We start from the raw sequence: 112,076 nt of genomic DNA, 5'->3' as shown, positions 1-112,076 counted from the left end.
TCTTTTTATTCATACCCTTTATGTTTTTGTTTTAAACTTCAAATTGTGACTTTAGGATAAGTGTCAGCCAAATATTTTTTTGTACAAAAAAATTATAAGTAAAATTGCAGTAAAAAGTAATTTTTTCATCAAACTTTTCTGTCATGATTTTGAGAGGATGAATGTAAATCAGGCGTGGGCAAATTACGGTCCGGGGGCCACATGCGTCCCATTAAACGGTTTAATCCGGCCCGCAGAACTTCAGAAAAATTCAATGAATAAACCTTGTTAATCTTTTATTTTCTAAATACGGTGGTTTTTCAAAGACATATATATTGTTGTAATGCTTTTGTTCACTTTCATTTAAAAAATGTTTTTCTCCGATGAGGTGAGGTTACCATAACACTCCACCCATCCCCTCTGTCAAATTTTAGAACCCATTGTGGCCCGCCAATCAAAATGTTTGCCCACCCCTGATGTAAAGCATTCCGAAAAATGTTAAATAATTGAGATTTTTATCTGTGAATTTATCTGAAAATCATGTATCATTTTCCTTCAACAATTTGATAATTTTGTCAAATAAAATCACCAACATTTGGGTAGAAATGGATGAATTATAAGTTATAAGATTCCACGTTGCGCAGAACTTTAGAAGCAGTCAGACAGACACGCCTATAACAATACAATACATAAAAATATATATATATCATTCCAGTTGTAGTTTGCTATGGTGTAAAACTCCTCTGCAGCATACAGTGGTGTTCAAATAGTTTACTGCTCGACATTATAACCAAACCAATTTATTATGAACCGCCCTCAGTTTACATAGTTCACACTGTGTAATAATACCTTTGTAATACTAAAACAGTAAATACAGGATAACTTATGTACATTTACTCAAACAGATTTCCTGTAATACTGTTCTACAACACTGCAAACTACACCAATAAAATGAAATATGTCGTTAAATTAGTAGCTCTCTGTCAGAGCAAGTCTCATGATCTTTCACATTCAGTCGTGCAGGTGTTCTGGCCGATGGGTATCCCGACAATTGACGGGCATGAATGAGCATGTTTGTCATTCAGTCAATTCTTGATTTGCATGACTTTCTAATGAGCTGCAATGTTGTAACCCAGAGGACGAGCGCGGGATAGCAATTAAATTCCATATTTTATATCATTAGACACGTTTATGGGAGGATTGAAACTATTCAGAGACCCCACGGCTGTATGAATACTTGCCTTTTTGGCCCAGGGAGCCCTTATATGAATGTCGCAATTACTTTGCTGTCCCTGAGGGTATAATACATACGTGTAATACTGAAAACACACAGCTGTCTCTTCAAATGGTATTCTCATAGCTATCGCGTCAATATTGGGGTATAAGGGTTTAAACTTGTTAAATATAGCAAATAAATGAGAATGTATATGAGATGAAAGACCAAATCAAAACGAGCTGATAAAAAGATTCACAATATGTTGGGGAAAGGACCAAAAGCATCAAAACTCAAGTGAAGAGTTGTCTTACCTCTCGTGACGCACGTCCATCACTCCCGAAATGACGTCCGTCAGTGTTGGCCAGTTGAGCAATGAGCGCAGTTAGACAAAAATCACCATTTTCAACATCCCTCCTGCATTTTGGCAGACATGTGGCCCATTGCCAAAGAGCTCAATGGAATGATTCCAATCAGTTTCCCATACTCAAATTCTCTTTCAATCACTTTGCGTTACTCCCGCATTGACCTCTTTGAAGGGATTTGCCTTCTGTCCCAGTCCGAGACCCCTGTGCTGTTCGCGCAGGGGGTCAAAGGTGATTGGAGCTCAGTTGATTCAACCTATGAGCATTTCTGGTACTCAAACAGTATTTATTGTGTTGCAAGCTGAACATGACTTATATGAAAAAAAATCACAATCAACATTAAAGTAACAACCATTTTTTGAAAAACAGATCACATATATTTTTGTTTAATTCCATATGGTCAATGTTGGGGCTTGTGCAAATGAAAACATATCAGCTCAATTGTAACCTCAGTATGACAAAAAAATAACACGTCACTTGCTTCCCAGCATAATAAATATGCTACCTGAATTGAATTGAACTTTTATGGTGTTGAAAATAATTTGAAAATATTACAAAACAAATTCCAGTGTTTGGCCGTGCCAGGCCTGAATGTTCAATAAGCACCACTGATCAGAGTTTGATCATCCAACCAAAAAATTTTTTTTTTTTTTGCTGGTGCAGTTTCCCCTTAAATTCAATTCAAGGGTTTTTAGTAACATTTGCCCAACTGGGGAAGTTGTTCAGATCGAACATGGCTACCCCCCACGTGTTAATGCCAATGTTGATAGTGATGACTCCAAGGAAGTTCAGGATGAATCCAGCCTTGGCCTGAAAACACAAACGATACCATTTGTGGATTGCATCTCAGATTGTCTACCGAATGTTGTGGTGGGAGTATAATGGACAATGCTTCAGCATTTAGAATGAATATATAGAGATGTTAGCTCGCTTTCCACTATAATATCTATTTAGGATGTTTTGTTTTTACAAATAAATAATGTGATTTGATCAGTCATAGGATTAATATAAGCTGCTTAAATCCAAAATTGGATTTCCAGATCTCTGGATCTCTAGCACACCAGCACCACACACTGAGAGTTGACTTTACAGAAGACCTCACCATGTCCATTACTTTAAGGTTGCCATAAGAGAAGGCAATGGCGTTGGGGGGCGTGGCTACAGGCAGCATGAAAGCCAAGGAAGCAGCAATGGTGCAGGGAAACATCACGTACAATGGGTGGATCTTGATGGCTGAGGCCTAGGGGAGTCAGGGGAAAATTATTTGATGGGAGACGTTCAAATATATATATATATATATATATATATATATATGTGTATATATATATATATATATATATATATATATATATATATATATATTAGGGGTGTAACAGTAACAAAAAAGCAATATGAATGCAAGTACATCAAATCAAACAAAAAAAATCATTACACTAAATAATATTGAGATAGGCTGCATATCAAATTGTCATGTATTGGAGAGAGATTGTCATTCCTGCCGTTACAAAATATATGCATCATAATGTCTTAACCTGAGCTGTACCATATCAAAGGGAATTGTAATCCCACTCTCTCATTTTTGTTATATATTACGAGATAATTTATTCTACTATACATCTTTATTCTTATGACGTTATAAGTTCATTTGAGAAATGTCACTTTATTCTGGTACAGTTGCAACTTCATGAGTGGAAAATTACAACTTTATTAACAGGCTTGGTGCTTTCATGGTCTTTCACTTATATAGCGCTTTTACACCTACACAGAAAAAAAGTAGTTGAATTTACTCAATTTTATTATGTCAAGTGATTGCAGGAAATAAAATCATCTGGATTGAGATACATTTTTAGCTAGACATTTTTAGGTTGTTGGAGCTGAATGGATTCAATCTGTGAGTATCTCCAATACAAAGTACACAATAAAACTATATTAAAAAATTTGCGGGATCCACATGAATTTATTTAATATCTTGCTCCAGGTCACATGGTCACAACAGCCAGTGATTGACTGCACAGCCTCTGGGTTGCGAGACATACCGCCCCACTATTATTAACATTATAAATATATATATTTTTTTTTATATTTTGATTATTTGATTTTTTTACTTAATTTCTACATCATAACATTACATTTGTGAAAATTAAAAAGTAAACAAAACAGCTTTGCTCTACTAGATGACCCCACACTACACTACATTTTATCTTTTAATTTGATGACTTTTTTATATTGCAACTTCCTTCTCACAACATTATGACTCGATCCTCATAATACTATGACTTTATTATCCGAACTTCACAGCTCTATTCTTGTAAATCAATGTTTCATCCCATCAAAAAATATTTTTTGTCATAGAGTTACAAGTTGATTATCATCTCATAAAGTCAGATAAGTCGTTGTTTTCTTTATGTGACTTTATTCACCTAACATTAATTGGTTCTAACGTTTGAAGTCTATTCTTGGTGGAGTAATGCTGTAATACAACTCCGTTCCGCAAAGACATTGAATAGTAAATGAACGACAGGAGAGGTTTGCAACACTTCATTTGGAGACAAATGAGACGGACCTAAATGATTAAAAATACTGAGTGTTGGTTCTCACCATTGCGCCGAGTATTGGCAGAAAGAGTGTGGTGGTCGCAGTGTTGCTGGAACATTCCGTGAACATGGCCACCATCAGACACAGCAGGATGGAGATAGCAAAGGGAGGGATGCTCTGCAGCGGCATGAGACTTTCACCTAACCACTTGGACAGGCCGGACACCTTTACCGAGTGGGAAGAACACGCAACTGTGTAAAGAATTCCATTGGGAAAATGTGGCGTGAGCTTACCTCACTGCCGTGGGCTAAAGCAAAGCCTCCTCCCAGCAGCAAAATGATGTTCCAAGGCATCTTTTCATGGACAGTCTCCCAAGTTAGCAGAGGAGGTGCAGCTTCAGAAGGGCCTGAGTTGAGCAAAGACGAGAAACCGGTTTACATGCAGTATGTAAAACACTGTAAAAGTTTTCATACACAACGCGCAAAGATCATAAAAGCACACCTTCGTGAACTAGTAAAAGAAACAAAATGTTGACAAATGTTGAAAATTCATGGATTCCTGTGGCATGTCAAAGCTGCCTCTCAAAAGTGCCTGGACATTAATCTTGTGTTGATAAAATCCAAACTCATTGCAATGAACACAAATACGCTCCACTTAAGTTGGCGACGAAGAGGAAATTATTCACACATAGAAGTAATTTCTTGTGAAGGTGCAGCAAGCTAGTTTGTCCAAACTTGACCTTGAAGATATCAAGCTACAAATCAGGAAGGAGATCTGATAGCGGTTATTCGAAAAGACAGAATCAGCTAAATTGCTTTTAACAAGCCCTTAAAGTTACAGACAGTATCTTTATATGTTCAAAGGAAGATTGGATTGACATGATTGTAAAACGTCGCTTGAAGAAGCTGCTGGAAATTTCCTTCACTCGATGCAGAGCCAACTGCGCAGAGCCAACTATCAGTCTCCAAGTGTTTTTTCAAAGATAAGCACAATTATGAACTACCAAACCATTGTAAATGTACCCGCTGCATGTACACAGCAGATAAGGGATGAATGGCTTGCCTACCGTCCTCAGACGTCCTGCAACATCTTGGAAATTTGGAGGGGATGCAGAAGAACAGCGCTGACATTAAAATGGCCACAGTGCCATCTGTGACGTATCTGATGAGTAAGCACATATATAAAATGTTTGATGTATTAAATGATGGAGATTAAACAAATGAACACAGGGTGTTAAAACACCGCACCAGACAGTAATTTTGGATTAAAACCGTGAAAATGGTTCGTGCTCCTCAACTTAACATCCCGCAGAAATTTAAGGACGTCATTATAACTCTACAGGTCGACTACAATGCCTTTTCCCAGTTGTGATACTCTCAAAGCAATCGCATTTAACACTTATAGCAGCGGTCCCCAACCACGGTTCCACGGGCTACTGTGGACCGCGCCGTTTTGATGAAAGGAAAAAAAATTATGATTTGAGGCTGAAAAATACTTTATTTTGAAGTTACCAGCTTCTCTCAGTTACATCCATCTATGATGGACTCTCGGCGCATGTCAAAAATGCTAATTGGCTCGGTTGCGTTATGCTAATATTAAACCCACAAGCTAGCAAAATGAGTAAGAAATCCGAACGTGTACGAAGCCTGCGCTGCACAGTATGCGGCGAGCAGCTCTTGATAAAGCGTTATAGAGACACATTTCAGGTGGACGCTGCTGCCATAGTTACCTAAAAATGTGGTTTCACGTTAATTGTTATTTATTAAATATCCCAGTTTTTGTGTTGCTTCTTATAGTTGTTCTGTGGCATCTGTTCCGTTACCATAGTGACCATATTCAGGTCAATAAAAATACACTTTGGCTTTGTGTTTGTTGTTGTAGCACTTTATTAGCCAGCTAAAATACTCCCCAAACCGAAAACTCAACACGAACCCACCTCCGCCGTTCCACAAAAATTATAGATTTGTATGAACCAGTCTGAGGCGGAAAAAGGCTGGGCGCCACTGACTTAAGCATGTAAACATAGTCATACAATATATGTCCCTGCAAAAAAGATAACCATTAACCTTGGTGTCCAATAATACGGCCCATGGAGGACATTATGCTGACTCCAACTCTAAACTATTTCTGGTACCGGTCAATAGTCCTTGTCACACTCACGTTTTCTTTTGGTTGAAGAGAACAGTGGCCCAGCCTGGTATGAAGCCAGGCTCCCTGGTAAACCACAGAAGAACCAGCAGAATGAAGATAACCAGCACACTGGCCTCAGCGAAGCTCATCTTGCCCAACTTTTTGTACTCATCTTTGATTACCTGGTTGGCCTCCTTGTCACCAGCGGTCTTTGTACCACATCCAAATGTCTGTTTCAGACTAGAAAAAGCACAATAAAATACTTTGACTCTTTGAAGTGAGGTCAGTTGTTAAAACTGACTTTGACTTACTTAAAGCCCAGAAACATAAACTGCAGCCACAGCCAAGCTAAGGCCAGCATGAGAATCATGTTAGGGAATGCGAAACCAAACCAGCTTGCAAAATTGATGACGCCACCATTTTCTGGAAATAGTCTGTGGGTAGAGGTAGGAAATGAAATTTCAGAGGGGAAATATCAGTTAAGATGCAAAATAGTATCACACTCAGATGTGGGCACATTAGTAAATTCAGCAAGTCCGTCATTCGTCATTTGTTCGCCACCGGTTTGTCATCGTCATTTCAAGCGTTTTTTTCCTGTCAGAGGAGCCTCTCTTCTTTGCCGCTTGAAGCTAGCTCAGTAGTCAACCCCGGCACAAACCTAAGCGAGTCACGTAGCGCGTGATTCCGTTAGTCTTCGAAATTGGGGAGTCCGTCGGTGATGGACTGACACGGTTCTGACACGGTTCTTCAGCGCTGACCCGAAACAAAAGCCCACTTGCCCATCTCTGATCATAACGGTGCATAGTTTTATTCTTTCAAAGAATAAATGCTTTCAACAAAGAAAATATATGAATGGCAGGTATTTTTTTTTACTCCTAAAGTGTGCCAAAATTATTGCTGCATACCATAATGTCTTCCCAAACCCAAACATGGGGTTACTAACTATGAGGATCCAGTAAGGCTCGCTAGCTGTTCAGTGGCGCTTCACTGCTGTCCCTTTAATCTGTCTCGGTCAAGTTTTGCAAAATAGCTGACGCTGCACATTATGACATGGACAACATGAGAGGACTTTGAAATTAAATGTTACACCGCAGTATTCGTATATTAGATTATATCTACTGTTCTGCTTTGTTGAATTGGTATGAAGCGGTGTCATGCTGACTTGATGTAATAACTGTTTACGGAGCTTTGCTCGGAGCATCCAACCAAAACACCCCACAATTATAATTAAATACAGATCAGCGCTCGCTTAGGCGTTCTAAATTGTGCCTCGCCAAACTGAACACTAAATGAACAAAACGATAGAATCCACTCAGCGTAGCATAACGATGCTCCTCACAAGCCCTTGGGTGCGAGTTTGCACGGCTTCTTGGGATTGTTGCAATATACAATGATCTGTTGTTAGATTTTCACAATTTCTATTTACGTACTTATCCATCTGGCCCATTAGGATGACGTTTGGTGTGGTTCCTGTGAGGGTCGCCGTCCCTCCAATACTGGCAGCATAACACACGCATAGACTCATGCCTTTTGTCAGCTTTATATACTTCTGCTCCCGCTTGTTTCTCTGCTGCTCCACCCTCTCTGGATTCCGAGCGTGACCCTCTGAAAGCAGACATTTGAGACTTGGATTTGGCCCTGCTATTTGTTTTTATATTTGATGATATTATATTGTGTCATCGCTGAATGAAGAAGCTATTAATATTTGAATAGCAAATCCTCTTTGATTTTTATCATTATATATATATATACTTTATATTTTAGTCATGTCAGTTTGTGCATGCAGCGAACTGCATGTTAATTTAATCGACACCAACATCCACAACGTTCTATTGTGTGGATATCAATGCTTGTCTATAGAATACCCATCATCATTATTATTCCCAAAACAAAGCAAAAAAAACCTACTTGAAACCGCAGCGTCTATCATCTCCATATTATCTTGATCTGTAAAGGCACAAATAGAGCCGAAGTGAAGAAGATGAACAACCAATGGATTGCTTTCACTCAGGGAGACACACTCACCCGTGTTAATGCAGTGGTCCTTTAGTTTGACCTCCTTGGATTCATTCGTGTCAGTCATCTCAAAGGCTTGGTTTTCCAGGCCATCCCTCGTAGCCTGGATTTCATTTGTTTGTTTTTCAGCATTGGCCTCCGAGTCATTGAGCTGCTGCAGCACGGCGTTAGCAATGGGCAGCATCATGGCCGTGGATGCTGTGTTGCTAATCCACATGGATAGGAAGGCTGTGGTGCCCATGAAGCCTATCATCAAGCTGGAAGGATGGGAAACAAATTCATTCGACTATTCATTTGTAAAACAACTGCTTCAAATGGAGAATTTGCAGTCTTACAGCGAAGGTTTGACACCGACAAGTAGAAGGACCAGGAGAGCAATTCTCTTGTGGAGGTTCCAATGTTCCACAGCGATGGCCACCAGCAAGCCACCAATGAAGAGCATGTTGGAGTCTTTCAGGTATTGGATACACACCTGGGCCACGGTTCCACATGTGAGGGAAACTTTGGCTTTAAGAACAATTCAGCCACATGCTTTTCACGTCGAGACCCACAAAAGGGCATATACTGTACACTTGCCCATACCTCATCTGACTGCATGATCTTCATCATGGGGAAAAGAATAACAGGAAGCAAGGACGTCACAGCCAGAGGGATGCACTCGGTACACCAGTACAGCGCCATCAGGATAATCACAAAGCCGCATTTTGCCTCCTGTAATATATATTGTACGATTAATTAACAAAGACATGTGTCCAGGCTGAGCGCGTAGAGCTTACACATACAGTCGACCGCTTACAAACTATTCGAGGAAACTTTATTTCCAGTATATGGCACATTTCATACACAAGGTCACTCAATTTGCTTCACACAGCAGAAAGCAAAGCACCTAAAAATATTTCCAACAGAACAGCTGAATAAATTCGCAACGCAAAGAGACCAATAAGGAGCTTATTCAAATTACTAAAAGAATATAAACAACATTTAAATGTATTTACAAACAACACATTTACCAACATTTAAAAGCAAAAGAAAAAAAACATTAAAACATCATTTAGTGAGGTAAAAATGCTTAAAAAAAAATAATCTTAGTCAATGTTAAGGAGAGGAAAATAAATAGCTCATGCCAATCAAATCAGAAATAGTGAACGTTATATGAACGTAGAATTGGTTGTATGTCCAGAATTTGTTTTTTTTTTGTTCTGTTAGTTTGATTTATTAGAATTTTTCAAGCTTGACAATTATACAATGCAAGGTCACTAATGGGAGTTGTTTCCTGGAGAACATTAGCAACTGTATAGATAAACTCACACATGTGCACACACACTTACACACATGCATACACACAAACACGCACTCATTGAAGCCCCTGACTCCAAAGAAGATGCAATAAAATGTCACCACGGTATTATGATGTTTTGATTATTCTTACAACCGCACAGTCGGGACATATGATCAAAAATCGTCTTAAAACATTCAACTCATACAAATCCAAAGACATTTAATTTTTCATTTTTATATCTGGTCTGTTTCAATCCCCTTATTTTTTTTTTTACCCACGTGAGAAAAACAGATGCGTTCACTCCGCTGCACGGAGGCTGCTTGAAAATTTGGTGTTTGGAAAATGTGTTCGCAGAGCAATAAAGCCAGCAGCAAATGACAGTTCAGAAATTTGGAACCATGTCATCGTCAAGAACAGGTTCTCTGTGCTCAAATTTCATTTCCACAACTTCTTTACGTGTTGTCTATGATTGGTTTACTACTGGTATATCTTGCCACTTGTTGATGAGATGTAATGAAGCCAATTGGTGTATTTTGAATTGCATGTAAAACTGCCACAGTCGTCACAAGAAGCATAATTTCTCACACTTGTGCCTCGCACGTTTCCATCGTGTTGTTGGAAACCACCATTGTGGGAAAATATTTCATCTGACAATGTTTGACGTCAACACAAAGATTTCTATTGTTGAATATGTAGCCAATCAATGGAAAACGACAGGAATGAATAATCTCATTCTCGAGAGGATGAACGTTCAGCTAGTGGAATGTCATGGGAAAAAAATGCATTATATGCCTATGCAAACCTAAAACAATATTAATATCATTTTACACACATTATTACACTCATACAACTGTATTGTAATTTGCAAAATCATTTGCAACATCTAATGTTAGGTCAATAAAAAAAAGTTAAGATCAATTTTGATGGAAACAATCAGAGAGCTATGAAATAATGTTTATTATAGTTGTGATACAGCTTTAAATTGTTTCTCATTAGCGCTGAGCACTTAATGAATTGTGCAGTGAGTGCACATTCAACAGCAGTGGAATACCAGATCCATGAATCAAGAGCATCAATCCCAGGTGTGAGCCATTCTTACCGAGGTGGGGATGACGAGAGGCAGAGGCAGCAATAGGAGAGGTGTGAGAACGATCACAATATAATTCCTACATCGCCACAGCGATGTAAGAAATCCAGCCATGATCCTGAAGCTGTGCTACACATTCAAAGTATTGAAACAATCAGTGGAACAAACAAATAAAAAAGATCAGTGACACCACTGTTCAATCTAAAGAGACAATATCAAATAAGATCACAGTTTAAATAGCAGTTCACTTCATATGTCTCCCTGAAGTCCATTAAAAATTAACCTCAAAGCGAGAAAGGGGCCCACGTGTGCTTACATGTGTTTTCAGATAAGAAGATGTACTAGTGACAATAAAAGTAGAAAAAAAACTAATCTGAATCTGACTCTGTGCCATCTATCAATGTGAGGGCAGACAAAAAAAAAACTATTTTCACATGCCTCATTTGGTCATTGCAACAGTAACAGCAGTGCAAGGTGCAACGAGCACACTAAACTTGTTGTGGGACATTGTGACTAACGGAAATAAATCCAAAGGCTGTAATGTACAAAGAAATACGTCAAAATCAACGACCATGATGTATTTTTTTTATTTAGGGACGAGTGTGGATAACCAGTTTGGATAATGGATGGATGGAAGTGAGAGAACATGCAAGAGCAAAGTACCATTCGATAACAAGGTTAATGGCCTTGTAAATGACTCATGTGGGTGTGACTTGAACAGAACAATGCAGTGACTTCCATTCAATTCTGCGCAAGGAAGAAATGTCGACAAACCAGACTGACCTCCTGCTCTATCATTTGTGTGCGCATGCGTGGAGGTGTGAGAGCCGCACACCTGGTATGCGCTCAGCAAAATATTTTGTAATTATAATAATTCTAACTAAAATGTACATTACATTAGATTTTTAAAAAAATGAAGACTTAAAAGAGTAACTTGTGGAGACTGACAAAAATATTTGGCTGCATTGATAGAAAACACAGCATTATTATATTTTCTTTTTTTTACCCAAATACAGATTCAAATGAAATGTTGTATATGGTGTGCACTGAAAGTAAAAAGGGGCCGTGGGTAATTTTTTTACTTGCTGCAGGCTAATCGTGTGTTTGTATTTAATAGCTCAAAGTCTCTCAACGCTGAATAAATAGAAACATTTGTACAGCTACATTTGTAGCCCGTTGCCTTTCTAAAATGAAATTTACGACAAAACTTAACATCACAAAACATACCATTTGTATGCACAAAAAAGTTGCATTGCATAGGAAGAATGGACTCCATGGGGTTTTAAAATAACTTAATATCATCTTGAGGGGCACAGCTTAGATTCTCAAAATGTGCCGTAGTAATCATGAGCATCACATTGAGAGCAAAAAAATGGAACTTGTGCATTTGTTTTCCTATTCTTTGAATATCAATTAAAAGAGGAATTAAAAATATTTGTTTGTGTGTGCGTGCGCGTGGGTGCGTGTGAGTGCGTGTGTGTGTGCGTGTGTCTCAGGAGCACAGGTAAAAATTAAACAGTGAGTTTTTAGATTGTTAATGTGGTCTTAAAAATTTTCAACATTTGATTAATTTTGTGGAACTATTAAAGACCCTCTATTTGTATAAAAAAAATAATTTGTTCAAAGTAACGCAGCTAAAATTAGAGTGTATATATCACCTTTTTTCCACTTCTATTTTTGTGAAGCTTTTAACAGGTATTTACTTGAATAATATCTTGTAATTAATGTAAAATCACCAAATATGACGTGTATTTTAAATCAAAGACTGTTCTAATGGCTTTCTTTGATCCTTGAATACAATCTCAATGGAGTCATCTTTACAGGAATTCTTTTCAGAAACAATTCTCAAAAATTATATATTTTTTTTTCCTATTCCTGCCCGCATTGTTTTTGAAATATGCTCAGAAAACTACAACCACGAAAACCTAAAAAACTTTTCAAATGCATATAGGGTGATCACGCTAAACATGTAAACAAACTCAAATTCTGCCAAATTCCGTAAACCTGGGCATATGCGTGGAATATTTTGGATCATGTAACAACAGGTCACTTTTTAGTTTGACTCTTGGGTCTATTCTATTTCAAATCAGACGCAAGCACAGGGAGAACACACACACAGATCTGTCAGCACTAATTTTAAATGAAAGCTTTATGACCTCTCGTTATGTATTTATTTTTTTTATTTTTCTGTTAATCTGTGTCAGTTGTCACATTTTGTTATTTGTTTATTTTTTTTCCTTTTTGTATTGTTGTTGTTATAAATAAAATTGTATCGTATTGTATTGTATTGTATTATGTTACTTCTTCTGACCTGCCAAAACTGTAGATGGAAAGTAGCCGTTGGCTAATTCTAGCATATTTACATATTAATGTTCATTAATATGCACTGTCTTTTTTTAAATAAATGAATTACAAATTACAAACAAACACCACTCCACACAGGAAGACCCGAGCTGAGATTTCATGTGGCTCATCAATTTGTACAGACTAAAATGCTTAAGCTGTCTAACACACACATCAATTTACAAGCCCAAAAAAAAACAAAAAAAAAAGTAAAAATAAATACTCTACATTCAAAACCCGGCCGGCCCAAGCGTGTTGTAACAATGCTTGTAATCAATCGTCTCATGACATCACACAAACAGGTGCAGGGAAAGACAGTTGTCATTAAACATCTAATTTTGTCATCAAGCCTTTGGTGTGTCACTGTGGAACTAGGAGACTCATTACACAAGAAAAGAAGACTTCTAATTACATTTAAAAAAAAGAAAAAGAGAACGCTAATCGGTAAGCAGTTGAAGTCAATTGAAATAATCATCCTGCACATTATCCGGTTGATTACATACATTACCTTATCTAAAACAGCTGGGTCAAGCCACAATCTCTGAAGCAAAGGCCGAGTCGCACAATCTGGTTCATTCATAGTTTTCACAATCAGTACAAATAAATAAAAGTAAACAATTGTTGCATACAATAAAGGGGTTATGTTGTTGTTTTTTCACATTATTAATTAAACTAATGAGTAAGGCTTTGCCTATTAAAAGAGATATGCTTCAGCGCAAAAAAGGACCATAGCAGTGTCTGATTGAAGCAGTTGGAGAAATAACTAGCACTTGAGTATTTTTCTATTGTTAAATTTGTAAATGTGATTTTAACTAACAGTCCGGAACTAAATATGAAGCACGAATGAGTTTACTAAAAATGTTTTTTTTTTATTATTTTTTGTGTGGATTCTCAGTCATTGAGGTAATGGTAATCTCGTTTAAGTAAGAGAACTAAATTTTTTATTTTTTTTTATTTGTTGTTGTTGTTGTTTTCCGAAAATGTATTTAAAAACTGCATCCATATAAGAAAAGCAATTACACTATCTACAACATTGTTGCCTCAATAAACTGAGAAATACTGGATTTTGAGTTCCAAGTCCATCTGATGATGCAATTAATGTAATTCACCACTTAGTCCAGCAGATGTCGCAAAGTTTACACTTGTCGCGCAAATCAGAGCTTCCCTTTGTCGTCTGTGCTGAGCTGTTGAAAACGCTGCCATTAACTTTTTGAATGAACCGGCAAAAACACAACGCGACAACAAAATCCCTTTTCATGATGACTTCTCAGTGCAGCATGCATAGAGGGGAGGTTTGCATCTAGTAAGCGAGGTTTGTAGTTCATTTTTATTTTATACGAGTCAACATGTACGAGCCGGACACGACTGCGATTCTTCCTGGCGACGAGGAACTGAAAGCCGACGACTCGAACTTCTCGCTCGGCAATGAGGAGGACGCCGAGCCGCCACCGCCGCCGCCAACGTCTCGGCACGCGGGACCGCCGTTTGCGTGCCCGCTTCCGGTGTCCGTGGAGCCGGTCATGTTCCTGTCCGTGTTTGCTGTGGTGCTCCAGGCGCCGCTGACCACACAGTACCTCTGGGACCGAATTAGCGAGGACCTGGGCTACAATGCGTCCAAGAGGTCGGAGTGCGGCAACAGCTCTGCGGGGCCAGACGCTCTTCAGAAGGTACGATTGTGCAATCTGTAAATCGGGGATGTTGCAGACATTGCTGGTGGCTTGGCCCAAAAGCGAGGCATCATATTCAGATTTTTTTTTATTATTATTATTTTGGGTTGAGATCCGCAAACCCCACCTGGCATATTTGAAGACAACAAATGACGTCAAGCAAGGCGGAAGTGCATTAATACAATAATTATTTTTAGACGCAGACAGACAAAAGTACTCACTTAAGATGACGCAACGGATACTTGTGTGAAACATTCTGCGAAAGAAGTAGTGACTTTTAGATACAGAGGTACGCACACAAAGTTGAGATATTTGTGTAAAAAAATACTCTGCGAAAAAAAAAAAAGGAGTAATTCAATTCCTGTGTATAATATGCTAAACTAAACCAAGGACTCCGAATTGGTGTGCACTGTTTACTTGTTTTTTTTTTTCATTTGTTCATCAATATATGCCAGCGATGTGTAGTCAAAATTCTCTCCCAATAGATTGCAAAAAATACAATAGACCTGTGTATATATCGGTTAATTTGTAAAACAAAAAGATTAGATTAATATAAAATTTCACAATGAGTAGATACATTTTTGGAGTAAATTGAGAAATGATCATTACTTCTTATTATATATACAGTATGTGGCACTTTAGTGACATTTTTACCTGGTGGTGTGCTGAGTTTTTTCAAATGTAAAATATCTGCCTTGACTCCATCAAGTTTGGTAAACACTTCCTTACTTTCAGGAGTACCGTGTTATAGTGGTTAGCAAGTCTGCCTCACGCTTTCGAGGTTTGGGATACGAATAAAGTTTTCATATTGTCCCTGTGCTTTGCATGAGTTTTCCTAAAACACCCACATAGTGGGTAAATGTCGTTTTGGCATAGCTGTGAATTTAATTTAAGTTGTACTATTTTTCTTCCTCTTTATTTGTTCACAAGAGGGTCTGTTTTTCCTCTCTAGGAGGTGGAAACCCTAACAGCACACTGGAACCTCTACATCAATCTCGCAGGCTTTTCCGTCGGTTTGCTGGTGGTGCCTCTGCTGGGCTCGTGGAGCGACTTTGTAGGCCGCAGGCCGGTACTCATCATCCCCAACCTGGGCCTGGCCATGCAGGTGGTGGTCTACCTCGTGGTGATGTACCTCAAGCTGCCTGTGGCCTTCTTCCTTGTGGGTCGACTGCTCTCTGGACTTTCGGGGGATTTCAATGCTATACTGGCTGCTTGCTTTGCGTATGTGGCTGACACGAGCGACAGAAAAGCCCGCACTTTTAGGGTGGCGGTCCTAGAGGCTTGTATTGGACTCTCAGGGATGCTTGCCAGCGTTATTGGAGGGCACTGGAGGCGAATGCAAGGGTAAGTAATTCTTACCTGTTTTTGTTGAAATGATTTTCAGTCCTCAGTTTAACGCCATCTTTTTCTGGCTATTTGCAGCTATATCAACCCCTTCTGGTTAGTCCTGGCGACCAGCCTGGCGTCGGCTCTGTATGTTTTCCTGTTTGTCACAGAGTCTGTCCAGAAAGACCCTAGCGCAAAGCTTCTCACCATTCGGCACCACAAAGCCGTGTGGCACATTTTGTCCACCGGGGGTAGCGAAGGCGGAGGAAAGTTCCAGAGATGCATGCTGTGGCTCTACATGCTCTGCTTCTTCCTGGTCGTGAGCGTCCACATCGGGAGCCGCGAGCTGTACGTTCTGTACGAGCTGAGCCCGCCACTGTGCTGGGGGCCGACGCTCATCGGCTATGGCTCGGCAGCGCTGCACTTGGGCTACCTGAGCAGCCTGCTGGGGTTGAAGGTCATGCTGCGCTGGTTGGAGGACTCGTGGGTGGCCGTCATTAGTCTGGCCTCCAACATCACTGGGCTGCTGGTTTTTTCTGTGGCGGACAGCACTGTGCTCATGTTCACAGGTGACATATATTTTAAGATAAGAAAATACAGAACATATATACATTTTCTATTGTGATTTGTCTCAGGTGAGCTGGAGCCTATACCGGCCAACTTTACACCCTGAACCTGTTGCCAGGCAATCACAGAACCCATATAGACGAACAAGTACACATTCACACCTATGGTCACTTTGGAGTCTTTAATTAAGCTAATGTGTATGTTTTATTGAATGTGTGAGGAAGCTCAAGTACACAGGCAAAAGCACAACGAGAACGTGCAGACACCACACTTTGGGCCTGAGATGAGAACAAACCTCAGACCTACGATTTGTAAGGCAGCCGTACTAACCACATGACCACTGTGCTTACTGAATAGAAATTATGGGGAAATTAACCTTGAACGTTGCACAAAACTTTATAGTTCAAACCGCATGATGCATGTTTAGCCAAACAAGAGAAAAAGAAGAATATACACAAATTCACTCCATAAAATTTGTACGCTTATGTGACAATTAATTTCTCATTGCCTTTATGTGAGATGCAAAGCAAAAAGATTTCATTCAATCATGCTCCCGTGAGACCCAGTTCTGGAACATAGGTTAAGATTTTTTACAGTTTTGCTCACCTTGTTGTCTCGATGTGCTATGTGAAGGCTAAGGTTTGTGTGATTCTTTAAACCTCCGTGTACTTGTACTAAAAGGTGATGTGATAGTCCATGTAGTCAAAACAATCCCTCTCAAAGCCACGTGTTGGCAAAGCAAGCCGAGCCCTGAATATGTGGCCTTGTGGGTTTAGATTTAGAATACAGTGCAGGCACTGACCTTGTGAACTTTGCAATTTGGACAACACGAAAATGAAAACATATTTCGAAGCAAAACAATACAATCAGTCAAATATTAACATAATGATGTCGGAAATCATTACATGTAACAAAAGTGTAGTTTAAATGTTTTTTTATCAAATGTACTGTGATATGTTTTTTTTTTCCCCAAACTGTAATGTGTTTACATTGTCTGTCACCAGGTTATGGTTTGTTATTCTTCTTTGTGGCTGCTACACCGGTGCTCAGGTCCAAACTGTCCAAGCTGGTGAGCCAGTCTGAACAAGGTAAGCCACTCATCACATTTCTGAACGGCATTAAATGTGTCAGCGTTGAGAATCTCAAAGACCCTGGCATCGTAGTCAAATTATATAGCTCGCTTAGTTTTGAAATAATTTTATTTTATTAAATGTGTCTCTTCAGATTTAGCCATAGGTCCAAGATTAGCAACAGCTAGAAACAGTTTGCAACTCAATAACATCTTGGAACTACTGGTATGTTAAATTGCATTTTGCCTGTTAAATAAAATGGCCACATTAGCACGCTCTCGCCTCAGTTTTCCTGCTGCAGGTTTAGTCTCAAGTTTACCGTGTTATTTTGCTCCCATTAGTGTGAGGATCCAATCGGTTCACCTAATTTGCTTTCCTTGATGTTGCAGAGACTCAATATTTTCCTATTATCGGGATGAAATGTTGTTGTGCTGCCGCATTGACGGCATCCCGGAGGTGTCGTACATACTGAAGTCTGCCTTCTGTGCCAGGTGCCCTCTTTTCCTCTGTGGCCTGTGTGGAGAGTTTGTGTTTCCTAGTGGGTAGTGGCCTCTTCAACTCTGTCTATCCAGCCACGCTGCACTTCATGAAGGGGTTCACCTTCCTCTTTGCTGCCATTATCCTCCTCTTCCCAGCTGGAATAATTGGGTGAGTCTCCTCTTTTCCTCAATTAAGAGACAAAACATTTGTGTATTCAAAATGGATGCCCATGTGTCTCCAGGAGCTTGCGTTGTTTAGAAATGAGAAAACTCAGCGACTCCACAGCAACTTGACCTGCAGTCGGACCATAAATACGTACCGAAGATGGGAGGTTAATCCTGTTGCTGTTTGTGGGGAGAGCATTGCAAATAGAGACATGGGATCACTTCGTGGCAAAGGGAGGAACACATTTTACTTGAAAGAGCAGGAGACAACAAATTTGTGATTAAGTTCACAAACAAAATCTACTGCCAGTGCCAAAAGTTTATAAAGGGAAAACCTGTTTTCTTTTATGCTTTCATTTTTGGCCATTATAAATCATCAAAGTGTTTCTTAATTCAATGTAAATTCAAGATTTTTTTAATATTTTATTTCAATGCAACTAAATACAATTTTGAAATTGTTTTATCTCCATCCATTTAAAAAATGGTCATTGTCCTCAGCAAACAAGTGGTGCTGATTTTAATCCGTCCATTTTTGCTGCATAATTGTCCAAGGCAAACATATGCAATTTTATTCTGTCCATTTTTTTAATAGTTATCCAAAGCAAACATATGCAATATCAGAGTAATGTCATTTTAATCCATCCATTTTTTAAAACAATTGTTGCATCAACCGATGTAATATCTAAATTGTTTCCTTTTTTTTCCGATCAGCTGTCAGTCCTCAGTGGACAATAATGAATAAATGATATATAACGTTTACATACTTTTATGTCGCTGCCATCAGGCGTAATCTTCATACCTCTAAAATGCTCGCTTTCCAGAACACCAAAAAAAAAACGTTGTTTGTTCATTCTTAAAGAAAGCAAGCCGTTTTTGAACATTTTAAATTGGTCAATAATTTTTTTTAAAAATGGTAACTTGATTGAATGTTTAATTTCATTAAATCGTAATGTACTTGACTACATCCTTGTCATTGCCTGTCACGTACACGTGTAGGCTCAATTGTGGTCTCCTTTCTACTCACGAAAGAATAATCCAACGCTCAGTTGAATAATTTAACTGAGAAGTTGGATACCGCACCAAATTTGCTGACTTGTGGTTCAGCAGAATTATTTAAAAAATAAGTTAAAAAAAAAAAAAGGAATGCACTAATGTTTTTTTCCAATCCCATATTTATTTACTGCATTATTACTTTTGTCAGTTTCAAGTTCTTTCAGTGAACATTTGGGTATTTCTTTTTCTTCAACAGAAGGGTATCAACAATTTAGCCTGAGTGTGTATGTGTCATAAATTATTGAAAGCAGAAAAAGGGGAACAGTGTAAAGTAGTTGGGCATTACTGAGTTAGACTTGAAGCAAAGCAGCTGGTCCATCACTGGATAGTCCCCAAGCACGTAGCCGCTCACAACATGGAGCCGGAGGTCGCAACCGAGATGCACTGTGAGCTAACAAATCAGCTTTAAAATGCACAAAAGGGAAGTGCAGAGGTTAAGCGGCCTATTGGCTTGTTTGGATCGGGCTACATGTTTTCTACTGGAAGTCTGAAGACACTTGTCATATTTAAAAATATGAAACGTGTTATCACATTAATTGTATCATTTGGATGCAAAATAAAGTTATAAACTCTACAGTGATAACCGTCCAGGTTTCCAATTAGAAATTTTCTATATTGCTGTAAACAAACTGAAATATTGTAATTCTTTTTTTGTTATTTGTACCACCGTCCTTTCTGTACATGTAAAAGCAAGCATTGTGAAAATTGTTCTTCAGTGGATCGAGGTTTGCGCACTTTAACTCGTTGACTACCATAGACGGCTAAAGACGTCAAAGATATTTTTTTTTTCTTTTTACTCGGGTGGTAGTGAATGAGTTAAAAGCATGCAGTCCGGTCTGCAATCATAATACAGTACAAATATGACAATGTTTTTAATTGCAAAATGTGTTTATCAGGCTGTAATTGTTTTATTGACTCAAATATTAAAGCCAACCTCACTGCATTATTGTACACTTGATGGTCATTGTTGTTGTTTGTATTATGTCTGTTGATAAATAAATACACAAAAGAAGCAACAGCAATTAATTGTGTCTTGCTGAAGGATATTTACTTAACAGATATAGTTAATGACGTGGACAGAAGGACCGCAAATATTAACAGGTTGTTTCATAGTTTACACGATATTCTACTGCATGTTCCAATTTCAGGGGCACATTGTGTGATACAGTGTCAATAATTTTCTTTGACTGTAATTGCAACAAAAATGACATTCTGATGCTGAGTATACTGACTAAACTGATTGAACGAAATGAGTGTTAATTCTTTTTCTGTTCCTGAGACAAAAAAAGGCATACACTGTTACCTGATAATACATTATGAATAAGAGAGTCACAGTTTTTATGCACAATCCAGGGGATAAAGTCTTAATGTCATTGTTTTTGATATATTATTCCTATAAGCTTCTAACATTATCAAGTTATCTTCACATGCGCATGGGCTGAGCAAGAGAAGGCTTCTGGCCACTCGGTTTTGGCATCAGTTAAGAGTTATTCTAGCCTGGATGTGTTCATTTCTTCTTCTGCTCTTTGGAACTATCCAGAAGGTCTTGGTTCCCCTTTAGAAAGCGGAGGATCTTCTCTATTGAGGCCTCCTGGTATTCATGTGACCACCTGTGTCAGGAAAAGGCAACATTCAGTAAGTTAATAATCAAAAGTGGGTCATGTGTCCATAAAATATCAACGGATTGGCTACTCACTTGATGCCATTGAAGTTGAGGATAGATCTCATGTCCTCTGGCAGAGACATGGGATCGGGCCATCCGAAGTTATCCGTGACTGGAACAATGTTCTTCTTACCAGCCAACGCTGTGACAATTTCCTGTTACATGAAATTACGGACTTGTTAAACACTAATAGGTTTTTGTGCTTACACCACCTTGCTAAAGATATTTGATTGTCAATTCAACTCTCAACATGATTAATCAGTACTTTCAGACGGATCCCGGCGACCAAAACAGGACCAAGTACTATTCAAAACCACAACAGTGAGCTGACCTTATGCACCCAGTCTTTCATAGCCGTGTCCCCCATGCACTTGTCCAGAGCGTTGGCAGACAGCACCAGGATGAAGTTTCGAGCCCGCTGGACACTCTGAATCAGTTTGTCCTCGAATTTTCCAGCCTCCAGCTTCTCCACGTCTATGAAGACGCTGAATCCTCGAACCTGCAGATGCACCTTTAGAAGGCTTTTGGTGACAGCAAGAGATGGAGAATATACGAGTTAGAATAAAGCAAATTGGAAAAGAGTCAATTTCCTTTTCCATCAATCCATTTTCTATTTATTTTTTTGGTCTGAAGAACAACATGACAGATGAATTTGAGCTCTGGCAAGTTGGACGACGTTTAGTCAAATGGCCATCCTTGCAATACCCTCAATAAGAACTGAAACCCAACTACTCTGACCTTGCGAGTTGTGATCCGGTGGTCCGACGATAGCTGATGAACACATCCGGTCCAGCAGGCTGGGCGTCTGTGTTGCAGGGTCTCAGCGGCCTCCGACTGGCCGCCAGGATCTTGGCCCGGTGAACTCCGTTGAGTATGTGGCAATCCTGCAGTAGCTGCTGATCCGTCAAGCTTTGGATGTTGTTGCGGTCCACTCCCGACTGGACGAGGCCGTACGTATATTGGCGAAAACGAGGGTCCGCCTCCGTCAGCCAGTCAGACATATTGTGTGGGTCGCATGTGGCGTAGTTAGCATAGGTCTTTAGCACGCGCAGGTCTCTTAGGAACCTGCAATAAGATAAAATCAGTGGTACCTCCAGATTTCACGATAGTGGTCGAATGTGTCAAGTTGCCAACCATAATTTTACAGGAAACAGATTTAGAGCAGAGGTCGCCAACCTTTCTTAAAGTGAAAGTGACTTCTTGGCGTCTGATAAGTAACAGTTTGCCTGCAGGCACTACGTTGATGACACCTGATTTAGAGTATTCATCTGAATGCTTGGACCTGGAATTCTTCCAACCTGCTTTTCATTTGTCCAGCCTCTTTGATTGTATTTGTTTTGACTTTAAACTTGCAGTTAAAAGTGAGTTGGCTTTTGCATTAGGGTAGTTCAATTAACTTGCCTCTTGCGACAGAGGCCAGCAGTCATGCCCAGGTCTGTGCTCAGTTCTTGCTCTGTGATGTTCAGAAGGAGGTCTCCATCCACCTGGAGCTCCTGGCTCATCAGATAGACGCAAATTCATCAGACACATGCAAGTTACATTGCAGGTTTATGTTTTGATGAACAGGAAGTCAAAACTGACCTGAAAGCTGTCACAGAATGCACTGAAGCCGACCTGCTGCAGCCAGGTTTGCACCTCGCAGGTCTTCCAGTTGGGCACATTGGACAAGATGCGCTTGGGCACTTCCTCGCCCATCATTCTCAGTGCACGCTTGGCCAGGGAACTGGCCGTGCCATTGCTGGAGTACATGACGATTCTTTTAAGGCTCTGCACCGCTCCAATCTCTTGGAAAATCTGGAACCGGGGAGGTTGTTGTAGCACAGGGGACACAATATTGGGAAAATTCCTTTTTTATGACCTGGGTACAAATAGGTCGCCGTGTGGCCTGCCCACTCATCAAGTGTGAAATTAAACAGGCAAATAAATCTTTAGTTATCTGCCTATTTCTAAAAAAATATTTTTATAGATGCTGTCTTGATTCTCCACACTCTGAGCCTTGGTCAAGTTGCAATGCTCAACAGGTGTCAATGTATATGTGACACATCCACTGCCCTACTCCCCAACCTTCTGCGCTTCTTCATCCGGAACTCAATTAAGTGCCACTTATTACCAGTTAATGCTGTAATAATGCTCCTAAACCCATAGAAGCACAGAAAGAGCACGCAAACTCCACACAGGATGGCCAAAGTTGAATTGAAACAGAAGTGTAAGGCAGAAGTGCGAACCAGCCATGAACCACCATGCAGCCACAGAAAAGCGGTGAGTGTACCTTTGTGTTGCGTTGACGGGACTTGATGCTGGTCTCAACGCAGAGGTAGAAGGCCGCGATGCATTTTCCCTCTAGTCTCGTTCCATCCAGCAGAGGCAGGAGGTGCTGCAGGTCAGATGCCGTCTTCCCCTGCATGCAGTCGGCGCTGTCCGACAAACTGCGAGCAAAATCGTCCGGATCCAGAGATGCGATGAAGGGCTCCACCAGCTCCAGCGTGCCGGATTTCACCACCTCTTTCTCGATTTCTCTGTTGGCCGCCAAGACGGTGACGGCCAGGCATGCGTGGAAGCGGATGAGTTCATCCTCTTTAGAGAAGGCCAAAGGGAAGAGCCAATCGGCGGCCTGCTTCTCGATCATCCATCTCTGGCAGCGGTGGCCTCCGTACATAGCGCAGTTGGCCAAGGCCACAGCGCAGTGACGCAGCACGGTGGGGTCCGTGCCTCGGCACCAGTAGAGCAGAGCATCCAGGGCGCCGTTGGTAATGAGATGCACGGACGTCTCCTCGGTGTGTTTGAACATGTGCTCCAAGATTCCCGACACGCTGCGAGCCAGCTGGGCGTCCTCTTGCTGCCGAGTCAGGTTGAGGATGACCCCCAACCCCAGACGGGCTACGTAATCTCTGTCGAAGCGGGGTCAGAAATATTAGGGATTACATACTCTATCTGAGTTCAGCTTGACAGAAAGACTGAACACAGTATTACCTGGTCTATGAGGAAAGGAACCGGTGGCTTTTGTGTCATGTCAACACTTATTGTCCTGTCACTATAGTCTGCTGACTGCCTTTTCTTTTTGACTGTGCTTCACACAAAACTCAAGACAGAAGGTTATTAATCATTAAAAGATTGCTCTTTTTTAAAACACAGTTATAAACACATTTATGCGGATCAGAAAAACTTGACTCGGTTGTAAAGGTTGTGATTCTCTATTTTATAGATGACTGTAGTGTGACTTTGTGAAGCATAAATTAGTGATTTCGCTCTGTAAAAAGTGCTAACTTACTTCCCTGTAAGCACTTCTCTCCTCCTTGCACTTCCTGTATTTTACCTGACCCATTTTATCACACGTCCGTTATTGAAGAGGTGTTTATTAAACGATTTTGCCAATGCTACTGCATTGTTTTTGATTGCATATTGCATATTTCATTCATTTTATGACTTAACATGTCCAGCATGGGACTACAAATTAGCATTTGGTGTAGTTATGGCAAAGCTTTCATGTTCATTTATATGCACTGTCCCATTACTAATCACATTTAAAAGCACACTATAGAAGAGCTGTAAAACAAAGGAACCAACCACATACTAGCAGACGTCGACAAACTGTGGCCCCTGGGCCATATACGGCCCGCCGACTGTCTACGAATGGCTTCCACAGTGGCCATGAAGTTAATGTAAAATCTGCAGCGCTTTTATTTTGAAAGTTATGCTTTTATTTAATGTACAGGGTTTTGCTATATTTAGCTAATTTTATTTCATGGCAGGAAGAAGGCCAGGACGATTTGGCCTGAGAGTACCATACATAAATCTAGAGTTTTATATATTGTTTGTATTGGATGGATTATAAATCATCACTGCACATATACATCACTGTAATAATCTATGTCATGAAAAAAATATATAGACGAAGTTGAAGGTAATATGTTGGCTTGGCCCTCGGCAAGCGTTCCAGATTTACATGTGGCTCCGTTTGAAAAATTAAATTTTCAACCTTTACAAATATAATAGCGCACAGTAAGAGGTATTCATAATCATGTCACAATATATTTTATAATTTTGGTTTCTTAGTGACAACTCTCGCTACCCACACTGTGATCCTGAGACGCAGTACAGAAAATGGACAGCTGGGTGGATAGCTTGATTGATGGACTGGGTTTTTTTTTTTTCATTTCCGGGATGCACAGGGACAGGAAGTGCTTCTGGAGTTGCACGTCTGTGTGTGTGTGTGTGTTGGCCAACAGCTACGTTCATAATTCCATCGCATAAAACAGACCATCATGGAGGAATGAACAATCACGACAAGGAGAAGTGACATTTTTCATTTTTTGTACATCTTGAATGAGGAAGAATGTGAGTCTCCTGTGGTCGTAGAAGAGAAGAGTCTCTTTTGTATATTTGTGGCAATGATGTACTAGGGCGGGGCTGAAATAAAACTAGAATGTATAAATGTCTGTAAAAGTTCAGTATTGCCTGATAACATTGTCCAGGCTTGAATCTTTAGTTTTAACTTTATTGTTGGTGGAATTAATGTTTGCATTTATTTTTTATGTTTTATTTTTATTAATTGTGTTTTAGAGAATTAATTAATTAAATAATTTTCCATTGATATTTACCAACGCCGCTTTTTATAACAAATTCTATTCTCAAATGTCCATGTGATGCAATGTGGGGTATGCACATTTCTCAACAAGTGTTGGTTGTTATTTTGCATTAGACAAGCTCTTCTTCCTGGAATCTAACCAGAGAGCCAATATAATATGTGCATATTATTATATATTGTTTGTGTGTGCATTTCGTTGAATTATAAGTATTATTGTTGTTTGTGATTTTGCAGAAGAGCTCCATTATACTGACAGGTGTTAATGTCTTTCTACATGTGCTTTCTCAGGAGTGCACTTCTAGACAGACAGCTTCTTCCCACAAGGTATCACTGCACTCACAATAACATTACTCTGTAGTGCTGCTACTTTTTGCCTGACTCCACGGCTGCTTTTATAACACGTATGTCGTCTTTTGTATTTTATTATTATTTTTCTATTCTTAACAAACTTGAGGTTGCACACCAATTTTGCACCATAAAATAAGAGAAGAAATTCTCCTCTATTTCTATTCCAGGACACTTTTGCATCATCATCTGTATGCTTATTGTTCAGCTCCTCTATTGGATGAGGTGGAGCAAGTGTCCCAAATGCATTGTCAACAGAGTTGTTTACTAGTACCTGTTGTCTGAGACCAGAATCTGCTCCAGTAGTTTAGCGGACTCGTATGTGATCTCCACAGCGGGTGTTTGCTGAAGCTGCAGCAGGAGTTCCAGGCCACCGTCCAGGCGGATCCTGTTGCAGATCTTTTCGGCCACCTGACGCCCGACGGTGGGTAGAACCCAGGCCTCCTCCACCAGCTGGTAGATCTCCGCTATGGCCCTGCGCGTCTCGTCGGAATCGGACGTTTCCTTGGCGCATTTGAGCCGCTGGATGGCAGAGCTCAGCGCGGGAAGAGAGCTGTCCAGAGCCGCTTGCACGTCGGCGTGGATCCCCGGTGACACCGGTCTCTGTTGCTCGGCCCCGGAGCCGCTCCTCCCTCGCTGGAGCCGGCTGACGCATTCGGGCACCGTGAGGCGGTCTGAGCTGAACATGCCGGTTAAATGTCTGTAGAGCCTCCAGAGGAAGAAGGTGAGAGAAAAGAGCATCTACCGGCAGAAGCAACGGTGACTGGCTTTGTTTACAAGAGCATCCGATGGGGTGACGTGTTCGGTCCAGTTGGTTAATAGCAAACAAACAAGGCCTCTGGTATTAATCCCAAGTGACAACTCCCTCCAAATTGTTAAATGACCGACTATCCATCGATCGGTCCCAAATCCTCCAAGAGTTAAAATAATCATAACATGATCAGCAACCGGTATGCAAATGAAGCATCAAACACACATCGGGTCCTTTTGTCTGTTCGTGGTGTCAAGTGTGTTGTTCTCACACTTTCTCACCACTGACGCGCTCTTTGTTTGTTATAGTCAAAAGGAAATCAAAACAATAGAAAATAAAAAAATACCGCTCCCCCATGTACAGAAAATGACCTGTCACTGCATTGGCATCGCTCAGCAGCATCCGCGAGCCTGCTGCGTCCTCCCGAGAATTGCTCAGGTTGCACTTTGCACCGCCCGCCGCTCGTGGAAACAACCCGGATGTAGCTTCTATTAAAAGAAGCAGCCCCTCCTCTCCGCTCTGCATCGTAGCAAAACTCGTCTTGGAAACTTGCAGGTTGGACCTCTACTGGACGCAACAGCGAATACAATATTTATGTCATTTATCGCTCTCTCTCTCTCTCTCTCTCTCTCTCTCTCTCTCTCTCTCTCTCTCTCTCTCTCCCCCCCTCTCTCTCCCCCCCCCCCCCTCTCTCTCCCCCACTCTCTCTAAATCTATTGACCTTTATGGGTGAACTGATCATTCATAGATAATGGTAGTTCATTCAAAACAATAAATTCATACACTATATACATATTTAGACTGTATTAAATAAAATAATGCAATTAGAATATACATACATATGATAATCATGATGAAATATTTTGTCAAAAATGACAATAAATTCTTTTATTCATCTAAACAAATAGTGCTTAACTGTGGGGGTGTAATTATTGCTGACTGGTTAGCACGATGGCCTCACAGTACGGGTTTGATTCCAGCCTTCCTGCCAAGCCAACAGTGCATATACTGTCAGTAATTGATCTTTAAAACAAGATGACCACGTTATTTTGTGTTTTGTTCTCGGCATTCAGAATTTATGCCTCATTCAAGCAGTACGTCAAAGCTAAAATGTTGATAATAAAGTTCATGTTTAAAAGTTTCGGAACCTACAGTATATAACCCAACAAAATTAGGACTTCAACCACCATCAACATGTTGCTTCAATGTCACTTTTGTATTGATCTGCTTCTCTGTGTGTCTCCGTTTATTTACCCAAGTTGAAAGAATGCTGTCTACTTGGCAAAAGCAAACCCCGGAAGTGGGGTGACTGACACATGTTTCCAATAATTGAGAGCATACAATTCATCGTTTAGGTCTCATTCTGTCCTCTCCCACTGCAGAGAAAACATGAAGCAGTGGGCAGTCCTGCTCCTTGCTCTCGTCGCTCAGACATTAGCTGCAGACGGTGAGTACAACCACAATATTTATTTACAATTGAAAGATAAGATTGTGAACATAAAATGTTGAAGACATTATATATGTGTTTCTCTGAAATTGTCGGGTATAATCCGCCTCTCCTCCAAGATCAGATGGGATAGATTATCGACGTTGATCTGTTTTGCAGTGGATAGTCAAAGTGAACACGGCCATGTCAAACAGTAGGATTTGTCTGTCGAAATAAATAAAACCTTGAAACCTTTCAAAAACATTATGACCTCTAACCTTCTAGGTAAATAATGTTATATCTGCTAGGGAAAAGAACATGCACAGTAAGACGGTGGCCTGACTTACTTACAGGCTCAGTTCCTAATCAGTCACCGTGTGGCTTTACTTGTGAATGGTTTGGTCTCTATTTGTATCCTGGTGTCTGAGTCTATCTGTTCAGGAAAAGCTGTATAGCTATATCGCTAGATAAATGAAAGCTATGCACAATGCCTCATAATGATGAAAGGATTTATTTTTACATTGTAGAAAATTGGCTAATTTTTATTTAATCAAGCAAAACAATTATCATAGGTGCTCATTTTTTATACTGTCAGGCCAACTTGAGTTCTCGTACATCCTGGTTCCACTGAAAATTCTTGACATGTTTCTACAAGCTACCAAGAGATCACCTGGGGTAGACTTTGTCCAATAGCTGCAAATGCATGTCATAGCCAAAAAACAAGAAATAAAGTCCAGGCTACTTGTCAGTAGATCTCAGAGATGAGATTGTATCAAAGCACAGGGCAGGGAAATAATCCAACAGCACTGACGATTCCGACAAGCACAACTCTCTGCAATGTTTATAAATAAAAGTATTATAGACATTGAAGATCAGAAATCTTATCTGCCGGTAAATGTATAGGCTACTTAAAAATATATATGGATTCAGATTATTTTAATTTGTACTGCCACTTAAGGTAAAACTACACATTTTTTTCAGTGTACTTACAACATAATATATAATATATGATATTAGAGGCATCATGGTGGATGACTGGTTAGCACGATGGCCTCACAGTGCAGAGGTCGTGGGTTCGAATCCGGCTCCGGCCTTCCTGTGTGGAGTTTGCATGTTCTCCCTGTGCATGCTTGGGTTCTCTCCGGGTACTCTGATTTCCTCCCACATTCCAAAGACAAATATTGTAGGTTGATTGGACACTTTGTGAGCGTGGATGGTTGTTTGTCTTTGTGTACCCTGCGGTTGCCTGGCAACTAGTCCAGGGTGTACCCCGCCTGCTGCCCGATGGTAACTGGGATGGGCTCAAGCACGCCCGCGACCCTCATGAGGAGAAGCGGCGCAGATAATGGATGCATGGATGATATCTGAATATTTGAAAGAAAGTTTGTGTTCACTTTCTTTAGAATGCTAACCTGACTGCTTCTTACCCTAAGAGTCATGCATGGGCCGCTGCGAGAACGGCTTTGACGCCGAGAAGAAGTGCCAATGTGACACCATGTGCAAGTACTACAAGAGCTGCTGCAATGACTTTGAGGCCACTTGTGGCATGATGAGTATGACTCCCCTCTTGTGGTGTCACCGAGCTTAGCCAAAATAATGAATAATTAAAAGAAAACACATTTTTACTCCTTATCCTCTCAGCTCGTGGTGACACATTTGTGTTGGCCGAAGACGATGAGGATTATCTTGAAAGCACCACGCCGTCCACGCGTGTGCCGCTTTTCATCAGTCCCACTCGGATGCCCATCTCTGACTTTGCCCACAAACCACAACAGCGACCAGAAGTCACTTTAATAATGAATAAACCTCTGGTTAGGCCTCAGCGAACCACCGTCCCACCATCAGTCAAGCCCCCCAGTAGCACCAGTACCAGTAACGGAGTCGCTCAGACAACCGCACATCCGACTCCACCTGCAACCACACCCGGCACCACTGCATCTCCTGACCCAGATGCTGAGACGTGCAGCGGCAGGCCTTTCGACGCATTCATGCAGTTGAAGAATGGCTCCATCTTTGCCTTCAGAGGTGAGTCACACTTATTACTTATTACGATCTCCTTTCGCATTCAAATCTTTTATTTAGATATCGTGAGGTTTCAAGAGAAAATACAGATAAAACTTTGAAGAGTGGATGCAATTGGCCTAGACTGACCGACCGTTCGGCTTTGCTGCACAAATGCATCCAAACGCCTCGCTGAGATTTATAGATCGACGGTATCGTGTAAAAATAAGGAATTCAGCTTCGGCATTGGCTACTCTTGCTCACAGCTCCTTTCAACCATCATCTTCCACACCAGGTCTCTGCTCACAGCTGCAGTTCCTGTCAACAATCCGAAAAGAAAGAATTCCCTCATTGCCCAAAAAGGGGTGACCAATAAGACATGAAAGCCGCGAGGCATCGACCCACACACTCTTGCGCTGAACATTTAATTACCTATGATTATGAGCCGTGAACTGGAGCGTGTAGGAATTGAGTCACCATCTCTACCTTTTCACTCACTTCTTTAAAGTAATATGTGATCTAAACAATAAGTGACAAAAAAAACAATGTGGATGTGTCTCTTATCTGAATAAGGGTCAAGAACTCATTTCCACTTATGCAGAGTATTCCACAAAGAAAGCAGAAAACCTGAAATTGATTTCATATTTTTTTTCAGTTTTCGTCTGAGCAACTTCGAGCAGTAAACATAAACGGTTCCTTGAACTTGTTGAGTGGTTTATTGTGAGACCAGCTTAATATCGCGCTAATGTGCAGTTACAATAGCATGTCGCCTTTCAAGACTTTGTTCATTGGAATAAGGCAGGGAGACAAATCCATTTTGTTTGCTTTAATTTACTTGTGTGTGTATCAATCTGATTTTTAAATGTGACTTTTTTTGGTCTCTTTCATGCTAATCATCCATGTCCATGTTTGCAGGTGAGTACTTCTTTGAGCTGGACCAGAAGACTGTACTTCCCGGGTATCCCAAGCTCATAAAGGACGTGTGGGGCATCAGCGGGCCCATCGATGCCGCTTTCACCAGGGTCAACTGCCACGGGAAGACATACATATTTAAGGTATGTAGCGCGGCCCCCAGGCCTTAATTTGCAGTATTTGATGTGAACAGGAAGTAAAATCTCTGTGCAAAGAGTGTTCACGCTGAAATGAATTCAAATAGGGGAGCAAGTACTGGAGATTTGACAATGGCGTACTGGATGAAGACTACCCCCGGGCTATCAACGTGGGCTTTGACAATATTCTGGATCATGTGGACGCCGCCTTCGCCCTCCCCGCTCACAGCCACAATGGCAGAGAGAGGGTGTATTTTTTCAAAGGTGGAGTAGGATATGAAGCGCTTCTTTTAAACACGTCATTCGGATCTAGTCAATCTTTTGCCTCTTCTTTGTCATCATCAGCGGATCAGTATTACACCTATGAGTTCATGCACCAGCCGTCCCACGAGGAGTGTGTCATCATGTCTGAGAGGTCTCCATCCACATTGTTCAGACGCTACACTAACATGTACTCCAGCAACTATGAGAGATTTTTCAGTGATCTCTTCTCAGACAGTGAGTTGATTCTAATGCGGTGGTTCCCACTTCCCAACCTTTTTTCTGATGTAACAGAGCAAAGCCCTTCATTTTTCAAAATACAATATTTTTCATCCTTATATAAGAATTAATCCAGAAGAACTGCAAGATTTTGTTTTTCTTCAATCTCAAATTGGCCAGCGGACCGGTACCAGGCCGCACACCGGTGGTTGGGGACCACTGCTTTAATGGCGTGATTCCCAACCACTGTGGCTGCAAATTACCAGGCGTTCCAAATGATTATGGAAAATATAGTTTTCTCAAATTTTTATAAATTGTCTTTGAAAATGTAACTCAGCATAATTTCTAAATATTCAGTTGTTCGTGAATAATTTAAGTGATTTGAAACAAACCTCAATTATTTTTTTTTTTCAAAAATATAACGGTAGTTTTTGTTCAAATTCACTGTTCTAAATGATGTTTCAGGACATTTTACAGGTTGCAAAGAAGTGAAAAAAGTCATTTGTTGAATTTGCAGTAATAGAAGTTATTTGCTGAAATCAAAAAGCGATTTAAATCAAAAACACCTTAACAGGCCATGTTCCATTTTACAATAGGGCCTCTGATAGTTTTTTTTTTAAGTTTCTGGCTGACTACTTTCTTCAAAGGTTCATTGCGAAGCAAAGTCATGTTTACGCATGACATTGCACCATCTTATGCCGCAGGAAACATCCTCTGCCTCATGGGCTCCTATGAGCATAAAAGAAGAGAAACCTGTGTGTGGCCCTTCATCCTGCACTGACTTCAACCCTATTGAGAACCTTTGAAGCATCTCTAAAGCAAAGGGTTTTTGAGGGAAGGGCTCTGTAGCAAAAGATCTACTGTATGAGACCTGGAGGCAGTTGACAGCCAAACAGCAGTCTCGGGAGGCTAGTTTGACGCCCAGGATTAAATTCAAGCTGCAGCTGTCCAAAAACTTTCGATGGATGCAAGACTTGAAAAGCTGTTATCAAATAAGTGGTCATATGTTCAAATGGAACTTGACCTGTTGAGATGTTTTAGGGGAAATAGCTTTTGGCAAATACAAGCACCAAATGACTATTTTCAGTTCTTTATGATCTATAAAAAAAAATCTTTGTTTAAGCAAAAAATACTATTGTGGTAAAGTTTGTTGAAAAAAAACAGTACTCAGAAAGCAGACTAGAACCCGGTTGTGTGCCATGAAATTATTTAAATGTCAATTATGTGCTTTAGCTCACTTAAATGAGGCGGGGGTGGTATGGCTACGTAATTGGATTCCTCTGTCTGATGTCTTTTTTTAGTGCCCCAGCATCACAGACATTATCACTTCATTGACAAAGACTGGAAGGGTCTCAAGTCACCGGTGGATGCTGTCATGGCTGGTCGACTGTACGTCCCTCCGCACAGACTCCAGCCGGATCGACAATGGGGCCATTACCAACAATATGGACAGCAGTACGGACAACAGTACATTCAACAGTATGGTCAGCAGTGGGGGCGAAGGAGATGGAACCGCTCGCCCTTTTGGGAATCCATGGCCGAGAGGGGCATGAGCATGGGCCAGCAGTTTGCAGAGAGGGGGATGGACATGGGCCTGAGGCTGGCTGAGAGGAGGGTGGAGATGGAGGAGAGGTTGGGACGAGACTGGAGCCGAAGCTGGGATCAGGACTGGGACCAGGACAGGCGCAGAGACGGCTACCGGCAGAACAACAGAGGCAACTACGACTCCAGATACAGGAATGACAGGTCCTATGGGAGGAGTCTGCCAGTACAGAGCGTCTACTTCTTCAAAGGAGGTATTCTCGTATATACAGTCTCATACTTTCACTTCCAAGTGCCTCAATTTACAAGCTTTGAAAATTACAAGCCGTCACTCGTTTCAAACATGTAACTAAGAATTGCACTTTGTTTATTTAACCAAACCACACTGTGACTGTTTTAATGGGAAATGCCATGGACAGACGAACAAAACAAGCATCAATATGATGGTAGTTATAAATCTCTAAATAACTGATATTTGAACACAAGCGGTGGTGCAACACATTAAGAAAACTAATATTACTGAAGCGGTCTTCTTAATTTTTCATCACCCAATTTAAATTTATATATTTATAGGGGAACAAACTAGAAGGAGCAGCACACAATGTCCATTAAACCGAAGAGTTAAATCCATGCAACCATCTATTTTCTGAAACGCTTATTCTCACGAGGGTCATGAGCGTGCTGCAGCCTATCCCAGCTGTGTTCGGGCGCTAAGAAGAGTACATCCTAAACTCATCGCCAGCCAATCGCAGGACACAAGACATGACAAACAACCATTCTCACTCACATTTACACCTATGAAATCATAATGCAAAAACTGTTTAGCGCATTAAATCATATTTAATGGAGTTACAACTGTTTTTATAAAGTACATTACTGGAGAGTGCTAGTTTCCTCGTTACACATCTTTGAGGTATTTGTGGAGGTTGGAACGGATTAATGACATTTCATTTCATTTCAATGTTGAGAGCTGATTTGAAATAAGAATGTTCACTTATTTATGCAATGCATTAAGCTTCCTCTTGGAGTGTCAGCCTTCACATTACTTTCACGAAGAAAACATTAGTTCATTGATGTTCACATCGTAAAAAAAGAAATTACCGCAAAAGTCAAATGCTCACATCAGCGACCATCAAAGGATTCCCTTTGCAGGTTTTAGTTATTCATAAAAATATCTATTAAATCTAAAAATCTCAAATCTATCAAATCTCTCTATTCTGCAGTACCGAATGTGCCATTACTTTTTTTTCCTTTAAATTAGTTTGTTGTATTGGTTTTACATTTTGCATTGACTTACTTCATTTACATTTGTTTGACAATTAACAATGTGAAACGTGACACACGTGAGGCACATGTACAACACCAATAACGTGTCATTAAAGTTACAACTTGGTGCTTTATTGTTTTTTCATTTTTATATTAACATTAGGTAACTCATTTTTATAATTGTATTACAATTTAAATGATGTTTTCAGTTCAATAACTTTTATGGTGGCAGATGGTTATCATGGAAGCATTTAGTTTTTATTTTCTCTTCGACTTACGAGATTTCACTCCTTTTATTTTGCATTCATGAAAACAGCAAGAGGCTGGGCATAAAAATATTATCAAGCTATGCTTGCTTAATAAGCTTTTGGAATTTTGGTACAGAAAGGTTTGTGATTGACGCATTTTGCACATGCAGTGTAATAGTCGACGTGACAAAGTTCTTGTCACGCTGACTTCCTGAGTAATTCTGTGGTAAAAACATTTTTTCCTTTGTGATGTGCAGATAAATACTACAGAGTGGACCTCAGCACCAAGAGAGTGGACCCGGCCATGCCTCCCTATCCCAGATCCATCGCCAAGTATTGGCTCGGCTGCACAATCACAGCAGGGGCCGAGAAGAAGTGCACAATCACAGCAGGGGCCGAGAAGAAGTAACTGGAATCATTTTTCGGGTGGATCTTTGTACTGGATTTGCGTCAGGTGGGATCAGTGTAACAACTAGTTTGCTTGTCAGCTTGCGCAAATATTGACGATGATCTAAAGTCCAAAGTCTAGCTGACCCACTTTGTTGACTACCTTTATTACATCATAATACCGTGTCAAAGCTTCAGAGGTACGTTTTCTGAATGTAACTTGTGAAAAACTACCGGCAATAGTGGCGTTCATACTTTACACAGCAGTAAATGATTTATGCTCTTTTTATTTGTCATGTAATTCCCATTTACTCTTTGTATGTGACGCCCTTGTGTAGCAGTCACAAAACTGTCGTATTTAAGGTTTTTACAATCTTATGGATCACATTACGAGACTTCTCTTTTTCATTTAAGTAACTTTTTTACAGCCTTCATTGCATTGATAATATTAATTCTGTTTCATTTCTTTGCTGATTGTCATGGTGAATTCATGCTTCTGCCTTATAAAGACAAGTGTTTTGTCTGTCCATTTAGACCTACATTTAAAGGAACAAATAAAGTTCATTGGCCGATAAAGGCTACAAAATACGAACGTGATGAAATCCTGCGATTGTACGACAAATGAGTTATGGGTTGTTTCTTTAGGTCAGAAATCATCCCACTGGCTCACCTCTTGTACAATATGAACGTGTTTGTGCATATCTGGGATGAATAAAGACATTACGTTAATGCACCTTTTGCCGCTGTGTCAATATTTCGGTCAATTCAGTCACAACTACAATTGCATTTCAGTCTCTTTCTCCCGTGATGCGACTTTCCCGAAAACATCGTTACAAACGTTAACTTAATTACATACACTGATAACTTTGGGAAAAAAAGACAAATGTCAGAAATAATATTACAAAGGGTTACATTCAATATGATATGTTTTATTACTTTTATTTCTAGATGAATATAAAGTGCATACTGTACAAAATATGTTGTGCATTCCTATTCTCCATATGTACATGCATGATAAGTTTGTACATATATTCCAAAAGCCATCATTGCATTACGGTACTCTTATGCATTTGTTTTTGAGGTATACAAGTGTGTAATCATGACGTTTTCATAGCATGGCTCCTCTTTCACACTCACCACTTCACCGTCAACGGTCCTGACCTCACTGAATGTGGCAGCGTCCCCTGCTGGCCCCACAGTCAAGTAACTGCTCTCGTTTTGTTCCCCACCGGGTACATGTCCCTGCCCTCTGCCTGAGCCCTGAATGTCAGCCGACGCCACCTCCGGAACGCTCTTCAAAATAGACGACAGCGGTCTTTTGAGAGGAATGCTCTCTGATGTGTCAGGAGAAGCCATTTGAGGTGCGTTTTGTGCAGCATGTTTTCTCCTCACGGGTTTACTGATGGCGGGCTCGACTCCTGAAGGCCCGCCTTGCTCCCACACACTCCTGCGAGCGCCGAGTTTCCTCCTGGGGGGTTTGGAGATGGCTTCTGTGTCCTTGGGTTTGCTTTTGCCAGGCTCCTGCTCTCTTTGTCTTTGGAGGCTTCCAAGTCGCCTTAACATGGCCTGAACGGGGCCTTCTGAACTGGGCTCCAGCTTGGTCGTAGGCCGCCCCGTCTTTCCCACTGTCACATACACTGTGGTGACCTTGTTTGAGACACCGGATGGATATTCATAAGGGGCCAACACTTTATGCGAAGCAGTCGTGTTGGACATGGTACGTCTTTGTCCTGATGCGGTCCGGGTTGAGTTGCTCAACTTCCTGTCCTCCTCCGAATCCCCAACCTCGCAGCTCAGATCTTGGTTCTCCTTCACTTGAACTTGTATGCCATCTTCCCTCTCCTCAGCATCAGCTCCATCTTCCTCGCCGGGTCCGGCAGAGATCATCAAACCCCCCCAGGTGGATTTTGGTTTGCGAGGGTGCCCGGACAAAGAGGCGGCGTCTTGAGCCGAACCGCGCCTTTCCTTGGGGCTGAAGCGAGTGCCCTCTGCAAAAGACACAGACGGCCGCTTGGATTTGGCGATGCTGGAAGTTCGGGGGATGTCGAAGGGGGAGGTTATGTCCTCGCTGCTGAAGCCCGACGGGTCCAAGAGCATGTTACACTTGGAGCTCATCTCCTGGAAGTGGCTACCCTCCATTCCTGGGATGTCTGTCAAAGAGAGTAAGAGTAAATTAGCATTTCAGCACTGACGAAAAACAATCTGAAGTACCTTCTCTCGGGGGGACGCAGTAAAGAGCCTCCCCCTCCTCCTCATCACTGTCGAAGGACGAGCCTTCCGTCACCCAGCCGGATGAAGGCGGCTCAATGAAGCTGTGATTAAAGGTCAGCTCAGGGTCGTGGTGAGACACTGTATGGAACATGACAAACAGTCAATGCAAATATGCAACCATTTGCATTTAAAAGTTGCATATGCAGTCCAGGAAAAATGTTTAATAATGACTAAATCTGACCAGTGACCCGAGGGAGGCCTGAGGACCAGTCAGAGATGCAGGGTAGGGCAGCACCAATGTTAGCCAAGACACTGTAGACGTGATATTTCATCCGCACTGACAGACCTCCATCTGCCACAGTCATCCTGGATCAGAGGAAGGTACAATTCTGTGATGGCTTTACACTTGGAGACACGACATATTCTAGCCTGATTGAACATGTCAACCCCAGACAATTAGTGGATACTTTGGACATTTTAATGGAATTGATAATATCCGTCCATTAATTTTCCTGTTCAGAGTCAAAGGGGGAGCTGTAGCGTATCCACTTCAGGCAAAAAACAGACGGCAACTTGGACTTGCTGACTTGATAATATAGCATCCATATTTTATTATGGGTCCATTCTGAATGTTGACACTTGAGGTACAACATGAATGCCATGTGCCTCACTATGCATTTTGAAAAGTGAAATCATAATAATGAAAACCTATATATAAGTAAAGCTTTTTTTAAATATTAAATATTTATTTTATATTATAATTATATATATATATATAATTATATATATATATATATATATATATATATATATATATATATAACTATAAAAAGGTTTTAGGAAAGTGCATAATACAGTTTGTCACTGGCACAGAGAGATGAACAAAATAACATTATTTGTGGAAAATTAAAGCCCAATTATGTGAATTTGAATAACTTCCAGTGGCACAGCTGATGATTAAACACAGCTTCATAGTTTCTGTGTCACTTTGATGGGTTTTAAATTGCAATTTTCAAATAATTTGGTGGATCCCTGCCTCACCTTAGCGACGTATGTTGGAGTGCAATGCAAATATGAATATGGTAGAAACAATGACAGCAGCAGAGGAGGAATAGGAATCATGTTGCAACTAACACATTTAAGGAATGATAAATTAATTTTGGTGTGTTTGGATGTGCACATTGTGTCTGTTCATTTGATCCTGACCTGTCTTTGCCATCAGCTGGACCTCCTCCACAACACAGACAGCAGCAGAGTACAGCGAGGAGTAACAGGAGCAAAGGAAGCAGTAGGCCAGCCAAGAGAGCACCTCGGCCACCTGACGCACGCATAAGCATACGCTTACATATCAGTCATCTTTGAAATTCATTTATACGGGTGGTGAATGGAATTGATGGATGGAAGGACATACTGTTTGGGCAGACACCAGTGACTGGGTGGCAGCTGACGCCTTCACCACAGTCGCAAGCTGAAGAACAGTTGAGGCCAAACTGTGCTCCACTGCAACTGTCATTACAACTGAAAATTATGGGGGGAAAAGAATGGTGTTATTTCACCACAGTCAAATATGGTCTCTGTACTTAAGCTCTGAATCACCACCTGTTTTTATGCTTACGTCAATAAGGTTCATAAATGGCAGGATTTGTGAAATGCCCATTTCTACCTTTCGAAGCTACAAAAATATCAAAAGAAAGAAAACGCCATCAAAGTGCGCAATTCAACCATGCTTTTCACAATAGACTCACGCAGAGCACAAAAATAGGGCCCTAAGCCTTTTCACCGAAGCTGCTACTTTAGTGACAAAAAATATTCACCATTGAAATCAGGTTAAGTCTAAGCAGTGGCTCAAAAACTATTATGAATTTACATACCAAAATTAATACCTCTTGGCTCTTCTCAGAAAGTCCCATCTAAAAAAATCTTTATTCAACACTTAACTGAGGCTTTCGATCAGGCTCAGCTTCTTTACATAGATGTGATCAAGTTATTGATTGTGAGCTCTGAAATATTAGGGGGAAAAGCTGCTGGGTGTGCTAGAACCGGAATATGTACACATCATTCTCACGCTTTCAAACTGGTAGCGTGTGTGGGGTGAGTGTGCAGCCCATGTAAGAATTGGAATGATCTCAGCTTCCGGGAATTATATATTGCCACATCATTTTATGCGACTTGCAAACTTGCCACAATTTTTATTAACCAGCCCTAAAAATGATATTTATATAATATGATGCAGTGATTATTAGGGTTCCCACACGTGTGTTGTGATTGAATTGAAGCACAATTGTGGATTAATTCCTCAGAAGGCGATCCCGCTGTGACTGTGTGTGCGTCTGTGTAGAGCAGGGGTGGGCAAACTTTTTGATTGGCGGGCCACAATGGGTTCTAAAATTTGACAAAGGGGCCGGCCCAGGAGCAGATGGATGGAGTGTTGAGAAAGCATTACAACAATATTTATGTCTTAAAAAAATAAAAACATGAGCAAGGGTTATTCATTGAAATTTTTTCAAGTTCGGCGGGCCGGATTCAAACGTTTAACGGGCCGCAAGTGGCCCCCGGGCCGTAGTTTGCCCACACCTGGTGTAGAGAAATACAGCTCACCTCTCCCCCTGAAAGCCCGACAGACAGACGCATTTTCCTGTCACGTGATGGCAGTCACCATGGTAACAAGGGCTGCACAGGAAGCGGCAAGCCTCTCCATACGTCCTGTCAGAGCAGACCTCCTCGCACCTGGCAGGGCAGCAATGATGACCCACTTGAAGGAATGCGTCGATAACCTTTCATTTTTGGAAAGCATTTCTGTGCAAATTGTCAAATACACTGAGTAGCGCGTACACATTTTTTTATATAATACTCATCAGAGAAACTCTAATGACGTGCACAACAAAAGCTGTCAATAATTCCTTCAGAATTGATTTATTATTGCACAAAGCCAATTGAAAACAGCTCTTTGCATCGGATGTCATAAGTGTTTGCTCTAGTAAACCGACTCTATAGGCCAGTGCTTCTCGATTATTTTCTGTTACGCCACCCTCAAGCGAGAAGAAAACAATCCGCGCCCTCGTCTCACCACCCACTCTGCGCCGCAACTATAAATAGCATTTTTGTTGCAAAACAAACCTAAACCGTAGAGTTAATACTTGCTGCACACAATGGGCAATGAGCGGGCCACTGCCAACTACTGGAGTGGATGTGTAATTACACTTTATTGTAGTATGGCGGGAAAAAAAACTTGATCCCTGCATGCACACACCTGGATCCTGTCCACCCTGGATTACAGCTCCAACATTTCCCACTTATGGAATCGCAGGGCTCGTTGTTTCTGCACCGTGGGCACGTCTCTTGGCAGCCGTTACCATAGTAGCCGGGCGGGCACAGGCGGTCGCACTGTGTCCCATTCCAGCCAATCTCACAGGCCGCACATGCGCCGTCAGTGGAGGAGCACACTTCGTCTCCTTTACAGTGTCCACAACTGAGAAGGGAGGGTATAAGAAGAGGGTTGATATTATGCAACATGACGGGCGGGAATGATGACACTGTACACACGAACCTCATTTTACACCAGCTGCCGTACATCCCAGGTTTACACGACTGGTTGCAGTAGTCGCCCTCGTACCCCGGGTGGCACAAACACTGCCCGGTGGCAGGGTCACAGCGACTGTGTGCGAGGTCACAATTACATCGCCGGTCACAGCTGGGCCCCCACCAGCCGGCCTCGCACTCGCACACTCCGGTGCGCTGGTTGCACTGAGACAAGTAGCAGTTGCAAGTGACGGGACACTTCAGCCCCCAGTGCCCCTTGTGGCACTGACAGCGGCCCGTCAGCTGGTCGCAGCCGGGACCCACGGAGCCCTCGGGAACGCACTGGCATGGCTTGATGCAAGTGGACGTCCACCAGCCCTCGTCGCAGGTGCAGTTACCATACACGGGGTGACAGACTCCGTGACGGGCGCATTTGCAGGCGTATTGACAAAGAGGACCCCAGCGGTTCGGGTTGCAAGTGCACTCGCCGGTGACGGGGTGACAGCGGCCATGTGGGTGGCACTGGCACACTCGACGGCAGTCTGATGCCCAAAACTCTGGAGGACACCCTGCAATAAGAGCACAACCTTGACCTTAATGGCACAAAAAAAATGACATTAACTTGTTAAAGCAGGAAGTCTTGAACTTTTGGAAACAGAGAACGCTTGCAGGAGACAATTTTTTTCCAAGGACCTCATTGTAAACCCAACGCCAATTAAACATAATTCTTATGTGTGTCCCGAAATCAGGAATATCAAACTCTGGTTATTGAAGGTCCCTGTGCAGCATGCTTGCTGATGAGTTGATCATTTGAATCAGGTGTGTTGGAGGAGGGCAACATTTAAAACATGGTGGATAGAAGGAGCCTCGAGGACTGGGGTTGGACACCCCTGCCCTAAATGATAGTTTGCTTTTTTTTTATGAAACAAAGGTACAATGTTAATGTTTTTTTGGGGGGTTTTGTCAATAGGTTACCATTTTTTAAATAATATTTGAAAACATATTTTATAACATAAATAAATATGTAAAATTGTTTTTTTTAACAAAATGGCAAATTAGACAATTATCGAAAAACGTTTTGAATAAATGCAACAAATTGTATTGGGCTTTTGATCACGTTAAAACTTGTTGGGACCAGCTGAAAATTATACCCAACTTGTAAACCTAAAGTTTCTCAACAGAGTTATGATGAAAGCATTTATTGTTTGCTTTTCTACTCACGTGTTTTACAGTGAGCTCCATAATAGCCTGGTGGGCAGCGACAAACTCCAGGATAGACACAGAGCTCATCCTTTAGACACGCCTGCTCGCCCTCACACACGGCTGTAAACACCAATACACACACAAACAAGACCCTTATAGCCCAAGCCTCCACAAAGGATGTCAAAATTAAAACAAATACACATTATATGCCCAAACTCACGTATGGTGCACTCTTTTCCATCCTGACGCCAGCCTGTGCAGCACACAAGCGTGGAAGGATCCCTGTAAAAGTGTTTAGAAACTAAATGAGCTTGATAGAGTGGACATTTAACAAGTCCTCATGACCGAGACAAACAAGTGTACTCTGAACCTGCATGAGCACCATTAAACTCCTTTGCAGGTTTACCCGCACGCCAACACGCTTTCGTCCCTGGCTTTATAAGCACATCGTCACCTGACCTCATCACTCGCTCAGATAATCAAGTTGGGATGTACCTTGGGTTGTGGCAGACGTTCCTCCCAGCAGAGTCCAGCACGAGTGAGGAGGACAGCCAACAGCAGCAAAAAGTCGTCAGAGTTCTGAGAAGAAGCTTCATCTTCTCGAAATATCTCTTCGGAAAATTTTATTCACGGCTCCCTCAAGTGTCTCGGTTTAACGAGAGCCACCCTCCACCCTTGCCTTGTTCTCTTTCTCTTTCCACTGAGCCGTCTTGTGGCAGTAACGCAGGGGTCAGACCCACTGGGTTTCCTCTTCCCATTTCCTGGGGAAGCAGGAGCCGCTTCCTTCTATTCAGTCCGATGAGGCTTTTTAAAGATGGGGCCCAACACATCAACAGGGACTCGCTGATTTTACACAAGCACACAAGCCCAATGTTGGCCTTGTTCCCAGAAGCGACACTGGTCCCATCATCCAGGAGATGATACACGCAGTTACAATGTACGACAAAGTGTGTTTGCTGCCACCAGCAAGTGCAAATCCAACTTCCGAAATATAGATTGGTAGGTTCAGGTTCAGATATATTTGGACACAGCGACAATAGATTTCAAATGGAACGATCAAGATGTGATTGAGGAGATTTTATTTGACTTTGCAGAGACTCAGAAGTAGTACTTGCTGTCCAGAAATCGGGCATTCAGTGCAGCCACCTTCAGTTAAAATTAAAGTCAACATTGAAGATTTTATTTGATGCCCATTGCTCATTTAAATCCAGGTTACTTTGTTTGGATATGTTTTTGAAAGTTGTATTTTTTATTATGTGAAGCACATTGAGTTACCTTGCGTATGAAATGTGCTTTGTTGCCTTGCCTTGCATAAAATCTCAGCGGTTAAACGAATGAAGATCTTGCCAATGAAAACACACTATGTGTTGAATAGACTTTAATGTATTGCAGAACTATCTGCATCTTTTTTTTTTGTCACACTTGCATTCAAACAAATTCCATTTCTTTTTTGGCAGAAATAAAACCCATGCTTACAAAATATACAGCAAATGCAAATGGAGGGAAAATGACTGTATACGGATTGTCTGCTCCCACTTGTGCTCACTGGCCATGCATTACTGTAAGCAGATTGAAATTATGACTGGTATATCAGTCATTCATCAGCTAAAGGTGTTAACCACTCAAGCTTTTGCTTTTTTTATTTTCGTCAATTCAAATGACACCAGCATCAAATACAGACCCACTAAATGTTAAGTGCAAGTACCAATGTGTTATCAAGAGCATTTAGCAAGACATTTAACATGTTTTGAAGCGTTTGACTATAACAGGACTCCAACTGGACTGTTTTCCACCACCATTAGCATCCGTGTTTATAGTACAAATAAGGGTTGAGCCCCGCAGAACACTCCAGAAATAAGACCTGTACCAGTGGAAATGCTCCATTTTACAACAAAAGTCGATATTCATCATAATCTCAAAGCAGTTAGGGTCATGGCTAATATTGATATATATCTTATATATAAAAATATTTTTTCCATAATTTAAAAAACTGAAGGAACCCATAAAATTAATTACAGTTCTTCTAATTACAGTGCTTTACTCTCTGTACAAATTCCAAATAATTCCTGAATAGGAATAGGTTGCGCAGACGTCCAAACAGACATTAAGCAATTCAAGCAGCAGTTTAAGGCGCATGGGGTTAAAATACAATGACTGCTAAAAGAAGGATAATAGCTCATCATATTGGATTTAAAACTCCCAGAATTAAATGAAAGTTCAAAAATAGTACAGTAGTTAAATTTTCCATTACAATTTATTTTTTAAGTGCTTAATCTTAAATTTTCCAATGCTAGGTTCACACTAAATCTGTTGCGAGCGTTTCTGGCAGCGCGATTGAATTGAAGTCAATGGAGTATGCGCGGGCGGGCGCAGTTGAATACACGAATGTTGCATTTGGAGATGTGGGACACGGAGCGAAGCACCGAAATCTTTTCCATTCTCCCTTGCGGCGCAGTTAAAAAAAAAAAGAACTTTTTTCATGCATCACGTTGTGGCACCCAATCAGCTTTTTTTCTTTGTTTTCCCAGAGGACTTTTGGCGTAAACTTTAGCACAGTGTCCTCGTCACAAAGCGAAGCCCATCCCCGTGAGCGCGAATGAGCGGCTGCAACACCCCCGCGGTGAAACGCCAGCGAATTAAGCGAAGCGGAACGCTCAAACGGATTTGTTATAAACGGAGCATAATTCTTGTTACGGTGCACATCTCATTCAAAATACTTGTATTGGTTAGTCTTTGGTTTTTAAAAAGAAAAAAAAGATGCATTGAAATACGAGATGTGATACTTAAAGAAAAGGTGAGAGAGTCGGTCTCTTCTTACAGATGAACAAGCGGCGGGATAAGTGGAGGGTGAGTGTGTTTGGGTCTTTCAAAAAAACTTGCAACAGACTTGTCATGGCTGTCCATGCCTCAGGAGGCCATTTAGTGCGGTGGCTCCCCGCTGGCCTCGGAGTCTGCGATGATCTCCCAGCTGGACGTGGAGTTGCTCATGTGGGTGGGGCTCCAACCACTGCCCGACCACGTCAGGAAGCCAAAGCTGCACCACACAGAGACAGACAGGCCTTAGGTCAGCTCAATGGGGCGGGATTAAGTCTAAATATAGCCGAGGATTGGCTGAGGTCACATGATAATTATAAGACTAATGCACAAAAGACCACGGTGGTCAGGAGTTGCTTATTTGTTTTACATGTGGTTCTAACCATTCAAATTAAAATTGTCCCTTGATTTTTCTTTCTTAAATTGACTGATCAAGTTCATCATAAAATACTATATTGAAACGATGCACTCCAAACTCACAGGGGGGTGAAAATGAGAGGCCATAATTAAAAAATCTTAATTTAGAGTTTGTGATTTGACCCCTTCCACACAAAAATATTTAAAACATATTATGCTGCATCAGACAGGTACATACAAGATAGTGAAGAATCACACTTTTTTTTTTTTTTTTACTCACAGGTTTCGAATGCGTGACTCTGCTGGCTTTTCAGTGCCATCCACTTCCGTCATGGGACCTTTGTCTTCCTCATCACTGAAGAGAAGAACAAAAGATTGATTCAAATCATGCTGATAACATCTTCCTTTGGGATGAAACCGTTCAGCAAATTCACATTTTCTATAAGTTGAATTATGATTTGACCTGCTGCCATCAGGCGGAGGAATTCCAAGCATCTTGGCTTTGATGACCTTTCTTCTTTTATTGATGGCGGCTCGCACGGCTTCCAAGAGGAACCCAGGACACCTTTCCTCGTTCAGGATCTCCCTGGAGACGCAACACAGCGTCCGTCACTTTCATTTGTTTTCATAAATAAATAAATAAGGATGAATGTGAGCCTACAAGGAATAAATGGAGGCTGCTTTGGCATACATTGATAATTAATATGCTGTAATTATATCCTGAACAGAGTACAAAGGTTGTCATTTCTGACCACCTTTGATATGAATCCCGCCATTCTTAAACTTGTGGCTGGGAAATCTGATGTGCATAAAGCCAATTAAAATCTTACATTTTAGCAATAAAAACACATCCTACTTAACTTTAAGGATATACCTCAAAGCTGTACAGCTTTTTTTGCGTCACATTACTGCCCCCTAGAGGCATGACAAAACAGGTACTTGGTTAGTGGTCTATTCCTATGATATAAAAAGAAAATAAAAGTGGGCTAATAATGGGCACCCAGTGACCTTATTTTGGTTTGAGGTGGTCTATTGTGGCATCTCATGGCATTGAAAAAAAAACTGTATTTTTTAGCATTTAATTATAGAAAACACAAAGATTGCACAGCCAGTCTGAATAAAAAAAGCACAAATAGTTGACATACCTTTGATAATAATTCAGCTCTTCTTGCACCAGGAAGAGGTTGGTTTTGAGTTCATTCCGCTCAAAAATGATGTCACGCACCTCCTTCTTGGTGAAGCAAGGCAGGTCAAGATCCTTATGGTCAGCTGAAGGCTCTGTCTTAGGATTCACCTGATTTGGAGAGGACTGAATGGGATACAAGAAGGCACTGGATTTATTCTCACTCTCGAAAAACTACACATCACCACACATCACGTATGTTGATTAGAGATTAGAGTCAAGAATGCTGTAGGTCACCTGACTCAGTTTTATATTTGAATCGGCGCAACATGACCGAGAGTCAAAGATTCTAAGTTTACGCTTAACTGTGAGTAAGTGTTCTTAATGAGTACACAATCGTAAAAACAACGGATGAGAAGGAAGCGTCATACATGACTGTTGCTGTTGGTTCTGTCCATCTGTTCTTGCAGCTTTTCTATCACTTTGACTTTCTCTTTCAGGTCGGCCTCCATGTCGGCCTTTCTCTCCACGGTGCTCTTGAGCTGGGCCTGCAGCACGTTCTGCTTGTGTCGCAGCTCCGCATTCATCTTCATGAAGCGCTCCAACTGCTCCTGGAGCTGCACGGGAGCACAAGTCCAGTACAGTTCACTTACAATTCAGACAAAACTTAAAGGGGAAGTCAACCCCAATTTTTTATTTTTTTTGGCAATAAACTGTTCCATGCAGGCCCACTAGTCGAAAAATGACATTGTTATTAATTTTTCCTTTGTGGAATATGAGTTAAGCAGCAACATAAACTTGTTTTTAGCCATCTCAAGGGCGGCCATTTTGTCACTTCTATCGACTGAAAATGACATCAAAGTTGCTCAGGGCTTAGCTAATGACCATTTACGACTCATGTGTTTTCTCAAGGTGAGTTGTGATTGGTCATTATCTGTGCCCTGAGCAACTGTGATATAATTTTCAGTCGACAGAAGTGACAAAATGGCCGCTCCCTGAGATAGGGCGGCCAGTGCTTAACTCATATTCCACAAATGCAATATTAATAAGAATGCCATGTTTTGACTGCGGCCTGCATAGAATATTTTTAGAACATCAATTTTCGGGTTGACTTCCTCTTTAACAATTTATATCTAGGGTAGTAGTAAAAATGTCAAAATAGACCAAATAAATTGCAGTCAACACAAATCATTGAGCATTTATTTGAGCAGACAGAGAAATGTGTTTGTCTATCCTGTAATGAAGGTCACCCGTCTGCAGGTAAATAAATACACACCCAGTTATGACAGCTATTGACATCATGTGGTACAAATAGCGTGACACACGCTCACAAATGGAGGAGCAAAACCTGTTCAGACTGGTCTGAATTGCAACTAATCCTCAACCAGGAACTATAAGGACACTGTCTGTCATTTTGTCATGACGTGACTTTCATTTCTCACGTCACTGAACTTTGTGTGCATCTCACATAACACTGGAATAATGGGTCTTTTTACTTCTAAATTTAAATTCAAGCCATGTTTCTCATGAGTTTTAAATGTGTACCCTCACTTAGCCAATTGCACACCTAAATCATTTGAACGTGTTGCAACTTGCGGATGAGTCCCGCCTTCAATCGGCACTCCTTTACGTGGAAGCTCGAGAATAGTCATTTTGACCGTTTCAAATAAGACAGCTCCGACCTCTGCAAAGGTTTAGCATTTGATAGCTGCAAAAATCAAGACGTGTGAACATTAAAGTCTGGATCAGGAAGAACGTTACCTGCTTTTTATGAGAATTTAAAAAAAAAATGATCTGATGATTTCACAAATATATGTAGGGCCACCTTTATCAATTATTTTGGGGGGAGTTAGACATTCCTACAAATCACACAATTTTTATTTAATAGAAACAAACTTAGTTTGGCATTCCAGCTTCGAAACCTGCACATTTTGTTTTCATAAATACAATATGATAACAATGGAGATTAGTAAAAGTTATTATTTATTTTCAACTGGTATAATTTTTTTTTTTACCAGATTATTGTGCTAAATTTTATGAGGGGAACAGACGACCCGTTGTAAAAATGTCCATGTTGACATGTCAAAACCAAAACGAGAAGTTTTATCCAATTAAATGAATGGTAAAACCCACACTGTTGAAAACATAACCCCTTGGCGGAAGGACGGTAATAAACGTCATGAGTGCGCCTAAGCAGAAGACGAACACATTTTAGGTCTGCTTACCGCCTCCACTTCCTTGGAGATGGTAGTGATCTCTTGGACTTTAGCCCGAAGCTCATCTCTCTGCTTGTCCACGACCTGCTTCAGCTTCAGCATCACTTCTCGCTCTTGCCGCTGGACACGATCTGCACATCACAGGTGGACAGAATCCAAAAATTGTTCTCATGGTGAAAAAATACTTGTTAAAATAACTTCTTTTTTTTTATGAGTACATAAACAATAGATAAAAATGCTACATATAAAGGTGTAACATCATAAAATGCCTTACAATATCACTTCAACTTTGCATCCATTGTCTGCACTGCTTATCAAGTTCAGGGTCACGAGGAGCTGACATCAGGAGGAAGACAAACTACACCTTGGACTGATTTCCGGCAAGGAGAAAAGAAAACCAAAACCTTCCTGAGAGACAGCTCATCTGCAGCACTGCACTAATCAAGCCTGTAAGAAAGAGTGGCCAGATGGAAGCCACTCCTTCAGTTGCCAAAAGGCACCTGAAATACTCTTAGATCATGAAAAAGGAAATACTATGGTCTGATGAGACAAAGATTAAACTCTTTGGCGTGAATGCCGGGCATCATGTTAGGAGGCAAACAGGCCTCACTCATCGCATCACCAATTTGCACCAAAAACAAAAATCACATTATTACGGAGTTTGTGTGTAGAATTTTGAGGAGAAAAATAATTTATTCCATTTTGGGATGAGGCTGCTTCTGTGTGGTGCTGCGGAGACTTTGCGAGTCGTCATGTGACTGCCTGGCTCCATTTGATTGGTGGAATGCAGTCAAATGTCGCTATTGTACAGATGTTGGAATGGTGAAACAGAGTCGTATGACATCGCCCGAGGTACAAACCTCTCTGACGAAACAAAACAAATAAATTGCGTAAGCAATGATAATACATACAAATAAAAGTAGTGGGCGAAATGTACCTCAATGTAATGAAATAAAAGCAGCATTTCTTCTGAACAAAAATACTTACAGTAAGTAAAACGTATATTGCATTAAAACTACTCTGTCAAGTACAACTTATCCCAAAATTATTTACATAATTGTAATGGAGTAAATGGACTGTGATACTACCTTCGTCTGTTACGTACACACACCACACGCACGCACACACGCACACACATACAAACTAAAGCTTCTTTGAATCTGAATATTTGACTACATAACGTTACTTAGAGACGCCATGGAAACAAAATAAAAGCTAAGGTACAAGTTTTATCCTGACATTTTAGTGAGGATAAGTGCTTCAGAAAATGGATGAATTTCTCAGCTGCATTTAGCAATTATTTCGCTCCACTGTATCGAGGTACAGCAATTTTTGAACAAAGACCAAAGTTAAGACAGCATTACATAACTGGCAAGTGAGTTATAAAAGGCTGTATTTTATTTATTTTTTGCTCCAAAATACACAGCAGCTTATAGTCTGATAATTAAAAAACCTATTAAAGTTTTCTACCTTGTATTTGTATGCACACCCGCATACACACATTTAACCCGCATCATTCTGCCTGACACAATTTGCACGAACATCAATAGCAGGTATTGCTTGGATAGTTGATTGCTTGATTGATCATCCGTCATGCAGCACAAAATTACCCACTTTCAATTAATTGGACTGAAAATGATTCATTCACTACAATAATGCATGTTTCTTCCATCATCTATGCCAGCAAAATATAGTGACAGGCAGAACAATTAAATGTTCTCCCACTAGAATGTGCATCAGACTTGTTCCATTCAAAGAACAGAATTATTATTATTAATTGTAGTGCGGCACAAACAGGGAAAATCTGCAAAGTAAATGACATGCTTCCAAAAAGCTTTATAATTGCCTTTAGATGTCATAAGATGCTAATTTGTGGCATACTTTGACGTACCATCTTGGGCATGGCTGCCTTTTAGCCTGCTCTGCAGCTGCCCATTGTCCTCGTGGAGCTGCTGGATTTGCACTTGCAATTCCTCACACTTGCTCCTCCACTGCTGCTCCTTCTGTTGCTGCTGCTCCTGCTTGACAGAACAAGAAAATGCCAGACGAGAAATAAATAATATTTCGATGATTTTAATACACAGCAACTGTAAACTTGTATTAACACATCCTTTGGAACTTTTTTATGGTTCGGCCAGACTCAGATTTTGCACAATTCTGTGAAGTACTTTTTGTAAATAATTGCGTTTACAGAAATAATAATCATGTTAAATCTTAATTGTGGTGTAACTGTAACAGAAGTGTAGTGTTGCTGTAATAGAAATAAGTAAAGTACAAAGTAACAGTAGAGCCTAAATTCAGTCTGTACCAACATGTTCTATGTGATGTAAATGTCATATAACAAAATACAGCCTATGATCAAATGTTTTAGCCTTTTTGGATTTGAGAACATTGCTAAAATATATATTGTACATATTTCAGTGAAACACAGATTGCTCGTTTATTTTAGTCTGTTCTTTGTAACCATAATATTCGATTATTCAAAGCAATTGTGAAAACCGATGATGCTGTTTTTCAAATGTACAGCCATTACTTTAAAAAGACAATTTAAAGAGTAAAGGTGCAGTTTACACTAGTTTCAATTTGGTTGTAGTTTCGATCACTTGGGAATTTACAGAAATTCAGTTTTTCACATTTAAAAGATTCAAGAGTTACTAATAATGCTTTGTTTCATCAAAGAATAAATGATTACTTTGGTACTGTGAGTCATAAGGTTGGAGCTGTTTGTGTGATAACTGCTTCACGTGCATGTAATTAATACACAGTCATTACGTTTGTCACCATTTTCAACACAGCGCAGGTCAAACGTGAAAGCGATAGTCTCTTCTGTTTGCGAGTTTTAAAATGATTGTCTCACCCTGGTTTCGTGATTTTCGTTGATTTCGTCGCTGTCCTTGCCCGCCCGTTTCTTCTGCTGCAGCTGTAAGCTTTCGAAGGTCCGGAGCAGCTCTTCTTCCCTGTGTTTGTGTGCGTGATTCCTGGCAGTGAAGCTCTCCAGAAGCTCCAGCACTTTCACCACCCTGGGCACCAGGCCCAGCACGCTCTCCTTACCGTAGCCGTCGATGAGCCTCTCCAGCTCGGCCCCGATCACTTTGGCGATCTCGTAGACGTCGTCCACCGTGAGAGACGAGCAGCTCTTGTCGAAGCAGCCGCCGTTCGCTTGGCTGTGAGACGCAGGGAGCTCCATGTCTGAAGTCGAACGCTCCAGCTTGTCATGCTCCTCTTCAGCGACAACCAAACCGTCGGTGGCTGATCGGACCAATCAACCGTATTTTATTTTATTTTTTTGTCAGTTTACAAGGAGGCAATTGGAAATAAGTGTAATCCCCTAAATGTGGTAGCGTAAAAATAAGTGAAGAAAGAACTGGGGCATCTGATTCTCGGTACTAAACAGTATGATAATACTGGCTAGCTGAAGTCAACCCGCCGTTGGATCCGCCCACTTTTGGAGCCAATGTAGCACAAGCGCGCACTTACTGTACTCAGATACACGCACGCGCACACCCGCACGCTCGGGCGCTTAGCATTTGCGTGACTGGTCGTGTGTCCTGGTACATGCACCAGAGCGTGAAAAGAGCGTTTCCTCTCTAAAAACTGCAGTTCTCAATTATCATTTCTGTATGTGGGTCGGTAAAACTTATACGGTGCATTTTTTCCTTTGTATTTGTTATTTTTGGCATATGCAACTGTGATAAAACAGAAATTGCAGCAAACACGCAAAAGGTCCAGTGGGTTTGTAAATACTGCTTGGTTTTCCAAGTCAAGCATTTAAGCCAAGCTGAAGTGGGCCGAAATCCTGCCTGGAGCTATTGTCGATCCCTGACCTCAGAGGCAACAGTGTTGTGCACCACTTTCTATTGCAATTATTCTAACTACTGGATTTATACATGTTCGGATCACAGGTTAAATTATAGCTGCTTAAAAAACGAGGAAGAAAAAGCTCAGGATAAAGGCAAAGCTATTAATTTATAGGTTGATCGACGCTCTCAAGACGTAACGACTTTCCGACTTGATAAGTGTAGGCTCTCATGAGAAGCGTGGTCATCTGGGATGGGCGCCCAGTAGAGCGGCTGCTCCTCCATAATGAGACGAGATCAGTAAGGTGTCTCCAGCATCAGGTAAGAATGCCTTCTTGACACCTCCCTGGTGATGTTTTGGGTATGTTTCCTGTCTAGCCTGGGAACACCTCAGAATCACCCCAAGAACTGGATGAACTTCTCTACATTCTTTACATACCGTGCCCTGAGATTGGCTGGCAACCAGTGCAGGGTTTATAACAGGTCTCTCGCCCAAAGATTGCTCGGATGGTCTTGGACTCACCCACAACCCTCATGAGGATAAACAGTACAGAAAATGGATGGGTAGATGGATCTCTGACTGATAACTAATGTGGGAAAAATAAATAAATCAAAGCTACTGTATGGTGGTGGAACGAAAAGTGGAAGTAGATAAGAGAAATGTATAAAAATGACATCTTTATTTAAATCCAAGATACAAAGTCACAGAAACTCAGTATGGGATTAACTGACAAGGGAAATTAACATTTTACTTCTCAAATGATAGAACAAGTACTTCTGCCTTTGAAACAATCATAATATTACACTATAGTCCTGGAGAAAAAAATTATCAAATGAATACACATTTGATGTACCAGAACTCCCCTCAAAAAACACAGAGAGCAAATTGACTGCAACTAGAGGAAACTGTGAAAAAAATTGAAGGAAATATGGGAGGAATTACAAGAGTAGCTGTCTTGCTTTAACATTAAAATGTCCAAACAGTTACATGTGAGGAGGAGAAACTTTACAAGAGCGATTCTGACAGCGCCTCCCATAAAAATGAGTCTCTCTATTCAACCATACATGTCCTCGCGATCGGCGTTGTAGATTTCACCCTCCTGTAACGAGGCAAAGTTTAGGAAGTGCGATGGTCGATGGACTTCGTGGTAGAACTCCTTGGGGTTGGCCAGCTGCAGGTCATACTTCATGTTAGGGTCATGACGCACACCTGGATGGAAAGAGGGAAGGAAAATAAATTAAGAAGGGGAGTGATAATCTTATTCCTTAAAGCTGAACACTGTGATGCTGACAAATGACTAAGTTATTGTGAAGCACACAGAGGGAAAAGGGATTTACCCATGAAATTGTAGTTCCAGGAAACTTGACCTGGTACCATAAAGAAGCCCAGGAAGCGATCAGAGAGCAGCATCTGGACCCTCTCGTAGTGGGAAGGCAGATAACCTTTCGGGTTGTTGCCCTTGTCTGTGTTCTGTCTGCCCCACTCGTAGCCGCTTGGTGTCAGCTTGTAGGCCGTCAGCGTGCACGACCCTGGCGTGAAGCTAGAAATGAAAAAATATTAAGTTGTTGCTATAAGAGTAAAGAAGCAAAAAAGGTTGGAATCATACCATTTCAACACCCCCCACCCAACCCCAAAAAATCTACCTGCAAACAAGGAGAAGTCGTTCTTTCATATAAGGTTACTATATACACATTTCATTTTTTTAAAGGAACACCCATCCTGCATTTCTCTCCATTTTCCCCACAGTTGCAGGATGACGTTGCACATTGATGTTTTTTATTAACAACTCTTGGCAATGCATTGATGTTTACCTGCACGTGATGATGATGGTCTTTTCTCCATCCCAAGAGGGATTGTCAGCCATGACCTTGGCGTGGGTCGTGACATCCTGGGGGGACAGCTGCGGTGACTCATTAGGCTGTGTGTGGATCCAACCGAGGGGTTCCATTTCCTTTCGGAGAGGAAGACATTTCAGTATGAATACTTAAAATATTTTAGACATGGATTACATTATATCCAGAACAAAAGAGACGTTGCTTAAAAGGAAGTGTGATTTCCCTAATCTTACTTTCAGATATTCGTGTCCTGGAAGCTGGTTGGGCAGGTGGACAGTCTGATGGGTCCCCCATTGAGGCACCATGACAATACAACGGATCTCCTTTACCTGAGGGTTGTCAGGTGGGCTGGTGCCATACAGGTAGCCTGCAATCTGGAACAGAAAACAATCTTAATACATACTAGTCAGGTTTATTCTGCACAGATGTAATTAAGGATGCGAAGTCGACGACAATCATTACGAATTTGTAAAACTATCAACTACTGGGGCATACCTGTGCACGCAAATCTGAAATGCAGATGAACTTCTTGAGAACATTCTTGGGCAGGATGTAGGTGTATCCTGTCTCTTTGATATCATCAGAGGACACGTAAATGTGGTTGGTGCGGAGATGGAGGTTGGCAGCCGAGATCGCTCTGGCAGGGGAAGTACAACGGGCTTTTATTACTCACTACAGAAACTAAAGTTAACCTCCTGGTAGGGACTAGCCCTTTTCTGACTAAACAATCTTTCTCGTGTATATTAATTTAAGTTGCTAATATATCACACACTATAGAAACGAGAAGTTCATATTTATATACACCTTTCTACTAGCATATGTTGCGTAGTTTCAGTGAGGCCTCTTTAGACAAATCACTCAATCTGCCACATACCTGACCCTCCATTCCGTCTTGGAGGAGAAGGTCTGCGTCTCGTAGTTGGATGTGGTGGAAGTGATGATCTCATCGCCGTGTTTGTTGACGGTGCGCGTCTGTGTGGCGGTGAGCTGCGATTGCTCTTTCGTCTGCTTCTCAATTTCAGCGATCTGCTGGCGTTGCTGCGAGGGAGCAGAGATTTCCATACCGAGGATGATGTCACGGATCTCAGATTGGGTGAGTGACGCCACGTTCACACTGGAGGGGGAGAAGCAGCAGACATGTTGGGTGCTCAATTCTTTTGTCCTCTTTCTCATGCTTGACACATAAATTAAACTTGGTTCAGCCCAGACAAGAGACTGACTTGTTCTTTTTGCCGTAGTCAGCCAGAATGAGGTCTTTCAGTTGCACTTCCACCTTGATCCATTCCTCATCCGTGAGAGTGGGCCAAATGTGATGAGGCTCGGTGATGGTGGTCTTGTCGGGTTTGAGGATGACTTTGGCACGGTCATTGTTGACGTGGAGCGCTCTTAGGATCAGGATGAGTCGAGAGAAGGCCTAGAGATGGATGGAGCAAATCACAAAAACTTCTTACACAGGCATATAAGTACGTAATCAGTTTAGAGTATTGGGTAATTTCATGACAGCAAAATAACCATGGGGGGGAGGGGGGAAACAAATCTTAAAATATCTGAATTTTTGCGGGACAGAGGAAGACTCACGGTGTAAGATGAAATGGTCTTAAGCCAGTCATCGTAGAGGTTGAACAGCACCATCTGAGGCTCGGTGGCTTTGAGGATCAGGTCTCCAAACTTCTCCACCTTCAGACAGGCCTGGAAGGGCAGCTGCAACTCAGAGCCCTTGATCACAATGTTGGGGAAGTCAAGCAAGTGGACCTGGTGAAAGCGAAGGATGTCATTAGAAATGTAAGGCATTGAAGTGATGTCAATATGCAGAGCTAATAATTATGACTCCATTGTTATAATAATTATGTCTTACCTCCAGAGGGTCCAGCATACCCTTTCTGGTCACAATGATCTGCTTCGGTTGCTCCTCCACAGGGAGGGAGCGGATCAAGGCAGCAACTTCTTCAGCTGTCTTCCATTTAGCAAGCTACAAGGAAATCAAGCTGCATTATTAGTAGCTACCAACAGTTTTACTTTAATGTCAAATCATCAACTAAATGGACACAACTGTTTGTCACATCTCAAATAACAATGGTTGTTAATTGTCGTTCAACAAAAAGCCTAATTGTGATCACTAATTTGCCGCATGGGGAAATTATGTTCAATGTTCTCACCTGCCCCAGACGTTTCTGTCCAGCCCACACAGATGTGTGAATGATCTTGAGGAAGAGCTGTCCAGTCCTGGGGTTGAAGATGAAAATGGCTCCATTGATGGGTTTTGTTGTCAAGTTGCCCTCAAAGGTCTGGGGAAAGGTGAAAGATTCATCTGAACATTATAGACAAGTTGTATAGTGATAACTGATAGTATGTTACTAGCAAGAATATTCTTTTACATGGAATATGAATCAGCACACACCTTGTGGATGGTGACTCTGTAGACATTGGTGTCATCCACAAACCAAATGATTTGGTTCGAGAAAAGCTCCCCATAGTTCTGTGAGGACAGGTAGGGCTCAGTGGGTTCTGAAGAGTAGAGCTGGAGACCCTTACGGATGCGCTCCCGGAGCACATACAAGGCAGGGTTGGCCTTCATAATCTTGGCCATGGCCTGCTGGATCAAAGGCTTGCTGCCCGGGAACCAGTTCCCGTAGCCACTGTACAAAGACAGAAAATGCAAAACATCATGTTCATATGTTGAGGTTAAAAATTTACTCAAGGTTAATCTTGTTTTACAGCCACGCATTTTCACAATGTACTAACCTGTGCAAATTGTAGGCCAAGTCGATGGCAATGAGCACCCCAGTGGGGGAAGGGTAGATACTCATGTTGTCTGTGGTGTAGTCCAAGAACTTAGCCCTGGCGTAGCGCTCAATGTCATGTGAGTCATAGTCGCCCCAGCGCAGCTGAATGTCAATCCAGTACTTTTGCGTGGTGGTGCTGTCCATCACATCCCTGCAACAAAAGCAGCAGAGAATTCACTCAACGCTCAAACGGTTTTATAAATGATCGAACAGACAAGCGCATTGGAACAGTTTAGAATTATTTTCTGATGTAAAAATCATACTTTGAGTCCGCAAGCAGAGATGGTCGAGAGACGTTCCACTTATAGGATGCGAAAAGGAGGATGTCGGCACAGGATGAGTTCATCTTATATGACTTCCTGGGGTGGATGGTCTCCTTCTGCACAGTCTCGATCTCAAGAGCATCTAGCTCCTGGTCAAACACCTGGAATCCAAAACAGTCACATTTGTATCAGAGGAAAATGAGGTGATAATCTTTTATTTTCTCTTATACCGCAGAAATAATACCATAGCAGTGACATAAAACCAACCTGACAGAGATCCATAACAATGCTCTCGTGGATCTTCTGCCACAAGTGAGCTCTGAAGATCTGAATGAGGGAGATTTTCAGGGTGGGAATCTTCCCATGCATGAAGATTCCAGTCAAGTCTAGTTGCACCTGGAAGCCGACATATACCTACAAACAAGAAGGGGGAGAAAACCATTATCTTGTGGTAGAGCTTTAAACACCCACGATCACCTTCAACAAAAACAAATTATGAAAAGTAGTAATTCTGCAGTAGGAGACTTACATTGGCTCTGTTAATGGTAGGCGACCACCACAGAGTGAAACGACGGTTGGGGATTTGGTTGAGACCAGATCTCTGAGCATTTGTCAGCTTCTTCCATTTCATGGACTCTTCAAATCCACTGGCCTTCTCCCTACAGGCCACAAATAAAATTCATGCACACTTAATCCAATTCTATATTAAAAATAAATATTATATTTTCAACTAAGATGACTGCTTCCGCATAATTTCTCACCAGAAAAGACCTTCCCAAGTGGGGAAGTAAGTGCCTTTGAAGAGCGTGTGTTCCAGGATGCCCTCCACACCACCTAAAGCCTGGATCATGTCAGTTCGGTAGTTGTTGAGGTTCCACAGTTTACCATCATGCCTTTGGTGGGTCCACCAAAATGGATTCTGCTTTAAAACCTGCAATCCACAGATAAATTAAAATGCAGATTTGCACCAATGTTTGCCATCTACTTGCACGTGTCAGTATCACATGTTCAGGCTGACAACAATTGGGTTCAACATGAAGTATAACATGCGTTTCAACCACACGTCCTTCTGCTATACCTGATATTGTTTAAAATCTGTCCGGACTCGCCAGCCTTTGTCATAGGCCAATGTGTGTCTGTCCTTTTGGAAAAGGGTGTTGATACGTGGGATTCCTCTGTCCCACGAATCCTCTAAATCCTCCAAAGTCAGTCGCCTGGGAGACAAACACAAAGGGACATTTGTTTCAGTTGGAATTCAAGCTCTCTTTCTGTATTGTTAATGCAAGCTATAAATTCTTGGGTCCAGACAACCAAAATGCAACCCAGTTGAATTCACATGCATTCCAAAAAATATAGAGCAGCCACAAATGAACGGCCACTTTGAGGGATTAGAAATATGAATGTTGACATTTTTTTTGGGATAAAATCCACCTGTGTTCAGCACATTAAAAGGTCTCAACAGCAGATAAATTACCAAATCCAACCTTACTTGGTGGAGACACATTTTAAAACAATAATAGGCCAAGAGAACATACCTGTTCTGTGCAATGGCCTCTTGCCTCTTGAGGGCATACTCAGCCCACACCCTCTGCGAGTCGATGAACTCACTTTCCCATGGCTGAATGTAACGGTACAAATTTGGAATGAGCTGGTCCTCTTCATGACTCATTCCAGACCTGAAGTGGGTGATTCCCACATCTGTCTGCTTGGACCAACTGGCAGGGAGAGAAGGGTGTAAGCCTTTAGAACTTAACCAATAATTAGCTTGAGAGTCCAGTAAGCTGGATGGGTCCTGACTTACCGCAGATCAGACTGTGGTATGAGCACATGCCCCATGGACAACATGCCCAGGCCGCCCAACTCTTTGGGAGTGTAGAAAACAACAGGCGGGAAACGGCTAGGCATTTTGGAGTTCAGTCCGATCTTGATACGCGTCTGAATCTTGTTCTCACACTTGACCAGCAGATCCAGCAGTTCCTGTGTGTTGACCACCGCTTCACGGAAGTAGGTCATCAGGCCAATAAGAGCTGTGTTCCATTTGTTCACAATCTAAAGGTGGAAATATAAAAGGGAAATTATGACACACAATCTAGTTTGACAACCACAAGTTTCAATGTTGATCTAAGCAGCAGGGTTCTCTCTTTTGGTCTGTTTACCTTTGTGAATGTGGTTGAGCCTGAGGCCATCAAGATCTGGCGCACTCGGTTGTGGAAGCGCTGCATTGATTCATCATCCACACGCAGGAAACACTGAGCTGTCCTCTCCTTGGTAACCTACAAATGCAAAAATAATATGAATTAGCCATTCAATACAGTTACAGCATATGCAAAACCATCTGAATTATCGATTGTAAAACTTTTTGATAGCAAGAAACTCTGGTATTAATCAATGTGTTTTCTCACCTCATTCTGCAAATTCCAGACACCATCCTTATGGGTGAACTCCTCATAGCTTGTTCGACATTTAGGCAAGATGCGGCACTCAAAGCCGCACATGTTGAAGAGCAGGTTGGGGTTGTCTTTGCTGTAGACTGACACAAAGCTGTTCTCCCATTGGACCGTGGTCACTGACCTTGGCAGGCGGTTCTTGATGTCCCAAAAGACAGCACGCCCACTGGAGAAAAATACAACAAAATAAATTTCTCATAGACCCCATTAACATGGGTGAATTTATGTTAAAATGGGGCTGAGGACGTACAGATTGACATCATGCTTCATCAGTCTCATGCGGGCATCACGTGGCCAGCACTTTTTGTTGTTGTAGCCCACAATGTTCTCATTGTTGGGGTCAGGGTGCTCTGTCAAGTACCTCTGAATGAGGTCCCTCGCCTCATCAGCAGAAAACCTGATGAAGCCATGAAAACATTATTATTCGCTATTTCAATTAATAAGCAAGGCTCTACATATAGAAAAATGTACTCATAGACTAAGCAGATCACATACAATGCTAATGTAATTTTGACCATTAGATATGTGCTGCCAAAGAGTTCCATTTCCAAACACACACAGGAAGGGCTGAGTCAATCTAACCTGAAAAAGATGTGGATGCGGTCAATGTAGCGGCAATACAGCCTAATTGGATGGGCACTTTCTGTTGCCGTATCTTGGAAACTGAGGAAATCGTTGGGCATTTGGGGTGGCCCTGCCATCTCACTGGCACGATGCAAGCCCAGCACCAGCAGATCCATTACCAGGCCGTAGTACTGTACAATGAACGAGGCAAACTGGAGTCCCCGGATGATGCCGTAAGAGTTTGTGTGGTTCATGTCCTACAAAACCAGTTGCGTACACACAAACAAATAAATCAGGTTTACATTTAGTACTGCAGAAAATGAAAAGCTTGAGTAATGATTCAAGTAAAGCACTGTCGATTACCTTGTAGTTAATGACAACATTGTTCTTGGCCGTCATATAATCGGCAATGTTGTGGTCAACAATAAGACGCAGCAGCCTGTTGAGCAACGTCAAATCGATTTTTTCATACATCTTTTCATAGCGAGACTCAAGCATCACGTTGCACTCTCCTTCTGCAGTCTCCCAAACATCCTGCAAGTTGTTAATGCCTGCAAAGAACAAGTATAACAATTTAGTCCAGGTAGCACCGTGGAGCTGGGGGGTTATGTTGTCAAAGATTAAGTACGGTCTGTAAATATTACAAATTCTTGATATGACATGTCTGACCTTGGCACCACTTGTAGACGAGCAGTGGCGGTGGTTCAGTGTCAGCTGGTTTGATCCAAGGTGGGAAGAGTCTCCTCTTGTCTGCTTCATACCATAGGTATTGATCAAGGTAGGCATCTGTGATCTTCTCCAGGGGTTCCACATCATACACTGGCACCAAGTGGCTGTACAGGTCCATGAACTCAATACCCACCTATACAAGAAAGAACAAGGGCTGAGTGTGAAAAGGCGGTTTGTGATGCAATGAGTAAGATCACGGGCATGACCTATAGTCAAAAATCAATGGAGGGAAAAAAAATGTATAACTGATTTTCATTTGAGGCTTAATTATTTCTTAGTCAATGTCAAGTCTGGACACATCCGTGACATGTGAACATTGCTTGGGGGAGAGAGGGTGTTCCAATCATTGCTGACCTCCTTGAAGGCTCGCTGTGTGAGAAGGTGACGCTTGATTCTGGACAAAGCCTCGTGAGGGTTGTCATAAGCCTGCTCGATCAGCCCAAGTTCTTCTCTCTGAGACTGGTTCAAGCGAGATTTCACACTAGAAGACACAAGAAAGGAACATCACTGAAGGCAACTTGTAAGAGGTACATAATATTAAACTCTCGGAGGACTGCTTACCTGTAAGCCTCTTTAAGCCTTTCCAGAGCCAGGATTAGCAGTTTGGTGTCATGTTTGTATGACAGTGGAGGGAAGGGGATGGGTGAGAAACGTCGACTTTCTAGCCAGTGGACAGTTGTAGTGTAAATGGCTACAGCTTCCTCAGCTGTAATGTAGGGCCCATCCTATAAGCAAATCATAACTTGAAAAGGCGAGAAAATTCTTTACAATGGTAATATTTCTGACGACCTTAAAAAATAAAATAAGACCATTAAATTCTATAACAAGCAATGTCTTAACGGTGGCAAGTCAACTGCCGGTGCAGCCAATAAGCAAAAGCTACCACTTAAATATAATATTCCTTCAGTTCTTATGCATATGCAAACAGACCAATGCAAGTGCGTCTCAGTAAGAGGTTTTCATACAAGACAAATAGTACTATACATTTTTATCTGTGCAATACCTTCAAGTAGTTGTGCTGTCTCTCCTGCTCAGCCTTTAGGTACAAACGGGTCAGTCTTCCCAGGTTCTTTTTGCAGACTGTCTTGTCTACAGTGGCTCCACGGCGGATTCGCTCACGGTTGTAGTGGGCCGTGTTGGTCCACCAGTCAGCTTTGGCCTTCACGTAACGCAGGATCATGTTCTCAATGGGTGTTGGCAAACCAGGTACCTGCAGAATTTAAGGTCTTTAGTTTTAAAGGGTTAACACATGTAGTTCCTATTATCACATGGGGTACAAGAACATATGCATGTTTGTACAAAGGTTTGCAAGGTGCCCACCTTCCACGGGATGTTGGCCTTCCAGCACCTCCAAGATTCACTGAGGTGCTGCAGGATGGTCCTGGCTTTGTTTTGTTTGATGCCCTCAGGCATCATGTCCAAGATGTCGTGCATCACAGCCGCACGCAACTCCAGGTCAAAGTGCGACTCCACACGCTGTTTGGTCACAGTCTTGGCTACACCCTTGGAGTGACGTCCTGCAGGGATATTTTAGACAAACTGTTTGTGCAAAATGGCATTGCAAGTGTCTAGAACACAGCATTTTTTACCTTGCATACCGCGATTGTCAACTCTTAGATAGAAAATAACTAACTGAATGATTATAATTTTATTATTGGATCAAGTGAAGCTGCATGAGCTGGTTTGTAGGGTTGGGGACTGATAACCGTGAGGTTTTCATACGAATGTGACCCACCTTCAAATTGCCTGGCCAGAAGATTTCCAAGCCACCTCTCCAACAGTGGTGTTATGCCCCTCATGAAGAAAAGCCACACCCTCCAGCCAGGTGCCCAGAAACCACAACCTGGGCCCTTGCCAACGGGACCCTGCGTTAAACAAAAACATGAATAAGAAGACGAGGGGTTGCAGCTTCTCTGCTGTGACACAATGAAAGTTGGATACAAAAACGAACAAGAAGACTAATAATTATTTTTAAGTTGCAGTTTGGCTGACTATTATAACTTACCGTATTGAACCGGTAGTAAATGAGATGTTTCAGATCTTTGCACATCCGGATTTGTCTCATCAGCTTGTACTTGTAGCGATACATGCCAGTCAGCTGACCCACATGAGCAAAGATGTACTGCAGCCCATCAGCCAACTAAAAAGTACAAAGACACTTCTGCGTTTAGTCCTACAAAATGGCTTACATAACTCAGAAGGATACGGTTTCGTGGTATAAATATTGAGTCTGACCTGGAATGCATCCACATTTCCCAGTCTGTACTGAACATGACTGTCCACCACCAGCTTGCTGAGTCGCAACACCTCTCTACAGAGATGGAAAGCGTTGCCAAATCTTGACTTTTTACGTTCCTGGGAGACAAAAACAATGTGTCAAGTGGACAAAATGTAGACAGACAGTTCTCCTAAACAAGGAAATGCTTCAAACGTTACCATTCATAGCTTGATGTTGAGGTATTTATGCAAAAAGAACATGTTCTGGCTTTTCATTTTCACCTTTGTGGTCAGCGTCTTTACGGGCTTCAAGTTGAAGTTGTAGTCCAAATGAAGATAGTTAAGGTTCTTTCGGTGGATAAGCAGATTGAGCATGTTGTAACCCTGTCGGCAGACCTGCAGGCCGACCTCTACCCAGTCAAGCTTAGTGGACTGAAAGAACTTGGTGGCCTTGAAGGAACGGAAGAGATACCTACAAGGCAGCAAGAGAAAAATCTTAACACACAACCCGAGCAGACAAAGTAAATATGATTCTATAAGAAGAGAACATCAATATAACTGAAATATCCAGTGAGGCACACCTCTTTTTCTGGGCTTTGGGAGGTCTGTGTTTGAGAGCATTGAGCACGTAGTACTTCAGCAGTTTCTGGTATGACACACGCACTTTTACCGGTTGTCCTGCAGGGCAGTGCTCACGATACCTGTAAAACAAATGACACTCCTATTGAGATGGGGTGGGGAAGCCCTGGGAGCCTTATCATCTTCAAAAATTGTAAATTTGCCAATGTTTTTGTTCGCTCACCAGTTCTTGATGAGAGGGATATCTATGGCTCTCCTGGTGCGACCAGAACGCAAGTTGAAAGGTCTTGGCGCCCATAGCAAAGCGATGCCATTGGCTGTGTTGTCGGTGTAAAGAGGAGTCTCTTTGAGGAAGGGCTCCACAAACTCAGGAAGCTCAAACTCCTCGTCATCGTCGGGAAGAGGTTCTTGACTCTGCAAGAAAGCAGGAAGTAGCAATGACGACAATGTAAGAAACGTGACAAATAAACCTCGTCACAAAAATCTCATAGATTAGGTATTGATTGCAATATCTGAATGATGACAGTCCAACTGCAATTGCAGCCAGTGATAAACAAAAGCCACCACTCATTTTAATATTCCTCCAGTTCTTACGCACAGGCAAACAGGTCAGTGCAAGTGCGCCTTAGTAAGAGGATGTATAATGCAGTCAGCTTTTGTTTCAAAATATGAATTATGAATCAAAAGATCTGACACAAGTGCATATGACATTGGGCTTATCTTAGAACCTCACTTACCTTGACCGAATGCCTGTGTGAAATGGGGTTGATGAGTGGATCAAAGTAGAATGCAGGCAGGTCTGGGTCCTCAGTCTTGATGAACACCACATTTGGTGTGTGGTACCTGCACAAAGGGCGACCAGAAACATTTTACAACGACTGAAAGACAAATACATTATGTCTAATAGAACACTGATAAAATATATACTCACAACAAATCACTTTTGTGACTTTCTATAAGAATTCATAGAATTTCTAACTGTATGGGGAAAACCTACCAGGTGAGGTGAACGTGGTGAGGCAAGTTGTTGTAAAGGTAGGGAAAGGCGATTTTGTACTCGGTCCTGATAGGTTGTCTGATGATGATCTTGTTGATGTCGTTGAACTCATTCCAGTCTTCATCCCTATTGAAGATAAAGACACAAAGCAAAAGGTTTTTTGCTAAAAAAAAAATATCACAACATGGGACATGTGTTGAAAAACTGAAAATAAAGTCCCCAAAATAATGTGTTTTAGTGAAGCCTGACAGTTCTTACTGGAGGTTAATGTCTCGAACAAGAGGCTCAAATTTTGGTCCTCCGGGTATGGCCATGTTTAAAGCCTTGGATGTGAAGAAGGCCTTGAGGTCAAACAGGTAGAAGTAGTTGTAATCAACCAAGTCTGTCAGCAGCTGGTTGGCCAACCGGTACAATGTGGACATCATGGGCAGTGAGAACTGCCAACGACGGTAAGTGGTGCCATTCACAAACCTGAATAAAAAACAAAAAACTGTGTAAGCGTAACCTTTTGCAAATAATAAAATAGCAAAAACATTCCAAGAGGCAATTTACTTTGTGGTGTCTTTGAGGGGCTGGTGCTCATACAACCATTCCACGACAGGCCCATCCTCCTCTGTGTCCAGCTCCATTTGAATGGCCTCTAGTGGTTCTACATCGAGAATGTTGTCGGCGTAATCCAGCGGCGGCTCCTCATCATCAAACGGTGGGAATCGCATCCGCTTGAAGTGTCGTCGATCACGCTTCTCTCGACGCATCATGATCCACATCGTGCTAAGAGAAAGCAGGGATTACTACAAATTCTCGTCTAATGAAACATATGGTCAATAACAGAGACTAAAAGAAATATTTAAAAATGCAATGACATGTGGTCCATCTCAACCGATAGCAGCAGTTTAATGAAAATAAGACGGGGATACTCTTCCTTACCCCCATTGGGCAATGTAGACAGGCTCGATAACCCAAGGTATTTCATTAACAAATGAAATGGCTCCAGTGATGTGGTACAGTACCGGTACATCTCTAATCTGTTCCCAAGGCATTGGCATGTTTTCCAGCAGTTTCAGCACTGCATGGGGCATGTACTTGAGGGCACTGTTTAAAAAAGAAGAAAAAAACAAACCGGTTTGTTCAGTCAGTGATGATAGAAAACTTTAACCCAATGGACCCGTATTTGAAGCATGCAAATCTAGGGATTTTTTTTCCTATGAAATTTTCTGAAGATGATAGCACATAAAGTGACTAACAAGAACTTATTACACAATATTGTATTTTTCAAATCTTACCCTAGGTAGACCCTTTTGTCATGCCGAAACTTCCTATTGGTCATGTCACCATGGTCTCTGATGATTTTGCGGACATGTTCAGGAGGCATGTCTTCCTTCTGAGCATCCACGAAGCCAAACTTTCTCTTCTCGGAATAGCGCTTTGCCTGTAACTGCTGCCATTTCCTTGCTGCAAGACATTTCACACATAACGAAATAAACCCACAGTGTGTCATCTCGGGCCTATGTAAATACATTTGCAGGCAGCAAACCTTTCTCTTGGAGTTTTTCCTCAGTCATGTAGTCTGGGACTTGTGGTGGAAGTGGGACCCCCGGAGGTGGAATCCCCGCAGGAACCCCGCGAAAGGGGAAGGCAACTGCCATGGTGCCTCACACCTACAAATAAAACGAGTAAGTACGCAACATAAGTTAAATTCGCTGCAGGAATTAGCTGTTCTCTAATAGCCAAGTCGTAAAAACACGGCTCAATGTGCAAATCAAGTCTCAGACCACTTGAGTATATTCCTCAAGTATAAAGTCCAAGATTAAGAAAAACGATTACTATGTGGTTGAAACAAATTGCTGTATGATAGTATTATTGATGTATGTTAGCCGACTTTCGGCTAACAATACTGTCTGGCTAACGTTAGCTAACCCATTGTGGAACGGCAACGCTGTAAAAATGAAACAAATTCGGTCATACGAATGTTTTTGTTTAAAATATAACGAGCGCTATGAATACTTCTATTATTGTGGGAGAGAACCAAATACCTTATTTCGTGTTGTTCCGCTAAGCGCAACAATGGCGCTAGGACAGCCAAACGTGGTAATGGCGGCGCGCAAGCTAAAAGCTAATAAATTAGCACAGCGGCCTCGCGGCCTGTAGTAATAGCAATACATGCAGCGTCACTCACCGTGCTCCCTTCGCTCCCACGACGATTTGTTGGAAAATCTGTTTGGATGCGCGTTCACTTCACCAAAACATGTCTCGTTCAGTGCAGTTTGTCTACCGAAAACTGCATCACACACGACAAGCGACGATAGTCAGACAACGTACGCCGACTAGTTGAATTCGTAACGACAAATACGTCAGATGGATGACGTTTTCTCCTGAAATGAAATGAGCCTACGTTGAAAAAATGCGCAAGCGCCACTCACGAATACCCGGATGAGAACATTTCTGTCTGTTTACTGCCATCTACAGGGTTGGAGTATGTCTACCACAATTACCGGTAAACGAAACCATAAAATGACATTGCAAATTAACAAAAGACTCACTCCTAATAGAAAAAGGACACGATGATTAGTGAAATGTTTTATGATAATTTAGATACAATGCAAATAATGCATACATACAAAGATGATAAATGAATGATGGACATTGGTGTACAGATAAAGGAATAACTACTGCCTTAACAATCATCCAATTTTATACTGCAGACTTGGAGTGGTTAATTAATTACCACCTGTTTTCAGCTATATTTTATTTTCATGTTGTCAGTGCTTATATTTGCTAAAAATGAAATTACCCGTTTACGTCTACATCATAAAAAACTTGACCTTACTCTGTAAATGAGTAACACAAAAGACAATGCTTCCAAGCTACTAGAAATGTAAACAAGGTCATTAGGCCTGAATGTTTCTGTCTTTTTTTTTTTTTTTTTTTTTTTTACACCTGATCATTATAATATACAGTACACTGTAACTGAAGCATCTTCAGAAAGTATTTACTGGCTGACTTGATATATATTAACTGGCAGTGTATATCATTCAGTTAAAAGTATTATTAAGTTTGATGGCAAGCATATACATCCATTCTGAAGTTGTTGGTGTCATGGTGGCAATAAGACCAGTCGAGTAAGCTCAAGCCAGCCAGACATTGACCGGCTTTCAGAATGCTTGAGATTGCGAGGAGATGGGATCAAGACGGAAGGCGGATGTGTCCTTTGTCAGTGAGATGCATTTCGGACGCCTTACATCTGTAGCCAACTCAGGTCTTCAGCTCTGAATAGAGAAAAGGATCATACTACATGTAACTACTTACAAAAATAACACAACTATAGATGGAAAAAAAAATGGAGAAAAAAATGTCAACATACTACTCCATCTTAGTGCGAAAGTAAACACCTTAATGATGCACTAATGTCATCTTTTTTTCACAACCTTGTGATTCAAGTGAAGTGTTGTTCTCGTTAATAATTATTGTAATTTGCTCTCTGACATAATATAACATGGTGGATACCAAGTTATGAATGACGCTGACTCAAACCTGTAGCGTCATTTGACTTTTGAAGCAGTTTATTCCAAGACATATTTGTTGTATTTTGAATTTTATTATTTATGCCACCTGAATTAAGAGGTTCCACTTCATATTACTGCTTCGTCTTCTTTAATTTAAATGAGTGAACTAACTGCTCGCCCTGCAAGAGTAGGTGCAATGTACCTTTTAAACATCGACTTTGCACATATGTAGCTTCTTTTGTATAAGCGAATAATCACACTCACTGAGTCTGCGCTTTTGTAATGCGCTGGCCTGCGGCCATCAGTTCTGCCAGCTGAGCCACAGCGGGATCAAACATGAGGCTGGCCGCCGCCACTACCGCATCATCTCTGTGGAGAAACAAGAGTGAAATAAGTGGTCTAATCCATCCCTTGTACTGGTGATAAGCACGTCTGCTTTCAGAGGTTCAGGGTTTAAATCTCAGATTTGATTTCCGTAAATTGTCCATAGGTGTGAATGTGAATGGTTGTTTATAAATACAGCATGAGCGCCGCATTTGGTTGGCGACCACTCCAGGGTATGCACTGCCTAGCCCAAATCAGCTCTGATGGGACAGAAATAGTTTGACTATGTGAGTCTTGATAATTCATACCAGCACATATTACTTATCTACTTACTTAATATAAAATGCCAGGAACTTTCTTTCCTCTACTTTGCCTTTGAATATGATTTCAGTGTAGCCCTCCCCATACCCTGCAGAAATGAAAAGGAAAATGGCATTAAGAGTTGTAAGTAATCTGTAAGTCAAATAGAAAAACATTACCTGTGTATCTGATACTTTTTCCGAGCAACACAGTCCAGAAGAAAGGAACAGACTCGAGTTTGGTGGGTATATTTAGCATATTGAGGGCAGCAACTTTTCCTGAAAGAAAAAAAAGAGAGACACAGGCTGGATGATGGTTGCAAGCTCATCAAAATGAACCAAGTCCTACCTTGAGCTTGTGACATTTGCCAGTGACCCACATTGACCCGTTGATCACCTCGAATGGTCAAAGGAAAAGATGTGACGTCTCCCGCACTGAAAACATCTGCTACATTGGTCCTCATGAACTGAAGAAAGACGTGTGACATAAATTCACCACTTCACAATATGCAACAGGCATTCGGTCGTTAACACAGCATTGATGGCCACAGACTGTTCAGTTCACCTTGTCTACAACTACTGCTTTCCTGGCCTCTATTTCAACTTCACTTCCTGCTAGGAAGTCAGAATTGGGAATCACACCTGAAACATACATAGACATAGGCCAAGAAAGTTAGATAATAACATCAATACGAGTAAAACACTACAATTAGTGAAAAACTTTTCACATGTTTTAACACATTTATTACCATTATTAACCATTGCAGATGACAAATATACGTAATTAACAATGCTGCAGCATAAACTTTACCTTAGATGGAATACAACAGGATTAATTACCTATTCCAGCAATCACCACATCAGCCTCCAGAACTATACCACTCTTCAGCATGACCTCTTTCACCTGCAAAAATATCCCCCCCCCCAGATTGGAGGTAGCTCAATCACAGTCAATGTAGTGGTAAAAAAGTAGAATTACCGAGCCGTTCTCTCCTCTGATCTCTGTGACAGCGTCATTCATGTAGAACTTCACATTACGTTCCTCCAACATCTTCAAAAGATGAGTTAGAATTGTTGCCATAATAAATATCACCGCAATGACAGTTGCATCACCATTGTTTCTTACTTGCATGGTCATATGGCCGATCTTGGACCCCAGGGAGTGTTCGTAAGGGTATTTGGTAGTTCCAACAATGGCCACACTGGAAGATTTGTTCGCGAGATAGGATGCCACCTCCATACCTACAATTAAAGGAAAAAATAAAACACGAGAATAAGCTGATACGAGAAGAACAACAATAGAGAAGGAAAAATAAGCGTATGAATGAATGCTCATTAATGACTCCATCTTCAACATATCCCATTTCACTTACCAAAGTAAGGTCTCGCGCATGTTATTGATTTAAAGTGGATTCTTTACAGTTGCATGACAATTAAGAATGTCAAAATGTAATTCATTAACCACGCCAAGACAGTGTTTTATTGTTGTTATACTTGTCTACTAACAGTGGTTGGATTACCTTTACAGTAAAAATTAATACATTTGACACCACAAAAAGTGTCAAAATTGAATGACTAAAAAAAACAAAAACTCACCAAGTATATAAGAGTTCAAAATCATGAAAAAAAATCAACCATTGTCTCATATGCTCTGGGTGTGTCAACTGCATGCGTAAAACCACGTCACTTTGATAAATGTATTGTACTTGTTTGAACTCTTCCTTGTGCCAACACACCTCTACATGTTTGAGCTCTGAAAATATGTCTGCTTAATGCCTCTGTTGTAGATCCCTCCAAGTCGTCCGGGGGCTTTCCACACCACAACGAGAGGCGCTAGCGAACATCTACCATCACCAATTTGGCCTCATAAAAGTACTAATTCCTAATTGCACTAGAAAACCCTGCTTCCTTATCAGTATGCTGATGAGAAAAATGAAAATGTTCTCCTAGTGCTTGTGTGGACACAAAATACACACAAAGACACAAAATAGCTTATACCGGGGGTGTCAAACCTACGGCCCACGGGCCGGATGACACCCGCAAATCGTTTTAATCTGGCCCGCAAGAAGATTTGGGAAATAGTCTTTGTTTTATTGGGGAAAAAAACAAAGTAATGCATAAACGTGTGTATTCAACTACTGGTAGAACCAGGGCAGCATGCAAATAGCAATAATCTGCATAATAATGATGTCAATTGTTTTATGTTATAGATCATGAATTTACTGGTCCAGCCCACTAGGGAACAGATTTTCCTCCATGTGGCCCCTGAGCTATGAAATGAGTTTGACACCCCTAGCTCATATTGTACTCGGTGGATATGTGTATGTGGCCTGCGATTGATTGGCGAGCAGTTCAAGGCGAACCCCACTGAACGGCTGGGATTAGCTCCAGCTCATTCACAAGCCTAGCAAGCGCTAATGAAAATGCATGAATATATGAAAGAGGTGGCAATTGAGACGGTGTCAAACAAAATGTGTGTGCAATACATTAAAACATATGAATAAGAAACTTGACAACCGATGAAGGAGGCTCCAACGACAACAGCCTTGCGGCCCAGGCAGGAAGCATGGATGTCTTTGGCGTCTTGGTACCGCTGCAGTAACTTCACTCCTCTCAGGTCACTACCGGGACAAGTGAGTGGCCTCGCTCTGTGGATATCAACATTTTTCACATGTGTTTTCAAGTATGAAAAGAAAAAAAGGTGTTGTTGAGAGTAAGATAAGTCTTGCCTGCAGCCTGTTGAGATAAGAAGCTGGTCATAATGCAGCAATGAGCCATCCTTCATCGTCACCGCTTTATCTCGCGTGTTTACACTCACCGCCTGAAGACCAGAGAATGTAAGCCTTTGTAGCAGATCATTAAAATAAAATATGACACAACCTTTCTATATCACCTCTTGTTCTGTCCGTACTTCTATCCCAAATTGTTGAAAAAATTCATCAGACCGGAGGACAATGCTGCTGCTGTTCTCATTCAAACCCTGAAACAAGATGACATCCATCCATTATCTGAGCCGCTTATCCTCACAACACTTCCATGGATATTTTTCTTGGAAATCTACTAGCTAATGGCACAAATGGAAAAATAGTGGAACCTCTTCGGTTGAACGTCCTTAAAGTGGTACAATTAGATTTAGACATAGAGCTTGAAAAAAAAATTCCTTTAATGCCCCGTAAAAATTGCCGTCAATGCCGCATGACATTACAAGATGTCAGCTTTTTGCTTCGCCGTTATGTGAACTTTTTTCTACTACCATCACAGAAGGATAGCAGTGATGGCAATGATGAGCCCTGTCCACAAAAACATGGCATGATTGTCAAGGAAGAAAAGGATTGCCACGAAGAGAAGAGACAGGCGAAAATAACGGGGAGTGCGTACAAAGATATTTTGAAAGGCTGATCGATCGCCCAGATTTTCCACCGCATTAGACAAATGTACTTCATTAAAGAAAAGTGCAAGGTCGGGCAAAGTCTTACCTTACTCATCTTGGGCTTGTCATAAGGAGGCAAAGAGTCTTTGGTTACCATGACGATTCGGCCCTGGTAGCAGTTCTGACGGAGAGTCTCAGCACACACCAAAGCCGCAGGGCCTGGACTCGGAGAATATCACTATCAAGTTGATCCTGCGAAGCAGATCCATTCATAGACCGAGGAGATGAACCAGTCCTTACCCCCTCCTATAAGCAGGATGGTATGTGTGATGTTGGGTAAAAAACTGCACATCTCCTTCACACGTCTGGTCTGTTTAAGAGACTAAGGGAAGACAAAGTAATTGTTAACATGAGGTCAATTCAGCATTACTTCAGCAAACTTAAAATTCGTTCACTTACCTTTTTCTTGATGGAAACGTACACATTTCCATCTCGAACGTTCACCTGTGAAAATGGTTGACATACTATGAGGACGAGGGAGAAGCTACCCTCCCATACAACAGCAAGTATTGAAAAACAACTTTAGGTCCAGTTCTGATCACATCTTCAAAATCCATTTTGGACACAACACTTAAAATAATGAGAGGATGTGTGTTACCATAAAGCACATCATATAACTGGTAAGTCTTTTTGATTACCTCTCGAGTCAATATAAATCACATGTGAAAGCCTGTTTAAAATACAAATAAAAAATGTATATATATTTTGTTTATAATCAACACAATGTCAAAACAAAGCCTTGACATACTTGCAAGAAAAGAGTTATTGACACATCTCTATTGGAGTTAATTTCAGACTGCAAAGGTACATAACAGTTATAGAACATAATTTCATGAATTGCAGATGTATACCGAATGACACTTTAAATAACATGTTGAGAAAGAAAAAAAAAGACATATTAAAAGTTGAGATGGATTTTACTTTGTGGCAAGGCAGAGAGTCCAGGCCGGGATACTCCTCAATATCTCCAGTTTTAATATTGAAACAAGCACCATGGAAAGGGCATCTCACTCTGTTGCCAACCAGTGCTCCTGGAATGCCAAACAACATGCATCTGCTCAATGTAAAATTATACTTTCTGAGCTGAACGGTTGCAATTTGGTTCGGAAGTAGATTTACCTTTAACCAGAGGAGCGTTATAATGAGAGCACTGACTTCCGACTGCACTGTACTGACCCTCGGTGCGGACAAGCAACACTTTATGGTCTGCCACGGCGACAACTTTCATCCTTGATTACAAAGAGGGGGCGGGGGTCATATCGGCAATGATAATCATCCTATGAATATACAAGGTGTGTCAGAAAGGTTCTAGGACTGGTGTCACATTAGATACATTTCAAATTTAGTACAAGGTTTCATCTTTGAACGCATGCCCTTGGAGTCCAACACACTTTTCCAGTCTTTTTCTGTCGATCTCCTCCACAACTTCAAAACTGCCCATCCATGTCTTCAAAACCTCTTAAGCTTGTTAAAGAGAATAGAAAAAAGGTCACACATGGCAGGTTGGGTGAGAAGGGAGGTAGCGCCAGAACAGCAATGTTGTTCTCGCTTCTTCTTGCTAGGAAGTGCAGGATGCTCAAGGCATTGTAAACAGGTGAGTTGTTATGGTGAGTTGTCCTAACATAACCATCACCTCTTCTCGCGCACTGAATGGGGCAAATGCCACAGGATCTGTTAAGCAGATGTACTGGTTAATAATCTTGGACACTGAAGGGGAAAGCTCTTAGTTTAGATTTGAATTTTTTTAACATTAGACCTGGAAGTTTTCAGACACACCCCGTAGTTTCCTGTAGAAAACAGTGTCATGTGACATACTGGCCATCTGTGAGGTCGTCCTCTTGACAAACCAGTCCGGTCACCGCCTCCAAATCTTCACCTTGATCTTGTTCTTCGTTAGGATTCATACTGTCGGAACATGGATCACATGTCGTTGTGAATGCACCATTGTCGGTTGGATTACTGCTGGTATTGCTGCTACAAACACTCAACTGAACTGTACTTTGCGTGAGAAATTAGTTCTTGTATTGCATTTCTCCCACAAAGTATAATTTCTATAAGATTCTGACAGACATGGAGGCTTCATGTATTTTATCCGTGAAGGAATAATGCCTGAAATGCGATGAATTAAAAAAAAAAACACGCCCACACTGTTATCAAGTTAAATACGCTATACGCATGCAAATAAATTACTAAAAATAAATGCAAAATAACCTAGCTGTCTATTTAATTTAAAGACAAAAATATGTGTGTATTTCAAGTTACATTATATTACTTTTCAACCATATGCTTTAGTTCTCTGGGTGACTTAAATGTCATTCAACCAACCCAAATAGATGTTAAAATTATTAAAATCGCTGAACCGGCGTATTAAAAAGCATAGACGCTTAGATATGCGACGCTCACCTTTTCTAACGATTAGATGCTCGATAAAACTAGAAGAACCCGGTCGGTGTTTACAGCAAACAACCAACTGTGTGATGCATTCAAGAGCATGTGACAGTCGACTCGACTGTTCCGCTCTTCTGGTAGTGACCGACGTTACGCCATTGTGCCAAACCCGGAAGTCCGTCTTCTTTGTTGACATTCGAATAAATACATTTCCCACAATTCCGAGGGACATCGTGACGTCTGAGGTGTTTTGGAAGTTTGAGGCCTTCAAGACATCGTCGTAATTTACCATAGCAATGAAGCTACGGCAAAAAGTAAAATGACAACAAAACAACCTCCCGCATATTTGTAAAATCGGTTGGTGGTGAATTTAACCCAACCCAGAAATCCCCAAGGCACACTTAATGTTATTTGTTTCAAAGAAAGCAAATGTCAAAAGTGCCAAAAGTCTTTTTAAGCACATTTCTAACCACTTTGTGTGTGTGCGTGTGTGTGTGGGGGGGTAAATAAATACAAAACGAGTAAATATTTTTCCTTTAATGTTCTGTATTGAGATCATTGGTGTTGGAGGTACATTTTCTGTTGCAGTTTAATTGTAATTTGCAGAGTTGATGGTTTGGTTTACAGGTACATTGCATCACATAATTTGTTAGTTCAGGTAAGTTATAACCGGCATGGGCAAAGTGTGGTAAGTACTTGTATTTTTTGGGAAATTTTTGTTTGATGGTATGGAGTGAGAATTTTCTAAAAGTTGGCTACGCTGGACCTTTGTGATATTTTTATATTAGTTTCAACAATTTAGACATTTCCCCCTAATTCCCCAAGTTCACTTTATTGTTTTATTTGTTTATCATTAATTTTCCATTTATTAATCACATTTAAATTTCAGCCACTGACAAGTACAAGTATACTTGTTTATTATGCTTTGTTGAACAGCTGGGTGTTAATGGCTGGCTGATGCTGCAACACTGTAAATGTCATACTTGGAAACAATTTTATACAACTATATGCAATAAAACTTTATTTATATAGTACGTTTTTCAACAGCTGGAGCTGTAACCCTTTACTGAGGCACGCCAACCAGTATATGATGTTGATGCCCCAGTTTAGATATGAGATCAGAACTGTTGGTGAGTCCATTTTATGAAAAACAGCTGCATTTTGTGCTCCCTACTTTTTTTCCTTAGTGGAGAGAGCGAGCGTATTCTTTCATTCAGTAGTTAAGTGTACGTATATATTATTAATGAAATTAGCATTTAATGGATTTATTATATATATATGGCTTTATTAAATGCACATTTACGCTATCGGCTACAACTCACGCACGGGCACTCCACACACCTCACTTGGCCTTAACGGTACACACTTGGAGCCAGAGTTTTTACAACACATTTAACTTGTTTTGTCCACTTTTTCAAATACTTGGTTAATTGGTTCTAATTAAATTATTTAAAAATAATACAATACAAACGTGAATAAAAAATGTTAGTTTGTAAAACAAGTCATTATTTCATCATGAGCAATGAATAAAACTATATATTCGTGTAATTTTATTTCTGTACTATCTAAAAAAAAAAAAAACTTGCCCCCCCTCCCTCATAATAATAATACTTGTAGTGTCGAACAGTACGCGCAAACACATTGTCTGGATTTTTCGGGAGGATCCTGAACGCGGCACAAGACATGCTTGCTCGTGGCCGCGCCCCCTTGTAGTAGGGCGGAGAGAAGCACCCTGTTTGGTTTCGCTTGGTGTCAAAAAGTTACACAAGCTACGAGTGAGATTTTACAACAGGGTCTGTTTCACAACTGAACAAGTCGTGACGCCTTTGCGATCCGGTCTATTCATCTCTAGCTGGGTGTTTGCCTGAGAACACGGAGGCACAAGGCACGTAACGCCTCCAGTTCACGCGCGCCGCGTTACCCACTCACGTCATTTCAACACGTTTTTCTTTTTTGGACTGCAGAACAGATTAAAACAAACGACCTTTCGGCCCTTCGCAAGCGTGTGTGAGCGTGACTATACGGGCATGTGATTTTTTGGCGCTTCTCTTGACAAGAACTAGGTCGAAACGGCGACCGGGGCCACAGTAAGTGCATTTGGCCGTCAACTCCGCGCTCTTTACGCGTTTTTGGGGCCATGGAGCTGAGCTCGGTGCTTCTCACCATTGGTGGATCCTACGGGTTCTTCCGATCTTTCAACACCGGAGTGGACAGACTACCTGTGCCGGAAGCCGCCAGCAGGAATACTTATAAATGGAGAAACATCTCGACGTCCTTCGTGCACAGTCTCGTCACCGCGATATGGGCAGTGCTTTGGTAATAAGACTCACTTTGTAGTTTATATATATATATATATATATATATATATATATATCTATATCTATATATATATATATATATATGAGACATCACCTGACTGCTCTATATGTTTTTCAGCTTTTTCCTGCAACCAGAGATGGCTGAAGATTTGATAGAAACACACTCCGTGTTTTCTCATGCATTGGTGTCTTTTTCAATTGGTGAGTAATTAACGATCATGGGCTGATCCAAAACGAGTTGGGTGTGTACCTCGTGTTGATGATGTAATTTCAGCCTGGGTGTGCCCTCACGGTTTATATTTTTTATGTGACCAAAAGGCAGCATGAAACCCGTCATATGTTCCTCGATGGGGTGCACACACACACACACACACACACAGCCAATATCTTTTCTACCGTACTTTTAAAATGTACTTATTTGTGTTTAACATAATGGGTAGAATAGCAGTCCAGGGGTTAGCACATCTGCCTCATAGTTCTGAGGTTGTGGGTCTTCCTGTGGGTTTTCACTTGATACTTGTCTTACCTCCCACATTCTAAAAACATGCATGTCAAGTTCATTGAAGACTGTAAATTCTCACCTTAAGTTGGCTGGGTTGTGTCTGTATATATATATCTATATATATCTATATATATATATATAGATATATATTGTGATCTATATCTTTGTTGCTGTAACACCTCAAATTTCCCCATTGTGGGACTAATAAAGGACATCTTTATATATATATATATATATATATATATATATATATATATATATATATATATATATATATATATATATATATATATATATATATATATATATATATATATATATATATATATATATATATATATATATATATATATATATATATGGCTGTCAAACGAATATACATTTTAATCAAGTTAATCACATTTTAAAAATTAATTGCAGTTCAAACTCTCCCTGAACGAGGCAATATTTTATACATGCATACACACAGACAATAAACGCATGCTTTGCGTTGAGATGGCAATTTAAACTTGAATAGCAGCGGTGGAACTTGAATTCCTTCTCGCCATGAGTGCAAATCACCACGTGCATATTTATTGTTCCATCTGAATCCCCACCTAGAGGGCCAACCTGTTTTTTCCCCCCATGTTTACAAACACACATGCATGTGTCCACTGGGGATGAATGATTTTAGGAGAAATTGTATTGCGATTTTTCTGACAGATATTATGATTTTATTTGCGTTTTTCTTCACATTGTACGGTGACATTATTTGCAAAGATGACAGAAAATTCCATTGCACCATTAAAAACAATAATTGTTATCGTTGCAAAAATGCAAGGACAATAAAGGTGTTTTGTGAGGGCGGCAGTCCTTTTTTAAGTTGTTAAAATGGTAGGCAAGACTTACTGTAGTACTTGCCGTGAGATATAATTTTGTATTTGTGTTTTTCTGTATATGAAAATGCATTTTTATACCCGAAATTGTTTTACATTTTGTACTAATGTACATTTTCCTTGTACATAAATCGAAACGTATACATAAATATAAAACATGATCCTTTAGCAGAGCTAAATTGATTACAAATATTATTTTGAGACCTATTATTGTGTAAAACTCAGTACTCTGTGGTGCAAAATAGTGCAAATAACATTGATGAGATTATAAATATTTAATACATGTTTGACATTGCGCTCTTCATTATGGCAGACATCAGCCTTTTCTGTGTTCTGGTCTTAGAGCGCCTGCTAAATTGCTAATGTAGCCATTATTTTATGTCTAGATACGTTTTGATTGAAATACAACATTTTTGATGATAGCTGCTAGCTCTCTCCCCTAACGCGGTTTTAGTCAAACTTCAGTTAAAAGTTAACTGACATCGAAGCTCTTATTTTGAGTCTTTCCCGACTATGCATCTCGCTTTAGGGCTCGTTCGCGTCTTGCACAAGCTAACTTTTCGCCAAGCATTCAAGTAGCTGCAAATACTTCGGGAACTTGACGTAGACGCAACGCTTTTTTATTCACTAGTTCAGCGCTGGTTAGTGTGGCCTGTTTACTCTAATATGCTGCTGATTCTTCAGCGTCGGGGGAGCCCTTTAAAGAAAACTTTGACGATCTCGATATTGCATTGTTTGAGATGATTGAGACACTGTCCGCTCACTGCACTTCTGCGTAGTATTTTGGGATGCATGGGCGGGTTATTTTGCGCATGTGTTAAATCCGTCCAATATTTTTACTCGATTACTAAAATTAATTACCGGCCGTTAACGCGATAAATTTGGGGGCCCTAATATACCGTACATTCCATTTTTGACTCACCACAAAACCAGTTGCAGACGGTCAGCCACTCCGAACCACACTTTGCGCAACAGTTTTGTATGTTTTGGCTGCATTGTGCGGTGAGTTGCGGGCCTAACATGCATGTTTTTGGAGTGTGGGAGGATGCTAAACTGTTCAAAGAAAACCCACACAAGTACCAGAAGAACATGCATGAGGAGCTGAGATCCAAACCCAGCATGCCAGTCCGAATCCTGTCATAATATTACATCGTAAAAGAGGGTAGAAAATACTGACCAAATGTACAAAATGAAAGCAGAAATAAACACAATAAATTACGTAGAGTACATTTCACTCTAAGAAGACTATATCTGATTCTAGTAAACTATTCAGCCAAAAATGTAATTTGAGAATTTTACACTGAATACTTCACTCTGAATACTGTGTTCTTTTATTCGGTTAAATGGGACCAAATAGTCTTTTTAGCATAAAATGTGCTTTGCGAAATTTGCTATGTACAGTGTGTTTACATAACAAATCACTTCAGATGTTTAGTGAGCACTACTTTTTTTTTTTTTTTGTAAGACCTTCATACGTGTGTGTTTATCCCAAAAAGACAATCTCTTGATCGATACAGTATTCGCGAAAATAAAATTGATTAACTCCATTTCAACTCACTTGTTGATGTTTGTAAATCAAATTTGGCCCCGTTTGTCTCATACAAAGATGAAGTGGTTAGCTCACGGCAAAAAGGTTCTGGATTTGAAATGATCTGCTTAGGCCGTTCTGTGATGTTCTCGAATTGTTTTTTGTTTTCCTTGAAAAAAAAAAAAACAATCTGCCAAACCAGAGTCCACTTGCTTGTCCACAGTCTTAAAATAGCATCTGTTGCTATTTTCCAATTAATCCTTCAAGAGTTTAAGGGCTGCCCCTGCTTATTTGGCCGCGTGCCACACAGCTTGGGCTCCCCCAAGAATTCCCAGGATGCTTAACATTCCGTCAAGAAGCCCAGCCCTGGAAACTGGCAGAGTGAAGTGCGCTGCTGAGACGTGTGCCTCAATGGAAGGCTTTATGACCGGTCTGTGGCACCGCACGTCACCCCCCACTCACTTACGTGATGTCACGGGGGCAACAACAGTGCAAGAAGTCGCTGGTTTGGACAGTTTGGCCTCCCTCAACAATTGTAGTGTGATTTTTGAGGTTGCGCTCGATTTTGGAGTTGACCCCACATGCAATTGGTGGGATGCCACATTGTAATGGCATTTCATCAATACTTCACTGCTGAGTGAAAGAAGACCTTGTTTAGAGAAACCGCCGCCATTTTAAGGACAAATCCAGTTCGTGTTACTGTTAATATGTGCATCTGTTCTCTCCTCATGGGTGTGCTCGTCTCTTAGGTAATTGCATTAAACAAGATGTAACCACAAGGCAGACATTCAGGAGTTATAGTTTGATCTGTCATGTTTATACTTGCCAGTCACAGAACACATTTACTGTCCTAGCTTCGGAATTGTTCCAGTAGTCGCTCCTTCTAAAAAAAATCGTACTGGAGAATAAATGGTGGAACTTAAAGCTGATGATTCTGATGACTGACAATGTGTCCAGGCTAGCTGTAAAAGACACTAAATAGTTAAGCATCATGTGAGACCTTGAGAGGAAAAAGGCCCCATCGAATCCTTTTTTTTTTTTTTTCAGCCAACTGCTCCAGTCATGGTTTGGATGGCAGTCAGTGGAAACTGTCTGACTCCTCTGCTGATCATGCACAGAAACATTATTCCGGCCTCAGCAATATTTGGATACCCTTCTAATTTTTCCTCCATTGGGATGCTGGAGACTCATGCTAAACTCATTTAAAATATTGATATCCCTCACAGTACAATATTATCACAGGATTTTGATGAGCAATAATTGCTATTGATTGATATTTGCTACAATGGAAGAAAAACGGGCAGCATGATGAATAGCGGTTGGCATGTCTGTCCCACAGTTCTGGATTTGAATCTCGGCACTGGCCTTTCCATATTGAGTTTGCATGTTCTTTTGATAAATCAGCTTCGTCTCACATTTTAGTGGCACCAGACATTAAAATGAAGAAGAAATTAAAGAAAACATTGTAGTCCTTTCATTATTTTCCACGGCTCTATGTGCCTATGTGTCCGGCAATTGACCAGTGACAAGTCTTCGTCCAGCGTCAGCTGGGGTTGGCTTTATCTCACTTGTGACTCTTGAAGACGAGTGCTAGAGAAAATGGTTGGCTGGATGGATGAAGTCATTTTAAAATACATTGTGGGCAGTTTGCAAGTGCACCAGGATGAACCGCAATTGAGATTTTCTGGTCCCATTAAAGACAGTCGATGAATTGGCCGCTAATGTTCCTCCATAGCTATGATCTCAGCACAGCTTTTGAGAAGAAGATAATGATTAGGGGGTGAATTTGTTACATTGATTATAAGGGAGCGTAATGCCAACACATTTGAAATCAGACAAGTTTAGACATGTTACACTAATGTTGATATATTGGATAAATGGAATATGTGTCGCAGTAGGTTGTGGAAAGTTTGTTGTGATCATTTCTTTTTGTTATCATTTGGGGCATCACAAAAACGAAAATTATCAGCGTCAATGTCACTGTTCTGTTTAGTCTGTTTCGCTAAAAGCTCGTTTTGTCTGGCTTTTTGGTCGGACACCAATGTTTTGGTGAAACCTACTCATGTTCTGCCGATTACTAGATAAAGGAAGAAAATTGAAACAAACTGTTTCGTAGTAAAGAAGAGTCCAATATGAGCAACTTGCTTGGAAAATGCTCACAGTGAATGATATGGCAGTTTTCCCATGTCAACATAGCAACATGAAAACATTGAAGGGTGTCTGAATATTTTCTCAATGGACTGGTGTAGAGGTCCTATTTCCTGGTTTGCAGTGACGTACAGATTTTAGGGTGGACCTAAACCCTTCGTAACGTTTCAAGGTGAGAATAAAGCAAAACATAGTGTCATGTTTCCAACATAATGGGCCTCATTCTTGCCCTCATAAAAGGACCCCGCTCGCCCACACTACGCCGCCTTCATCCTTACCACTCCATTATTTTTACAGCGTTCTGAAAAGCTGTCACCATGGATACGGCTGGTGGCGGTGAGGGGGTGGGTGGGTGTCGGTGGATATGAATAGCTCCGCTCTCCAAGACGCATCTTGGTTGCCATTATGGTTGTCATGGAAGCAGGGTCCCCCTAGATTGCCTTGATATGCCCATAGCAGATGTCGTGACAGTGAATTTCCTGTTTTTATCAGTGAACCAACTACTAAAGATAATCGTGAAATTCATGTTGACTCTATGCTTTCTGTCCCAACAGGTTACTTCATCTATGACCTCTTTGACATGGTGAAATACCAGAAGTTAAGTCAGTTCTGGGAGCTGGCCTTGCATCATATTGTAGTAAGTCTTTGAACACAATAAGCTCTTAAGCTCTGCTTTAAGTTGGGTTGCATGAAGGGTCAACGTGAGGTTTGGACGAGGGCAATCTAGTTGTACACAGCAATAATATAAATAAAACACAACGAGGCTGTCATCCCAAAGTTCCAGCAGGCCCATCTGCGTAGACGAGGCATAGACAAAATACCCGTCTTTCTTGTCCTGTTACAAAGAACAAGTGAGGGAGGGACAAAGCGACAATCGTTGTGAAACGCGTTAACACCGCCCCCCCTCCCTCTGCTCCCACAGGCACTTTTTGCCTTGACATAGTCAAACTTTTATTTTCTTGCCAACGCATCTATGTTATCAATGTCAACAGGTTGGATTAGCTCAGCATTCCATTGACCTCATGTGTCAACTTATTTGGAATTTATAACCGTAATAATTTATAACCGCCAATTGTAAGTTGCCCTTTCTCTTTAATTTTCTTCTAATATAGTCATGGTTTACTTTTTTTTCTCTTTTTTTTAGGATTGTATATGGGACAACTAGTACACCAAACGCATATACTTCAAGTACCTTCACAGTTTTCACGTACCTCAAAACCCTCCCAAAAATTTCTGGTTTAGCCAGTTATTTAAATAAACTGAATGGTCGGGTTCTGCACGTTGGTCTCCACGTTTTGAGATTCAGCGTTCGCATCTCTGCTTTGTATGTTCTCCCAGCGGTTTCCTCCAAAGTCTGTTGTGATAGGCGCGAGCTTACCCTGGAGCCTCATGGAGACAAGCGTGAGAGAAAATGGATGAATGGTTTTAGCGAAGGGCATAAGGTGCTGATGCAACCTTCAAATTCTCCAAATCTAAACCCTAACAAAAGAAGAATGAACTCCTGTTAGAAAAATGACTAGTTGCGCCTGGTACTCAGCGAATTAAATAGACTACAAAAAAGGTGATTTCTTTAGCTGATGAAAGCTATGAAGAGCAATTTCAAAATGGCTTTGCATCATATGTGCCTGGGCCCTAAATAGAAAATGTTGGAAAACATGTTGGAAAAGTAGAACTTCACACTTCTTGCACATGATGTCATCATCACTCATTTGTGTCTGAAGAGGAATCCATAAGATGAACTGTATGGGACCCAACAAACGATTTCGAGAATCAAATTAATGGCAACCAGTTCTCCAAAAGAACTCGTTTTTAATTCATATCCCTATCCGTAAATACAAATTTCAAATATTATAATTGCATACCTTTATGAAAATGTTTTTAAAGATTTGCGGTTGCGTGCTTCAGCACCATCTCGTTGTTGGGTTAAAAGACGATCGCTTGTCCCATTTCTTTCCTTCCCCTTCTGCAAGGCCATGAATGGGGGCTTTGGTTGTGCCAGCTGGCTGCAGATTGTCACCAGAGCGATGAAGGGATGAGACTTTGCTTTCAGCCAAGTGCCCCCCCCCCCAACTGTTATTCACATTTGCTCCCAGTTTTCCTTCAGCTATAGTGCAACAGCAATAGCGTAGAATCGTCAGTGAGTAGCTAACTAAACCGGAGGATCGGCAATATTTGTACAGTCAAGTTACGTTTGGACTGCCAACACAACTAAACGCATCATATGATACCCTGGAAGTGTCGTCTGGGTTAGTGTGAAGGTTAATTAGGGTTCTTCTTTCCAAGCATGGAAACATCAGCACATTATCGCAGAATATTAAATGAATGCTGCGCCTCAGCTGAAATGTTTTTATTGGCATTTTAATGTCCCTCTCTTTATTTCATATAAAGCAATTGTTTTGGCACTATGTGTATTTGGTCGTGAAAACACGATGTATAAGTAGAAACAAAAGTCCTCATAACATCTACAGTAGTCTTGAAAGTTGCCGTTTTTGTCTTGAGCAATTTGCGAGGTGCCTTGTGGTGAGAGTGGGTAATTCCTGATGTTTCAAGCCAGGACAAATACTCGCATGAAAAAAAAAAATCCATTAAATTCTTTAAGCCTTTCCTATTGACTGGAGGGTATTTTGCATTTTATTGCAATTTGAGAGCCATCTTGATGGCCATTACATGATGATTTGTTTGTAAAATGATGTCTGGTTAGTTTGTCCTTAATTTTGTAGGGATGTCAAAAGTATGTGTTTTAAGTAAGGCTGATCACCAATGACCTCAGTGTGAGTAGCGGTTAGTATATTTTTATTTACGATGGTTTCGACGAGGAACCGAAGGTGATCATGCAACAATCATATTTCACAAATCTGAACCCAATCAAATAGCCAAGGGTTCTTCCAGAAAAAAAAAATACTCCTATAAAATAAATATTCTGACATCTCGCTGCCAGATAACGACGGTCATCTCACTGTTTTGTGGAATGCACACTTAATAGTTATGGTTATACAAATGGCCCTTCTGCTGGATTAGGTAACAATTTTTAATGTCACTGATTGCGACTCACATGTGATTTTTTTTTTCTTTTTATTTTTTTTTTTATGTGTCTTTGTTCGAACCACGTTTGCCTCCAGAAATTTGTGTCATCCCGCTTTTATTAGTCTAAATTACATTTTCTTGCAGGAATGAGCCCAAAGCTCACACTCCTCAAGCAGAACAGAGAGTGTGAGCAGTTTTTGGGCTGTTTGAGGTCCAATACTATACTCAAAAATCTAGTACTCTTCTGCACTTTCTGTAGCATTCCTTCAAATCAAGTAGTAGTCTTTATGTATTGCATTTTAAGGGCTATGAATGTGTTACCTCGTGAACCGTAAGCATCTTTCACACTGGCCAAATGATGCATCAGAGGCATAATTGGTCGAGCTGGGATTTACTCATCTGTCCCTTTCAGACCGAATTCTCAGAAGCACTGCGGTTCTGTACAATGAAAAACTTCGATGCGTGATGACATCAGCCGCAATGGCTTTTAACATAACGAAACATAGCAAACGAGTGTCGGGTGTTAAACATCACGCTCACCGGCGCATTGGCATCGTTGTACCTCTGTCACGCCTCTGATTTGATTATTATGCATGTTGACCTCAACCGGCACCAGCAGACATCACTGCATACACACGGGACAGTCAGAAATCCGATGAGACCATGCCCTACAGGATGCAGAACTGATAAGCAGACTGCATCATCAATCATCACGTTCCTGTCAGTCCTTTTGAGTCCAGTTCTTCATTCCTTTCTCTATTTTTAGAAAAACAGTTTTTCCCAATTCTGGCTTTTTTTTTTTTTTTTTCCATGTTTCCAAATTGGTTTGGACATACTTCTTCATGTGGCAGGGTCATCTGGTCGCAACGTCAGATGGGAGTAGAATTTTCCAGTTCTTAAAATGGATATTTGCAAGAGCTGTCTCGCATAATCCACATATACAGAAATGGTATACAAAGGAATCTTCGCCATCCAACGCCGTCCATTAAAAGACGCTGGTTAAACTGGATATAAAACCAAACATTGTTGAATGTTCATTTAGTCATTTTTTAACTGCGATGCGAGACAGAAGTCAATGTTGGCTAAAACTGTATTGTATGCTTAACATTAGCATATTCCGAGTGAAGTTCCTTGTAGTTCATTCTTGCTTGATATCGTGAGGAAGATACATTAGGCCAGGTGTTTCTTACACAATCAAATGTTTTTAGATATGTCTTATCTTCTTATGGCTCTCCGCCTTGCTATTAACACGTCTTAACAATCATTTGTCTTGCTGACTGTGAAGTCATGTTTTTACCCAACTGCATTACTATTAGATTAGGATTCAACACATAGTGAAGCATGACGGGAAAAAAAACATTTCACAGAATGAGGAAGGGAATGTGGACATTTTTGCGTGGAAAACAATGTGATGAATGTGTTTATTTCTCAGCCGTCTGATCCCTTTAGTGCGGAACCCCTCGGGTTCCCTCTGATTTTTCGGTGTGTTGACCTAGACTCGAGGAGAGACATCTGGCGTCCGCTTGAACCTCAGGCTCCCTTGTGAAGAAAACACACCCCGACACCAAACCCCCAGCTTCCTGAGTGGCGTTCCACAAATACGTACACCCCCATCCAAATTTCTGAGTTGTAACCCTACTCCGTATCTTACCCACAGTGCTCTCTGCCCGCCGTATTCTGAGACCGCTTCAAAACATCTTGCACCAAGCAGCGAGCTGTAGTTATTAACATTGGTTTTCTGAAGTGTTTCTGAGCCCGTGGCGATATCCTTTACGCATTGTTTTCGGATTTTGATGCAGTGCTGCCTGAGGGGGTCAAAGGTCACGGGCATTCAGTGTTGGTTTTCGGCGTCAATTCCTTGCAATTGTACGTTGTGAATCATTGGCCTTAAACTGTTTGACTATTTTCTCAAGCAGTTCTTCTCAAAGACGTGAGCCTCGACCCGTGTTTGCTTGCGAATGACGGAGCGATTCAGGGAAGCTCCTTTCAATATGCAATCATGGCACCAACCTGTTCCCGGTTAGCCTGTTCACCTGTGGGATCTTCCGAACAGGTTTTTGATGAGAATTCCTCAACTTTCTCAGTCTTCTTTTGCCACGCCCGAGTTTTTTTTGGAACAAGTTGTGGCTGTAGAATTCCAAATTAATGATTATTTGCTAGAAACAAGTTTTGGGGGACAATAAATATCCTGTCTTTGTAGTGTATTTAATTATTTATATGTTCAACATGATTTCCTATTATTGTATTCTGTTCTTAAATTATGTTTAGCACGTCTCAAATTCGTTGCAATTGTGTTTGTATTTGTTACAGGCTGTGTCATGGCGACAGTGACAGTAAGACGGACAATCCTAATTTGAATCCTGATTGTTACTCTCTTACAAATTAAAATGTGTTATTATTATTAACTGAAAATCTGGGGATCATTATTAAAATGCCTAATGTTTTTAAAAGTCCAATGGTTTCCTCGGTGCAATAGTGTTTACCATTAACGGGTCCATCCCCCAACATATTTGTCAAAAACCGTTAGTTTCCATTCAAAATCACATTTGTAATTTTGATATAATGTTTAGTAATGTGCGCAAACAGTCATTTCGTAACAAATTAATTAACGTTCTACTACTACAATGTAGCTTCCAAGAATTCAACAAAAGTTGGAGAACCTTTTGCATCCACTGATAAATGGATAAAAAATACTTTACAAACATCGTGCACTTATTTATGCTGAGCAGCCGTTAGTTAGCCAGGTCTGCACCAAAAGTTCTTCCTTGGCACCCATCCAATATCGGTTTAGTAGCTTTGTACTTTTCAAATGAGAGTTTTTGTGAACATAACCTCTGTTGCCTGTGTTAACTGGTGTACAATGCCATCTGCAGTTATAATCTAACCCGAAAAAAAACAAACCCAAAATGTACTCATCAATGCGTGTATGACTCAGAACACAAGCAACGAAACACAGAAGTTGTTACACACTTGCACTTGTCAAGTCAATTGGAATTGGAATACAAGAGAGTCAACATGCCTGGTTCCGGCGCACAGACCTGAGCAAGCTAGTCTTGTTTGTCTTTAGCAGGCCGCGGATGCGTCACACAGCCCAACACGTTATGTGCCATGCATACCAAACAGGCTCTGAACGGGAAAAGCCAAATGTTAATTAATTCAATGAAAAGAGGCGGTATTCATTTACAGTTGACGTATGAGCAGTTTGTGGTGGCGTTTATTCATTTAAAGCTTGCTGACAGACAAGGTGGGGGAACCGCACCTTGTTTCGTGGCTCGAATCCTAATTTCATAGAAGCAGTTGAGAATAGTGTGCTCCACTGAGCGCGCTTTTCTTGTGGTCTCTTCGAGTGTGTTATTACAAGTATTAGGGCTCCACTGTAAGAGAGGAGAACGTTTGCTCTACAATGTGATAAACTGCGCAAATATGTTGCATGATCACTTTAAGGCTCATCCGGTGAATTCCATCCAAATATGCCCGTGACTTTAACGTGACTCGCTGTCAGGCGACAGCAGTTAACTCAAGTCGCATGATCACAGTCACGGCCACCGCCGCCCTCCGTCCTCGAGATTGATGCGTGGCTTTTGAAACTCTAGTTTAATCATTACAGTTTCTAAGCAGAGGCTGCTTGGTTGCCATCCCTCCTTTTTGCTTCCGCTTTGTTTCATCTCCAACTTTTTTTTTCCCTGATGACCTCTCTCAAGGCAACAAGCAAACACGGGCTGGTCCCCCACCCGTGATGCTATTCAAGAGTTTGTAGCCATTGAGCTTGGAGCGTTTGCGTTTGATTGTTTAGAAGTGTTGTGTGTACTAGTGTTGTGGTTTGCAATTTAATTTGGCTTGTGACATATAGTACTCATGTGCACGTCAACTCATCCTATTTTACAGAGATTTGTAACTGCGCTTCCACCCAGTGAAATTATTCACTAATTTGCATCATGATCGTTTTCAGATCTCTGTGTGTGGTGTGACATGTAATAAAAAAAAAATTTAAAAAAAAGCCAACAGGGCGGGAGTAGTGAGTGACAGGTGTTAAACACTCAAGTAGTGCCATTGCAGAAAAAGTCCATCTCAACTTATGCGATATCGGACTCAGCTCACAATTTCAAGTGGCTCTGGTTAACCCCAAATGAAGTTCAGATGTTCTAGTAAGCTTTTCCTGGCATTTTGAAAATGCTTACTAACAGAAGCCTGAAGTTTTTTTGCTGACAATGACTGGAATTTGGAACTGTTGATAATTCCCTCCATCGTGACTAAGGCCCCAGTTCCAGTTGGGGCGGGGGGGAAATCAGCAATGAACACAATGCTGCCTCTAACGCGCTTTACTGTTGGTTTGGTGTTCTTTTGGTTAGAAGCTGTGTTGTGTTTGCGCCAAACATACCTTTTGGATTCATGCTTAAAAATTCAACCTCTAAAATTTTCCACATTTGTTTTGGAGATTTGCAGTTTTTTAATTTTCTTTGTAAAATGGCACCCTCCCGCATAGCACGGAAATATGAAGATGACTGGAGAATGTTGTCACATGTACTCAACAAGCAGCCCTTCCCAGAAATTCCTGTCGCTCCTTCAGTGTTGCCTATGGCCTCTTGGCAGCATCCCTGAACAGTTTCCTTGTTGTTTATTCCGTTTTGGAGGACCTCCAATTGTTGGTGTTGCGCCTTATTTTCTTCACTTCACTGTGTTCCATGGTGTATTTAATTCAATAGAATTCCTTTTGTACTTGACTGATACCTTTTGAACAATGAAATTCCGTCTGATGCTGTGGAAACTTCCAGCGGACCATGGCTTGTGCATCAAGATGTGACTATACAAAAAAATGTCTGCGAAAGCCCACAAGAACGTCTAGACTTTATTTGCAGCTAATCAAAGGCATTTTTAATGGTGACATGATTATGAATATGATTCGTTAAAATTGTGGAAACGCATACCTAAACTTTTGATTATTACTTCCCCATGCTTAAAGGTTTTACTTTTTTTAGTGAGTTATACAGGTTAGACTGTATGTTAATTAGTTTAAAGGATTAAAATGATTTATTTGAATTTTTTTTTTTTTATATCACAAATTCCTGGTTTGCATAGAGGTGAGTACACTTTTAATATCTACTAAACCGCAAATAATTTGTCCCACTATTCCATATTGATGCAACTAACGCAGAACAGCAACCTGGCAACAAGCTGAAACTTGTCAAAAACATACCTGGATGGACCTTAGTCTTCCAAGGATTTGTGACTGACTTTTTTTTTTTTTAATCTTCCTTATCAGGCTATCCTGTCCTGTCTTATCTTTTGATAATGAAGGTCGTAAACATTCTCATTGGACCTGTGATGATTGTTCGGTTGTTTTCTTTGGTTACGTATTCATGCCTCCAATGCAAGTCTTCTCATCCTGCGTTTGACTCAGTTCACATCATTGCGACGAATGTGTCCTGCTTGAAGTTGGACACACTAGTCGGTCCTGTCCTGAGAACGTTGAAGTGAGCCCACAAGAAGAAAATACAAGTAGAGTGTCTTTGGCTGCAACAGTCCCAGTATATAGTTAAAAAGATCACATTCAAACTAAAATCTCTTTTAACTTATGTCAAATAGTATATCACAATCAAAAATCAGCAAATAACCCAAATCACAGCACTATACTCAAAACAATCAACACTACAAACGCACATGACACCAAAAACACTCAAGAATGTCAGCACAACAACAAAATTGCTGTTCACAAATGTCACAGCAAAAATCGATGAAGCGTAAAGTCTAAGGTATGTTAGTCTTAATCCGAATCACTGCAGTTTTCGGCATCAATCAATTTCCTGAAACATTTTTTCAATAACAAAAGAAGGGCACAATATATAACAATGCCAGAACAAGTGTGTCGAGGACTGTGACTGAGAAACAAAACGGCATTCATCTGCAAATAATTAGCATTATCATTTATCCTAGTCTTTCTTTTTTTTTTTTTCCACCCGATCACATTTCAGCTACGGTGTGTTACCGTATTATTTTGGCCAATGGCGGCTTCAGAACCTCAAGCGCAGGCGTTGACCTCAAACGCACCATTTATATCGCTGGTTCTTCTTTTTAGCCAAACACATTGGCGATTCACCTCCGGAACGCCTCATCACAGGCCTTGCGACGAGTGAGCTTCTCCGTCCTCTCATTGGTTTAGCTTGTATGGCTTCTGATTGGTTCAGCCGGTACTTGGAAGGAAGACTCTAGAATCTGAAAAGTTGTTTTTAGTTACCGTTTATGAACGCGCTCTGCCGTTTGAACATATGCCATGGTTATATTGCATTTTTTGTACTTTATTTAGTGACGCAATGGCGCGGATTAGGTCACTAAAGACCCACTGAAGACTCGGGTCTGGAACTTGCCGCCCGCTACACATGACGTTGCATCTGATGTTAAGTATTCCAAATGTCCAACAGTTTCCAGGAGCTAGTTGAGAATTACTGGGATTCCCCTTCTGTGAGGGCGGCCAAGAGCAGCTGCAGGATAGAAATTGGCCTCTTAGCTCCCTGAATTGCTTCCAGGCCTTCTTGAAGCAACACAGAGAATTTAGCTGCATGAATATTTTTTCTCTCACTATTTTCCACTTTTCTCCCTTTTGTGGTACATCTTTTGAGTGTGATGTTAACGACATTCCTCGCCACTTCCACTATGGCCCTGAGAGCTACTCGTCTATCTGTGTTTAACTACCAAGATTAGGAATGGCAGATTGTGATTGGCTGCTGGCAATGTGCACAAACAACATAACCAAAAAGGAAGAATAACCACCGTCAAGCTATAAACCGTTTGACAAGTCACTTGTGTGTTCACAAACACGCCACCTCACAACACAGTATTTGTAATTTAAAAATTGTGTGACGCCATGATGTTATGTGGACCTTTCGCGTTTTCATAAAAATTCTCCTTTAGAGTCCCCCCCCCCTTTTTTTTTTTTGATTGCGATAAATTACAGCCATTGCTGATCTTTTTCAGTCATGTTGCCTTTGCCTCATTTGTTTTGTTCAACGACTACAGTCAACATTGCTCATAAAACTGTTCCAAGTTTTAGCCACACCCATTTGTCCAACTGCTTTCATTGAGACTCCTCTTGCAAAGTGATGACGCCGTTCCAGTGCAAAGAGACATACAGTGCAGTAAATACCTACAAAGTTATTTATGCTACCTTTGCATACGTCTAGTTGCAGGAGTTGAAAATGAAGCCAGACGTGCTGGTGGCTTCCAATGTTTTTGTTCTAAAATGACCACCTCATCAATGTGCCTTTTGTTTCGTGCTCAACCGTGTTGCATCGTATTCACATTGCTCTTTAGCCTTTGGTTGTGACCCTGCGGCGGCACTCTGTTTGTCCTCATAAATGCACGTGTTAGTTGCCATTGTCATCTAGTCCACAGTGTTAAAAGTTTGGATGTGTACCGTTAAAGAAACAGAAGCAATTGTGGAATTATTTTTCATTTCAGAAGTGAGGTCACTCCTCCTTGACTGTTAATTACTATATTATTAAATGTGAGTCATGTTTGTTTTTATTTTTATTTTTTATATGTGGGCGACTAGCACGTGTCTGTGCTCCCCCCCTCCCCCCAGTTGTGGTTATCTACGTAAAGAAATGTTGTGTAGACGACAACACAAATCATTAGTGATTTATTTTGCTGCCAAAGTCAAGTGGTCCCACAGCACCAGCGACTTAGTCATGGAAAACATTAGACCACACTTTCTTTTCTTTAGTCTCTTGTCCATTTCAATTGTCTGATATAACTAAATTTATATTTGTTTGGACAATTTAAGTGCTTATATTGAGCCATTTTTCATATATTTATTGATAGTAACCAAACTCACTGAATGAAACTATTTGTTTTTTTATGTTATTAACATTTTTTAGTTTAATTATTAGTAAGAGACATAATGAAATCTATTCAATCAAACTCACTTAAGTTATTACATCAACAGCTATGGCATGGTACAACTTTTCATGTGTTAATCACATGATACACAGTTAGCGTTAACAGGCATTGAACTTGAATTAATGAATAAAATAATCAAGAGTCAGACTCTGGAGTCAGTAAATCTGGAATCAGTAAATGTAATGAGATTGAAGGTGTTGGTGCTTTATTTTCAAGAAGCATTGCCAGAAGTCAACCTTGCTTCATACAACACCCATAAAAAAAAGAAAACTCTGGAAACCTAATATTGAAAGACTGATAAGAATGTTTAACGTGCATGAAGCTGGAAAGGGAGATGTTCACCAGTCCACGGTATGACAGTCTGTCTATAAATGGAGAAACTGAAGCACTTTGCTGCTGTCCCAAGGAGAGGCCCCCTTTTCAATGTAAACTCCGAATCACATGTAAAATATTAGCTTGAATATGCAAGCCAATGCTGACAAACCCAAGTTGTTATGGATCACTCGATTACATTTGTAACGTCTAAATTGGTCCCATGACGCCAATTTCACGACACGCTGTTTGGCGAGTGGATGGGTGGGTTTAAACATCGGATGTTGCCTTCGTAAATTGTTTCGGTCACACGTCATGAAGGCGCGTGTTGTTGAATTGATTGACTTGTCGATGCTGCCATCTTGTGGGGGTTTAGTGTTAGTTGTTATTCAACAGACAACCTTTACCCTAAATCCTGTTGTTCATTGCAACTGTTTTAATATCTAGATGTATTTGAACTTCGTTTATAATTACAAATAATAATTAAAACCCACAACCAGCTTACAAAAGTAAATGATTTAACTGTTAAACATAGCAATATTTATCCTTAATTATCATAAGCATACAAGCAGGTTAAACCCTTTTAAATAGAAAAAAACAGCACACTTGCTTAACTTAAACTGGATTTACACTGCATGATTCAAGTGACTTTATTTATTTTGTTTGTTTGGCACCTATATATATATATATTGCTGTCAAAGTTAAAGCGGAGATTAATCTAAAAAAAATAACGCATTTAAATATTTTAACTCAGTTCACTCTGTTTTATTTACTTCAACAATAATGTTCATACTTTGCAAAGCCAAATTCAAATACTGCACTATATTAGCTGTACATCTTTAGCACATCATCTCAGAGGGCCTTGCAAGCCAATGCTGCTGGAGTGTGGTGAATGTGGGCAGAACTAAATGTCCTATATAAGTTTTGAGAAAAAAATGCCTGAAAAAAGATGACTCCGTTTAGATCGTATTCAAACTACTAGAAGTCTTTGAATTTAATATATTCTCCATTTTTGGTGATTTTACATTCATTCCAAGATAAAAATGCGATTAATTGTAAGTAATTAGGGAATTAAAAAATGGATTAAGCACAATTAATTACAGATTTTTTTATACGATTAATTAGAATTTTAATAATAAATAGTTAATTAATTTTAATCGCTTGACAGCACTAATATAGATGTATGTGCATGTTTATATTGGCCGGCCGGTTAATCAATACCGTTTCATTCTTTATAATTTATTTAATTACTTCTGTATATTTTCATCAAGTCATACTGTGCTGTTGTTATTTTTCCTAATAAAAACATGTGGGTGTTTTGGGGGCGCAGGAACAGATTAACGACCTTTCCATTTATTTCAATGAGTAGAGAGAGTCTGTCATGCGGGTTTTCGGGCAGCGTCACAAAATGAATTCAAGTCTTAAGTCAAGGTACAACTGCATTTTCTTTGTTTTCTGCCGTACTCTAACACAGCGCCTTCCTTTGTCTCCCCCAAGGTGATCACCTGTTTCGGCTTGTCTGTGTTGACGCATCTCTACATCGGTTTCGCCGTGGTGGCCCTGTTGGTGGAGATCAACTCTGTGTTCCTCCATCTAAGGCAGATCCTGCGCATGGCCAACCAGGCTGCCAGCACCGTCTACCGGGTCAACAGCATGGTCAACCTGGGCACCTACGTGGTGTTCCGCATCAACACCCTGGCCTGGATGACCCGCTGGCTGGTGCTTAACAGAGACAAGGTGCCCCTCATGGCTTACACGTTGGGCAGCGTAGGCCTGGCCATCATGACGGTCATGAACATCATCCTGTTTTACCGCTTACTCAGGAGCGACTTCCTTCAAAGCAGCACTCGGGAAGCCAAGAAAGAAAAGGAAACATAGGGAGAATCCATTTTGCCTTAGATTTGGTAAAGTTCTTCCTGTTTTTGTTGTTGTTTGGCTTCAGTAGCAGCTACATTTCTCTACTCCTTTACATACTAACACAACTCAGCATTTGCCAAGACCCACTTGGTGTTCCAAAATGTAACTTAGGGAGAGTGTAGCTCACAGGCACCTCCATTTGAAGCAACCATTCATGCCGTTAATGTATATCATTGTATATATGACCTATGGCTGTGGGTTCCTCCACCTATGAATGAATTCATCAACTAAATTGAAACTTTATTTAACGTACTTATGCAAAGGAGATGTATTTTTTTTCTTGAGCCCTATCTTAACTTCAAGTCACCTGCTACCTCAGAACACGTTTAACACTTGTTTGCCTCGTTCAGAACAAGCATTGTTAATCATTGTCAAATGTGGCACAAGCAATCCCCATAAAACCTTAAGGGTGATGTTATCGTGGGTTATTATATTTGACCCATGCACAGAAACTGAAAAGATTCTGAGTAGTGTTATTAGCAGTGAAGTTTTCAAACAAGCACCACATGCCATGTTTGTAAATCCAAATGTTGGAATCCAACAGCCAGGTGTCTCCATGTAAAATGGTTCCCAGGTGTCTTAATATAAGGTCTGTAATATTCTTCCATTAAGGTACACAAAAGATAAGGAATGACAGCGAACTGAATATCCACATCACTCACTGATTGGAATCACTTGGTTTTCAAGGGCAGTTCTGCACTTTTTTCCCCCTGACCAGGCTGACCATAGGATGAGCTTGAGACTTGTGATCAAGTGTGCAGCTTCTGTGCTGCCAAGTTAGTACAAATCCAGCCTGCTTTTTGTGGTGCTAATACAACGTGAGCAAAGCCACCACTGGTTTTAATTCAGGTATGATAGGTGGGCAGGCACTCAAGAGGACCATAACTACTAATTTAATTTTGGATAGGTCTCCTTTAATGAGAAAAGAGGAGAGGTGTCTTGACTTTTCAAATCTTACTGTTTGTAGACCTGTTGTATTATAACTGTTATCAAGAGCTAGATGCCAAGTTGTGAGGTTCGTATGGAATAAAAACACATGAGATGTGCGAATACATGGAACGCCTGCTCTTCGCGTGGGATCGGGCGTGGTCCCTGTCACGGGTAGTCAAATTCTACGAAGAACTGACGCCGCCCCAAAAGATATTTGTTCTTACGTTAAATTATTGAGCACAAGCAAACCACCTTCACGCGAGGTTCATCAATACCCTCGCCTTTTGGCATTTACACAAAATGAAATGTAGGAAATCCAAGCAAAACTGGAGATCACACGCGCAGTCGAAAAACACCACTCAGATTTCACCATAATTGCTGAAGTCGTATTTAATCTGCTTTGGCCTGCACAAAAGAAAAAGATTATAGTTTTGTTTTGGGGGTTAAATGGTGTGTATTTGTAATGTGTTGTTCTCAAAGAAGTGTTTCGTTACTGCTAAACTAATTGCTGAAAGCATTTGAAACTAGTAATTGTAATTTTGTTGTCATCATAGCTAGATTTTTATCAACCTGTTGCCGTTAAAGAGTTCATCTCCGTTGGTGTTAAATCCACTGACGCAGGACTAGAAAACAGATGCTGCTCTTGACTTGCTGTTGCCTGCCAAAATTGTTCACAATTGAACGCATACCAGCTGTTCCAAGTTCAAATCAGGAAATGGAAGCGCTACATGTTCAGTCTTTATCATAGCAGCCTTATATAAAGATAACTATACTGTTATTTGATTAAAACAAAGTTTTTGCAAATGTAAGCAGTTTACTGTACCTTTTTAGATCGGTGTAATGTAGCTGTCATTTTTTGCAACTAGACGTGTCTGTTAGTGTGATTGCACTTATTGTGAAGCGATGTATTGATGATTGACAGCCAAATTGAGATGCATTCTTTAAAGTTGTACGGCTTTGGCAACATTAACACTGTGACAATACGATGGATGTTTTAACGCAATCTCCACGCATCTGATATATTTTCCAACAAGCATAATGACTTGATTGAAAATCATATTTTCAATACTGTGTTTAGTTAATCAAGTATGTTTTATTAACTAAATATTGTAAATATTACGTGAAAATAAATGACGACAGATTAACCTTTTTTTAAGAAGGTGACTGGTGAAATGTATGAGGATCTCATGAATTACAAAGCACAAGATAGCTGTTCATCTGTCTGAGAGGATCCTCTGCTCAGTGTAGATATCATTTATTTCTTCAGGCACAGGATATTTTGTATCTCGTACTGCAATTTATGTTGATAAAATAACATTATTTCATGTTATAATAAAGAGAATCATTCGAGAACGTTTTCCTAGTCTTTTTGTTTGTGTAAACTATGACTATGGATTTGTCATGCAATTGTTGTAATTTGTATCATATCCACAGGGAGGAAGCACAGATCCACAACGGAGCTGTATCATCTCTGACATACATGGGCGTTTCCTCCCCTCTGGTTTCTCCACTTGGAGCACCAAGCAAGAAGAACATCGAGGCTACTACCCAAAGATAAAAAAAAACTTGGTTGAGAAAAAATAACTTCAAATAAATAACTGACAGAATAATTAACTCCCAACAGTGAAACACAACAAAAGAATAATCGGAATGGAATAATCATTCAAGATGAAATCACATTTTTTTCTTTTCATTTTCTTGTTTTTTTTCTAGCAAAGATTTTTTTAGCTATTCTGTTTAATATTTGATTTTCGGATAATTTACCAATTTTAAATGTTAAATTTCGAATGTTTTCATTGTAGCGGTCACAATTGTTCATTTTCCTTTTATTTTTTAACCAGAGATGCAAGTAATTTTATGCAGATGTCGAATCTGTCCTTATTTATTTCTTTCGCACGCATGCATTTTTGATGATGATGATGATGATGATGATAATAATAATAATAATAATAATATATGAATATATAATACAAGAATATATTTAGTAAGTTTTATGAATTTAGGGTTAGGGTCCGTTTTTGTAATGTCGTACCTGTATAAGTAATTAATGCTTGTAAAATCTGTATTGGGCAAACATTTATAGGGTAAACTTAAAAACAAAAATATCCAAATCTCTCAATAACCAGACGTGCTAGAAAAAAAAGGTAAAAGCATATTTTTTAATAACCGTAAAAAATACGTACGTTTGGGGATCCCTGATTAAAATTTGCGGTTCGCCACGTGTTATTATTTCAATATGTATTCTTTTTATGGCATTTTTATTAGGTGTGTCGTATAATTTTTCGAATGTAAAATAAGTGCTTTGGTTAGTAAAGACAATTTAGAATGCATTTTAACGTGTACAACCGAACCCCCCGCCCCCCCCATGTGATATTTGGCACGTTTGGATTTCTCCAATCAGCTGCCACGTTGCCTCCGTGGTCCGACATTGGCTCTCGCGGGATCTCATCACAAAGTCTCGTTGTCGCCCCGCCTTCTACCCAGACGACCAATTCTCCCACACAATCAGCACGTATCCATCCCCAGCTGTTCGACACTTCACTTCGGTGGGGGGGAGCCAGAAGGATGTTGCGCATGTTGACGGTGAGCGCTATGATGCTCGAAAGAAACGAAGCAGTCGCTGTGTCTGAAGGGGAGCCATATTCGATCATTGTGTGCAAACGCTGTTGAGCATTATCAACACTTTGAGACTGCTTCACGTTCACCGAAGCCGCATGAAGGATGCAGCCTGCAAGATCGACTCCGGACATCAGCATGTTGGTGTGCCTTAGGGGTCTATTGTCCTAAATACTTGACATTAAAACCCAAGGTAAGTTTAAAAAAAATTATAAAATAAAAATAATCCCGAGTTTTCTATCCAGCTGTACCCAATGTTAGTTTCCTTTCTTCCATAGGACAGAACCTCAGCAAGAACTTCTGTGATGATGACGTCTTTAAAAGCCGTGCTGGAAGTCCACAGGGTTGCACAGGCACATAATGTGTGTACCCTTTAGAATTGCAATGGAGTGGAAAACTGGAGTATCTGGGACATATTCAGAGTTGGAAATTTTTCATGAGAATTCTGGATATTATTGGGGGTAAAAGACGAATCATAATTTGTCATTAGCAGACATCATGCAAAATAGAATGCTCTCCTTGCCCACATATGAGGCCTTGAAAGTATCATTGCTACTTTTGCTTTTCACCTCATTCGAGCTGAAGCGTATGTAAAGCAGGCTCGTACTTCAAATTTTGGCTTACAACACAAAGCAGAAACAAAAACCGTCTTGTAACTCATAAATCAAGAGAATAAATGTACCACCGTACTTGGATGAAATCTGCTTTTTAACTCAGTGTTATGCTAAAATACAGTTTCCCTAACTTTATTAAAGTTCCTTCTTAAGAGCAAACCTTCAAGTTTGGGAATTCCCGTTGTTTCCCATGCCTTCCCGCTATTTCTCATGGAAAGTTATCAACTTCCCAGCCGAGTTCCATCCTTGTAAGTCCCATTGCACCCCCGCCTCCCTGTGAGTGCAAACCCAGCCATGGGTGAAGAGGGCAACGTGACCCGACAGTTGGAGAGCGTGGAGAGGAGCGTGGTGTTCCTCAGGCAAGAGCACCTCACTTTGCTCCACGGGCTCCACATGGAGATTCTTACCCTACAGAGACGATGCTCGGGTAAGTGAGTTATCGAAAATGTATGCTGCATTAAATTATGATTCATGGTGATGGGAACTACTTTGTTAGCTGCACTTTGCAAGATTGTGAGATTCTAATCGCTACTGCCACCTGTGGGCGAAAAATGAAATTGCAACCTCCTTTCTTCACATGTGTGATGCACGTTTTAAATGACAATGTCATCACTTCTTACCTTTGGAGTAGAAAAAAAGGCATTTGTGCATCACTTTTCATGACCAAGTCCAATTTCAGTACTCGCCACCGCTCAAATTTCTGAACGCGACTCTGTGAGACCATCACAAAAATGTACAGGACATCACATCCGCAGATAGGGAAATTCAAACCCAATATCAGACTGAAAATTATTTTCCAGAGGCTTGCAAGAATGCTCTTTGTGAACATCTTAAGTGTAGACCTGCTATTTATTAGTTGTGTGAGTCATAAATGGTCAAATGAGAAGGCTACGATAACGATATTTTAAGTATATCTTTTTCTGATAACCTTTTACTTTTACTTCCTACATTGGAAAATATACGTCTCTTTCTACTCCTGACTTTAAAAAAAAAATGATGGCCTTATTTTTTGGTATGAGTTGACCGCTGAGGTAGCCGATACCAGCCACCGATACTTAAGGCAAAGAAAATCTGACATGGAGTCAGTCTTCAGAGGCAGTAGATAGCAGTAAATGTTTTGTCACGGTGGTAAATTTTTTTAACAATTTTTTTATTTTTTTTTTTATAATCAAAAGTACTACATGGGTAGATATCGTACTCTGTATCAGTTAGTCCTCAAAAAGTGAATACTTTTACTGGAATTGGTCTAAAAAAAATCTGTGATCATAAATAATCTACATGGTAATTTGATAGATTGGGATTTCCTGCGTTCAGACACGTATTATTTCGAGTCAAGAGAAGTTCTCTTTCCATGCGAACAGTTTCGGCTGCCAACACTCAACAAAACGCGGCGACTGTTACCGCTTTCTATTGTGAAACAAAGCCCTCTCACACGGCATCACAAAAACAATGAAGAACTGAATAAAGAAACGCCAAACGTCTCCGTAAATGACTGCAAAAATGGTGATTTGGCGAAAAAGACTTGATTTGGAAAATACTACTTGCCGTCTGGAGAACCCACTTTTATACAAAATGACATTTTTTTTATTTCCGTTCTTTTCCTTTTTGCTCCCACCGACAAACGGATCATTTATTTTGGATTTAGACTCTTCGTTATTCGTGTGCCGACCTCGCCCCCGTCCTCCTTTGAAAAGCGCAAGTCAACTATATTTTCGCTCAAATATTTTTTGTACAAAATATTCTTACTCTCCATCAAAAATAATCAGGCCCATAAAACTACAGAAATATAGTTGATATAACTTGAAAAAAATTCAAATAATTATCATGAATATGGATAGCTTCTCCACACAATAAAAAAAAAAAAAGATTCATTTTACAGTTGCGTAAAATGCTCACAGCCCGTTATGCCAGGATTCGAACTGTCCCTTTGACGTGAATCAATGCCAGACAGTGACAACATGATGAGGTCATACTACAATTCCTGGAGATGACATCATTTACTCTTACCGACCAGTGGATGTGTAGTTCATTTGATCAAATTCAGCCAACACAAACACATACTGCATACTAATATTGATAGATGTGTGTATAGGTGTTGCGCTTACAATCCATTTGATGCTATTCATTCTCTAAAACCTTAAATGCTGCCTTAATCTAAAATCACAATGACGGCCATATAGGGGGTGCTTTTAGTCTCAGATCTTGGAATCCATGCACAAGGGCACACATTCAGTATATAGTAGGGCTTTAGAAGGATATGCAAAGTATATCCTCTGTGGTTAATCTATGGTTTTAGTAATCCATATGAATGAGGTCTTATCTGATAGGGTGGTAGACCCGCGTGTGTGTGTGGGGGGGGGGGGGGTGCGCGTGTGTGTGTGATGGCTCAGTGCCAATGTCAGCAGTTGTTTAGAAAACAACCTCGTCCATCAGTTTGTTGCACCAATTTATAATCGTGTGCGTGCGTGGGGGTGTGTGTGTGTGTGTGTGTGTGTGTGTGTGTATCATTGGGGTCTGACACCATATTCACACATGCTCAGAGAAATCATAAAACGTGATCGGAGAAGAAATGACCTTTTAACCCCACTCAGCCTATTGGCTGTCACAAGCAACAACCTGTTTTATGTCGACATGCCGCATATTGTGCAGAGCGGGCTTCATACGTGGTCTGTTTTTAACTGATTTTGCTAGCTTGTGGCCGAGTCAATTAACATCTTCACATGCGTCAAGAGTCCCACGTAACGGAGAGAAGCCGGTCACTTTTCAAAATAAAATATTTTTCAGCCTCGAATAGTAAATAAAGCAGGCGCACTGCCGTTTTTTTTTTTTTTCTTCATCTGTGCGGCCCACCGTGGCTCGGTCCAAAGTGGGCCACGGCCCGGTGGTTGGGCCCCACTTGTTTAAAATATGATGCATTGTAGACATAAACACATTATCCACACCAAGAATAATTTTTATGCCTCCAAAATAATTTATTGTCTTGGTTTCATCCAAAAGTCACCCCTTTATTCACATTAGCTGCCTTTATTGCATCTTCATGGGCAATAGTACAAATGGTAGATTTTGCCACCAAACTGCACAACATGATCGCAAACGCCATTATCATTTTTTTGCTATTGTCCTATTTTTCAACAGTAATATTAGGCTTCAAAATTACATTGTTGCAACCAATTCTCAGTTTCTTTCAAGCCATTTTAGTGCAGGAAAAAAGACACCTGCAACGCAAGACGCATGCAGTTAATGTTATCACAGCATGGGAAAAAGCACAGCTGAGGCTTCCGTATTTACGAAAAACTGTTTGTGAACTGACACATAGTGTGTGAACAGAGAAAGAATTTTCAATTTATTAATCAACCAAATTGTTTGTGAACTGGAGTAATCATGCAACGAGGTTCCGCTGTACACGAGACAGTCAACTGTGCAAATGTAACTCCATCATAAACCGGGAAGCCCGGGCCCGGGATTGTTCATTTTCTACCTGACAAGGACTCGAAGAACTTTGTTTCCCTGCAGTGATGAAAAGATGATCGTTTGTGATCTGTCCTTCAAGTCGTGCTTTCTGCCAGCTTGTTAATGTGCTGCTTACTGAACGACACGACCAGGTGGAGGAGGATCTGATGTCGGCTGTAGTGAAGCATAAGAATGTTGGCTCGTTCTTCTGGCCGAGACATGTACCTTTGTGTTCCTAAAAAACATCTTTATTAGTGTCTCGTTATGGTACAGTGAGTTTAGATTCATTGAAGATTATAAATTTTATGTGCAATGCGGTTGACTGCTGACCAGCCCAGGGTGTACACCGCCTCTTACCTAATCTCAAATGGAATAACCTCCTAATTATTCGTGAAGTGGTATTCAAAATGGATGGATGGATGATAACAGCATTTAGGAGGATGATATCTGATGTCGGGAATGGAAGCTATTTTGATTTTTGGATTCGACTGAATCCTTAGCGCCTTTCACGCTGCCTCTCAAAGTCAGGATGAAGGCAACCTTGCCATTTCCAGACTTCAGAAAGTCCGAATAAGGATTTAAAGATACATTCCCAACACTCACTTGACCCTCCCTGTTGTGGTTGACACTGATGTCGCCATTCATCTTACAATGAACACAGGATTCTGTCGGCTGTGTGGAAAGTAGACCAAGTCATGTGTTATCCAGTGGGCATATTCCGATTTACTAATCAGCTCTGATGCCCAAATTTGGCCGAAACGGTGTGAAATATTCTAAAATGGTTAAAAGAGAATAGCTACCTGATCTACGCCTTCATCTGCGTCTGCACCAAGGAAGGAAGGAGGTTAAACAAATGTTTCTTCCTCAGCGGCACCAATCCCAATTTCAAAACATCCACCACTTGTAAAACTGACTTGCCTGGACCACTTAATACCGAGCTACTGCTGTGTGGCGGTGGTCTCCCAAGAACCGTAATCTCCATAATATCCCTCATTCATTCTTTGTAGCTTCCCATATTCTCCCCTTCTCTTCTTCCCGGTCATGCGTGTGAGTTCACGGCAGTGCTACAAAAAAAAATTGCGTGATAGTGACATCATAAAAAAGGCTACCTACTTTATAACAGCTCCACTTTCCGTTTAGCGCAACACACATTGAATCAAACATATTAAACTCTCACTCTGCACATTTTTATTATATTTATTATGGGAGCAGTTGATGCGTCTCTAAAATGCAACCAAACAATACATATTAGTTTTATGTATTTAATGGTTTTCTAAACTTATTATCACTGTGCTAGTAATGGCAGGATTGTTGATACCGCATTATATTGATGTTTCAATTTTGTTTAAGGTTTGGTTGGTTTTTCAAGTCATACCATTTTGTTTCTGTTTCTTGGGCCTTGAATTGGGTCGTTTCAAATGACCGTACTTGATCATTAAAGCTGCATGAGACCTCCCATCACCTAGTTATGAAAATCTTCAAAAAAGACTGTTAAATCACACACTTGCATAATAATGTTCTACTTTAATCCATCCATAATACTCAAAGGCACAGAGCATTAGTCACGGTATTTGGTGAGCATCAGATATAATCCACCCAAAGGGTCCCAGATGTTTACAGGATGAAATATGGATGAGCAGGCCAAAAATGTCAGTTATAGTCCTACTTTTAATCCGAAAGTCTGTCCTATTTATCTTTTTAGTTCAAAGGTCCAATTTACAAATCAGACGGATGTGGATGGTAGTGCTGCACAATTAATATAAATTTTAATTGTGATCACGATTTTGACAGCAATGATTATATCTACCTATTTGTCTGCAACATTCAATTTTAATTAGTTTTCGGCATTTTGTCACCATCCTGTGTAAAACATGAATATCCAATTTTGTATTTTTTTTTTTAATGTTCACTTAAGTGGGTTGTCTGTAACGCAGAAACCCCTGTCACTGTAAACATGAAGAAATTGGACCTAAATGTTTTTCACAGGGTTGCGACCATTTGTTGTCTGGAGTTATCATTTCCTTATTTATGCTAATTAATTTGTTTAAAGGTTTCTTGTTGTGTGGAAAAGTGCTTACTTATTGTATGTAGTGAAGTAGTGCAATTAAAATACAGATATTTTCCCTAACGTGATGAATAATTGTGATTAATGATCATGACAATATTGATTAAAAATAATTGTGATTAGCATTTTCCTCCTCCAAATTGTTCCAATAAAATGCGTGAGCAGAGAAAATGCCTTTGTAAAGGTAAGAAGTATTTGCGGTAATAAAAGCTCCAGTTCAAACATTGGTTGATTTCTAAGGAATGTACCACATGTCCATAGAATTTAATTAAAATCTGTTTCAATTGCTCAATTTGAACTTGACTTAATTTGCTTTCAATTACATTGTTTGGTGGCACTCGTCTTCCGTCATTGTGCATGGAGTGCATAGGCAGCAGTTTTTCTCTAAGTACATATTGATTTCAGACGGCAATTCTCATAAAGATGCAACGTTATGTCTGACTGCAATAAAAATAGTTTTGACAAAGTAATGTAACTTGGCCAAGCCTCTGACAGTGATTCTCTAATGCAAAGTCTCAGATATAGCTTCATTATTTATGTATGAACATGTGGAAATGTTGCTTGGAGGAGCATCGGGCATTGATTAACTTGTAAAAGAAAATATTAAAGCCCCGAAATGTCAGTGTCACTTTAAAGAGATGTTATGGCTCAACATTTCTGCATTCACTTCTCTTTAACCTGTCTGTTTTCTGCTTTTCAGAGTTAACAAATGATCTGAAGGTGAAACCTATGTGTCGAAGCCAAATAGGTGAGTTGAAAAATGATCTAATACCTTATTGTGCATTGATATGGTCTATTGTACATTTGTATGGTCAGTCTTTTGAATGCCTACATCTCTCTGAGATTAAGCGCTGAGTCCCTAACCAAGCACAACCCCCAATGCAGTATCAGCAACATGCCTGCATGAGGCCCTGCCTCTTCCCCATCCCCCAGGGAACTCTCTCTCTCTCTCGCTCTCTCTTTCTCTCTCTCTCTCTCTCTCACTAGCTCTCTCTCTCTAGCTCTCTCTCTCTCTAGCTCTCTCTCTCTCTCTCTCTCTCTCTAGCTCTCTCTCTAGCTCTCTCTCTCTCTCTCTAGCTCTCTCTCTCTCTAGCTCTAGCTCTCTCTCTCTAGCTCTCTCTCTCTAGCTCTCTCTAAGACTTTCCTGACAAACCTTATACACAAAGCGCTCCTTTCTTTTCACATATCCTGTGCTTTAATGGGAGCTGACCCAATAATATGAACTGAAACAAGGGAATGGGTTGCGGCTTTACTAGGGCAGCGGCGATAACAAAAACTGCTGCAAAGACAGCTTGTCCCGACGCTCATCTTGCAGTCCCTGCTGGATGTTTTTATTGTAGCCTCAATTTAGAGATGTGCACCATTTTGTCACGGCAAGCGAAACAGCAAAAAGAGGAGTCAAGAGGCAAGCAGCGCCCATGTAGCTGCATTACTCAGCCATTAGTGCCATCTCTTTTTCCAAGGCAGGTTATGTGCCTATCCATCAAAGGAATGCGCTCTCCTCCCACCCCGGCAAATTGATCCGTCCTCTTTCCTTCCCTCTGCTATCGTCTCCCCTTGTTGTCCCATGGGGGGTGTCTGTTTACAACAGACAGCTAGAGGAAGCAGAAGTAGGCAATGAGAGGTAGCACGATGCAAGGAAAGAAGAGGAAGGGAGTGATTAAAGGGAAACGAAAAGGCGGCAGACGGGTGGAGGGGAGAAGCGTGTGGGGTGATATGAAGATCACATTATGAAGTCTCGAGTATTATGAGCTCAACCTGGGTGTGGTGATGATGGGCGACAGCAATCCTGAGATTCAGTGTCTGAGAAGCTTTCCTGGACTACAAACGAGACAGACTGTGTCCAGGAATAAAAGGAGTATATCAATGAATTACATTCCAAGTGACCCAACGTACTTAAATTGCGCTACTGAAATGTAGTTTTCTAATTTCTTGAGATGATCTAGTGCAAGTACATTGTTTCTCATTCCAATGTGTGTGTGGTTCTTGTACATTTACGTCTAATCAAGGTATAGATAGATATAGATTCACCTTGAGGAATGACCAAACCTCTCTCCACCCTCGGGATTCTCCCCTTCAGCAAATCTGACCTATTTCTGGTGTTGAGGCATCAGCACTGGCCTCAAAGTACGTAATCTCCTCCTTTGCCCAGTCAGCCCCGAGACCTAGTTGTGACTTTGCTTTTTATGTGCAGCGCCCTTTTCCTCCCTTCCCGATGAGAGTTTGACAGCAATGAAGGGCGCAAAGGTTGAAAACAGAGCAAGCAAGCAAAAATAATATACTGTAGTCAGCTTTAAATTTGTGTGAAGAGGAGGCTGCAGGCACTGTGTTGAATGAATTTTTATTATACACTCCTTGAGTCAAACTATGGTTTATTTTTAGGTATTGATGACAGATAAGAATAAATTATGGAGTGGGGTTACACACTGTATTGTGTCCACATGTATCAAGTGTGATTAATCACATTTTTACTACTTTTTACTACTAGTTTTTGTCAAGTTTATAACAGATATTTACTTGAATAATATCTTGGAATTAATGTAAATCACCAAATATGAAGTATATTTCAATTCAAAGACCGTTTTGATAGCTTCCTTTGTTCCTTGAATACAATTCTAAACCGTCATCTTTACAGACATTTTCCTTAGAAACAATTCTCAAAACTTCTACCGTACATTTAGCTCTGCCCCCAAACTCCACACTCCAGCAGTGTCGGTTTGCAAGGCCAAGTGGTAACAGCTGGGTGTTTCGTTCTGAATGGATGTGCTAGAGGTGTACAGCTAATATGGTAAAGTATTTGAATTTGAAGTAATTTTTTTTAATTAAAGAAAACGGAGTTAAAATATATAACTGTCTTAAGAAAAATGTCAATTAATTTCCAAGCCATCCAGTCAAGCCGCTGTCCGCCACTGCTTTCATCCAGATACCCAAACGCAGACTTGCTGATGTCACACATTAAGCCATCTGACCCTGCTGATTAAGGCACATTTGTATCTAAAAAAAATCACTACATAGGCACAATATATTTGGTCTGTTCCATGCTTGTAATATTTTGTGTTTAAGTATTTTAAAAATGTGTTTTAAAAAAAAAATGTGTTTTAAAAATGTGGCGGAACACTACTGTGAACAATTGGTGAAATTTCACATCACTCTTTTTTCTTTGTCTGTGTTAGAAATACAAGCGGAAGAAGAGCTGCTGGAGAATCGCTGCAGGGACGTGGAAGACCGTCTCTGTGAGCAGGAATGCACGATAGGAGAAATTCGCAAGGAGCTCAGCCACAAGGGTGCGTTGGTGGGAGCCCTTCGAGCCAATCTGAAAGAAAAAGAGCGCCACTTCCTGGAGGAGCTCAAACGACGCAGCCACTGCTCCACCATCTTGAATACGGAGCTGCAGAAACAAACCGAGGCAGCGGCGTACCTTTCCTTCCAGTTACACGCTGCCAAGCAGAAGCTGCATCACCAACGGCTGCAGCAAAGGCACACGCTGCTCACCAGAGCTTCCGGTCAGGTGCCCCCCCAGGATGGTGGCGAGCACGTCTCCCCCCAACAGTTGCTTCCGGGAGCCTCCAGCTTCTCTCCTGTGGTTAAACCCAAGCGCAAGAGCACCCGAATGGAACGTGCCCGGGAATGTGTGCCCATGGAAAAAGTGACGGGCCCTGCGGAACCTGCAGCCATGCCTGACCCCGCTCTTTTCCTTCACCCCTGGAAACTCCGGGTGCGCTCCAGGCAAATGATGACACAGAGACCACCTCCACTTGGTGTGGATCAAGGGGATGAAGAAGAAGTGGGTCAGCAAGGATCAGCGATGCCTCAAGAAGATGGAGCCAGACTGGTGTCTGCAACCACAGCGCCCCCTGCTGCTGAGGCACAGGCAGACTAGCAAATGACTGATTTTTTTTTTTTCTCCCTTCTGTCAACATTATTGTTATTCTGCACCTTGACTGAATTACACAATAAAACCAGGGGTGGGCAAAGTATGCCCTGGGGGCTACATATGACCCACTATGCTCTTTAATCCAGCCCTCTAAGCATTTACATTATCAAGACTCCTGTCATATCCGTAGCCTAAAATTGGTTGAGAAATGTTTCTTCCTTTTTAAATTTGTATTCAGTTATTTGGATAATTGGTTAATTAATTCATTGTAAAATATTTGTATTTTTAATTACGCATTAGGTTAATTATTATTAAAATAAATTAAAATTATTGTTATTGTATTACTTAAAATAACATTATTTTTTATTATTGAACATATTAAACATACATGCCTGCATTAATGTCAACATATAAACATTTATATCTTTAAACGTATGAAAAATTGGTGTCATCTTCAACACCGCTCATCCTGTACGGGGTCGTTGGAGGGTCCTGGAACACATCCCAGCCCACTTAGGGCGAAAGGCAGACTATACTATGAACTGGTCACCACCGGTAACTAATCCCACGCTGCCCGCACACGTCAGGCAAGTGTTCCACTTCACTATCAGTGACCTCTTTTGAAAAATAAATAATTATACATTTATTTCTTAATCATAAGTTTATATTTTTTACCTCATCTCCAAATAAACTGAGCCATGTGTCCGTTTTAAAAATCTAATGTGGCCCTTGAGCTCAAACGTTTGCTCACCTCTGCCGGAGACCCTTTTTAATGTTATGAACTACAACTAAAACTCTGTATGTGTCACTTTAAGTCCGTCTTTGAATGAACTAGAAGGATGTGTTTACACGGGTTTCACTTGTATACTGTGGGGCCTTAATAGTAAAGCAATCCCTTTTTTGGAGTCCAGCTAAGGTTACAGCAGCCATGTTGTGTGGACGACAAGCTTTCTTTTTTGCGTGGCCGCGACCAACTGTGACCTTTCAAGGTGAACCATAAATCAGCCCCACACTGTGTTTGTGTGAACTCAAGACAAGAGTCACAGTTGAACAGTTGAAAGTATCTGAGTGTGTGATTCTTTGTGAGTACATCAATGGACAGCAGCCTATCAACAAAAATATTGAACTTCTCTTTATTTCATACAGCCATATCTGTAGTACATGTTACATATTTACAGTAGGAGGTGGTGGCAACATATCTGAGGAATGGTACTGCAATTTACACTGTCCTCACATAAAAATACAGTAACAAAATGGTCCATTCTTTAATTTCCGAATTAAACTTACTTTACTTTTTGTAAAATCCGTAATTTGTCAGATGGGGAAAATGAATTCTGTAACACTGTGTATTTTAAGTGAAAGTTTATGAAATTGAAAATCAAATTGCTCAAGTAGCTTTTTTTAAGTTAATAACTTGTATCTAATTTAAAAAAGAAATCCCAAAATTTTTCTAAAGTATTCCTTGTGAATGACAGCGTTTTTTTATTTTTTATTTGTGTGCTTGATCCATGAATTGCTTTGTACAGGTAAAAACCATTGCTTAATTGTTATTCAAGCCTGAATCACTCACCACACTTGAATTTTGTGTTCCAAAACAAAAACACTGGAGGCAACTGACCTACTCGAGAGACTTCCTTTTATTTACATCTCAGGAAAAATGGACCAACAAGAACATGACTGCTGGTTAAGTGAGGGCCTTTTTTTAAGCTAATGGTGTGGTTTCCACATTTTCCAAGTGTACAGTATTAACTCTTAAATACTGTAGTGGTATAAACGTGTGCAGGGAGATTGTCAGTTAAGACAGGCACTTTGCACAGAAAATTGTTAGTTATGCAAGTGTAAAAACAAACCCATATGTATGAGAATGAGTGAAGTGAATTTGGTGAGTCGACTAAATAGTTCTTCCGTCAATATTTAATTTTTCTGTTATACATTCAGAGCTCCATTGTAATGGCTGCCTTATAAAGCAAAGTGTGTTTTGTTTTCTATGAAAGAATATAATGAAGTACATATTTTAGCAGTTTTCCTCTCATTGTAATGAATGTGCCAGTCTTCCTTTGAAACCAATTTTAGTTACGATGAGACGTGTGAGGCTTAGCCTAACTATTGAACCTGTTTAGAAATTAAATATTCGGATTTGTCTCCTTTCGAGCAATATATTCCTGTATTTATATCTTATGTTTAGGTTGTGACAGCTGTTCTACAGACTAAATATGTTTAGATCTTACCGTTGTCCATTTTGCTTCATGTGCAATGCCTCGTTGTTTGACTTTTGTAAAATTCTGTTCACCTGATGAATAGTAGCAGTTAACTAAACATGGGAGGATTGCTTTTACGCTGCATGAGTGGCAGCAATTAACATGTGGGGATGCTGTTATGCCGCATGTGACTGTCAGGATAGAATGCCAGCTAGAACCCTTGTACCAAATGGTAAGCCATTATTGCATAACTGTGCACTAATTTAGTAGGGGGTTATTCTTAAAACTTCCTGGTACAATTTTGCTTTACAGAAGGATTCTAATTTAAGACTTTTAAGGTCATAGTATCCAAAAATGAAACATCAGGTAGATAAAACTCTTTATCCATCCAGTTGGAGCTTGTTGTAGCACTACGGTACAGTAGGTCCCATTCAGGAATTATACATATTCAGCTTTAATAAACTTGCTTTGCGCCTGTGCTTCAGTATGATCACAGGAAAGAGCCGAAGCAAGCTTACCAATAAAGCGAGTGCCCTTATAATGACGTAGATTTTCTATTTTTTTTTTCCAAGTCAATGATCCTCAATTTGCTGCAATATATCCCCACATCCCTCAGCCAGAGTAGTAAGTGTCTTCCATCTTTTTATCCAGTTTGGAATTATTAGAACAGTTTCAGTCAACTCTTAGCAGCACCAAGAATCTTCTGCTGTGATGCGCTATTTGATTTGTGCTTAACATCATCAACCACAAAGGGAAAGCTCCTCCTAATATGGTCCATGTCCTGGGGTGAGCTGACATCTGCATCAACTCTGTAAACTGCACTGTAAACACGATTGGAATAAAAAACAAGATCCGCCAGTCTCTGTTTACTTTGAATGCTTAATAATACACTTGCTGGACAGTTCATTTGGAAAGCTTTCTAATGAGATCGAAAGACTCAATAGAAAATAACACTCAGATTCTATTTGTATGCACATTTAGTAAAATGGTAGAACTTTCTATACTATCCCATAGAGCCTATTAGTGAATGAGTACCTAAGTAAGCATCCAAAAAGGGTATTAAATGAAAGTGTCCTATACACGGCACCAATTACCAGAGTTAATACTGCATTTAATAGATGTGGACGTAAAACGAGTCCAAATTAATATATCACCTATCAGGGATGCAACGCCCCTCCCAACCCCCATACATACTT

The 112,076-nt window shown here is 40.8% G+C and overlaps 10 protein-coding genes across 15 annotated transcripts; 4 read left to right on the top strand and 6 right to left on the bottom strand.

The window, feature by feature from the left end:
• Positions 1–1,822: 1,822 nt before the first annotated feature.
• LOC148333617 (solute carrier family 13 member 2-like) lies at positions 1,823–10,752 on the bottom strand. The gene is made up of 13 exons (XM_088300406.1): positions 10,617–10,752; positions 8,821–8,949; positions 8,574–8,710; positions 8,248–8,495; positions 8,131–8,169; positions 7,653–7,827; positions 6,534–6,656; positions 6,253–6,462; positions 5,159–5,253; positions 4,386–4,498; positions 4,156–4,317; positions 2,660–2,797; positions 1,823–2,367 (listed from the first exon to the last, which is right to left on the bottom strand). Exons 1-13 carry the CDS (start codon positions 10,716–10,718, stop codon positions 2,239–2,241), a joined length of 1,800 nt encoding a protein of 599 aa, XP_088156532.1. The 5' UTR covers positions 10,719–10,752; the 3' UTR covers positions 1,823–2,238.
• A 3,318-nt stretch (positions 10,753–14,070) lies between these two features.
• slc46a1 (solute carrier family 46 member 1) lies at positions 14,071–20,296 on the top strand. Of its 2 annotated transcripts, XM_088300316.1 has the most exons (6): positions 14,072–14,614; positions 15,567–15,958; positions 16,037–16,509; positions 17,512–17,595; positions 18,069–18,225; positions 18,299–20,296. In XM_088300316.1, the coding sequence occupies exons 1-6, from the start codon at positions 14,294–14,296 to the stop codon at positions 18,348–18,350; spliced, it is 1,479 nt and encodes a 492-aa protein (XP_088156442.1). In that variant the 5' UTR covers positions 14,072–14,293; the 3' UTR covers positions 18,351–20,296. The 2 variants fall into 2 exon arrangements, with proteins under 2 accessions (XP_088156443.1, XP_088156442.1); XM_088300317.1 differs by lacking the exons at positions 17,512–17,595; positions 18,069–18,225; positions 18,299–20,296 and adding an exon at positions 16,576–16,661 and having other exon boundaries at positions 14,071–14,614.
• On the bottom strand, positions 20,159–27,165 carry sarm1 (sterile alpha and TIR motif containing 1). The gene is made up of 8 exons (XM_088300313.1): positions 26,142–27,165; positions 23,207–23,825; positions 22,519–22,731; positions 22,339–22,430; positions 21,676–22,002; positions 21,269–21,458; positions 20,971–21,092; positions 20,159–20,884 (listed from the first exon to the last, which is right to left on the bottom strand). Exons 1-8 carry the CDS (start codon positions 26,606–26,608, stop codon positions 20,782–20,784), a joined length of 2,133 nt encoding a protein of 710 aa, XP_088156439.1. The 5' UTR covers positions 26,609–27,165; the 3' UTR covers positions 20,159–20,781.
• vtna (vitronectin a) lies at positions 26,259–35,750 on the top strand. Of its 2 annotated transcripts, XM_088300315.1 has the most exons (10): positions 26,259–26,591; positions 28,001–28,065; positions 29,478–29,597; positions 29,686–30,069; positions 30,961–31,100; positions 31,202–31,358; positions 31,440–31,592; positions 32,876–33,370; positions 34,888–35,007; positions 35,038–35,750. In XM_088300315.1, coding segments are annotated over exons 2-10 (1,629 nt in total). In that variant the 5' UTR covers positions 26,259–26,591; positions 28,001–28,007; the 3' UTR covers positions 35,040–35,750. The 2 variants fall into 2 exon arrangements, with proteins under 2 accessions (XP_088156441.1, XP_088156440.1); XM_088300314.1 differs by lacking the exon at positions 26,259–26,591 and having other exon boundaries at positions 27,982–28,065.
• A 190-nt stretch (positions 35,751–35,940) lies between these two features.
• Positions 35,941–42,633, bottom strand: scarf1 (scavenger receptor class F, member 1). The gene is made up of 11 exons (XM_088300812.1): positions 42,446–42,633; positions 42,171–42,232; positions 41,969–42,070; positions 40,776–41,316; positions 40,479–40,697; positions 39,827–39,955; positions 38,640–38,746; positions 38,435–38,546; positions 37,470–37,594; positions 37,229–37,366; positions 35,941–37,167 (listed from the first exon to the last, which is right to left on the bottom strand). Exons 1-11 carry the CDS (start codon positions 42,544–42,546, stop codon positions 36,080–36,082), a joined length of 2,724 nt encoding a protein of 907 aa, XP_088156938.1. The 5' UTR covers positions 42,547–42,633; the 3' UTR covers positions 35,941–36,079.
• Positions 42,634–43,311: 678 nt separating this feature from the next.
• Positions 43,312–51,912, bottom strand: rilp (Rab interacting lysosomal protein). Of its 2 annotated transcripts, none has more exons than XM_088301512.1 (8): positions 51,318–51,912; positions 50,352–50,481; positions 48,470–48,591; positions 46,676–46,861; positions 46,267–46,430; positions 45,585–45,707; positions 45,402–45,476; positions 43,312–44,984 (listed from the first exon to the last, which is right to left on the bottom strand). In XM_088301512.1, exons 1-8 carry the CDS (start codon positions 51,645–51,647, stop codon positions 44,870–44,872), a joined length of 1,245 nt encoding a protein of 414 aa, XP_088157638.1. In that variant the 5' UTR covers positions 51,648–51,912; the 3' UTR covers positions 43,312–44,869. The 2 variants fall into 2 exon arrangements, with proteins under 2 accessions (XP_088157638.1, XP_088157639.1); XM_088301513.1 differs by having other exon boundaries at positions 50,352–50,478; positions 51,318–51,911.
• Positions 51,913–52,918: 1,006 nt separating this feature from the next.
• On the bottom strand, positions 52,919–67,036 carry prpf8 (pre-mRNA processing factor 8). The gene is made up of 43 exons (XM_088300072.1): positions 66,849–67,036; positions 66,207–66,330; positions 65,956–66,124; positions 65,600–65,764; positions 65,225–65,443; positions 64,931–65,143; positions 64,673–64,798; positions 64,413–64,518; positions 63,899–64,089; positions 63,678–63,797; positions 63,379–63,568; positions 63,115–63,234; positions 62,885–63,019; positions 62,615–62,744; positions 62,200–62,396; positions 61,883–62,089; positions 61,441–61,604; positions 61,234–61,360; positions 60,820–61,012; positions 60,514–60,701; positions 60,169–60,407; positions 59,837–59,983; positions 59,542–59,752; positions 59,296–59,412; positions 58,941–59,188; positions 58,675–58,854; positions 58,218–58,353; positions 57,901–58,070; positions 57,669–57,798; positions 57,407–57,553; positions 57,140–57,300; positions 56,836–57,027; positions 56,492–56,729; positions 56,250–56,378; positions 55,949–56,062; positions 55,672–55,845; positions 55,314–55,507; positions 54,968–55,207; positions 54,589–54,730; positions 54,327–54,467; positions 54,070–54,209; positions 53,596–53,798; positions 52,919–53,467 (listed from the first exon to the last, which is right to left on the bottom strand). The coding sequence occupies exons 2-43, from the start codon at positions 66,316–66,318 to the stop codon at positions 53,313–53,315; spliced, it is 7,020 nt and encodes a 2,339-aa protein (XP_088156198.1). The 5' UTR covers positions 66,319–66,330; positions 66,849–67,036; the 3' UTR covers positions 52,919–53,312.
• Positions 67,037–67,237: 201 nt separating this feature from the next.
• Positions 67,238–74,790, bottom strand: aifm4 (apoptosis inducing factor mitochondria associated 4). Of its 3 annotated transcripts, none has more exons than XR_015844206.1 (19): positions 74,632–74,790; positions 74,044–74,133; positions 73,348–73,457; positions 73,150–73,259; positions 72,628–72,672; positions 72,469–72,550; positions 72,275–72,387; positions 71,692–71,778; positions 71,528–71,619; positions 71,316–71,446; positions 69,925–70,040; positions 69,778–69,849; positions 69,639–69,702; positions 69,364–69,440; positions 69,148–69,265; positions 68,979–69,077; positions 68,833–68,908; positions 68,440–68,759; positions 67,238–67,938 (listed from the first exon to the last, which is right to left on the bottom strand). XR_015844206.1 is itself a non-coding variant. In XM_088300073.1 (19 exons), exons 2-19 carry the CDS (start codon positions 74,130–74,132, stop codon positions 67,908–67,910), a joined length of 1,617 nt encoding a protein of 538 aa, XP_088156199.1. In that variant the 5' UTR covers position 74,133; positions 74,632–74,790; the 3' UTR covers positions 67,238–67,907. The 3 variants fall into 3 exon arrangements, 2 of the variants coding, with proteins under 2 accessions (XP_088156199.1, XP_088156200.1); XM_088300073.1 differs by having other exon boundaries at positions 68,440–68,544; XM_088300074.1 differs by lacking the exons at positions 74,044–74,133; positions 74,632–74,790 and having other exon boundaries at positions 68,440–68,544; positions 73,150–73,282; positions 73,348–73,452.
• A 1,491-nt stretch (positions 74,791–76,281) lies between these two features.
• Positions 76,282–97,416, top strand: tlcd2 (TLC domain containing 2). The gene is made up of 4 exons (XM_088301426.1): positions 76,282–76,932; positions 77,053–77,135; positions 82,542–82,624; positions 94,714–97,416. Exons 1-4 carry the CDS (start codon positions 76,754–76,756, stop codon positions 95,092–95,094), a joined length of 726 nt encoding a protein of 241 aa, XP_088157552.1. The 5' UTR covers positions 76,282–76,753; the 3' UTR covers positions 95,095–97,416.
• Positions 97,417–98,506: 1,090 nt separating this feature from the next.
• Positions 98,507–109,967, top strand: ccdc92ba (coiled-coil domain containing 92Ba). The gene is made up of 4 exons (XM_088301148.1): positions 98,507–98,872; positions 98,958–99,720; positions 105,509–105,556; positions 107,982–109,967. The coding sequence occupies exons 2-4, from the start codon at positions 99,588–99,590 to the stop codon at positions 108,686–108,688; spliced, it is 888 nt and encodes a 295-aa protein (XP_088157274.1). The 5' UTR covers positions 98,507–98,872; positions 98,958–99,587; the 3' UTR covers positions 108,689–109,967.
• Positions 109,968–112,076: the final 2,109 nt, after the last annotated feature.

The sequence above is a fragment of the Idiotropiscis lumnitzeri genome, chromosome 7, assembly GCF_059441095.1.
Source record: "Idiotropiscis lumnitzeri isolate Australia: NSW breed Sydney's pygmy pipehorse chromosome 7, RoL_Ilum_1.0, whole genome shotgun sequence".
Taxonomy (NCBI): domain Eukaryota; kingdom Metazoa; phylum Chordata; class Actinopteri; order Syngnathiformes; family Syngnathidae; genus Idiotropiscis; species Idiotropiscis lumnitzeri.
This window is presented reverse-complemented; position numbering and strand designations above follow the sequence as displayed.

Coding starts and splice junctions, on each gene's coding strand:
- slc46a1 (XM_088300316.1), top strand. CDS start 14,294: ATGTACGAGCCGGACACGACTGCGATTCTTCCTGGCGACGAGGAACTG. Junction 16,510..17,511: donor CACTGTGCTCATGTTCACAG/GTGACATATATT, acceptor GTCTGTCACCAG/GTTATGGTTTGTTATTCTTC. Junction 17,596..18,068: donor GGTGAGCCAGTCTGAACAAG/GTAAGCCACTCA, acceptor CTTCTGTGCCAG/GTGCCCTCTTTTCCTCTGTG.
- sarm1 (XM_088300313.1), bottom strand. CDS start 26,608: ATGCTCTTTTCTCTCACCTTCTTCCTCTGGAGGCTCTACAGACATTTA. Junction 22,003..22,338: donor GCTGGCCTCTGTCGCAAGAG/GCAAGTTAATTG, acceptor ATCTTATTGCAG/GTTCCTAAGAGACCTGCGCG. Junction 20,885..20,970: donor CTCAACTTCAATGGCATCAA/GTGAGTAGCCAA, acceptor TTCCTGACACAG/GTGGTCACATGAATACCAGG.
- ccdc92ba (XM_088301148.1), top strand. CDS start 99,588: ATGGGTGAAGAGGGCAACGTGACCCGACAGTTGGAGAGCGTGGAGAGG. Junction 99,721..105,508: donor CCTACAGAGACGATGCTCGG/GTAAGTGAGTTA, acceptor TCTGCTTTTCAG/AGTTAACAAATGATCTGAAG. Junction 105,557..107,981: donor TATGTGTCGAAGCCAAATAG/GTGAGTTGAAAA, acceptor TGTCTGTGTTAG/AAATACAAGCGGAAGAAGAG.
- aifm4 (XM_088300073.1), bottom strand. CDS start 74,132: ATGAATCCTAACGAAGAACAAGATCAAGGTGAAGATTTGGAGGCGGTG. Junction 72,673..73,149: donor ACTCTCTGCCTTGCCACAAA/GTAAAATCCATC, acceptor CCATTTTCACAG/GTGAACGTTCGAGATGGAAA. Junction 67,939..68,439: donor ATTACAAAAGCGCAGACTCA/GTGAGTGTGATT, acceptor TTCTCTATTCAG/AGCTGAAGACCTGAGTTGGC.
- vtna (XM_088300315.1), top strand. CDS start 28,008: ATGAAGCAGTGGGCAGTCCTGCTCCTTGCTCTCGTCGCTCAGACATTA. Junction 29,598..29,685: donor GGCCACTTGTGGCATGATGA/GTATGACTCCCC, acceptor TTATCCTCTCAG/CTCGTGGTGACACATTTGTG. Junction 33,371..34,887: donor CGTCTACTTCTTCAAAGGAG/GTATTCTCGTAT, acceptor TGTGATGTGCAG/ATAAATACTACAGAGTGGAC.
- tlcd2 (XM_088301426.1), top strand. CDS start 76,754: ATGGAGCTGAGCTCGGTGCTTCTCACCATTGGTGGATCCTACGGGTTC. Junction 76,933..77,052: donor GCGATATGGGCAGTGCTTTG/GTAATAAGACTC, acceptor TATGTTTTTCAG/CTTTTTCCTGCAACCAGAGA. Junction 82,625..94,713: donor TGGCCTTGCATCATATTGTA/GTAAGTCTTTGA, acceptor GTCTCCCCCAAG/GTGATCACCTGTTTCGGCTT.
- prpf8 (XM_088300072.1), bottom strand. CDS start 66,318: ATGGCAGTTGCCTTCCCCTTTCGCGGGGTTCCTGCGGGGATTCCACCT. Junction 62,397..62,614: donor TCTGGCCAGGCAATTTGAAG/GTGGGTCACATT, acceptor ATATCCCTGCAG/GACGTCACTCCAAGGGTGTA. Junction 61,013..61,233: donor CACAGCGAGCCTTCAAGGAG/GTCAGCAATGAT, acceptor TTTCTTGTATAG/GTGGGTATTGAGTTCATGGA.
- scarf1 (XM_088300812.1), bottom strand. CDS start 42,546: ATGAAGCTTCTTCTCAGAACTCTGACGACTTTTTGCTGCTGTTGGCTG. Junction 42,233..42,445: donor AACGTCTGCCACAACCCAAG/GTACATCCCAAC, acceptor ACACTTTTACAG/GGATCCTTCCACGCTTGTGT. Junction 40,698..40,775: donor GGCAGCTGGTGTAAAATGAG/GTTCGTGTGTAC, acceptor CTCCCTTCTCAG/TTGTGGACACTGTAAAGGAG.
- rilp (XM_088301512.1), bottom strand. CDS start 51,647: ATGGAGCTCCCTGCGTCTCACAGCCAAGCGAACGGCGGCTGCTTCGAC. Junction 46,431..46,675: donor GAACCAACAGCAACAGTCAT/GTATGACGCTTC, acceptor TATCCCATTCAG/TCCTCTCCAAATCAGGTGAA. Junction 44,985..45,401: donor GAGTCACGCATTCGAAACCT/GTGAGTAAAAAA, acceptor TGTGTGGTGCAG/CTTTGGCTTCCTGACGTGGT.
- LOC148333617 (XM_088300406.1), bottom strand. CDS start 10,718: ATGGCTGGATTTCTTACATCGCTGTGGCGATGTAGGAATTATATTGTG. Junction 8,950..10,616: donor CTCTCGTCATCCCCACCTCG/GTAAGAATGGCT, acceptor TATATATTACAG/GAGGCAAAATGCGGCTTTGT. Junction 5,254..6,252: donor CTCTTCAACCAAAAGAAAAC/GTGAGTGTGACA, acceptor CTTACTCATCAG/ATACGTCACAGATGGCACTG.